Source organism: Leucopleurus acutus, assembly GCF_964270905.1.
Source record: "Leucopleurus acutus genome assembly, chromosome: 6".
NCBI classification, from domain to species: domain Eukaryota; kingdom Metazoa; phylum Chordata; class Mammalia; order Artiodactyla; family Delphinidae; genus Leucopleurus; species Leucopleurus acutus.
The window spans coordinates 15,056,734-15,200,912 of record NC_139149.1 but is presented as its reverse complement, the minus strand read 5'-3'; the positions used below and the strand labels follow the sequence as shown (position 1 = coordinate 15,200,912).

At 46.2% G+C, this 144,179-nt stretch overlaps 1 protein-coding gene and 1 pseudogene across 3 annotated transcripts; one reads left to right on the top strand and one right to left on the bottom strand.

The window, feature by feature from the left end:
* Nucleotides 1-7,775: 7,775 nt before the first annotated feature.
* Nucleotides 7,776-21,772, top strand: LOC309963492 (5-hydroxytryptamine receptor 5B-like; annotated as a pseudogene). The gene is made up of 2 exons: nt 7,776-8,552; nt 21,440-21,772. The product of its transcript is annotated as a 5-hydroxytryptamine receptor 5B-like (transcript).
* An 11,207-nt stretch (nt 21,773-32,979) lies between these two features.
* On the bottom strand, nt 32,980-119,595 carry CCDC93 (CCC complex scaffolding subunit CCDC93). 2 transcript variants are annotated; one of them, XM_082841307.1, is made up of 24 exons: nt 119,429-119,595; nt 115,220-115,333; nt 113,645-113,739; nt 106,399-106,510; nt 102,295-102,393; nt 101,437-101,493; nt 92,695-92,795; nt 84,853-84,889; nt 82,063-82,155; nt 81,725-81,775; nt 80,778-80,864; nt 62,134-62,250; nt 58,144-58,206; nt 54,523-54,596; nt 53,332-53,413; nt 52,456-52,527; nt 51,152-51,205; nt 49,599-49,661; nt 46,465-46,573; nt 44,405-44,487; nt 42,370-42,407; nt 40,710-40,794; nt 37,849-37,962; nt 32,980-33,355 (listed from the first exon to the last, which is right to left on the bottom strand). In XM_082841307.1, the coding sequence occupies exons 1-24, from the start codon at nt 119,468-119,470 to the stop codon at nt 33,302-33,304; spliced, it is 1,896 nt and encodes a 631-aa protein (XP_082697433.1). In that variant the 5' UTR covers nt 119,471-119,595; the 3' UTR covers nt 32,980-33,301. The 2 variants fall into 2 exon arrangements, with proteins under 2 accessions (XP_082697433.1, XP_082697432.1); XM_082841306.1 differs by having other exon boundaries at nt 81,725-81,772; nt 119,429-119,573.
* Nucleotides 119,596-144,179: the final 24,584 nt, after the last annotated feature.

Sequence of the window (144,179 nt, the reverse complement as noted above, 5' to 3'; positions counted from 1 at the left end):
TGAAATACGGGTCACACTTCCTTTAGGGGAGAAAAATTCCTCCAAATGTGGATTTAGACCATACTGTCCTTAAAACTTCTTTGTTCTTGTGTGTGTGTGTGTGTGTGTGTGAGAGTGCAAGTTCATGCAGAAGCATTCTTGTTCAGGAATTTAACCGTCTGTATTAGGAGCAAAAAGGAGCTGGAGTGGTAGCTGGAAGGATGCAGTGACATGTCTTCATTTCACACTTGCTTTGTAAAGCTTCACACCAGGCGTCAATGCAGATTAAATAACTCTGCTTTCAGGGAAGGTACCTCTTTGGGTTTTGGTATGGTCTAGGTGAGGGGAGCGACTAAGGAAAGGCCTTAGGAGGAACATTTGTTTCTGATGGGACTTTCTAAGGGCCAGACACCCCAGAAATGGGCTGGGCTGTGAGGACTGAGGGGTGGAGGCTGGCACTCCAGACGGGCGAGAACTCCTCAGGGACCCACCCTTGGAGGGACCTTATCACCTACAATATGGTGATTTGGAACAGCCATATCCAGTCCCCAGTGCTGTTCTCTGATTCCTGAGGAGCTAAGGCAGGGGCCATGCCAATGTGGAGGAACTTTCTCTGGGAAGCCGTAGGAAGGGAAACAAGTAGGACTAAGACTTCTGTGGTCAAGCAGGACATTTGAGAGGGGACATGCCAGCCAGAGAGACATGTCTGAAATACCGAAGTCAGTGGTTCTCAACATCAGGGGCTTTGACCCCCAGGAAACATCCGGCAGTTTCTGGAGACATTTTTCGTTGTCACGCCTGGAGAGGTGCTGCTGGCACCTAGTGGGTGGAGGGCAAAGATGCGGCTAAACATCCTACAGCAACACACTCCTCCTCCCACAGCAAAGACTGTCTAGCCCAAAATGTCAACAGTGCTTAGGCTGAGGAACTCTGACCTAGATGGATGCAGTAAATGCACTTAGATGTTCATATGCAAATATGCTAAAATCTCTGTCTCAAAGGTACTAGTAATGTTGGTTTTAAAACAAAAGGTTGGGGGCTTCCCTGGTGGCGCAGTGGTTGAGAGTCTGCCTGCCGATGCAGCAGACATGGGTTCGTACCCCGGTCCGGGAAGATCCCACATGCCGTGGACCGGCTGGGCCCGTGAGCCATGGCCGCTGAGCCTGCGCGTCCGGAGCCTGCGCGTCCAGAGCCTGTGCTCCGCAACGGGAGAGGCCACAGCAGTGAGAGGCCCGCGTACCGCAAAAAAAAATAATAATAATAAAATAAAAAATAAAACAAAAGGTTGTCTGGCAAAAAACAAGACAACGAGATGTGTTTATCGAAGATCTAGTGTGTGTTAGGTTTTGTTATGTGTTCTGGGGTCCTAGAAATCAACAGGACAAACTTCTTGTCCTCATGGAATTTATTTTTCAGTTGGGAGGGGAGACCCCTAAGAATCGGGTACACTTCAGATCATAAGTATGCTATCAGCTCTTGTGAATTAACACATTGAATTCTCCCAACAACCCGTAGTGAAATATGTGCTACTATAATAACCTCATTTAAAAAGACACTGAGGCCTTGGACCGTAAGAACCTTGTCCAGGGTCCCACCACCAACAGTGAGTCGCAATCTTTACAGCATTTAAAATTGCTCTTACTGTCAAAGAGACTTTAGAGCTTCACTAGCTATATGATTTTTGGTACCATAATTTAATTTCTCTTGCTTCTTCCTTTATGTGTAGAATGGAGATAATAAAAGTATCATAGAAGGTTTTTGTGAAAATTAAGTGTGTCGCGTGATAGAAAGCGCTTGCACAGAGTGAGGGTTAATACGTCGTATAAGGAAAGTGGAAAGTAGAGAGAGAATAGCTGAAAACCTGCTTTAGACCAGTGGTCCTCAAAGTGTGGACCCAGGATCAGCAGCTACATCTGGGAGCTCATTAGAAATGCAGACTCTTGGCCCCCAGCTCAGGCCTAACTCTGGGGCTGGGCCCCAGACATCTGGGTTTAATACGCTCTCTGGGTGACTCTGATGCACGTTGAGGTTTGAGAACTAATACATGAGACCAGTCTGAGGCGGTGGTGTTTGGGCTGTGATACGGGGGTGCTTCTCCACTAGATCCTAACTTCCTCCCCAACTACAAACTTTTATATTTTTTTCAGTTTTTTTCGAAACTCTATATTTCCTCCCTTCTCTTTTGCTGTTTCTTTACTTTTGCTTGGCTTCATGCTTAACTGAACCCTTCTCCTCACCTTCCACGACCAGATATCTTCCCTGATACCCTTCCACACCCTCAACTGCTCTCTACCTTCAGTTAGCTGGTTCTTGGCTCTCTTCATTCATTCATTCACTCATTCATTCATTCACTCATTCATTCACTGACTCACTCCTTCATTCATTCACTCACTCACTCATTCGTTCATTAAAAATCATCTGGGAGAACACAAGGGCAATAATATCAAAGAACAAATGCTTTTGTAATAACAGCAGAAGAAGATAATCATGGGAGATGCATGGAAACACTAAAGAGAAATAGTGGCATCAGCTGACTAAAGATGATTGAAATGTTCTACCTCTGTTTTCTTTAAAAGCAAAACCTGACAAACCAGAAGGGAATGAACTGCTGTTCAGTCAATGTCGGGCACTTCCTGATTATTCTCTGCCGGTGCCTTGGGTTTGTTGTTGTTTTTGTTCTTCTTTTGCCTCCAAGCCTTTGCTCACCCTCTTCCCCCAGCCAGCGCTGCCTCCCTCCTCCTTCACCTCCGTCAGGGAAAGTCCTCCATCTTTTAATGTCCAGGTCAAAGGCTGCCTCCCCCTCTGCTCCTTCCCATCAGAGGTGACTCCTCTCCCTCAGAAAGATCAGACACCTTTGTTTCTACTTCTAATCAGCGGTTGGCACATTCTGCTGCATTCCAGTCATGCAACAGATGGATGAAAGGTCTTCGGGCCAGGACAACATCTCAGCTGCATCTGTACCACCTCAACGTCTTGCCCTCAACAGTCAGGGCTGGGCTTCGCTGCAGACGATCACACGTGGCCTGGGGATGAGAAGGCCGTCACCGTCTCCTGCTGCACCACACACAACGACTCCAGAGGAATCAAGGAGTTGAATTCCCAAATCTATCCATAAACTTGAGAAAGAGAAATAAAGGGCAGCAAAGCAAATTAACAATTGCAAAGTAAATTGCAGACATTGGTGGAGACAAGATCAATGAGGCCTATTATATAAAGCAAATAAATTATTCAACAAAATGTAATAAAATTATAAATGTGAACACAGGAATGACAGAAAAAAATATGTGACAACAACACAGATGAAAATCTGCTCTATAATTACACTGAAATTGATCAATAGTCATAAGGTCGGTACCCAGATTCCTGTGTAAAGTAGCTAAAAGGAGATGAACGGTTTCTACACAAGAATATATAGACAATAAATCACCATGTGGAAAAATCAGGGCTTTTTTTAGCCATTGAAGAAATGCAAATTAAAACAATTAAAATAGATCATTATACACCAATTAAACTTTTTTTCTGATAAAAAAATTTATTTTGTCAAGGCTGTCAGTCTCTCTCTTGTTTCTCCAAAGCCAGGGCCAACACAACAGTCAATCCAATAAATCTCTCCAAGGTAAAGTTTGAAAATATGTAAAAAGAACAATCACACAGTTCCTACAATTCAACTATTAGATTTGGGAGAAAATGTATCAAGGAAATAATCTCAAAGGGGCGAAAGAATTTTGCTAATTGTAATTTAAAAATCAGCAAACCGAAAAGGCCTGGCAAGTACTGTGCAGGGCCTGGAAGTTTACCTGGCTTGCAAGCTAACAAGCTACTCTGTCACTGTTTCCTAGATGCTGTCAGAAGACAGGAGACCTCCAGGTCAGAGACAGAGGACTTTATTCCTCTGGGGAAAAGCTGTAGCCAGAGCTCCAGGTTCATGTATGCCAGCTCCCCACGTTTCCCAAGTCCAATGGGGCTTACGGAAAGGGCCTGGGCTGGATGCTGCACAGGCAGGGGTCTCTGTTACAGGAGAGGAACACTTGGGGGGCTCCCACGGCTATAGTAATGGGAGCAAGCTTGCCTTTTGCCCAAGGGGAGAGGCTACTTCATCTTTTAAGGTGGCTGGCTGCACACACAACTCTGAGAGATGGCCTAGATAATGAGGAGTCAGGGCCTTGTAACCTTGGCCTGCCCTACATGAATGTGCAGGGGGGCTCAGGGCTCCCGGATCACCTTTCCCAATAGTGACTCATTCACTCATTCGACATATCCATTCAAATTTATTGTCACCTTCTATATGCCTTGCACTGAAATACAGTTGACTCTTGAACTGTGCAGGTCCACTTATACACGGATTCTTTTTTTCTATAAATACCTACTACAGTACCGCGTGATCCGCAGTTGGTTGAATCAGCGGATGCGGAATCACAGATAGGAGGGGCTGACCGTAAAGTTAGAGGTAGATTCTCCACAGCGCGGCACCCCTAATCCTCGGCATCACTCGAGGGTCAACTGTAGAGGTCAAGGATACAGCGGTGAATAAACTTCCTGTCTGAGAAGAGCTTATATAGTAGGGGAGGCAGGTATCCAAAAGGAATTCAATAACATGATGGCACTCTGTGAACTGTTGTGAAGACAAATAAAGCGGAGGAGTGGGATAGAGCCGTCTTTAGACAGAGCGATGGACTGTAGATACGATGGTCAGGGAAGGCCTGAGATGGTGACACTGGACCAGACACCAGAAGGAAGTGAATAAGCCACACGCCTACCTGAGGGAAGAGGATCCCAGGCACACCCCAAAGCCCAGAGAATGGGATGTGTTTGTCACCTTCAAGGGACGGAAGGCCGAGCAGCTGGGGTGTGGTGAGCAGGGGAGAGTGGTCTGAGATGAGAGTAGAAAAGCCCAAAATGACTTGTAATGGAGACAATATAATTTTCTAAAATGACAAACAGACTTTTTGCATGAAACGATTTATACAGAAGAAGTCAATGAAACCCATCAGACCGAAGCCCCAGTCCAGTGAATGGAGGGCCACTTGGTGTCATGGACAAATGGGGTATGGGGGTCGGAAGAGCTAAGCCCCCCACATCAGTCACCAGGCGACAAACCTCTCGCTGTTTCTCCATCTGCAAATAGGAAAAATGCCCAAAAAGCTTGCGGGTAAGATCAAGTGAAATAAAATGTGTGAATGTATTTTGTAGTTACAAATATTGGAGAGAGTAAAACTGTAATAACTCGATCTGCATCAAACGTCACAAGAGAATGAAATCTAAGCTTTGAACTAGAAGTTAAAAATAGTGTCAATTGGGCTTCCCTGGTGGCGCAGTGGTTGAGAGTCCGCCTACCGATGCAGGGGACACGGGTTCGCGCCCCGGTCCGGGAGGATCCCACATGCCGCGGAGCGGCTGGGCCCATGAGCCATGGCCGCTGAGCCTGCGCGTCTGGAGCCTGTGCTCTGCAAGGGGAGAGGCCACAACAGTGAGAGGCCCGCATACAGCAAAAAAAAATAGTGGCAATTGTCATCATTTATTGAACACTTAGTCAACTATTAAACCATACTTTTACAATAATCTCCTGACAGGTGTTAATTATCCTTATTTCTAAAATGAGAAAACTGAGTTTCCGAAAGCTTAAGTTGCTCAACGTCTCTCACCTAATACATGGAACAATATAAAAAAATGTAACTATGAAGAGAGTATATAGCAACACGAAAAATGTTAAGAGAAATCTGGAAAACAAAAAATCGACTTTAGGCATGAAAAGTGTATGTGGATAGAAGCAAAGACGGGAAAATAAAAGCATGTCCTGCATCCGACTGGGGCAAGATGAATGCTTTTAAATTTTTGATATTCTTTGCTCTCGTTTGCCCAATAAAATAGGGAGAAAATTCTTGTGAAACTATTTCAGTTGCTAGTCACCATTTCCTTCTAAAGGATGGTCTTTGTCATGTCAATTTTCGTCCCAAATCCAGCTTTTTCCACGATCAAGTGCAAACCCTGCTGCTTGGCATTTGCACTCTGCATGTCCAGCTCCTGGTGGCTTTGCCTCAGCTACCCACACTCTGGCCAGGTCCCACCCTCCATTCATCTCATCCAACATCTAAATGCCTTCCTGACAGTTCAGTAAGCCTAAGGGCTTCTCCGACCACAGCTCCCCGCATCTCTGTGATCCCTGAACAGCACATCATTTCTGAGACTTTTTGTCAACCACTTGACACTTACGCCTGCAAGTCCAAGTATTTTTATCTTGACTCCTCTGCCTGTTGCTCTTTATGCCCCAGGAGTGAGTCTGTGTGTGTAAGCAAGACCAGTCCCACACAGGATGCAGAAGGCAAAAGTCCTCACTCTGTGAGTGGATGATGAAGGGAGAGTAAGGAAGACATTCTTTGTGTCCCTCCTGCAGGGCCCAGATCCCCAAAGATTGCCCCAGATGCCAGGGGTGGGATGCTCAGAGGACCAGGGAAGAAACACTTCCCTCCACTGCAGCCTAGGGAACCTTTCCAGAAAGAGCCTCTTCTGGGTGACCTGCTCAGCCTGAGGCTGTTCCCAGGGTGTTGGTAAGAAGCCAGTGAATGACCGCCAGTCGAGCTGCCCTGACAAGAGAAGGGGCAGTCTGGGCTCTGTGTTCTTTAGGTTCTAGTCTACTCCCAGGAACAGAAGTATTGCGGCTCTAGGCTGATTTCATTTTGATTGAACTATTTTTTAAAGTGTAAGAGACTGAAAATGGGGGCTGGGCGGCAGGTTAGGGGAATTTCACTTCTCACTGGTTTCTACCTTTGCCCAGGGGTCAACAAAATACAACCCGATCTCCACCCTGGATGTGAAGACTGGAAGACATACACTAGGGTCAGGAACTTCCGCAGGCGCAAAGGGAGGGCGGGGTGGGAATGCGGGTAGGGATGTGATGGGACGGGTTAGGGGTGGCATGGCGAGGAGGTGGCGAACCCTCCCGTGTCAGAGCCTCTGCCAAACTGCCTAGAAGCTGCGTTCTTTCTGCACAGAGCCAGAGAGGGAACTTCTCAAGGCAGCAGGAAGCCTCGCCCGGCAGAGGTGTGGCGAGTGAAGCGGCAGGCAGGATGGTGCCGGGTTGAAGAGCTTCCTGTTTGACATACCCAACACCTGAGCCTCCTAGTTCACCTAGGATGGGGATCCAGGAAACCAGAATCTCTCTGTCCGGTGCCTCTGTTTCCGGATGTCAAACTGTGCCCCAGGCTGGTCCCAGGGATCCGCGAAGGTGGCGGCCACGGGATTCCTAGGCGATTGTGAACCTTCTCCGCGGACTCCCGCGTTGGGGTTCTCTCCGCGCGGCGGGGGCGGGGAGACTCGGCGGGACAGCCTGAAGGCCCGGCTCCAGTCGGCGGGCTCTCCGGACCACCCGACCCCGCGCACCCCGGGTGCAGTTCTGCTCCAGGGGCCGCCGGCTCGTGGTGGGGTCCACTCTCCAAGGCCGCCCTGCGCACGGAGACCGCGTGCTCTCAGATTCCCAGCCCTACGACAGCCCGTTGCCCCCAGAAGGCGAGGAGAGGCGGGAAGGACTGGCGCGCCCGGCGGAGCTGGACTCCTGAGGGGTCCCACTCTTTTTTTTTTTTTTTCCTCCACTGTAAAAGAGGTCCACGAGGGCTCCAAGCAGAGGCGCCAAAGGAGGGCTGCGGCACAATGAGGGACCATGGTAGGACGACCTGGACCCCTCTCTGCCGTCCCCGGGCACACAGGGCCCCCCTCCGACGCTCGCACCCTCCCTGTCCACGCTGAGCGCCAGGGGCGCGTGCGTCCCCGCCGAGGAGCCGGGATCCCGCACGCCCCGCGCCATGGAAGCAGCTAACCTCTCGGTGGCCTCCACCGGGGTCGCCCTTCGCCTGGGACCCGAAGCCTAGAGCAGCAGCCCAAGCCCCGGCGGGGTCGTCCAGTTGACCCCAGGCGGCGCCGCCCTGCCTGGTCGAGAGCCGCCCTTCTCTGTCTTCACGGGGCTGGTGGTGACGCAGCTGGTGCTGCCGTTCGCGGCCACTTTCCTGTGGAACCTCCTGGTCTTGGTCACCATCCTGCGCGTCCGCGCCCTCCACCGTGTGCAGCAAATCTTGGTGGCCTCGACGGCCGTGTCGGACGTGCTCGTGGCAGCGCTGGTGCATCACGCCCCTGAGCCTGGCGAGCGAGCTGTCGACCGGGCGACGGTGGCGGCTGGGCCGGAGCTTGTGCCACGTGTGGACCTCCTTCGACGTGCTGCGCTGCACCGCCAGCATCTGGAACGTGGCGGCCATCACCCTGGCCCGATACTGGACCATCACGCGCCACCTGCCGTACACGCCGCGCACCCGCCGCCGAGCCTCGGTGCTCATGATCGCGCTCACCTGGGCCCTCTCCGCGCTCATCGCCCTCGCGCCGCTGCTCTTCGGCTGGGGCGTGGCGAACGACGCTCGGCTCCAGCGCTGCTAAGCGAGCCAGGAACCCTCCTACGCCGTCTTCTCCACCTGTGGCGCCTTTTACCTGCCTCTTGGCGTGGTGCTGTCTACTGGAAGATATACAAGGCGGCCAAGCTTCACTTCGGTCGCCGCCGCAGGGCTGTGCTGCCGTAGCCCGCCACCGTGCAGGTGAGGCGCGGGTTGAGCAATGGGGATTTGGGGAAGCGGGTCGCTGCGGGAGGAGGAAGAGTGGCGAAAGGGAGAGCTGGCGGTGGAAGTTTGCACACTTGGCGCACGCGCGAAAAGGTTGGCCACCAGCGCAGCCCGAGCGGCCGGGGAGTTTGCCATCTGCTCTCCTGCAGCGCACACCGAGGGGCTCATCACCTGCGCCTGGCGCGCACGCGAAGGGTTCGCCACCTGCGTGGCTGGTGCGCGCGGGAGAAGGGGAAGGGGGCGACATGGGCAGCGTTGCTCGGTAGCGGTGAGGGCACGTCTGATTTCGCTGCGCCCTCTGTTGCTTTTCCCCAGGAGCTATTGTGTCCGTGCGAGTCTTTAGCCGCCAACTTCCTAGTCCCGGCTAGACCAAGCGCGACTGCAGGGGGCTGGGAATACGTCCTGCAGATGAGCGAATTCCTGTGACCATGCGCCCCTTATTTAATGTCTCCACTGCGCCCTCGTCCACACCCTGCTGTCCAGAGACGATTCCCCAACCCTATCGGCCAGCACCCTGCCAAGGGGGAAGTGAGGATAAAAATGAATCCAAGTGTCACTTTGCTTTCACTGTCCCAACCCCAGTGCTATCTTTTAGTGACTTTGGAACGAGGTAGAACCGTGGGTTGAAATCCCAGCTGGGGACGTTGGGGCAGTTGCTTAATCTCTGTGGGTTTTGTTTCCTCAACTTTAAATAAGTGAATTCCTACTTCATAGGGCTGTTGGTTTACGTGAGATGAAGCATGCGAGGCACCTAGCACAGTGCCTGGCAAACGGGGAATGGGGGGCAGAGCTGGCCGGAGCAAGGAGATCCACAGCGCGTTGCCTGGCAATCTACAATGGGCCCGCACATAAGCCTGGAAATGAATGAGATGGAGGAACCTGCATTTGGCAGAACTTCTCTCCATTGTATTTAGGGTCGGGGCTTTCTGCCTTTCGGCCAGACACTAACAGATGACAGTTCCCGCCTCACCCTGGAAGCCCCAAACTCTCCTTTTGAGTGAATGGGGGTTTCAGGCTCTCAGTCCTAGAGAGTAACAGGACTTATTGCCTCTTTCCTAATACAATATATGTACCAGGGAAAGGGGGCATGAGGGGGGAAGGAAAGAGACGGGGTAAGTTCTTCTGTTGTTAGTTTTGTTTTACTTTTGAAAGTTAACTCCGATACTTAGGTTATTCAAACGTGTATATTTTTAAAAGCAGGCATCTCGCCAACCCGCACGCCCTTCATTAAATGGAAGGAGTTTTGTAGGATAAAATAGGAATGTCAACTGGAAAGTGTTGGTAGGGGAGAGCTTTATTCAGAATTAATGATGTCCTTTGAAAGGTCCCTCGGAAATCCTGGGGTGATCATCGCTTTTCTCTCTGCTGGCCGAGGTAGGGCTGACTTTTACTGGCTACATCAATCCAGTGCGCACCCAGAGAAATCATGGTGAAATGGATGCTAGAAAGGCTTGCCGAGCCTGAGTTGAGTGTTCATTTTTGACAGAACCCATTCAGGCAGGTGATACAAAGCAGATGTGCCTGGTCGGGAGCCTGGCCAATGGGGAGGCCACTGGCAGGGAGAAAGAGCTCTAGGAGGCGGGGCAGCATGGTGCACTGATTTAGCCACCTGCTGGCGCCACCTGCTGGGGCGAGCCACTTCTGCTGCAAGTCTCTGCTGTAGGACACAGCATTGGTCTAAGTCAGGCTAAGAGTCCTGACTCATGTGATGCTGAGATACATCTACAGACGAGACGGGGTTCGAGAACACCCTGCTTCTTTAGGCTCCAGCAAGCTGTCACTCAAACTCCTGGGTAATGTTGCTGAGTCAGCATTTGCAAGCTTGGTGACCACAGGACACCCAGACAGAAATTTAAAATAATGTGCCAGGAGTACTCTCTCCATGCGTTCCCCCACCTGCTTTTGTCTGACCTCCGGGGAAATGAGTCAAGTTGCATTTAGGTCCTGCAAAGTGTCTTTACTGCTTTCTGTGGGTGATGGAAGTACTTAGGAAGGCAGAAGGCCTCTGGTCATGAGGCTGTGCACACCCTTCATCTTTTTTCAGGATTCTGTGACTAGGTCCCAACACTAAAATAGTTATCAGAAAGGGATCTGCAACAGTGCCTCAATTTTTTAAAGTAGACAAGGAAAGAAATGCTGACTGAGTTCCCTCTTTCAGGCACTGTGCCATTTTACCTACATCCTCTAATTTAATCCTCAGCGTCCAGACAAATTGGCATTACAGCCTCTGTTTGTCAGGATAAGCTAAGATACGCTGCATAACATAGAAGCCCCAGACTAACGGTTTATCTCACTCTCACTCAAAGTTCAGTGTGGGTCTGGCGGCCCTCTTCCTGCTCAGCTCTCCTCCAGGCTGTAACTCATGGATCCAGGCCCCTTGTCATCCTTGAGCTATGCTGTCCTGAACATGTGGCTTCCAAGGTTTCTGTGGAAGGGGAAGCAAGACCTGGAGATACAGCAACTTTTACCTGCCTTGCGCTGAAGTGCCCCTTCGGGTCACAGTCCATTGGCCAGATACTGTGAAAACTTGGGGAGCCTATGGCTATTTGGTGAACACTAACCGTCTTCGCCACACAGCTCTCACTTTACAGATGGTCAAACTCAAGTGCCATAAAGTGAGTTCATCCACGACCACACAGTTATGGGGTGGAAAAGCTGAAGTTTGTCCCAGATCTAAAAGTCACTGTTCTTTTTCACCCCTTTTCCAGTATGCCATGCTCTCTCCAGGAACTTAACTTCTGGGCATTGTCACAAACATCTCACAAGCATATAGACCTTCATGGGAGACAGGCAGTCATATCCCAGTCAAGGTGGGTCATGGGGATGTCAACTGAAAACAAAAGCACAACCTAAAAGATGAGAATTATGTTTTATTCAGTGGACTTTCTGAGGACTTAAGCCTGAAGACAACCTCTCAGGTCGCTCTGAGAGACGGCTCCGAAGAGGTAAGGAAGCACCCAGGATATATAGAAAAACCAGGTAGTCGGAACTTCAAAAGATTACTGTTAATTAAAGAAAACCTGATATCTTAAGTTTGTTTTTGTTTTTTTATAAATTTATTCATTTATTTATCCATCTTTGGCCATGTTGGGTCCTCGTTGCTGCGCACAGGCCTTCTCCAGTTGCGGCGAGTGGGGGCCACCCTTTGCCGCGGTGCACAGGCTTCTCATCGCAGTGGCTTCTCTCGTTGCGGAGTACAGGCTCTAGGCGTGTGGGCTTCAGCAGTTGTGGCACATGGGCTCAGTAGTTGTGGCTCGCAGCCTCTAGAGCACAGGTCCAGCAGCTGTGGCGCACGGGCCTAGCTGCTCCGCGGCATGTGGGATCTTCCCAGACCAGGGCTCGAACCGATGTCCCTTGCCTTGGCAGGCGATTCCTAACGACTGGGCCACCAGGGAAGCCCCAGATATCTTAAGTTAATGCATTTAGCGCTTGTCTATGTATGGGAAGATGCAAGAGTCTGGGCTCATTGAAATCAGCCCTTTGATTTGCACCTTAGCTATCTGGGGCCTGTATCCTGCTTTTCTTTGTCCTGAATCCCCTCAGGGTTCACAGTTCAGTGGCTGATGGCTCGAGGGCCACAAGGTCCTCTGTTTACTGATATGGCAGGCGACATTTTTCATGCACAGCGAGCAGGATCTCAAAACTATGCCCGTGAACACCTTTCCAGGAGAGCTGAACACAGTTGAGCCCAGAGGTACTGCCAGCTTCTCTTGGGAGACGGGATTCATTCCCACCTGCATCCTTTTTTTCAGCCTCATAGACTGAGCGTGACACATAGCGTATATTCTGCCCTCACCACGCACCTCCCATGGGTTATGACTGTTTCCTTCTGCCCTGTGCCTTTTACTGCTTAGAGGAAGAAAGAAGCAAAGCCAATAGAGGTGATTTGGTTGGCTTTTAAAATGCGACATCAAACATTTTGTTCTTTTTAATTATCTGATATCTGTGCACAAGTTGATACTGGGGCCATTTTATTCATTAGGTACAGTGAGGACACCACCGAGAGCCACCATACTTATAGGGGCCCGTGGAAATAGTTTAATTTTAATTTCTTTTAGAGGAAAAAATGAATATAATTGTTAAGGAATATGTAATCATGAGCCCAGCCTCGATTATATTAGTCTTTATAATAATATAGTCATAAAATATAATTTTTAATTTTTTTTAATGGAGGAAGGACCCACAGAGGCAAGGATGCCTTGGGCTCGTGAAGGCTATAATGTGGCCCTGGTTGATACCCTTCACTCATTCACTCAATCAATAAACATGTGTTGGGAGACAGGGTGTACAGTGGTTAAGAGCATGGGGTTTAGAAGCAAGGAGGCCTGGATTTCAATTCTTTTTGTGCCACTTATTAGCACTTCAGCCAAGTGAGTTCATGTCCATCTGCATTTCCATCTGTAGGTAAACTGGAAATATTGCCCTCTGCCTCTTAAAATTCTTGTGAAGAATAGATGAGATAATAGTGTATATGGAGTAACTAAAATAGTAAACCCTAAATGATAGCCGCTGTACTGTCTTCATGATTATTTTTTGAAATTCTTCTTATAAATTATAAGTAATAAACTATTATTTTATACCTCTTACCATTATAGGTGGGTTTGTTATTTATTTCTTAACAATTAGTACAAAGCTTAGTGTCTTAAGACAACAAAAACGTATGAACTCACAGTTTCCATGGGGCAGGCATTGGGAATGGCTTAGCTGGGCTGTTCTGGCACAAGGTCTCTTGTGGTTGTAGCTGTGGCTTGTTTGCATGTCTGTTAGCAGGACGTCTCCACAAGGCTGCTTTAGTGTCATCACAACACGGCCGCTGGCTTCCCCTAGTCTGAGACAGTGAAGCAAGGAGGCAACTGCAGTCAGTGCCTTTTATGATCTGGTCTCAGAAGTTATATTCCATCACTTCCCTTATATTCTATTCCTTAGAAGTGAGTCACTAACTCCCGTCCATACTCAAGGGAGAGGGAATTAGGCTCCACCTTTGGGAAACGCGTCAATGATCCCGTGGACATATTTTAAAACCCCTTCAAAAGGACACGCAGATGGTTCAAGGTTACTTGACTGACTTGTAGTGACCTATGCATCAGACAATGTAGTAGCCTTTGAGGTTTCATAGAAGTGGTCTCTGATCTCAGGGGATTAATTTTAGTAAGCCACAATTACAGAATTAATAATAAATTCTTATAGTTGCTTTTCTAGAAGTCTGTCCAGAGGGCAGTGATCCCAAAAGACTGATAGTGTACGTGAAAGCACTTTGGAACCTGTAAAGGTCAAAATAAATTTGTAGTATTGAGCTATAGCATTTACGATGACTTGGATCTGAATTTTAGATAATGTTATATTACAAAATATTTGGCTCTCCAACCCAGTTCTCCACATTAGTAGATTTGTGTTGCAAGCATACAGTATATAAGCCCTCAGTGACCTGAAATCTGTACAGAGCCCTTGACGTTTTTGCCACTTTTCCAATGTTTAGTTGTCATCTGTTCCTCTCCAAAGACCAGCGGCTGGTGGGCTTGTGTACAGAACCACGTGTGGGACCTGGGTTCAGTCAGAGCTCAGATATGGGAAGAGGATGGTGGAAAATCATCACCCTTGTTCTGATTCCAACTACTAAAAGAAATATGACTGAAACACATTCCCATGCCAGACTGCAAGGTTATTTTAACTTTAGAAAAGTAAATTGCATTAATCAAGTTGTATCAGTGGTAACAATACATCTGGCTTATAGTTTGATTCTTTTAAGATTGGCACTGAGAGTTTCCAGAACTACTTAGGTGGATAAAGGAGCGTTTTCTCTATACCTTTAGAAATATCCCTGGCTTTCCCCTCTCTATAAACTTCTCCCTTGTTCTCTTACATCATTACGCTCATTCTGGCTCTTTACATCTGCTTCCGTTTCTCTTTTCTCTGATTGGACTGCTGGGGAAGAGTGGAAAGGGCAGGGGAAACGAAGGGGGATGTAGATGAGCATGGTGCAGGGATCATGTGTTTTCACCAATGACCTTTAAATCCATGTAGTTCTTGGAGAAGATTGAGCTTCTCAGTGGAAGAATGACATCAAAACTCCTTGGTCATTAACCCTTTGGTAAGTCACAGAATTCGCTGAAGATCGAACAAACCTTTGGACTTGCTGTCCAGAAAGGCATGTAGACACTTGCTTGCCCAGCGTGCCTAGGGCACTCCCTGAAGCCCATCTCTGGAGAGTGATGCTCAGCCTTTCCTCCTACTGGCTCTCCCAAGGGATGGAACCCACAGTGCAGCAGGAACTGGAACTCTCTGAGGCAGGGCCGTGGTGGTCAGGGGAGCCATGGCCCCCTAAGAGGGCAGGTCAGAACACTGAGGCTGGACAATGCGTGTGCAAAAGGCAAAATCTCCCCTCTCTCCATTACACTGTACTCCTTCTGTGCAGAGACTCTCTGGCCTGGGAGTCTAGGCACCTCAGGGTAAGAGCTCTTGCCTCAACAGATGACCTTCCATTGGCCTCCACCCATAAAGGGGGGTCACTAGATCAGATGATATAAGAGCAAAAACAAATGTCGTGTAACTTTAATTAACACACTTGATTACAATTTCCCCTTCTCATCATTAACTCCAGTGGTGCCTTAGCCATTCCAGGGTGACTAACAGCCCCGCCAAATCCATGTTTTCCAAATATAAGAATAATAGTAATTGTACTTTATGTTATCATCATACCCAAAATTTTAGCAAAACTGTACTCTATGGTGTATATAATTACCCTCAAGGGAAAATTAATATTTTTCAAGCCCAGCAGTGCTCTGCTTTTATTTTTTTACAAGAAAATGTCCTTAATTTATTTTCTGGCTTCTTTTGCACAAGAGAAGCAGCTGAGAAGATTTCCTGGTCTAGTTTGTCAGACAAGCTAGACAGCTCCTGTTTACTTTGAGGGGCTATTTTGGTTAGTTATCTCTTCAAGATGCCTTTAGAAATGCAGCTTGGAGCTTGGTTATCTCAGTACACCTTGCGCAGAGAGAATGGAGCTCTGGATATCCCAACTCCTGACCCTCCGAGCTCTGGTTAGAAATGGGGGATTCCAGTTACAATCCAGATTGCCTTCAACCAAAATCGGAAACGTCTCAGTGCGCTCTGCCCTCTGTCCTCTCTCAGATGTTGCAGGGCTTGATTAGTCACTAGGGTTAGTGTGTCTCCTCACACCAGCCTTGTGAAGAGCCTCACTCTACTGGGTGCCTGACCGTGCGTCACAATGCAAACAGGTTGGTCCCAGAAGTGATTAGTAACCTTCCTTCTTTCTGCTTTCCTTTTCTAGTTCTTATTAGGTTGTTCATCTGACAACATTAGAGGTTTACATATGTTTGTGGGTACTTTCTGTGGCAGCTGGAATTTTTCTTTTCTTAATTGGTGGGGGGAAGGGACAAGGGGACATGAAGCTGGCATTTCTGAGGTCCTGCCATGTACTACTGGCTCACTGTCATCCTCCAGGAAGCCCACCATAGAGATAAGGTTCTTCATGGTTGGAGATGTGGAAATGGGGGCTCCGATTGGAATCCTGTCTAATCACTAACTTGCTCTGAGCCTTGGTTTCCTCATTCCTTCTTTACTGGCTGCTGTTATAACTGAGTAAGTTGGTGTGTGGGACCACATGGCAAATACTAAACGACTCTCAGGAACTGTGAAGGTCTGAGATTTTAGCCTGTTTGCAAGCAAACAAGTCGGCCTACCCTAGTTTACTGGACGCTGGCAGAAGGCAGGAGACTCCCGGATCAGAGTCAAAGGCCTTTATTACTCGTGGTACACAGGCAACACAAGCTTCATGTGTGCATCCGTTCCCCTTTCCTTCAAAGTTCCATAGGAGTCACATGGAGTGGCCCACTGGATTGGCATCACAAATAGTAGAGAAACTCCCAGATTAGGGAACTCAAGTCTGTATTGGCCAGGGTTGGCCAATAAGTAAACTTGCCCTTTGCTCTTAGGAAACATGAATCTTTTATGATGGGTTGCAAGTAAACCTGCCTTCTTTTCTACTGGAAGACACTATCTCTATCTTCCAAGGCTGTTTGCTCTTCAAACATCCTTGACAAGCTAGTCCAAAACAAGGACTGTCAGTGTCTTTGCTAGCAAAATGTGCAGAAATGCAAGAGACTTAAGAGTTTTCTCCCCCAAATATCTATTTATTCAGTAAGTGTTTATTGAGATTTTAATATAGGCCATATATTACAAGGTGCTGGGGACTTTTCAGTGGACAGGACACACGTGGTCCCTGCCCTCCTGAGTGTTGATCGTGACACAATATTCAGAATGACGATTCAGAATCCATGCCCTGATATCAGAGTGCTTATGGGAATAGTGGGACAGAATATTTGAAATTGGGACTTGATGGGGAATTCCAGTATGTAGTCCCTATATCCACAGTAGGTGATTAATAAATCTCTGAGAATATATTTGGTTGATGATTTGGTCCTTAATTAATTTTAGGTGGAAAAGCCTCACTCTATGGAGATGTTTAGATGAACGCATTTTTAGGTCATGTCCCCTTCCCCTTCCCTTCCCTTCCCTGGCAGAAAGAAACCATACAGGCCTGGAACAAAACAGACTGGGCAGGCACCTTTGTCCTGCTTTGCCCTGCTTGTATGGCCTTGGCCATGACATCTGATGTCTCCAAACTTCTGTGTGTTCAGAGCACCTGTCATTTTACAGCAGGACCAAAAAGTGGCAGGTGCTACTGGTTGTGTGCCTTCAACAGTCCGTATTTTTGCCTTCAGATTAGTGGATTCTAAGCCAGCGTCAGAGGCTTCTTAAACCTGAATGGTCAGTTTTCCCACAGCTGTGCAGAGGAAAGTCAGGGCCAAGAGGCTGAGGAGACACCCAACCAAAGAGGAAAGACAGAGACGCTCAGGGCTGGCCCCAGAGCTGGGTGCTAGAGCCCCTAGACATTTCCTAGGAAGCCGTAGATGTCCATTCTGAAAGCATCCCAAGCACAAATGTGATCCTAAGATAGGTTCTGTGTTTTCTCACCTGTGAAATGGAGATAATCCCTCGAAGGATTGGTGTGAGGATGAATTAAAGTCATTCGTTACAAGTGTTTAGCATAGTCTCTGTTTTACAGCAGCTTTTCTGGAGTTGTTCTTAGTGTCTTTTGGTTTACTATTGGATATTACATTTCAAGTGAAAAAAGCCAACCTTGTCAGTCTCCTAGCAAACCAGGGGGACTGCCTTTTCTTTCTACTGCCTTTTCTGTTTCTCTTCCCCCAGGATCCCTTTGAACTGAACTGACCCCATGTCTTTACTTCTGTAGCATAACAAGGATTTGGAATTGCATTAACCCAGGGAGGAACTTAAGTGCCTGGGAGGTCATTGAGGTCCCCGGAGAAATGGCTGGGAACGTGCCCATTAATGAGCTGAGTGGGAGAAAGACAAACATCACCTGCCACTTCCTCTTGTGCTCTGATACTATTTTTCCCTCAGGAAAATGGACTGCTATGATTCACGGGGTGATTTCAGGGTGACACATTTTATCCCCCAGGCTTCCTTTGGTGGTTGATGGTGGTGGTCTACTATGAGGGAATTGGTCAGTGTTATCTCTTCTAAAGGGGAGAGGTGACCTGCAGCTCCCATCTGTCTTGGGGGGACCGGAAACCTTGGGACAGCTCATTAAAGAGGGGGTGCCCGCTGGCCCCCAGAGGGTGTTTGCCAAGACAGGCCTTTGTAAGGGGCAGAGGGATGGAGAGGAGGGAAGTGCTGGTTGGTCACCACGAGAGACCTTTTCCTTCTCTCTCTCCAAGTGGCAGCGGGAGGATGCTGGGTGTACACTAACAAAAGAAAGGACTCAACTTTGTCCATATTGCCATGATCTGTTTCAGGCTGACCTAGTGGTTTTCTGAATAAATAGAGATGAGGGTGGGGGGAAGGAGCAGAGACCAAGAATTTGAAGGTAGAGCTGAGGGTGAGGTTTGCCAGGTCAGACCACGTGGTCGCCTTCTTGGCTCCCACCGTCTGCCCCAGGCGAGAGGAGACAGGGCTCTTCCTTCTGTGGACACTGAAGTGCCCCGTGGTTGGGTGGCTCTCCTGATGCCTGCTTCCAGTTGTGTCTGGGAGGGAAACTACATGCAATCCTTGCCTGGGAGCCCCTTGCCTCTGAGTTTTCTCCAGCATCATGACTGGCAGCATTCCGGGAAGGAAGAGAACTGCAGGTGCAGACCATGCTGTTGAAATGTCAACTTAGCAGCTGTTTCCTGGGCACCTGTCAGGTGCCAGGTGGTGTTGCCAGGCAGGTGCTGTACAAGGAAGACCCAGGCCTGCCGTTGTTCAGCTTGGACTAGAGGGGTGCCACATATAACACCCATGATCACACACATTGCTACAAAGGAGGGGAACATGGTACCAAATCACAGGGAGACGTGATTGAGTTTAGAGGGGTGCTGACTGAAAAAAAAAGCACAACGTAGGAGTTGTGACTTAAGTTTTATTTGGGGCAAAATGAGGACTATAGCCCGGGAGACAGCATTTCAGGTAGCTCTGAGAAATCGCTCCAAAGAGGCAGGGGGGAAGGTCAGTATATATGTGATTCTGGTGAAGGTGGAGTACATGCAATTGAGCACAAAATCAGCTCCCAATTTAAAGTGAATCTCTTTAGCACAGGAGTGTATAATTTCTTGCAGTACTGATGTTTACAGGCTGCCTCTCCTGGGAACGTTGTGAGGGGCAGGCCTGGATTTGTTCTCTTTGGGGCCCTAGTCCCAGCCCCGCCTGCCTCCATGAGTATTTTTTTTTTTAACATCTTTATTGGAGTATAACTGCTTTACAATGGTGTGTTAGTTTCTGATTTATAACAAAGTGAATCAGCTATACATATACATATGTTCCCATATATCTTCCCTCTGTGTCTCCCTCCCTCCCTATCCCACCCCTCTAGGAGGTCACAAAGCACCGAGCTGATCTCCCTGTGCTATGCGGCTGCTTCCCACTAGCTATCGATTTTACATTTGGTAGTGTGTATATGTCCATGCCACTCTCTCACTTTGTCCCACCTTACCCTTCCCCCTCCCCATATCCACAAATCTATTCTCTAGTTGGTCTCTGTCTTTATTCCTGTCTTGCCCCTAGGTTCTTCATGACCTTTTTAATTTTTTCCTTAGATTCCATATATATGTGTTAGCATATGGTATTTGTTTTTCTCTTTCTGACTTCACTCTGTATGACAGACTCTAGGTCCATCCACCTCATTACAAATAACTCAATTTCGTTTCTTTTTATGGCTGAGTAATATTCCATTGTATATATGTGCCACATCTTCTTTATCCATTCATCTGTTGATGGAAACTTAGGTTGCTTCCATGTCCTGGCTACTGTAAATAGAGCTGCAATGAATATTTTGGTACATGCCCCCGTTTTTTTTTTTTTTTGTGGTACGCGGGCCTCTCACTGTTGTGGCCTCTCCCATTGCGGAGCACAGCCTCCGGACGCGTAGGCTCAGCAGCCATGGCTCACAGGCCCAGCCACTCAGCGGCATGTGGGATCTTCCCGGACCGGGGTACGAACCTGCGTCCCCTGCATTGGCAGGTGGACTCTCAACCACTGCGCCACCAGGGAAGCCCGACACTTTTTGAATTATGGTTTTCTCAGGGTATATGCCCAGTAGCGGGATGGCTGGGTCGTATGGTAGTTCTATTTTTAGTTTTTTAAGGAACCTCCATAGTGTTCTCCATAGTGGCTGTATCAATTTACGGTCACCTTATCTTTGATAAAGGAGGCAAGAATATACAGTGGAGAAAAGACAGCCTCTTCAATAAGTGGTGCTGGGAAAATGGGACAGCTACATGTAAAAGTATGAAATTAGAACACTCCCTAACACCATACACAAAAATAAACTCAAAATGGATTAAAGACCTAAATGTAAGGCCAGACACTATCAAACTCTTAGAGGAAAACATAGGCAGAAAACTCTATGACGTAAATCACAGCAAGATCCTTTTTGATCCACCTCCTAGAAAAATGGAAATAAAAGCAAACATAAACAAATGGGACCTAATGAAACTTAAAAGCTTTTGCACAGCAAAGGAAACCATAAACAAGACCAAAAGACAACCCTCAGAATGGGAGAAAATATTTGCAAATGGAGCAACTGACAAAGGATTAATCTCCAAAATTTACAAGCAGCTCATGCAGCTCAATATCAAAAAAACAAACAACCCAATCCAAAAATGGGCAGAAGACCTAAGAAGACATTTCTCCAAAGAAGATATACAGATTCCCAACAAACACATGAAAGAATGCTCAACATCATTAATCATTAGAGAAATGCAAATCAAAACTACAATGAGATATCATCTCACCCCAGTCAGAATGGCCATCATCAAAAAATCTAGAAACAGTAAATGCTGGAGAGGGTGTGGAGAAGAGGGAAGCCTCCTGCACTGTTGCTGGGAATGTAAATTGATACAGCCCCTATGGAGAACAGTATGGAGGTTCCATGAGTATTGAATGGTGAGTACTGTGCACCCAACGCGCTCCCAGTTCTCAACCATGGGGACTTGGTCGCCCAGCTTAACAGGTCGTGGAATGCCTCGGCCAGCGGGGTGGGGGCTCAAGCCCGGATGTGACATCAAGGCGCCTGCTCTTCACTGTCTCCCCGTCCCCTGCTTTTTAGACCATATTATTTGACATTGTAGGGCCCACCACTCTCACTCTCTGAAGAGCCTTCAGAATTTATTTTAATCTATGGTTTCAAGGACTTTTTCGCCTAATATTTACTGATGGAGTATGGGATCAATGCATCTTGAATGAGGCTGGAGGGGAGGGCTCGGCCAAGGTTGGAGTGGCCTCATGTCGCTGTACCATCCAATGATATGTTTTATTTTTGAATTCCACTTTTCCTTTGTTCCCAGGTGAAGGAGGCCCCTCACGAGGCTGAGATGGTGTTCACGGCACGTTGCCCTGCGGTGGCCTTTCAGAATAACAGAGCCTTGTGGCTGGAGCATAACGTGAAGCGGGCGGCCGTGATGGTGGGCGTTCTCATCAGCGTGTTTGTGCTGTGCTGGATACCCTTCTTCCTGACGGAGCTCATCAGCCCCCTCTGTGCCTGCAGCCTGCCCCCCATCTGGAAAAGCATATTCCTGTGGCTTGGCTACTCCAACTCTTTCTTCAATCCCCTGATTTACACGGCATTGAACAAGAACTACAACAATGCCTTCAGGAAACTTTTCACCAAGCAGAGATAAACCCAGGGCTTGGAGAGACGTGCAGGTAGGGTTGTGGGGAGGGAACTGGGATTTCTCCCCTTCACTGGAGACCTGGGTGGAAGCCTTCCCCACAGTTGAGTATTAATGATGTTTGGGAACCATACCACTTGGGCCTGGACTATAGGAGCAGCAGTGCCAAAGCAAATGGGTGGCAAGTGTGCAGCAATGTCCTCTTGCCGTGTATGTGGCAGACATTGCTAATTGATCTCGGCACATCTCCCCACTGAGGAGGAACTTGGCCTCAGAATCCTTTTCAGACAGTACATCAGGCAGTTACTGCAAATTGCCTAGAATTCATACAAGAGGCAAAGCTGATTTGCCCTTCCTTTATCTAATTACCATACTCCTCAGCACAGGGCCCCAGTGGCCTGTTTTGTGGCCCACTCAGGAGCCTGTCTTCTTTGTGAAACAGCCCTCCCCTCACCCTTATCCACCCAATTCAACTTATCTTTCCCAAATTCCAAGGCAGTGTATCCCAGTTTGGGTGATAAGGATCATCTGAACTTTTGTTTTCTAAAAACATTGTCCAGTTCAACCCATATCTACTGAATCAGACTTGTAAAGAAGAGGCCTGGTAATTTATATTTTATTAAATTCTCTAGATGATCTTTTTTTTAATCAGTGAGAGACACTGCTGGATGCTTAGGCTGCTCTTTAGAGCAATTAAATTGGCATTTCTGGGGGTTAAGATCCAGGCAGTAGTGCTTTTTTTTTTTTTTTTTTGCGGTATGCGGGCCTCTCACTGTTGTGGCCTCTCCGTTGCGGAGCACAGGCTCCGGACGCGCAGGCTCAGCGGCCATGGCTCACGGGCCCAGCCGCTCCGCAGCATGTGGGATCTTCCCGGACCGGGGCACGAACCCGTGTCCCCTAGCATCGGCAGGCGGACTCCCAACCACTGTGCCACCAGGGAAGCCCGGCAGTAGTGCTTTTTAAAGCTCCCTGGGTGATTCCACTGTGCGGCCAGCATTGGGAACCCCTGGTGAGGCCTTTCCTCTGCTCTGTACAAGGGAGAGCAGCTGTGAGAAATGTTTCCATTACTTCACCATTCTGACTTGTATACGTAATAAAGTACTTTTGAAGCATTCATTTCTGGGTTCAGAATCATTCACATGTGATTGGTCACACACACGGATACATGTTCATATGTACATACACTCACGTGTATGTCACTGAGATGGGGAAAATGTCTGTTGTGAAACTAAAACACAAACACCACCACCAACCTCTCCCCCCAAAACTGCCATAGTGAATCTTGGCCTTCCTGAAAAGATTAAATGTGGCCACATATGGAGGAATCCAAGGGCCTTGATGAGGGGGGTGCCGGGAATAAGTCATCTTGGCCAGAGTCTACCTGACTTTGGAGGTGGCTGGCTGCCTATTGATTAGGTGTTTTAATTTACACGAAACAGTTCACCCCACCATTGACTCACTTGATGTCTGAGGTATGCAGACCATCTTTCAACTTACACTATAGTTACCTGTACTTTGGAGCTTATCAGAATATAGGTCCACTGGGCCTTTTCCAAAATCTTTGGGACAGATAGAATCTTTTTCTAAGTTTTAGAAGCAATATGGTGTGTAATCCATAGATTAATTAATACCCCCAGCTGGTCTGAGCCAGCAGCCTCTAATCAAACACATGGGTACTTCTGCAGTAAAATGCATGAATATTTACACTGTGAGAAAAGAACTACAAATAACCTCACACTGGGTCAGATCAGATTTTATCATCACATGAGTTAGAAACAACCTTTGTTTCCTGAGCTTTCTGTGCTTTGCTATTGAGGACCCGTATAACCTCAAGCCATCTGAAGTCCCAAACTTGCTCAGCCCTGCTGAGAGGAGGGATTCTGCAGGCAGTCTGGGAAGAGTACGTGGTCCAACCATTCCTTTGTTGCTAGAGGACGGGACATCACACGGTGCTTGGCATGGCCCCTAGGACAGCCTTCTTGGAGTCGCATTTTGGAAATATGTTCTTCTCTTTCATTGAAGGTGCTTCAAGAAATAGTCTTATGAGGGCTTCCCTGGTGGCGCAGTGGTTGAGAGTCCACCTGCCGATGCAGGGGACACGGGTTCGTGCCCCGGTCCGGGAAGATCCCACATGCCGCAGAGCGGCTGGGCCCGTGAGCCATGGCCGCTGAGCCTGCACGTCCAGAGCCTGTGCTCAACAACTGGAGAGGCCACAACAGTGAGAGGCCCGCGTACCGCAAAAAAAAAAAAAAAAAAGAAATAGTCTTATGAAACTTAATCGATGCCTTTCACATAAAGCTGTAGTTGAAGTCATCTGATTACACTCTTTGTGAAGGCATGTTTTCTTATGATAATGGGAACTTTTAATTGACCATGTTTCTGTTTTTATTCTGTTCAGGAGGCAGAACCAAACTTATGGCTTAACTTTGGAATCTATATAGGAAGGGGTAACCCACTTGTGTTTGACGTTCCTAGCCAGTCTATAATCCCAATTCTTATTTAGGTTCTCCCTATTCTAGCGTTTTATGTCTTCTTTATACTTTACCATCATATTCTGTGTATTTCCTATAAGCTACCTCAAATCTTCTGTGAACTGAGACGGGGAAGAAAGAACCAGGAGATGACTGACAACCTGGATGCAGTGGAACAGGTGGGCACATCATTACTGATCAAATGGCGTCCTCAAACATCGTCACTGGTGGGTTTTAAGGGCTATATATAGCTCAAGCTTGGGGCTAGTGAGGATTTTCCCCTCTTGGTTGAAAGACACTAGGTGGTGTTAATGGTCTTCTCCCCATCATCCCTCCCCTCATAAAACACACAATCAGGAATACATTTAACAGTACTCTTTATTGAGCGCCCACCGTGTGTGTAGCTGCTATACTCGGTTTCATATACAAATACTCGTTGAATCCTACATCTATCCTACAAGGTAGGCACTGTCCTCATTTAATCATGTTCCAAGAGGGGGTGAGAAGCTTGCCTGTGGTCACACAGCACATAGTAGAACAGTACCTGGACTCAAGTCTGCCTGAATCCAAACATGGGAAGGTGAAGGGAACACAACAGAAATCTGACTGGACTCCATGTTTCAATGTTGGCTTGCATTTCACAGCAAGGGACCCATACCTGGTGTAGTGGCTCCACTTGCCTCGTTCTGGTTGGATTCCAGGCAGGAGTCTTAGAGGAAGAGTCTAGGTATGGTTGGGGGGTGGGGAGGGGAATGCAAGTTTCTGGTTTACTCTCACTATTGGATAGGATGCTTCATCACCGTGTTCACTTGGCCCGGGCTTTGACTTAATGCAGGATCATGATGGAAGCGTCCCAGGCAGAAGGAATCATTTCTGTCGAGTTCTTCTTGCAGGGAAGTTTTGTGCCGGCTAACTTGGCAATTTCTGTCAGACCTTTCAGAGTTGAACATTTTCTTCAGTTAGTGAGGCCTTCCCTGACTACTCACTATAATTACGAAATGCTCAGTTTCTGAGACACATCCGTTGGTGACTAACCTTACGGAAGGATGTACTTGTAATTCTTTTCAATACAGAGTATCAGAAATAGAAATCTATAGACAAACTGATGGATTTACAAGAAACATTGCAGGAACTCCCTTAAGCCTAATGTCTCTGTCTGCCTCAGATCTCTCTGCCTGTAGGACATGAGGGAGAGAGGGTTGGGAGGCTGTAAGAGGAATTAATCTCTTCCTTGCTAGAATTTATTTGCTGATTAAGTTATCACTAAAGGGTCTTCATGTCCAAATCCAATTCCATAAAGTTCCAGGCCTGTAGGGTGGGTGTGGCTAACCTGATAGTTTTATTTTGTAAATTTAGTCCTGCATAAAGCGTGCTACTTTTCTCCCCTTTATCACAGCCTCCATGTTTCTTCAGGCGAGCCTGAAGGGAATCTGGATTTTGCTCACGACTGCTGTCCTCTGTGAGCATCTCTTCCACGTGTGGGTACCAGCCCCAGAAGCCCTCTCTTCTGGCGCCTGACCTTCTCCCTCCACACTGAAGCTGGATGATATAGAGAAGTGTCTTTTAAACTCCAGGTCACAACTTGTCATGAAATCAGTGGGTGATCGTCTCAGACAGCTGTGTTCTCAGTGTCTGTACACAATCACTACAGAATCTGGGTGGCGCAGAGCAACAGGCCTTCACTCCCTGCTAAGGTGTCTGTGAGTTGCTGGGATCTCACTCATCCAGGCTGGGCTCTTCTGGGCTCAGCTTCAAGCTGTGGGTTGGTCTCCGTCTGCTCCATGTGTCTCTGAACCTTCTCGGGCCAGCAGGGCAAGTTCTTTTCCAGAGAGACGTGCAAGGGGACAAGCCCAGCACACAGCACATTCTCAAACCTTTGCTCCTATCAAGGCTGCTAATAACCCACAGACCAGACCGAGCCCAAAGTCAAGGGTGGGGAAGCACATTCCAGCCGTCAGGGCGCCATGACAAATGTGTCCGCTCTGGGGAGTGAAGAATGGAATCCAATCATTCAGTGTTTAGCGTTTTTCAAAAGTTACGTAAGACAGGAAAAACATGAGTGTAGTGTGGAAAGGGTAAGCACTCTCTCATAAAACCCCTTCCAGGCATGTTTCAGCTGGAGTATCAGTCACTACTTAGCCGGACTCCCCACTTCTGTCCTTGCCCCCCACCCCCCTGCAGTCTGTAGTCAGCACAGCCGCCAGAGGGGTCTCTGCTGAAATCTCAAAACCCTCCAGTGGTTTCCCACACAGGACGCCTTCCTGTCCCTCACTCACCTGCTGGGCATATGCTCTTACCTACAGCTTGACAGTTGCTACTCCCTCTGCCTGGAATTCTCTTCACACGGTATCTACCTATGTGATTCATTCCTCCACTAGTAGTGAGGTTTTGTTTATGAATATTTATTTAATGCTAAGAACACAGATATCCTAAAGAAGGGGCCGACAATTAAAGAACAGTCTGTCTTTTTTTTCTAAATAGGATTTTCGTAATAAAACCACTAGTGATTCAAACCTCTAAAACACAAAAGCACACAGATCTAGAAAAATGCACAACATGTTTTCTCTCTTACTGGAATTAATGTGACAACACCTAAATATTATCTTTAAGAAAGAGCAATCTTAAAATTGTGCAAAGAGACAGTACCCGTAGCTTTTAAACCATGAAACCAGTACCTGGCTTGTAATCAAATGAAAGCATGTAAAACAGTCTGCAGTTTATAGAATTCAAAGAAAATCAGGGTGACTAAAAAGTGAAAGAAAGGCAATAAGGCACAGGAGATACTCTGTAAAGCAGGATGCTCCCATGAGGTCTACTGCAAACTTGGATGAAACCAGGAGGCTCTGAACGCCGAGAATCGCTGATCAGACGGATAACATGTGGCATCCATGACAGGCAGCAAGTTACCTGGCTGTCTGGTAAAATTTCCAGAATATAAACTGAGGTGGTTTTCAGTAAAGAATGCAAAGTCGTATCCCCTGCCTACGCATTATAAAACACCAGACACTTTGCTTAGTCAGCACACTGAGGCAAAACGCGACAGTGTACGTGTTACCTGTTGGTACACTTTCCCCTCAGAAGTGTACCTCTAGGAAAACCGGTTCCTTTGCCTGCTTGGTTCTATTCCCAGGGCCTGACCCAGAGCAGAAGCGCAAATATTTGTTGGTTAAATGAATGAGTGAACAGGGACTTTTCTCATGGAATAAGAAATAAGGAGGCAAGCGGTCCCCACATTGGTTCGGAAGCTCGTCGTGTCTTCAGGGAGCCAGGCTCTTCCCAGCCTTTCGCTCAGGGTGCCGGATGTCCTTTGTGACGGTCTGGAAATGGCGAAGGCTGCTCCAACGCCCTGCTCTTCCCCAGCCAGCTGCCGGAACAGAAGCTCTTCTCTGCATCTTGTGCCAATCAGCAGCAGGAAGGTCTCCTCCGTACTGGCCATAACTGGGTTAGACACCCAATTACGTGCATGTCTGTAAACCAATTCTTGGCAAACAGAAACAGACTTCTCATGACTGTTTTAGGACAGCTGTCACGATTCCTCTCCTGGGGCTGGACACACTGCCACCCAGAGCTGGACAAAATTGGTTCTGCTGGTCAGGAAAGGGATCACCCACATCAGGTTTCCACATAGGACAGGCACAGCTCCCCTTGGACCATGACTCAGAGGTCCCATCTCCATCTTTTAAAGCGCAAAAGCCAGAGGAACACGGGTTGTGCTGTGATCCTCGTGAGACGGAGGCAACCATACAGCAGCCCTGGTCTGTCCCCAGGTCGAGCCCCGACCGCGTCCCCCTCACTGCCACCCAAACCCACTCACGTAATCAGAGCAGAGCCACTCTCACTGCTTCATCTCCCTGGAGCTGTTCCTCCGGAAGAGGAGGGCGCCCTCTTCGCTTCGCTATTTCCCCCAAGACCCAAGGAAAGGAAATTAACTACTTTGGGCTCAAGGACTTTCAATGCCTAAAGAAAGCAGATTTACTGAACAAGAATCTGATGTCCTGTTTCTATTTTTTAGAATAGTAAACAGAGTTAAAATTTAAAAACTTTATTTTTTGAATAGATAATACATGTAGATGGTACAAAATTCAAAAGGTACAAAAGGTACAGAGTGAAAAGTCTCCCCCAGCCCTCTTCCCGGAGGCACCCAAGGCTGTCAGGTTCCCGTGGATCCCTTCAGAGGCGCTCTATCTGTACACACGCACGTACGGACATGCACAGCCACAGGCATTTTTCTCCATCCCCTTCCATTTTTTTTCTTCTTCTTTTTTTTTTTTTTAGAAACAAACACTGATAAGCCAAGAGCCTCTTTTTCCCCACGTAACCATGCATCTTAGGGATCATTCCACGGCAGTACATACAGAGTGGCTTAATACTCCATTGTATGGATTTGCCACAATTTATTTAACCATTGCCCTGTGTTGGTGTAGTTTCCAACTTTTTACTATTGCAAATAATGCTGCAATGAACATCCCTGTCTATAGGAAAAATCCTTAGAAGTAGCATGGCTGGCCCGAAAGATTTGTGCATTTGCACTTTTGATAGAAATTGTCTGACTACCCTCCACGGGGTTGTACTGTTCATACTTCTGTATCCAGAATGCTGTATCCCGGGGCTGCTTCCCACTTCTTGGTTGCATGTGGCTCAGTCATTTCAACCAGACAAGTTACCTTTACGCAGGGTTTACTTTGAGCCAAAACAGACTCATGAGCTGATCACTGACAGTAATGTGCTTCCTTTCTTCCCCCTTCCCCCCATCTACATGGGGAGAAAATACTTCTGTAAAACATAATTCCTTTGAAAGGCCTGAAACCTCTGACACCTTTCTCATCCCAACCATCGAGCTTAGAGTGTAACAAAGACTCTGGGATCCTCCAAAGCTGCTGGATGAAATTGCCTCCTTGTTCTCAAGCTAAGCATAAAATAGATGAAAGGTCCAATCTAAACTTTGCTAATGAGGGGATGCACAGCTGCAGTTTGGAGAAGCTGTTTTATCCAGCCAGAATTTCCTGCTCATCCACTCCAGCCAGATGCTGAGGAGACGGCGGGGAACGATACAGGCGAGGCGCCTGCGTTTGCTGCTCTTACACACCAGAGGGGAGGGCAGGCAACACACGTCGCAGAAGACTACGTAAGAGTCCAACAGGGACGTGTGCCATTGAGACAGCGCAGGGGAGAGGGCAGTGTGTGGTCAGGGCTGCAGGCTGACACTGAGGGGTCTGTATGAGCAGCGGGGGGGGGGGGGTCTGGGAAAGCCCTTGCCCACGATCTGGGAGGGAGGGCGGTCCAGGCAGAGGCAGAGCAGGTGTGACCCCGGCACTTTTGAGGAACTGACGTAAGGCTGACGCGGAGAACCCGTCGTGGTCCCCACGCTGTCAAAGAGGCTGCAGACCAGATACTGACTCTCCCCTAATGTTTTTACATATTTATTGTGAGAACAGGGGAGACCATGACATTATTTTTTAGTAGCATTGTCAGCCTATCACCATGTGCTGTGAGAGGGAATGCTGTGGGCTGGCGGAAAAGGACCAAGAGAGGGCCTGGGGACTCTGAAGACGCATCACACAAGGCCCCTCTCCCGGCCAGCGCTCGGCCACCCAGACAGACAGCGGGCCCTCACCCTACGGGGGCTCTTCACCGTCCGGCTCTGCGGCAAGTCGTGCTTTCCTTGAGGCCAACACTGGCCATGAGCGACTCATAAAGCACCTCCTTCCTCAGTGTGTGTTCTAAGCCAGGGATCCCCGACCCCCGGGGTGGTACCGGTCTGAGGCCCGTCAGGAACCGGGCCGCACACAGGAGGCGAGCGGCGGCGGGCAGAGCTTCATCTGCTGCCCCCCTGTCGCTCGCATCACTGCCTGAACCACCCTCCCGCCGCCTTCTGTGGAAAAACTGTCTTCCACGAAACCGGGCCCTGGTGCCAAAAAGGCTGGGGACCGCCCACTAACTGCAGCTCAGGCTCCGCCTAGTAACCGTCAGCACGCGTTGCTAAAAGGCCCACTGCCCTGTCACACTGATCACCCGTCACCTGCAGAGAGGGCAACACAAGGCCGTGCTGAGGCGACAGAGATCAGGGTGGCACAGGTGCGCAGGCCACAGCTGACGGCCCACGGTGCCCTCAGGCAGGGCTGCGTTGGTCACTACAGACGCGATCGGGGCTGTCAACCTGACAGCCTGAGGCCTTCCCCATCCCCTGCGCCCGGTTTCAGGAGGCCCGGAGCTGTGGGGTTCGTCAGCGAGGGGATCCTCAGCCTGGGAAAGGCCTCCTGTCTTCTGGCCCTGCTGCCGGCCCAGTGGACACCGGTAGGACCCGGCTCTGCACAGAACATGGGCAATGAACCCACACCCAATTAAAACCATACCCTGCGGACTCTAAGAGAGCTCAGGCCTGACGAATTTGGGCTGTGCCCTCCCTGTTAAAAAGGGAGACAGGCCCCTGGCTTGTAACCTCAGCGCCTCCCTCGGGGGTGATCAGCTGAGCCCAGTGACCCAGGAGCCTGAATCCACGCCAAGGACAGCCACAAATACGTCCCCAGACGCCTCGCGATCGTCTAGCACGTCCTGCTCGCAGCAGCTCTGATTTCCGTTTATACCGAAGCAGCCCCGTGTACTCCCTGAGGGGCAAGTGGGATGGAGGGGAGCCCCAGCCCACAGGCTCCCCGAGAATCCCAGGGCACCCGCCGTCAGCAAGCTCACCGCTCTGACTGAGCAGGGACAACGGACCGCTCCCTGGGGAAACCCTGTCCCTCCCGAAGCACAGGTTTCCTAAAAGTAACTTATTTTTTAGCTCCAGAAAAGCCTGTGGGCTTCGCAGAACAGCCAGCCATACTCTGTGGGCGCACAGAAGGACACAGCCCTGGGAGGGCCCCCGGAGGGGCTTCCGAAATGAAAAGGGCCTCGGGGCATCTCCTCAGCCTCTGAGGCCTAACCGTAAAGCACATTTTATGTCCTCATTACTCACAAGGGCAGCATCCGCCCTGTGGCTTATCTGTGGCAAACAGAATTCTCAAGATGGACTTCTGTAGTTTAATTCAAAATGTGCTCAAGGAGCAGAAATTGATTTATGATCTGTCTTAGGCCTTGTAGATTAAAACATGGGAAAAGATATCTACTGATACCTCCCTACACCAAAACCAAACCGAACGAAACTCCTTAGAAACAGCCCAAAGTAAACGCCCCTACTTTTAGAAGAATTATTGGCTGCTTCGGGTTAGTCGTGCCCTTCCTTCCCCAGTCATCTAGAAGAAGGACCACCACAGCCTCCGATATTACCTGTTCCTCTTCCCTACCACCTGTGGATAATACACGAATAATCTAATTGCTCAAAAGTTGTTAGTTAGGGAATGGGTCCACGAGCTTCTCAGCATGATAACCAAGATGTTTCTCTGAACCCGAAATAGTTTCCAGTCAAACTGTCGTCTCCTTCCCCTGCCCTCGGAGCGCCACCTGCTCTTTGGCAGTCACTTGCTTCAACTTCATTGAGTCCTTTCAAAACCCACAAAGGACCAGGGCTCAGGGCAAGTGGAGAAGCGCATGGCCCAGGAACGGTGCCCTTATCACTCGGGCACCGGGAGTAGCCTTCTCACGGGGTGGGCCTCCCTGGGAGGACACAGAAGCCAAGGGCTGTCAGTCCAGCAAGAGACTGTTAAAGTCTGTACGCCATCAGCCCCGCTTAACGTATACATTAGGGAACTAAAAATGAGCACGGTGTCCCTGTGGCTGCACTGAGCGCCCTCCTTACATGTTTGAGCTTTTATGTTTTATGGCCCAAACCTGCTGACTGGTACGTGTGCAAGGCTCGTGTGGAATGACGTGCAAGCCTCGTGCTGGGTTCACTGACCCCAAGCTGCCAGGTTCCCCAGGGCTGGGGCAGGAGGAGTTCTGTGTGGATGGACTGTTCCTTCCAGAGGAGAAACCTGAGCCCTCCACCTTCCCTTCAAGCCCCTGCAAAGACAGGTCCCAGCCCACCTTTCCAGACTGGTCTCTAAAGCCTCCTGCAGAGACTGGCCGCTCACTCCTCTCCCCACAAGCACGCCTTGTACTCTCCCCACACCCTCTTATACTTTATCCAAAATGGCCTTCCCACCAATCTCTGCTATTAAATTGCTATCCCCCCTTCAGATCCAGCCCAGACCCAGCCTGCTCCACGAAGCCCTCTGGATCTCCGCACACCTCGCCGCTCTTCCTGCTGGGACGCCCCTGGCACCTGCTCACGGCCGGTCCCTCCGCCACTTACACGTTGGCCTGGATGGCAGTGGCGGGAGAGCCCATCTCCAGGCCCAGCCCTGACCCGTGCAGAGCGGAGGGCATGTGATGTGCTCTTGGCGAGGGGGATGCACGGGACCACCCACAGGGTGGCTGGGACTCACAGGAGAACAGGGCGAGGTGAGGGGTCATTCTTACTTACATGTCCTCAAGCTGAGGCCCCTGCTTTTGATTTCTGGTGAGATGAACTTGAGCGGAGCGTGAGGGTGAAGCCAGGGCAGGTGCTGAGCTTTCTTTCTAGTTGCTACACCATCAAGCCTGCTGGCTGGCACCCGAGGGGACGGGAACAAAAGGCACCACGGGCAAGTGAAAGGCCCGAGTGAGCAACACTCACCTGGGCTGGTCATTCAGCTAAAAGCCTTGTTTGCTAAGAAAAAAAAAAAACCCCAGTGGTCCAGCTCTGGGGCCACTCGCTGGGAGCCTGGCTGCTGGGTCTCTGCCACCCTGCTCTCGCCCTCAGTGCCTCCTTCTCAGCGGCTGCTCAATTAACATCACTTTATTCAGAGTCCAGACAAACATGGTACCTTCATATGCACAATGTCACTGGAGAAATAAGAGCTGAATCGACACAGAGAACAAATACCGCCCACATTTCTTCAGCGGAGGATGGGTGTCATCCAAGCCACAGTGGTTGCCCCATCTGATTCCATCGACAACAGTGGAAGCAGATAGGAGAAAGGGAATATTCAGGGTGTCGAGATCATCACACCTGCATCTTTGCTGCAGCGTTCAGAACCATTTCACCATCTTGTAGTTGATACACGGCATTTAGAAAAAGACATCAATGACGTATGATGTCGCCTGGGAATTTTCAGGAGGCCTTGGCTTTCACCTTGGACAGCAGCACCTCGTTCTTGCGGCCCTCCTGGAGGGGAAGCAGAGAGAGAGAGCAGAGAGGTGGGGACCGCGTCGGCACCCGCATGAGGCTCAGACGGCCTCTGCATCCTTTCCCATCCTGCAGGGAGCCCTGTGGACCATGGACCAGCCTCCTTGCATGCTGCCACCATCATGGCGGAGCTTCCTGGCCACACGCTGACCTTCAAGGCCCCAACGGCTACAAAGACGACTGGTTTCTGGACTGTGAGAATGAGGATAGGAGAGGATTAGGCACTGTCATTCCAAAAGACTTCAAGAAGCCTCTAAAATCCCAAGGGACAGAAGCAGAAAGCAGATACTTATGTGACCCCTCCAGTGAGGAAGGGGGAAAGTCCTCGGAGACCACGGCCTAAGGAGTTATAAGAGGCAGCTCCAGTCCACACAGCAGGCAGGACACGGAGAAAAGCTCTTACCCCGGCAAGAGTGAAGGTTAAGAACACCCTTGGCTTTACGAGAGAAACTCACAGAAGACAGAGGGAAAAAGACGTGTCAAGGGACACCTCCCCCTCAAAGTGAGCTGAAGGAAACCCATCACTGTGTGTGCTGAGGGGTCACTGGGGCCTCCCCCACGTGGGGAGTCTGGCGTCCAGGGTGCAAGGCCACTGCTGCATCGTTTCATATCCCCTTCTTCCAAAGCTTATCACTGTGTGTCCTCCTTCCCCCTTGTTCGTAGTGGCCTTGACATCTCAGGGTACCTCCATCTGCTAGCACACCACCTCCACACCTTCCCCGGGCCATGTCACAAGGAGCCCTGTTTAGAGTGAGAGGTGAATGCGGCAGGGGGAAGGGCCTAGAGGGGTCGAGCCCGAGGGTGCAGGCCCGGCGTGTGGCTAGGCCTCCAGTTGCCAGGCTTGGCTGGAGATCCACTTAGTGTGGAAGAAAAATTTTCTGTCACCCATGGCCCCTCTGCATCTAAGACCCCTAAAGTCAATGTTTCCATCTCCCTGGGCCCGGCCAGGTGCTCCCGCTTCTCTGGAGGCCCTTTGGTCTTTCTGGCTGCAAGGACCCTGGTTCACCTGTAGGGTTTCTGCGTATCTTCCACTCAGAGCTGGGGAGGCTCTGGGCTGGGTGGGGGTGAAGCTGAATTGTTCTGCCAGAAGCAAGATACTCTGACATGTTTTAAGCATGTGTTTTTGGAGGGGTAGAGAGTTAATTTTTCCTGGGGATGGGAGAAAAAAGAAGGTGAAATAAGTAACATGTGTTGTGTTAGAAAAGTTGAGAAGAAAGTTTTCTTATTTAAAAAGAGTTACTGAGATTTGCTTGGGCGAAAAACCTCCAGCCAAAAAAAAAAGGCCGGGGGAGAGGAAGGGGTAAAGACAGACCAAGACGGGCAGAGTCAGGCTACCATATTGTGACACTACTTTCTCTACTTCTGTGTGTTTTTCAAAATTTCCGTAATAAAAAGGTAAAACGATAAAACAATGAATAAATAACTTTTGTTACCCACCTCACCTTCTGAATAGAGCAAAAAAAAAAAAAAAAAAAACCCTAAAAACCAAAACAAACAACTCGTAAGCATCAAAACACTGCTGTGGCAGAGTCCACCCGGGGTGATTTTGGTCGTCACACCACACTGAGATGATGCTGGAAGTTCTCAGTAAAAACATCCTTGGCTGTCACCTGGTGCGTGAGCACTGACTACCTTTCATGGAATCTCCTCGGAGCCTTCCGGGACTACAGAATGATACTGTCGGTCTGTTCAAAGCAAATACAGAAAGGGCCCTTTAGGTGTTTCTTTCTATAAGAAAAGGGAAAATGTCTCCTCCCTCCTGCTTCTTTCCTGCTGAAGACGGTATGGGGCTTGCTGGGTGCCAGACACCCTGAGCTCTGGTCACCGGAGATTACGTGCCCAGAGCCAGCGTCATAAAGATGTATGGCTGGCATTCGTCAGAGCCAGGCTAGAATCGGAATCTTGGTTTGGTGACCTTGTGACAGACTGTGCTTTGGGAAACACAATTAGTTGGTGTAATGATGCAATTAAGGTGATTCCAGAGTACGTGTTTTTTCCTGGCGGACTTGTTATTAATAACAAGTCCAAGAACAAGCAAGCCAATGGGATTTTAGAGACAACCCGATGTTGCCAGTCAAAAAAGGCCTTGATCTCAGAGGAGGCTGGATCAGGCACGGAGCCCATAGGCGTCAAGGGGCTCAGTTAATATGGAGTCAACTAAACCATAAAGGGACGACGGCGGTGGTCAAAGGCCATGTTCTGGCTAATGCCCTGCTCTGCATGAAGAGCCATTACTGCCCAGGACGGTGCTGGGGACCAGGATGCAGTGAGAACCCAGACCTGGGGAGCAGTAACCCAAGCAGGTCAAGGAGAGGCAAATAAAGGAGGCAGACAGAGGGTTCTGGGAGGAGAGTCCATCCTGGGATGAGAGTCTGACTTTTCGAACTGTGTTTCTTCCACAGATGAGATCTTACCTGACACTGCAATACGTAAAAGAACAGAATTCCTCTACCTGGAGGAATGGGGTGGAAACTGGGGAGCAGCAGGCAAGCCTCAACACCTGTGATGGCCCCAAGTTACCTCAGAGGATCTTGAAAAAAAAATTAAGATTTGGGAATGCTAACCTGTGGTTGTTAATTTTAAATTTTTGCCAAGTAAAATGATAAAAAAAAAAAAAGGAATGCATACTGTCACTATCATTTTATAAGAGAGCAATTTTAACATCAAAAAACAAGGGGACATGCAATTTTTTAAAAAGGTGAGTCCTTTAAGTGAAATACACTTAGCTATCTGAGGAACATATATCACATTCCCCCTGCCCCCTTTTTTCCAACTTGTTTTGGACTGAAGAAAACTGAGGCCAGCACCTGGTCCAGTCTGGGGTCTTCTCGGGCTCTGAGGGACCCACCCTCAGTCTCTGACTGAGAGTAACTGTGCCGAAGAGGCGGGAACGTGGAAACCTCCAGCTTAACGCGTCTGAGGGAACCTTCCCTTCTGAGCAGAGATCACCCCAAGCCTTCAGCCTGAGAGCCTGCAGTGCAACAGTGAGCTTTTCTATGTCACTTTTATTTGCTTTGATTCTGACAGCTTATACTTATCCTCCTCAGCTCATTTGCTTTCTGTTCCTGCTGTCAAAAGGGCAGTGCTGGCGTTCACGCAACGTGTGAAATGTAGTTCTCCTCTGGGCCTTTTCTCCTTGTGCGTTATTTGGGAACAAGGAGCTCAGATGGGGCGCAGCGGGTCCCTACTTGTTCCCTGTCAGCTCACTCACTGGCCCTTCAGCTCCAACTGCTGCCGGCCACAGGGGCCCCTGGACCCGGAGCACCTCACCTGGCCACTCTGCCCGAGGCCAGGTCCTTCTCGTTGGAGAGAGGCCTTCCCCGACCATACCCTCTACATTAGTCCCTGCCAAGGCAATGGCTGGAAGTACTTCTTATTTGTTACTACTTGTTTATGAGGGTCTGTTTCCTAGCTTGCTATCTGTCTCCCCGACCACAATGCAAGCTCCCGGACACAGGGACCCAGTCTGTTTTACGACTTGATGTATCTATCCCAGGGCCATGGCAGGAGCTGGAAGAAAGAACATTCATTGAAAGGACGAGAGAATCTGAAATGCCTACGGTTGTGGTTCTCAAAAGTTAAGTTACAAAAAAGGGAAGGAGAAGTAGAGAAGAAAAAGACAAGGAAGGGAGAGAGAAGAGCCTCAAAACAGGTAAGGACCTGTTACTGGTATGGACAGATTGTATTTTTTATTCCACTGACCACACCCCAGGATACAACTACCTTTAGCCGCCCCCTGTATTTTCAGCAATCTCTAAATTCACTAAAACCACATGGATTTACATTAGAAAGGGGGAAAAATTCCGGAAAATAAAGCTGATGAGACAGATCTTGGCAAGCAAAAGGATAAAGTCTCCTTTCTGGAAATTTTCTTAAAAGGGCACGTTTCCTTCTGGAATGATGGAGAATAATCCTGCCCAAATGCAGGGAGAAAAGACAGGGGCAAACGAAGTTCACCTGCGTGTGTGGGTGTGACAGGTGCCAGACACAGACTAGATGCTCTCCTCTCTCGTCTGACCCAACAGGGATGAAGTCCCTCCCCACCTGCACAGCTGGGGAGTGGCAGGATTTGAACCCAAGCCTGCCACACTCAAATTCACTCACCTCCCATGTGGCTTCTCAAGGTCCCTCCCCAGTCTAAGATTGGGAGGAGGGAAAATGCTAGACCTGAACCCACAGCAAACACTGTTTCCAGGTGGGCTGAGGAGGCCATTTTACTTGTGAGTTTAATGTGGTTACTGAGTGTTAGGAAATTGAAGTGACGTTTCTTAGAATGTCCAGTTAGAGCCTCAAGATGGGCCACAGGACAACGCAATCGTGATGCACGCTTCACTGTCACATCCACTGCCAACTTGCTATCTCCCTTTTCAGACCAGTGGAAAAACAAAGCAATGCTCTGGTTTGCAAAGGCTCATCTGGGGGCGAGCACAAATCTCGCCCAGCCTTACATGCCAGCCCAGCCCTCCTCTTACCTCCTTGAACTCTTTCACAGTCTTAAAGTACAGCCTCTGTTTTTCTAACAGCTCCAAGTACTGGTCGTTCAACTGGTCTCTTCTCATTTTGTTCTCTTGCTTCTTCTTCTCCATCTGTTGAAACATTTTGGGAAATGGTGATAAAAGGCATGTTCTGACCAAGGGCGGCTGGCAACGTCCAAAAGGCAACTATTACTAACATTTTCATGGATTTCCTTCCAGTAGTTTCCTTCTATGCATCATTTTTGAGGTTGGTTTATTTATTTGCATAATATTGCACAGAGACTCTATAATTTTTCAGCAATTCTCCTATCACTGGGCATTAACTGTTTCCTTTACAGTAAGCCCCCTATATACGAACCTTCAAGTTGTGAACTTTCAAAGATGAGAACGTGCGTTTGCGTGTCCAATCACGTGTTAGTTCACGCGTCCGGCGTACACCGTCATGTGTGTGCATCCTCTACAAGTGGTTGTGCTTTTGAGTACTTTACTGTACAGTACTGTATAGAATACAGTATCTTTATTTCAAGCCCGGGATGTCCGGAAGCAATTGTAAAAGCAGTGGTGATGTAGCTGGTACTGTACTGTACTTTTCAAGGTACTGTACTATAAGATTAAAAATGTTTTCTTTATTTTTTTGTGTTTGTTTTTTACGTATTCTTTGTGTGAAAAGTATTATAAACCTATTACAGTACAGTACTGTATAACTGATTGTGTTAGTTGGGTACCTAGGCCGACTCTGTTGGACTTAAGAACAAATTGGACTTACGAATGCACTCTCGGAACGGAATTCGTTTGTAGGGGACTTCCTGTCATGAGTTTTTGTGTGTGTGAATATAAACGATTTCACAAGAAACAGGTAGGCAGTGCCCTCTTTATTCAGCAACTCTTCCATGGACACCCAGTCTATTACTTGCACTCACTGCTCGTCTGTTCCGTGCACACCCTTCACCTGCCAGTTCCGGGGAAACCTGAGCTCTGGGGTACACACGCTCCCCTGCCACCTCTATCTGAGCAGGACCCATCATGACACCTAGATACGGAGGGCTGTGATTTTGTTTCTTTTAAATAAACACAACAAAAGACATCCATCCAAATGAGCACCGTTCTGCACAGCAGACTTACTCCATTCAAGTGCCAGTCATTATTCAAACCCTACCTGGAACCCTTGTTGAGAACTGCTTTTGGAGTCAACAGAATGAATTCACTTAAAACAAACAGTTCTTGGGTGCCTGCTACAGATCAGGTGCTGTTGTCAGCCACCAGCAGGACAGACACGAGAGGAGAGAGCCCTCCCTGCCCTGGCACCTGACCATGCTTCTGGTGCCCGGCCACCTCGCGGTGGGGACGGGCAGGAGGGCTGCCTCCTTCGCTGGCCAGCACTGAGGTGCCTTCGCCATGAAGCCTGGGGGAGGATGGAGAGAATGAAGGGGTCGGGCCCATTTCTCTCCCCAAGAATGCATCCGATAGTCAACAAAGGGGAAGCCAAAGGGGAAAAAACCCCAGTAACTTCCTGTTGTTCTTTACTATGAGCAAAAGCATCTCCCTGAGGACAAGCATGGCAGCTGGAAAGGTCCCCGCACTGAGGTTGGGTTGTTATAGGCCTGTGGTTGGCCAGGCTCTCTGCCCCCCACTTCCCTCGCGCCCCAGATCATCAAGAAGGGACTCCACTCCCTCCTGCAAGAGAGCTTGTCCGCCCTGGGTAAGGATCCACGCACGTGGACAGGTGCTGCCTCATCTTTGCCCTCATTTTTGAGGTTGAATAGTCTTGTCACCAGTGACACATTTTTTCTTTTTTTTGCTCTTTTGACATGATTTTACTGACGTCCTTAATAGGAAGATGAATATTTTGCTACAGGGAAAGGGGGTATGGTGAGCTTTTGCCCGCAGTTCATCTCTGGTGAGATGGGATTACAGGCAGCTTGAATGAGTGGATTTTTAGGACAGGTCCTACAGGCAATCCTTCATTTCATGTGTGTACACTCTGGTTGCCCTCATCGGACCAATTTGCCCCAGGATTGTGAGAGGAGATGCCCTAAGTCCCCAGAAGGTTTCACTGCCGTGCCCGAGGACCAGGTGTGTGATACGTTTTAACAACACGACCAAAAGCAAGAGACATTGGAAGCACTAGTTAGGATTTGTCTGGCTATGGTAGTGGGAGGCTGTGGCTGTGTGCCCGGCTTTCAGACCGTCAGCAAGTCTTCTTTCCTACCGACAAAGTGTGCCCGTGCAGAGCCACAGAGCGTGGAAATCCCCACGCTGCGCCCCATCATCATCTGGATGATTCTCTGCAAAGCTATCTCTGGAGCACCCACACCCCTCTTCAGTTCCTCTCTTTTCTCTTCTGACTTCTGAGGCTCAATATCCTCTCACTTTAGCAGAGTTCAGCAATTACTTGCACTTTTTACAGGGGGTTCCTGGAAACTAAAATGCTCTTAAGCTGCTAAGGAATGAATCCCTAACGGTAGAATGTCAGGAACCAAAGAGCCAGTGAGGATGTGTTTCTGGGCAAGAGAGAAGGCCTGCTGGTGAAAGTTTCCTCATCTGTGAAGTGGGGGGAACCCCACTCACTTAAGAGGGCTTTAGGAGGATTAGCACAGTGCTTGCCACATGGTAGGTGTTCCGTCCACAGAGCTGTTGCTAAGAGCAGCCTCTGAACGACCAGTGCGGGCAGCCCGTGGAGATAGCCTGCCCACTGCAGGGTCAGAGGCCTGGGGGGACCCCTTGCAGAGACACTGAAGATGTGTCTTCAGAATTGAGAGCACGTTCCCAGGACAAACAGAATAGGCCTGCTTTCCCCAGGGCCTTCTCCATCACCAGTGTGAAACCCTGGCTGCATTACAGAAAGGAAACCATCTGACCTTCATTCGACTTTGCTTAATTCCTTCTACGATCTGTTCCATCTGACGTAAAAACTGGTCCCGGGAAGCAGGGGAGGCCATGGCTCTGAAAGAAAGACCAACAGAGGTATGACCAGCAAACAGGACTCTCAGAAAAGGGGAGGCACCGAGGGGTCAGCCCTGTACCCGGATAATGCCCCAAGAGGCAAGCAAGCATTTGCAAGGCAGGATGGACCCGTGGGGCCCCCGAGATCCCAGGCAGCCAAAGATTCTAAACTCTGAGGAAGGCATGAACATTAGCCCGGTCTTGTAACTGAATAGTAATCTTTTTTTCCCCACTCTCCCTATAGTTTTCTTACTAATACATATTTTCTTAAAGAAAATAAAACGTGACTAAAATTAACAATTTTTTTTTTTTTAATTTTGAACGATGGCAGGTTCTGCTTAAGAAATGAATTTCACTTAGTTTTTAAAAATCTGCAGATTTAGAGGCACTGCTCGAGACTGAGAGACATTTTCTGAGATTCTCCTAAAACCAAGCTGGGAAACCTGGTCCTGTTTCCAGGAGTAGCAGCTAAAGAAGTGATGCCCTAAAACTTGCCCCTTCACCTCCAGTTCTGCAGAGGAAATGACACCAGAAGGATCAGAGCACACGGATACAAGAATGAGAATTCTTCCAAAGGACAGGCTGAGAGAAAGCAGAATTGGCCACAAAAACACTCAAACCTCAGCTTCTCTCAATGATCAGGGGATAAAGATGAAGGAACCATTTTCAGAAATGTCACAAGGTTGTTAAGTCACTAACTGAATCTGAATATTAAATGGGGCTGTGAGGATTTTTGTTTTTAGTTAGAAATGAAACTTAAAGTCTACAACTTGTTATCCATTAAGATCTTAGTTGCTGGTCACCTGCCAGGGGACAGCAGAGACCTGTGCTGGAAGGAGAGGAAGCCTGATGGACGGAGAGCCAGCCTGGGGCTGCCCGGATGGCGGGCAGGCCAATGGCCATGCTTGAGGGCTGGTATGATTTGGCTACAGATGGGCCTTGCCATCCAACTTTTGGAGAACATTATTTATACCTGAACAAAGTAGTTTAGAGTATGCACATGACTTAAAAGCCAAAATCTACCACAGATTTGAAAAGTATTTAAAAAAATCATATAGATTATTTCATTATTTAAATTTTATTTTATCTTATTTTACTTTTTGGCCACGCCACACAGCTTGTGGGATCTTAGTTCCCCGACCAGGGACTGAAGCTGGGCCCTCGGCAGTGAAAGCACAGGGTCCTAACCACTGGACCGCCAGGGAATTGCCTCGTTATCTAAATTTTAAAGCATCTCTATGTGCTCAAAAACAAATGTTATTAATCTCATCCTAGCAGGACAAAAGTAATCTATGAAGAAATCATAGTAGTTAGGCATAGTCAAATTATTTGAAAGTTCACCTTTTCCCTAAGCTATTCCTTGGTGTGTTTTAAAATTCACTGTATCGTTAAGTTTTTGCAAGAACTCAAGCTCTGCGTAAACCAAGGCACATCCGCACATCCGTAGCAGCAGGGGTGAAAGCGTAAGTAAGAATCCCACCCTGAGCGCTGGGCCTTGCTCGATCGGGCAGAGGCGAGCCAACAGAAGCGCAGGGCACACAAGCCACCGACGGGAGGAGGGCTGAGAGCACTTACTGTGAGAAGTTCTCATGAACTGAGTTCAGCAGGCTAATCTGGGGAGGAAAGAAGAATAAAAACACAAAGCAAAGGCTGACAGACGCCTGTGCTGACCCCAGCCACCGCAAGCTTGCCACGTGTCTCTGGAGGCTGCTTCTGAGATGAACACACCTTGTTCGCACAGATGAAAGTAACATGAAAAAAAAGAGCAACGTGTTCTCACCTCCAGAGTTTCCCCAGAGCGTCTGTCTACCTTCCCACAGCCATGACCACAGGAATGACGGAACCCAACTCCCAGCTGGGAAGCCTAAGCCAACATTAGGGCTCTTAGGGCTGTACCACAGCCCTTTCGATCTCACCAAACACTGCCCTTTATTTTCAGGGCCATCAGCTCAGCAGAGGGTCAGTGGGCGTGGAGGGTGAGAACACCGTGCCCGTTCTACTCCTTCCCACAAAGTCTCTGCCAATGCGGCCAGCTGCCGGGCGGCCCTAAGAGCCTCCACGGGGGTGCGCCCTTCAAGGCCCCTGTCCCCTAGAAACGCCATAGCCCGCACCTAGGACTCTCTACCTGTCCTGGCGATCATCCAGGACAGGCCTGTGAGTCTGGAGTCTAGAAACCTAGGTCCTCTTTCTGGCTCTGTCACTGACTTGGCTTGTGAGCTCAGGACTGAGCATTTACTATACTTGGACTCAGGGTCACACTCTGTAAAACGGAGATGATATTCTTGTCCTTATGACTCCACAGGCATGTTGAAAGCTAAAATATCACAGGTATAAATAGACTTGAGATAAAACGTACAGTTTATCCAAATGCAAACTTCTAACCGCATTAGTATGGCTTGGAATTTAAATAGCCCCACCCCCCTGCATACTCCTCGTTCTTAAAAGAATGCAACAACTTTAAACACTGCTGATGAAGGAAGGTCAGTGGGCTTCGAGGCTTCCTCAGGAGGGGCTGCCCGTCTTCCCTCACCAGGCAGGAAGAACCCAAGGCCAGGGTGTGCAGCAGAGCTACCCCAGGGCTGACGTAAATCCCCCAAATGCGTTTATCAGATGCCTGTTCTGTGCCCATTACTGTGTACGGCCCTGGATACCGAGAAAACAGAACCCAACCCCTCCTCCAGGAGTGCATCTCGGAGGAGAGAGATCGATCTGGTTTGACTGACAATAGGCAGTCAAGGACAGTACTCACTGATGCCTCCATTTGGGTCCAGGTAAAAGACACGTCTGTAATACTGTTCCTAGTAGACTGGTAATTAGTGCAGGTTGCAGGATGACGATAAAATAAAAATAGGTTCTGTCACCCTCAAGGGGAGGGGGAGGCAGGAGCTAATACGTATCACCACATGCGAGGGACTTCACAGGCACTGCCTCGGTCTGTCTCCGTCACTGCAGTTCTCCCCGTTTTACAGGTGAGGAAGACAAAGCCGCACTAAAACCCAAACCCCTGTGAGTCCAGGGTGCCTGCTGCCGCCACCACACTGTGCTGCCGCTGGGAAGACAGCGCTGCTTTTCCTAAACACAGCTGCACACCTGCCCCAATCGTCTGCCTTCCATCGAGGGCCCTGACCACCAGCGGATGTGGCCTGAGTCGGAGTAACATGCAGGGGCTGCCCCGGTCGCCCCTCCCACTCCCGCTTTCGTTCTCACAGTTCTTTTAGTTCACGCCTCTGTCTGCCGCGGATGATTAAACCGCCATTTCCCCCTGTCAACCCTGACAGCCCACCCTCCCCATTTCCTTTAGCTGGCTCTTTCCTTCCCCTAAAACTCACACTAAAGTCTCAGCAGCTGCAGGCCCTCCTCCGTTTGCACCTCTCGAGCTTCCAAGGATGTTTCTTTTTATGACGTCGTCGCTCACGAGGCGCCATACAACTGCTGTCCACCCTGCACACTGGGCACTTTCTGACCCTGTAGTTGGCGCTGGGCACACGACAGGTGCTCTTCCCACTTCAGCCGAAGGCATCCCGACAGCAGGTTCGTGCAAGCTTCCCGGGCGGACAGCACAGGTAGCTGCTCACCTGATTATGTTTCTTCTTTCTATAAAGGCTCTTACCTCTTTTTCCAAATAAACCTTCTTGTCATCCAGGGTGTTATATAAAGTGAAAAACTGCTTGGTTTCTTTGTGCACTGCTGAAACTGCAAATGCAAAGAAATCAGCAGGTGAGTGAGAAAATGTATCAAAACAATTCTGAGTACCCTCTCCCCGCGGAGGCGCTGCAGGACTCGGACCTGCCAGTGCCGTCTGTGCGGAAGCCCCACGGGGCACAAAGGCCGGTGTAGGGCTGCCGCAGGCCAACGGCACGTGCGTGGCAGCCGTGACGGGCCCGCCGACACGAGGAGCCGGCGGAAGCTTCCTGTCGGCGTGCGGGACGCGGGTTTCTCCGAAGTCCTCCAGGTGAGGGGTCCCGGGAGGAAGGCAGAGGGACGAAGCAGCCCCATGCCAGCTCTTCCTGTCTGTGTGGCTCCCTCCCTTCCCACGCTCCTCAGGGGCAGGAGCCACAGCCGGCTCGCTTTTGTAAACCCTGTGCTTAGGGAGAAAGATTTAACTTAAGGCAGAAACTATTTTCTGCTGAGAAACTGCGTTGACACCTGCCCCTGATCATCTGAGTCAAACGTGAGGACCGCATAAAACGTCAGGGTGGTGAGGTAAGACGTGAAAGGAAGCGTGCGTCTGGACGCATGTTCTGAGTAGGGACAGTGCTCCGGCTTGAACCAGGAAGGACGGTTGAGACGCCAACGTCTCAAGGGAAAATCTGGGGTATATTCTGAAAGAAGACTTGGAGTTTTCCAAGTGGGAACTGTAGGGCACTGGCCTCCTGGGCCTGGGACCAGCTCACAGGGGTGAGGGGCACAGGGACTGCAGGGGGGCCAGCTGGCCCAGACGAGGCAGGAGTTAGGATTCTGAAGACTGTCCATCCAGTTAGGGGGAGCTATTAAATATCAAGGCTTTTAAAGCAAGAGTGTAAAATGATCAAATTTTGTGTGAGAAAGATCCCTCAGGCAGGAGTGCAGACAAGGGGTTAGACTCTGGGCAGTGATGAGAAGGTGGCTACAGCAGAGAAGACAGGGGGGTCTAACTTGGCTTGACAGTGATCCCAGTGGCCGAGGGGAAAGACGGAGGGGGAGGCAAATTCAGTCTTATATGTGTTGAGTTTGAGGTACCCGGGACACAAGCAAGAGTGGGAGCCTAAGGAAGGGGTGATGGTCCAGGATCTGTTTACAGAGGATGTGAGCTGGGCCTTGAAGGATTTTGTCTAACAGAGTGAAGAAGGGGTCCCAGGCGCAGGTTAATAGGAGTCAAGGCCTAGGATGTCAAAGTGGATGGTGTAGTCAGAGGCAGCGTGTGCACTGAGGAGGGCAGAGTGGGGACTGCGGGCAGGAATCGGGACCTTCAGGCAGGCCACCTAGACTGGGGAGGGTCCTGGGCAGAATAAGGAGAGAGGCTTTCTTCAGTGGGTCTAGGAAGCGCCTGAGGATTTGTCACTGGACAGAAGTGATATGACTGGATGGGTGGATGACAGACTCAGAAGGGGCTGCAGACCAGCTAAGGCTCACTGGGCTGAGCTATGATGCCAGGGAGAACAGATACGGCAGCAGCGCTGGGAAGAGAAAGGCAATGACAGCTCTGAGTGTCACTCTGAGCCTGACGAGATGTGCTCACTGATTTAGGCTGAGGGAGACCCAGTCCTGCATCCCTGGGTGAACATGATGCTGTTAAAGGCAAGGACCACATGAGCAAGAAGGTCTGCAGAGAAGAACAATGAGCGAAGGCTGATCTAGAGATGCCGGGGTCGCGAGGTTCCGTGTGACGCTGGAAAGTGGAGCCCGATGACTGACAGGGATGAGGGTGGGCTAGAGGCATCACTCTAAGAGCTCAATCAGCTTAAGCTCTCTGTCCAGGGAGAGGGCAGTCAGAGCTCCATGGTGTTTCTCTTGGGCTTCTGGGCTACGTGAAGTGAGTGGGCCTGACGATGAGCTGGGGGCCTTCCCAGGGGTGGCTTTCATGGACGGTGCCACCACGCTGAAGTGGGACAGAACCCCGCGCCTCCTGCCCCCCACCCCCCACCGCCGCAGAGTCAGCCTCGGGAGCTTGTGTGTGGTCGATGCACCTACTCTGGCGGTAGAGTTCGATAAATCTCTTCTGATACTGTATTAGCTCGGCTCTGCTGGGCACTTCGTCAATCCTGCGATGCAAAATTGCTATTTCTCGGTTTCTTCGAGCCTAGATGCAAAAGGGGAGGGGGAGACAACACTGTTTGGTGAAAGGCCTTACGTGTCCTCTGGGGAGGCAAAACACTGCCGCCACCCACCCTGTGCCCACACCCACCCTGGAAGGCAGGCACCCGACGCGGCTGCGGTCTGAGGTGCGCGTCTCAGACCCTGACTCCCCCGGCAACACAGGGAGAAGGTGTCAAAATAATGGATCGGAGGGAGGATTCTGAACAGGAGGGCATGTGTGGATGGTGCCCCCGGCCAGCCCACCAGGGCCCCAAGGACTCCAGCGCAGCTGATTCCCAGCGTCAGGCAGGGACCAGGAAACAGAAGTGCTTCCCAGATGACAAGGGACGCTGCCCTGCTGCCTCCATGCAAATCCCAAATCCCTTAGCGTGTTTGAAAAGCTCCTACAGTTTCCTCCTAAAGCAGCTTTCTGGCACTTTCCCCCTCCTGTGAAACGAACTGGGCTCTTCTAGCCGAACTGCTCCAGGTGCATCTGGGGAGGCAGGGCTGTGCGTGGCGCAGGGGAGACCTCGGGCTCCGAGGTGGGCGGCTTCCCCGAGGGGCAGCGCTGAAGAGGGCCACCCAGCTCCCACCACAGGTTCACGGTCTCAGCGCTGCCCTTCTGCTGCGCCTCTCTGTCCTCCCCCTCTCTGGCCCACTTTATCACAGCGGCAGAAGGGGACCTCTAATTCATTAGGACGCAAAAACCCCTTCAGGCGCAAAACCCACTATCAACTGTCGTGATCAAACCAAAATAGTGCCTGCTGCTCTGGCTCTGGTTCCTATACTTTCTCAGGAATCTAAAGATAAAATCATTCACTCTTTTCACTGTATCTTTAACCTCTCCTTTTCTACTGGCTTCTTCTCATCGGCATTTAAATATGTTCAAGTCCCTCATCCTTAGAAAGGCCCTTCCTTAAACCCTGATCATCTTTCAGCTTCCATCTTTCTCCTCCCTTTAATAGCACAACTTCCCGAGAGCAACGTACCCCAGTGCCTCTGACCCCTCCGCTCCCCTCGGTCACCCTTCAACCCACTGCCGCGGGCTGCTCCCAACACCCACTGGCACCGCTCTCGCCAAGGTCACCACAGACCTTCTCTCTGCACCTATGGAAATTCTCAGCTTCCAGCTTTCCTGACTTCTGGCAACACTGACCCTTCTCTCCCCTGAGCTCTCTGTTCAGCTGCCATGAGACCTTGGGCTCCTGTCTTCCCTGGGCCTCCGGCTGTCTGCTTGGTCTCAACCCTCATCGGTGAAATATCCTTCTTTCCCTCTTCTCAGCCTGTATTTTCACATCCTAGGTTACCACCTATACAGCGCTGACCCCCAGATCTCCAGCCCAGACTATTCCTACTGGGGTGAGTACCCCAACCTTTAAAAGCCCTAAACAGATCTCATTAACACTTCTATTCACACTCCCATCCCCTTCAGCCCTATCCTTTCTCCTTCAGGCTTCTGCTCAATGAATAACACAAGGATCCACACTATTGCCCAAGTCAGAGATTCCCCCACCATCCTCGACTCCACTTTTCCTCTAACCCATCCCCAGTTCCATGGATAAAGCTGCTCAGCCTCTCACCTGCCGGTTTATTTCTGTCCATTTTCACTGACCCAGCCCTGGCTCAGGCTTCAGCAGGCTTAGGGTTCTACTGCACCTTCCCTCTAGCCAGTATGTGTGACTGACCCCCAGGTCTCCAGCCTGTAGTATGCAATTCGCATATAAGCCCCCTTGTACTTTGATGTATATGGACATATCTTGGTTCTCAAACAGCCAGCCGGCTCCCAGAAGATACAGCATCCCATTTACTATTCCTGGGATCTAATGCAACACTGAATACATAGTAAGCACACGGTCAAAAAGTTTCCAAGTATGCAGCTGTACTGTCCTGATTTTATTTAATTCTGTGTCTCTTTAAGATTGGTACAGTGTCCTTGTATCAGGACAAATTTGACTCCCCGGAATTTAGCCCAACAACTCAGCAAAATAAGCACGGGCCAGAGAAAGGAGAAAGAGGGTCCCATTGGCCCCTGCAGCCCCTTGGCCGCTCCCCCCCCCAGAACCTGGCCTCCCTTTCCCAGAGAACAGAGAGAAGGCCAGGGCCAAAGTGCAACACAAGTTAACGCTTGGCTTTTGAATGTGCATGAGCCAGAATCCGGCAATGTAAAGGATTCTATAACGTAATTTTGATCTATGTGAATTTAGAGCCAACTTTAAAACTCCCCATATTTGATGGCCTTCTCACAAACCCCTAAGGTTATCAACTAAGACAGCTAAAGTGGGCACTTAATTTTAGGGGAAAGGTACTAGACAAGAACACAATATTTTTAAATCTATCTTATCCCCCCCCCCACTTTTTTTTAAACAGCTATGAGATATAATTCACAGGCCATACATTTCACCCGAAGTATACAATTCAATGGTTTTTAGTATACTCACAGAGTCGTACTACCTAAAATTGCAGAACTTTTTCGTCACCCCAAAAGAAACCCGTACCAATCAGCAGTCACTCCCATGTCTCCCGACCCCTTACCCCTACCATTAGGCAGCATTAATGCACTTTCTGTCTCTACAGATTTGCCTCTTCTGGACATTTTAACAATTTTTTGTAGTTTGCAGAGTACAAGTTTTACAATTCTTTTGTTAAATATATTCCTAAGTATTCTGTTCTACTGTAAATAAAATTTTCTTAATTAAAAAAAAAAGTACTGGACAAGAACATTAGACCTCTAACCTTCGCTCCGGCACTTACCAGCTGCTTGTACTTCACAGATGTGAGTCAATTTCTTCATACAGAAGATGAGGCTAATAGCTACTTTCCACCCACCTCAAATCAAACGAGACGATGGTGAAACAACATACCAATGTGAGGTGTTATAACCAACATAATCCGCTGAGTTACACTCCAGATAGGAGAGCAAACAGCAGCTTTCCCGAGCCTCTCCAGCTCTTAGATGCTGAGGCTTCCTACTTCTGCTACAGGCACGCAAGCCTAGTTAGAGGCATTTACTGGCTCTTGTTTTCACTCACCTGTAGTAAACGGATCTTGTAAAGCTTCTCTTTCTCCATATTGTACCGTCTGTCTAGGTCTTCCTGAAATTGGAAAGAAACACAATTATCTGGGAAGAGGAAATTTTCATTTTTTGATGAAATCTTTTGAAGTTGGACAGTTTTTATATATCTCCCTCATCCTGAGGCTCCAAACTCCTTTTTTTCAAATGGCCGAGTTCAGGGTCGGGTCCTAAGTCCTGGGAGACCCTTGACATTCTTTCACATCACTTTATGACAACTCTTCCTTCTTCCGGGACCCAGGCTGCATCCAGGGTTCTTAAGTGAAGTATCCCTCAAGTCCACGTGCCCTTTCCTCCCACACCAAAAAAGATCCATGAGGAGGAGAAGACAACCGTGATTTAAAGAGCCTGTCGTTCTATGTCTCTGTGTTTGGAGGTGATGATGGCTTGCTTCCTACGTTTCTGTTTAGACCTGCACTATCCAATACGATAGCCACCAGCCACAAGCGGCTATTTAAATTTACATTAACTAAAACTTACAAATATTCAGTTTCTCAACTTCCCTAGCCACGTTTCAAGTGTTCAGTAGCCACATGTAGCTAGTGGCTACCACATTGGACAGCAGAGACAGAGAACATTTCCACCACTGCAGAAAGGCCCTTTGGACAGAGTTGAATTAGAAGAGAGAAACTAGCCCCTCGCTGAACCCAATGGGGTAAAAGACATGGCTGGATGGTTTGCTGAACTGGGGAAAGCTACAGTAGTGTCAGAGGTGCCCCTTCCCCACTGTGTGTGTATATACACACACACACACACACACACACACACACACACAACCAGCTCCTCCATGGGGCTCAGCTGCAGGCAAACCTCAACAGCCTTCACCATGGGAGTCCCGAAGCTCACTCTCTAGGAGCCTCTGAGAGCACGAAGGGAAGAGAAACCCTAAAGGAGGAGAATGTTAGAGGCTTTCCTGTTTCTCTCTTCCTTCTCTTCTTCCTTTTCTATTCCTTTCTCCTAGAAGCACCTGTTTAACTCAGAACAGGGGTCCGCAAACTACAGCCCAGCAGCTAAATCCCACAGCCCTTGGGTCAATTTCGCCTCTGTGCCTAGTTTTGTAAATAAGGTTTTACTGGAATGTAGCCATGTCCTTTCACTTATCTATAGACTACCACGACCACGGTGGAGCTGGCCCACAAAGGTGACAATATTTACTACCCAGCCCTTTACAGGCTGCTGACCCTGGAACGCAGTCCCCCCAGAGAGAGCTCTCTCCCTATGCACTGCTCGCCCCTCGGAGCCTGGGCTGTGACGGGCATGTGTGGACCACGCAGGCCTGTCCCCTTCCCGGCTCAGATGCCAGGGTGGGGACGGCATGCCTTGTGCCAGGTGCCGGCCGTCAGGGCCGTCCCCGGGAGGTCCTGCTCCATCCACGGGGCGAATGTGCGAGATGGAGCCACGCCCTGAGAGCCCGAAGACAAGGAGGTGGCCGCAGACAGGACGAAAAGACGTGTGAGAAGCTGCCACACCCGCAGAGGACAGCGGCGGTCCTGAGAATGAGCAGGTACTTACGTTGTGCGTCATGGCAGGGGTTAGGGCACCGTGCTGCTCTCCCCCGGAGAGGGTCTGCAATAAGGAAAAGTAAAAAAAAAAAAAGAAAAAAAATGCTTCTGAGGAAAGGGATGGGACAGAAGAGCTGAGGGTCCAGATGTGGGGGGGGATGGGCAGACCACGTCTGAACAGGGTGCAGCCTGCACACGAGCCCCAGATTTTAAATTGTTCGTACATACCTGTCAGCCACACACTAACAAGCTAAACTCTGTCTTTGAATGTGAGTCAATCCCTCTAACAAGGTGTGACTGCTAAGAAGAGAAATGCCATCCTGAAAGTCTGTGATTTGTGCAAACCCAGAGGCTGCTGAGCTCACGTGAGCCTCCGAGCTCAAAGCCTTAGAAACAACTGGAAAGGCTGGATGTGAGTGGGTGGTCCCAGGACACCACCCACTGCACGGCCACACTCTGCTATCCCCGTGCCAGTCTTCACGGCTGTGGCTGGAGTGGCACAGCCCATCACGACAGGGAGGTGGCACCTCTGAGGCCCATCTGCCCGCAGCCCTGGTGGAAAGCATCTGGACTCATGCTGGCTGCTTGGACAAGTCCCCTCCCCTCTCTGAGCCCCAAGTTCCCCATTTCCCCAAGAGAGAGGGTGCAGTCGATGGGGTCCAAAGCCACACCCAGCTCTCACATCTTAAGCACAGGGAGCCTCAGCAAATAAGCCTTGAATAGAGTGTGAGAAGGGACAAACCACAGCGATCCCTACAATCTAATTTGGTGAGAGAAACAGACTTATTTTTCTGTCCTTGTCCACACTAGCTCCTTGGAAGGTCAAGGCGTCTGTTCCGAGAGCCAGTGGGCTGTGTTCCTGAGCCCGGGATGCTCCCGGGCTGCCAGAGCTCTGACCTCACATCCCGTGCTGCTCTCTGCTGCCTTCCTGTGTCCCCGGGCAGGAGTGCAGGGTGAAATGAGCAAACTGGCACAGAATTTACAGGCAAATGGGACGAGTGGGAACAGAGCTCAGGGGGCTCCTGCAAACACCCTGTCCCTAACAGAGGGGGCAGCCGGGCTTGTGACCCGTTAATTCTTATCTGGAGTTGCTGCTGGCCACACCTATGGGTGCTTTAACCCATAGAAGGAAGACAAAGGACAGGGACAAATATCGAAGAAAACTATTTGAGAAATGTGTGTTCAGAGGACCAGGCTGAGGGAAGTCTGGTCTTTTTCGGCACCAGACTCTTCGCTGTTGAGTCCTCTAGAAATCCTTTCACGGTGGAAGTCACACAGCCCCAGCAGACTGGAGCAGTTCTCCACAGCCCATACCTTTTCATCTCTGCCTGGAGCCCTCTCAGCCTTCAGGTTTTCAATTTCCTGCTGCAGCCGGGCCATCTCCTCCTTTAAAAGTAACATGAACATTTGTAAGATTTGGACAGGCTAGTAATCGGAGGCAATTATTTACCTTGATCTAGAGTCTTTTTTTCACTTTTCGTGAGTTTACGTGGAGTCAGAAAGTCCATTAGGCAGTAGCTCCCCAGACCCCTCCCTGATTTTCAGCCTGGGAAGGTTAACTCAGGAGGATACAGGCAGCTGTACCTCAGTCAGAAGGGGCCTTTCTTCCTAAAGGGCAGGCGAGGCTCGCAGTAACCCCTGGGACACGGAATGAACGAGTGGCTTAGAGCCCAGTCCAAGCCTCCTTCTTGGTGCCGACCCTTCTCCACCTTTCCTGGGACCTTGCGGCCCGGAGCCCTGCCTCAACAAGGCACTCCTCCCCTGCCACACGGCCCTGCGCAAGTCAGACCAGCTTCCAGATGGCTCTGGCGCTACCGGACCACGAGGTCTCACGTGGCAGAACACGCAACATACAGACACGCCAGGTTTTCAGGGCGGCCCTGGTCTCCTAAGATGCTATGCCTTTCGCACTTTGTAAGACTTTTCTTTTCAGTACATTTGGAAATTAGAAAATATCGTTTGTTAGACTGTGCTCTCGGTCTGGGGGTCTGGCACACCTAAGTCACTTGCGGTGTCCTCGGAAGGCACCTACCATAGTCCTCTACTCCTCTCACACACTGCCACGTACCCACCTGGTGAGCCTGTTTTTCCGACTGCACCTGGACAGGACCCTCGGCAGCGCAAGAGAGGGAAAGCAGGAGGTTTTACAAGAATCTTGTTTAACGTCTGCCGACACCAAGCCACACTTACTCGACAATGTGCTTTAAACTCCTGTTCCTGACTCTTCAGATTTTCATTCATGGCTACAAGGGCTCTCAAGTTCTGCAGGATGCTGAAAAGAAAAGACCAAAAAATGACTGACTTGAAACAAACTATGATGATTTTATGAATCATGGGGAAAACCAAGACCCCAGATAAAAAGGGATTTCTTTCTTAATTTCCTTGTCTCTCCCAAGAGTGTCTAATGGGCTTCCCACAAATGGTTATGACTACCCTTTAAATGACATTATTATTCATTTATAAGCTGAGTCCATCGGGCCACATCCAAACAAACACTACAGAATTCAGCATTAAAATGTCAGCTGCAGAAACAACAAGGAGTTTCAAGATTACTGTATATTTTTAATGATACTGATTACTTAACAGACTCAGAGCACAGACAGTATTGTAATTTTAATTCCTATTTTTCATTTCCCTTCTGAAAGGAAACGAGTTTTAAGGTCATTAAAAGCACTAATTTGAAATTTAAAATGTCAAGTATCTAATAGTACTTTGCTCCACTTCATGAAAAGAGGGTTTCTAATCATAAAGCCAAGTAATCTGTAGGTACTTCTTGGCTAAAAATGTCCACCAAACCCAGAACTGCTCAATCTGTGCCTGAAGCATGTATTACTTCATGATTTCACTCAAGTGAGTGACACTTGGGAGATTTCACCACCCACACAGTTTGGTGCTAAAACGGTCAAATGTAAGTGATTATATTTAATTTAAATGGTCTAAATACAATTAATTGAAAAATAAAACAAAACACAAAAAGCCAGCAGCTGTGTCTTGGTCAAAAAAGACTGTACCTTCACTCCCAAAGGACAGGGCTAAAATGTGTGCTGTTAAAACCTGGTAACCATGGGTGACTCTAAGGGAGGGGCCAAGGGCGGGAGGAGACACTTCGGCACACGTCCTTTTGAACCTTGAATGTATTACTTAGTTTTTAAAAACAGAAAAACAAAACACAAAATGAGCTGTTCCTGACCCCAGGGGGAACCGGGGGGCGGGGAAGAGGAGGCTAACTCAGCACCCACTGGGCAACAGGCACGGCCCAGATCAGCGGTGAAGTAACTGAGCAGCACGGGGCCAGCAGCAATGACCCCCAGCTCCTCAGCCCGGTGCTCAAACCACCGGAGAGCTTCACGGAGAGAATAAGCACATGCCGAAACCTCTTACCCTGGATCAGCTTTGGCTTCTACCTTCTCAAGGGCGGCCTGTTCCTGGTCCAGTTTCTCACCGTAATTCTTGAGCTGCGGGAGACAAGGAGGCACGTTGTGGGGACAGGAGACGTCCTCTCCTTCCCGGCTCACACCTGCACCCCTTTCCTGACAGCCCACTGGATTTGGCTGTATGTTGAGAAAACAGGTGGATGAGAGGAAGACGATGGGGGTGGAGGGACAGCATGGAAAGGTCAAAACCAGACCCTTCTTGACACATTCTGTTGGTAAATGAGACCTTAAAGGCAATACCTTTAAATCACAGCAGCAAATGGGTGGAAAGCCAAAAGTAATGCTGACAGCAGGTGTCCTTTAGTAGGAAGAGGTAAATAACAACAGTGGCTGTGAAAGACAGACCTGGGTTTCAATTTCAGGATACCACTATCATGGCTGCTTGACAGGGGCAGGGTGAAATCTCCCATCTTGAAAAATTCCACTTTCTCTTTCTGGGTCAGACAGTTGGGGGATTTTAAAAAAGAAATTTTAAAGAAATTCAGATGTTAATTTTTAAGGTGTGCAGATCTATCCCACAATAGAATACTAAGCTGCTATTAAAAAAAGGAAGAATAAACAGCTCTTTTATGATGATCTCTAACATCTACTGTTGGTTGAAGAAAACAACATATAAAACCATGATTCCAATGTGCTTCCAATGTGTGTAAAGGAATGTACACGTCGGATGTACACAGGTATAAAAGAACCTACACGTTATTTGTATATGCATGAAAATTTTCTGAAAAGATTCACAAGAAACTGGTTACCCTCTGGAGAGAGTAGCTGTTTGCTTGGGTTACAGGGGGAGCACCCTTCATACTTCTTGAATTTTGAACCATGTGAATGGGTTACCCATTAAAAAAAAACAAGTTAAAGAAGTTCTAAGAGTTCCAGCTGAAAATGGAAGACCAAACACAAGCTGCAGCGAGCTCCTCTTGCCTCAAGTCCAGGCGATTCTGCTGGATCACAGGAGTTGGGTACCTCGGGGACAAGGAAGATGGCAGCAGACAGGAAGGGCCTGTGGAGGACTGCCGTGTGGGCCCAGAGGACGCAGGAAGGCCTGGGGTGCAGGGCTGGGGTCTGTATCAGGACAAGCCAGCAGGCTACGCAGTGAAGCCTGGCTCCCTTAACCCAAGGGCTGGCGCATGGGTCCCAGAGGCAGGGCAGCCCCCAGAGAGCTGGCAACACTCGGCAGCAGAGACAGTGTCCCAGCCCCGAACATCAGGTACCACTGGCTGATCCCACCAAACAGTGGGATCCACCCTTCCAGAATAGTCACTGCACCAAATGGACACAGAACCCATACAGTTGGTCACAGAAAATTTCAGAATCAACAGTAAGCACGCCATGAAGAATTATCAAACGTTTGAAGAAAGATATAACCATAAAAAATGTTTCAATTCAACAAATGAATTCTGATCTGAAGGAATAGTTTATAGATCAAGGAAAACTTCAGACACAGTTAATGCCTTCAGAGAGGCAGGAGAGGATACTGCATATTAAAAACAGAATTAACCTCTCACGTACAAAATCAAAGCTGTGACTGCTGAAATTGAAAGCGCACAGGCTAGAACCTAGGGGCCTCCGCTAACGCAGGGGCCTGCGGCAGCCCCCATCCCCTGGCCACACGTCAGGGCTCCCATCTGTCCTCTACCTTCCGTGCTCTGCTTCACTTTTCTAAGTTTACTGGGAAGGCAGATCTTCCCTGTTTTCCAGTGCTACTAGGTTATCCTGCAAGGCAGGTTTTGCTGAAAAGGTAAAACCTGGGCACACTGGCATGAAAGGGCTCAGAGTGCTCATTGTGCCCAGTCCTTGCCTTGAACAGATAAGAAGACTGAGGCCCAAAGGCAAAGCTCATTACTGATTCAGGTTCACAGTGTTCAGGATTCTGACCAAATCTGTCTTCTATATGAGCTGTTCAGCACTAGGTTTTGGAGAGCCTCCCGTTTTTCTAGATGGGAATTAGTTTGACTGCCCTCCTAGACAGCAAGCTCGCTAAGAGGTCATTGGTGCCGGACTGTTAGCAGTGGAATCTGAACGGCCCCTCTGCTTTAGTTTCTCCAGCTGCACAACAGGGATATCAACAGTGTGTTGCCAGGGTTGTTATGAAGATTCAATGACTAATACAAACGATGTGCCCAGAGCACACCCAGCACACTGTAATGTTAGCTGTTACTATTATGTGAGGACAGGAAGACTATCTCCTATTATTGACTTGACTCATAACTTCCACCTTTCTAGCACATGTACAGGGTTCAAAAAATATTTGATTTAGTGTTTAATACCAAAAATGACTTGATAGCCATTCTGGATTTATATCCTAAGACAGTTAAGTGTTTAGGGAAATTGATATCAAGATGTTTTGCCTTTCATCTCTTCCAGATTGTTATAGAAAGATGGATCCATGACTTGGCAAACTTCAAGCCAGGGACTGTGTAGCACGAAAAGTAGGACAGCTGCAGGGATTCCACCCCAGGAGTTTGCCAACTAATCCAGAAGGAATGGAGTCACAGAATAGTGTAAAGAAAGCTGATGTGTCCAAATGCAACACAGGCATCTTTAGAAAGAATTTTTAAAAAATTCCTCTAATTGTCATCTTGCGTCTGCCCTTTTCAAACATTCTGACAATAACTGAAGCCACCAGTCCAGGTCAGAATTACAAAGCTTTGTCAGGTTTATAGCAAAGCAGTGAACTAAGTGCTGCATACTGCTAGAGAAGTGACAATTTTAAATGGGCAAATTTCATGCGAAATTAAAAAAAAAAAAAAAAAAAAGGGACTGCCTTGGCTTCAGAGATGCCTTCGAAGGCCAGTCCCGCTTCCACATGGTCCAGAAAGCACTAGGTGGGGCCCTCGCAGTGAGGCCCTTGTAAAGTACAGCTGTAGCCCGAGCACGAAAATCACAATGGGGAGAGCTCTTCAGACCTGGGTGAGGATTCGCTTTCCGTGGAAAGAGGGACAGAGTAAAAAGAACTAAATTCCTCGCATGACAGAGCTAGTACCACAAATGTTTGTTTTCCTCGCCTGGCTTCTGAGGCAGTCGCCAGTGGGAGGTAAGTATGCTGTGATGCTGATGGAGGACCGCATGGTCGCCATCTGGGTCAGGACACGGACCACAGGGTCAAACAGACCCACAGCCCCTCTTCCATTCCGCCTAGGAGATCACCGGCAATTGTGAACAACGAATTATACCCTCTGTAGTCGTGTCATCTCACAAAAAGAAATCTCCTCTCTCTCACGGAATCCAGTGTTCTGGAGCAGAGGCCCTTTGCCGTGAATGACCCACCGTGTTCTTCAACGTGGCCGCCCTGCCTGTCAGGCCCACTGTCCTCAGGAAGCTTCCCGGACCCCTGCAGCCCACGGCGACCTCTCCCACCCAGACTCTGATGGTTTAGAACACGGCAGTGTGGATAAACTTATGGCTCAAGTCATGCGCTACCGTGTGATTGTCCTTTGTCCCCAGATGGACCTGAGCCCTGAGAAGGGGATGGTGACCCCTCCACACGGACTGATGATGCAGGCATCCCATCAGTGGTGCAGGTCAAACGATTACCAACAAGACCCATGGAGGAAGAAAACCTGCTCACCTCTGTCAGTGTTTTCTTTTTTTCCTCATATCTGGCTTGTAGGTCGGTACGACTTGCCTGCAGCTGTAAACGAAAGATAAAAGACATCTGTTCTCATTTGAGCCTCACAATGGCACAGATTTGGGAGGTATCCACATTTCACAGATGAGAAAATGGAAGCTCAGAAAGATTTAAACTAAACAAATATGGACGTTTTTGACTCAATTAGCACCAACTACATGTCAGGTGATATACTAGGTTTTCTGCGTAAATCCTAACAGTGAATCCTTACTACATTCAATGGACGAAGACATTATCCTTATTTAACATAGGAGGAAATAAAGACTCAGAGGGGTTAAGTTACTTTACTAAAGTTTCGTAGCTGATAACTGATAAGGACTGGGTTCAAATTCAGGTCTGACTTCTTTGTATGGCTACAATCACTTCAGTTAACAGAGAGATGGAAGGAGGAGTAAAAGAAGGAGAAGGAATAAAGAACATGGTCCATGTATCCCGTTCACAGGATACAAACTGCATTGCTGCACTCAAGAATCTAGCATAGAATTTGACTGGATGGCAAACAATGCCAGATAGAAGAAAGGATTCAGGACTTCAACACGAGGAGAAAGAAAATGAACTACCTTTACTGCTCCAAGTTATACAATCGTAAACTTACATCTCAAAAATGTCATGTCCCTTTTCCTTACAAAAAAGGTATATCTTGTGCTGTCTATGAACTTTTAGATATCTGAAAACATTCCATTCAAAGCTCAAAGCGTTTGTACATTTCTACTTTTGAAAAGGGGATGTGGTAGAAAACCACAGTTAGACTCATCAGACACTTTGGTTGTTACCTGTGTACAAATTAACAATGAGAAACTGTATTTTGTATCTCAACGATTATTTCAAAATAACTCAGCCCATTAAAAAAATATATTTATTTATTTATTTATTGGCTGTGCCGTGTGGCTTGTGAGATCTTAGTTCCCCGAACCAGGAATTGAACCCGGGTCCCAGCAGTGAGAGCATGGAGTCTTAACCATTGGACCACCAGGGAATTCCCAACTCAGCCCATCTTTGAACCTGTAAGCAACCTATTAAGAATTATGTCACCTTCAAAAATCATTACTCTTGGGCTTCCCTGGTGGCGCGGTGGTTGGGAGTCTGCCTGCCGATGCAGGGGACACGGGTTCGTGCCCTGGTCCGGGAGGATCCCACATGCCGCGGAGCGGCTGGGCCCGTAAGCCATGGCCACTGAGCCTGCACGTCTGGAGCCTGTGATCCGCAACGGGAGAGGGCACAGCAGTGAGAGGCCCGCGTAACGCCAAAAAAAAAAAAAAAAAAAAAAAAAAAATCATTATTCTTAAACTGTGCTGCTTGTTACCAGTCTCCACAACTGATGAATTTCCAGGCAGGCCTCTCAGGAAGTCACCTCAAGCAGTGGGCAGGAGAGAGAGAGGAGGGAAGCAGGGGGCTCTGGCTTCTTGCTTTTCAAAGTGTGCCAGCTGTGCAATGAGGACTGTTATTAACCTGTCTGTGTCACTAGTAGATGAGAGCATTTCTGGAGAAAGTTTTGTTTTTCTCTTGAAATCCTAATGACTTAACTCTTGAAGCACCAGGAAGAGTTCCTGCTATTTTCGTACCTGCTTCACCCACCTTCCTGCACCCCTCTCTCCCCTGCACCCACCCACCCATCTGACATTTACCCAAGGCTCTGCTCAGATGAGGCGTGCAGTGGAAGGCAAAGAGCACGGCACAGTCCTTTCTCTCAAGGAGCCGAACCAGTAAACTGGGGATTAAAGTATGAGAAGAGCTGGGCCAGAGACGGGCCCCGGGGAGGCCAAGGAAAGAGTCCGCTTGCTCATCAAGGAAGGAGTCACCGACAAAGACACACGGGCGCTGGATCCTGACAGGGAAGACACCTCTTCTCTTTAACTAATCACAGATCTGCCCAGCTTTTCTCTAACAGGGGCTGTCCCAATAGCTTAGCTAAGTTTTTCTCTTGATGGAGTCCTCCGTGATTCTCCCATCTCCATCTTCTTCTTCATCATTAACCCCGAGACTTACCCCCCAAACTTCAGCTGCTGGTTAACATTTCTTTCTGGATTCCTCTTTCTTCAACCTCAGGTTTCTTGTCCGCTATCTACCAGCTGCCCTCCTGCTCTCTGCCTCTGGCAGCATATTCCCCTACTGGACCATGTTCTTTATTCCTCCTCCTTCTTTTACTCCTCCTTCCATCTCTCTGTTGGGCTAAGGCTCTCTCCGTGGTTCTCAACACCAAGGCCGCAGGAGAATCCTGGTCACTTTCTACCCTCATGGCCTTGTAGGAGAGGTTCTTGGATTTAAAGAGTTTGGATTTTCTCATATACTATTGGTAGAAGTATAAATTAGTAAAACAATTGGTGAATAATTTGACAGTTTCTAGAAAAATTGAAAATGCATATTTTTTGATCCAGCAATTCCACTTCTTAAAATCCGTTTTACAGAAATATTTACATATTTGCACAAAGATGACTGTACAAAGATGTGCATGGTAGCATAAGTTTACAACTGGGAAAAAATCCCTGGGGAAAAAACCTCATAGAGGACAGGTGAAATAAACTACAGTACATATATACTGTGTATATATACTACGTTCTTTCATCAGAAAGAATGACGTAGATCTATAGGTTCCAGTCTTGGTTCCACTGCTAATAAGCTGTGTGACCACAGGCAAAACTGCTTCACTTCTGTGTCTCAGGTTCTTCATTTGTAAAATGAGGGTAATAATAGTACCTCCTTCACAAGGATGTTGTGTGAACTGAATGAGTTAATTTTTTAAATAATTAATTAATTAATTAATTTTTGGCTACGGTGGATCTTTGTTTCTGTGCACGGGCTTTCTCTAGTTGCGGTGAGAGGGGGCTACTCTTTGTTGCTGTGCACGGGCTTCTCATCGCGGTGGTTTCTCTTGCTGCGGAGCACGGGCTCTAGGCATGCAGCCTTCAGTAGTTGCGGTGCGCGGGCTCAGTAGTTGTGGCCTTAGGGCTCTAGAGCACAGGCTCAGCAGTTGTGGTGCACGGGCTTAGTTGCTCCGCGGCATGTGGGATCTTCCCAGACCAGGGCTCGAACCTGTGTCCCCCTGCATTGGCAGGCGGATCCTTAACCACTGTGCCACCAGGGAAGTCCCTGAATGAGTTAATTTTGAAAAGCACTTTGTAATTACTCTAAAAGAAAGTCCTTATTAGACATTACTATTACTGACAGAGAGATATCTGTGATAAAATAAGTGAAAAACAAACTCAATTTTTATAACCAGACAACCCTCTCTCCCCAGGTGAATGAGCATATGTAAGAGCTTGCAAAGCCTAGGAAACAGTGGGTTGCTCTAGGGAATGGGACTGGTTGAGAGTACAAGGGGATTCCCATTTTTAACTTCACACAGTTCTATACTATTTTGTTTATTTACAGTGAGCTTGTATTATCCCTATAATTTAAATTTAATGAGCGGAAGCATTTAAATTTATAAAGACAGAAAAAAATGATGTATTTGTCTAGAGTATGTCCCCTCATCACTACCTTCAGACCCCTGAGAGCAGAGATCGTAACTTGTTCTTCTTTCACCACCATGGCCTAGTTCAGTGCCCAGCACAGCGGTGCTCAGCTAATCTTTGTGAATTAATAAATGCTCTTCTTGCCCTGTGATCTTCTTCTAGAACAGAGGTTGGCAAATATTCTCTATAAAGGGCCAGACAGTAAATACTTTAGGCTCTGTAGGTCTCAATTCTGCCACTGGAGCTTGAAAACAGCCACAAAACATATGTAAACAAATGAGTGTGCATGTATTCCAATAAAACTATTTACAGAAACAGGTGGCGGCTGGACTGCCCTAGGGCCTGCGAGTGTCGACCCCTGTTCTAGAATCTCCTTTGACCATTCTGACATGGAGATCTTAACTCCTTCCCCAGTGTCTCTCTTCTTGAAGAATGGTTTTATTTTACTTGAATAAAATTATGAAAAGAAAACACTAACCTCTTCCAGTTGTTTGGTCTTCTGCAGAATCTGCTTGTTCAAGGAAATGACTTTATGATGATGTAGTTGGGAGGTTCCTAATTTTTCTGGACTTTCTTCAGCTGATAGCTCAGATTGCTGTGGGAAACAGATGGAAGACCCAAAGGATTTAATTAGCCCGCCCCAGTGCATTAAGACAGCCCTGTCCCTGCTCAGTCTGGGCAGAACACCACTGGGCAGTCGGTCACAACCAAGCCAGTGGGGCCCCGGGGTCCAGTGCAAACCCAATTCAGAGAAGAAGATTTTGACCCAATGACTAAAAGCCCGATCAAGAGCGTCTACGTTCCTGGCAGAGTGAACAGCATGCGCAGAAGCACAGGGATATATAACTGCAGTTAGGTTGATATCACATAAGCAATAGGTTCTCATCAAAGGGTCTCAAATAGAGGAATAACATGGTCAACTTAGTATCTTCATTAAGAGCATTCTGCAGTTATTAAGAATGATGAATTGATTCACTTTCATCAAAGTATTATAAATATATGGTTAAAAAGTTTAACCATTCGGAAGCACTTACAATGAAAAGAAACAGTCTCTCTCTCACCTTCTTCTCCCCATCCATGGGCCCATTTCTCATTTCTATTCCTCTGGTGTTCACGGAGGATAGATTTGAGAGAGGTGAGAGTTGCTGAGAGAGGCCAGGAGGAAGGTCCTGAAATTGTGTAAATGGTGAGGGGATGGAGAAGAAGGGCTGGACAGGATGTAGAGATTGTCAGGACGGTAAGTGAGCAAGGGAGAGATCTCTGGTTGGGGTGATAAGGTGAACGTCTCAACGTTACCAAGAAACCGTGCAAAGAAGGGGGCAGCTTGGTGCAGATACTGAAAACAAACCCTTGCCTCAAGACCCCAGAGAGGGAAGTCCCAGGAACAAGAAACAAGAAGTTTGACCCTATTCCAATAGGCATCTTTAAAACACTTCTTGGGTGATCACAGAATAGACAGCTTCACTGACCAGCCAATGAACACCCATTATAACCACATTGCCTTCTTTACTGGAAGTACCCCAGTTCCAAGCTAATCGCTGATTTTTAAGCCCAAGCACAACGAAACTGTATGAATATCTGATTTTCCCTGCATGTTTTAACAGTGATCACGAGCTTCAAAGTTTTGGAAGATTTACCTCTGGTGGAAAGAGACAGAAAAGCGAGAAGGAGAAGAAACTGGATGGTACAGTCACCACTTATCTTGGTTAAGGATTTCCCTGAATAAGTCAGAGGCACTATTAATAGAGGATAAGTTTTTTGCTGCTTAATGACTCTGGAGGTGGGAGTCAACCAGCAGGATATGGCTGCATAAAATGGCAGGAAACATCATTTTCTATCTTGTGAGCTGCTAGGCCATAAAGGAGAACTAGACATTACAAAACAGCTAGCTTTGAAACCTGGGATCTGTGGAAAATGTCGACTAACACATTCCAGCTTATCTGAATTTCTTCAAATCGGAGTTAACTTTTAAAATGCAATTAACTTTGGGCACATCAAGATATTTACAACCTGTAGTCAAGGGAAGGAGAACTGTTCCTGATAATTATTTGACAGCATAAAAAAAGGGGGAAAAGGAAAGAGCACTCCCTCTTGATTTTCAGATCACTTGTCAGAAGCATAATTATAATTGACTAATTGTATCTCCTCCACTTTGACTACATCATCCTGAACTATGTTATCAATTTGGCCACTTTTGTCTGTTATATATTTAGTAGCTTTCTTCTTATAGTTCATTTCAGATTTGGGTTTTAACTTCCAGGTTAGATTCCTTGATACTGATTTCCAAAATGTCACTGGCATATCCTCAGAGCATTCTGCTTTACTAGCAGAATTACATAAACCCTCCATCTCATGATTTATTGATGTCTGAAATGGAATTAATTCCCCAATCATAGGAACTGCCCCACGTGGTATGTCTCTATGTTTGATGTCAGGATTATCTTGAGTGCCCTGACCTCCTCTGGCTGTCTCTCTGGCTTTGGATCAGGTCAAGCTGTGGGCAGGCAGGCTCCAGGAGATCCATGTCTCGGTCACCTCCCAGGGAGACTTCCTCCGGTCTGTGGGGGTGAGGGGTGGGCACATACTCATTCAGTGCTGTCCTGCACCTTTGGCAGGAGTTGGATGATGTCTCCAACTCTTAGCATGCCTTCCTGCTGAGAAACTGCTTTTATGGCCAAGGTCCCAAAAGAATGAAAACTGCATTTCCCACCCAGCTTCCACACCCTCTTATCAGTGTACCTGTCAACACGCACAGCTTTGTTTAAGACTATGACCTTTGACTTCACTTCCAAGAACCTTTCTTGCAGGAAAACCAGTAGCTAGCTTGCAACCTGGAAAGAGGACTTCCAGGCTAGCTGGCTATTCCTCCCCCCTGCCCCTGCCTCTCTCTCAATTTAAATGTCCCTTAAGATCCTTTCAGGGGGTCTTTGAGGTCAAAATCCTTTTCATAATGATACTAGGATATGATATTTTTTCACTCATTCTCTCATGATTGTACAGTGAAATTTTCCACCTGTTATATGACATGTGACGGTATCACTGCTCTGATGTTAATATGTAATGCATTTATCATTGTTATTTGTAAATGAATTAATATGTAAGTTTTTAGGACCTCCTCAGTGATTTTTAAGGGTTCTTATAGGGTCCTGAAACTAAAAATTTTGAGAACCATTACTTTAAGGGGCTGGCTCTCTTGGGAATCTACTCACTGACTGGGGCAGCCTCATTAACCCTGACTCCAGCCAATGCAGTGGGCCCACCCACGAAACTGAGAGGGGAAGCGCTTTCTGATTCCACCCTCACTAGACAGCTGCTTCAACCAACCAGAGAGAAAATACTTGTAGTGCACCGAAAGGATGCTCAAGTCTCCATACAAACTTACTATTACATCTCTGTTATGACAGTGTGTGTCCCAAGCAAACATGGGCTTTCAAAATCCTTTCTCTTGCTGCTAGGTGGCAATTCTCACTGCTCTGTGCAGTCCCTTAAACTTGCATCTGCAAAGCATTAATGTACACGTCAGGTTATTAAGTGCCATTTCCACATCTGACATTTCTCCAGTACAATTAAAATGAATAATATGCACATGAACAGGCCCACAGTACATATAAATTTGTGAATTCCTCCATGTGCCTGAGTCCAGAGATGGTGCTACGCAAACTGCTTTATTTAACGGGAAGTTATTTTTGTAACAGAAAAAAATCATTTATTCCAGAGCTGCACTGAAGAGAGTTCTTAACCTAGTCAACGGGAAGCTGATTGCTCTATATTTCAAACACACTTTTTATTAAGTCATTGAAATTTTTCATTTCTTTCAAATACCCTCCTCAAAGCCAAAAGAACTAGACCAATGAAGGCAGAAACAGGTCTTTGAAACAGTACGGCTCATCTGACATTGTGTCCACTGACAGTCACAGTGGGAAGAAAACTAAAGATCACCAAGTTGGATCTTAAAGGATGAAACAAAGTTGGACAGATGGAGAAAGGAGAACGGGCTTTACAGGAAATCCTTGACAGAAAAAAATTAAGTCCCTGGGGTGTATTAACTGATTTTTACTTGAAAAGCCCAACATCTCTCAAAGAATGCCAACCATCTATAAATATTGCATTGTGTTTACATTAGAGCAGGGGCTAAAGTGCCAATCTAATTTTGTTCAACAATTTCAGATTAAGAACGTGCTTTCAAAACCACAGGGTGGATTAAGATGACTTCTAGTGCAGATTCAATGTTTTCTAATAATTGACAGATGTTTGCAATTTCTATTCTTAGGGGAACCAGATATAAATGTCACTCGATAATATTAGTCCAGTTCAAAATAGTAAATTCCTGAGAGAAACAAAAAAATGATTACTTTAGCTAAAACTATATACTTTCATAATGAAATAGACCCAAAAGGTTATCTACATATCAACCTTCCTAATACAGGAATCTTTCCTATGTCATCCCTCTCCCATTCCCCCACTAAAATGTGGCTACTAAGCTGTCAATAATAAAAGATCCTCATCTCATGAGGGTGCCACAAGTTCTCCAGACTGAATAGATGAACTTCAGTTTCTGGACCTTGACAAACCCTCCCACTGAAAACAAGTAAACAGACAATATAAAATATTTATTTTTTTAATCTTAAAAAAAAATCTATGCACTAGCAAGAATGTAAGAAATCCTAAAAGGCCAAAAAGTTAGTAAAAGTGGGAATCCAAGAGGTAGGTGTACCCATGGAGGCTGGCTTTTTTCTTGAGAGTGTTTGCCAAAACCAGTTGATCTCAGGCTTTGATTTTTATAATTCAACAACTGCTTTGCATAATCCTTGACACAGATGTAGGAGGAAAAAAAAAAATCTGCCATGAGGTTCTGTGACAACAGATTTGCCCTCGTGCAGTTCTATAATCTAAATGTACACACTACCTGGATGGTCCAAAAAACCTACAAGCCAAGACTATGTGTACAATGGGCCTGAGCTGGGGTGTGCCCAAATGCGTGTAAGAGCAAAAGACAATCCTCTCTGGAAGAACAGAGCTTCAACTCTAGGTCTCAAAGAACTTCTACAGATAAATTTCCAAGCAGTATGAACTGACAGTCAAAAATCAAAAGCACACACGTAGTCAAAGCATCATGAGAAAAAGCTGGCAGAAACGAACAGCAGAAATGGACCTGCAAACTCACACACACGTACCCGCTCCTCCCGGAAGCCACAGAGACAAAGTGTAATCACTCTTGTGTAACGGTCCAACTTTTCTAACAAAGAAGCATCCACAGCTCTGCCTTCTCTCCTTTTCATAATAAGATGTCAGCTCCTTTCACCATCTTGGCTATCCCCTGGAAATACCGTAGCTCATAACCCTTTTCGAGCATTCCCAATGGAATCTGAGCACTGCAGACAGGATGGGATCATTCACTTTCCCTGATCTACACTCTGCTCCCATTAACAAAACCAGATACGTAAATGTGCTTTTCAATATTCTTGGCTCTCACTAACGAAGTCCCATGAATTTCAACCCATATTCATGTAAACTTGCTGGGTCTAATGCACAGCTCTGGGTCCCAAGGTGAGCAATACAGTCTACCTGCCCAGAATGCAGCTAATATTTAGGAGGTGTGAACAAAATCCAAAACCTCCCACTTTTACCCATGAACTAATGTCAGGTCGGACAGCATCCTCATCAAATCCTGAACTGGTATGACTGATTTTTCTAAAATAAAATAGTTCACTCTTAACTTCCTTAAAAAATGAATTTATTTGTTTGGGCTTAACATTTCAGTCTAAGATATTTTTGAATGTGGATTCTATTCTCCAATCTATTAGCCACCTTTTCTATTCTAGCTTTAAATGATGTTTAAATTTGACGAAGCTAATTCCTATGTCTTTATCCAAATTGATAAAGACCCTGAAAGGTATAGGTTATGCTGTGTGACTTGAGACAATCCCACCAGGTCAACAACTCATTAGCTTGTATCATTTTCTTCACTGTTAGTTTCTGTGTTACATAACGCAGAATTTAGGAAATCTTGGAGCAGTCTGGAGACACAAACATATTAGCATATTCTCTCTAGATATACAGGGTTCCTTCATCTCCAAATTCTGATTGTTTTAAATCTCTCTCCCCACCTTCCTTTGCTTCATCAGCTAACCTTTACAGGGGCACAGTGTTAGGCACTGGAAACGTGGAAAAAGACACAGATCTCACGGTCTAGTTAGGTGACACCCGCTCATCCATAAAGGTGCTATACCCACCACATTCTCCCCAAGCCTTCATCATGACAAAGCAAGAGAGAGTTTTGAAAGCTCTTCTCGCTCCTCCTTCTTCCTCCCTTCCTTTTCTCCTCCCTTCAACAAATGTTTATGAAAACCCCATTACGTTAGGCACAGGGCATGTACAATGCTCCCAGCCCTGGCTGACAGCACACATTCTAGTCCTGGGAGACAGAGACAAATGAAATAGTGCCTTGTGAGTAGTGCTACGAAGGAGACGACACAGAGCTGACCCACACATCAGAGAAAAGCCTTAGGAAGGAGAGGCACCCGCAACTACGGGCGAGCGTTATTATGTGCCAGGCAACAGGAACACAGAGATGAAAGATGAAATCTTGGCCCTCCAGAAGTTTACAGAGCTGGAATATGACCTAACATCTGTGACCTTAAGTGAAAAAGTGGAGCCTCGAAGGAAGGGGCTTAAAAATCCTCCCCGACCTCGCCACCCCACCGCCCCCCGAATCCCAACCTGGGTTTTTCTATCTGCGAGAGGGCACCTCCTCCCCTGTACTGCACTTCTTCTCCAACCCTATGTGCTAATGCTGCTAGAAGAAGAGTTTTTCAGGTGGGGTCAGGTGATGAGATTAGAATCATTCATACCTGAGCTTATTAGAAATCACACCGGTTCCAGCTCAGCTCAGGAAAGATTCTCTAACGAAAGTCAGGGTCTCCTAGTTCCTAAGCACCCCATGACCTTCTGATGCAGGCAAGGTCCCTGTGCTGGACAGGAAAGTTTCCAAAACCTGTTGAGAAAAAGAATTTCCTCCACAAATAAGTCCCCTGATGACCCCAAACGCATCTCACCTTAAAATAAGATCAAGATGTTGACAGTCTTCTGGCTAGGATATTCCACTCTGGAGAGCTGGATGAGAATATTTAATGTGGCATTTTCCAGTGATATGAAAAGCCACTCACATACCCCAAACAGAAAATCCCACAGTTTTTAGTAGCTTAGGCGTGACTGTGTGTGAGTGCTTGGGCTGCGTCAGTGTTTTACTTATTTCTGTGGTTAGTTCCCAACGTGACCTGGCTTCTTCACTCCACTCAGCCCCACTGGGCAGTCAGACAGTGGGAGAGTCTAAAGAGGCTTGGCCACTGCAAAGTCTGGGAGGCAGACACTAAAGATGGCCAAGGAGGCCATCCCTGCTGCCCCCTGAGGACACTCCACCCTGCCGCAGAGACAGGTTTCAAAGTCAGACAGTCCTGTAGGCAAACCTGGAACTTATGACCTACATGGTAGTACACAAGCTACTTAACGCCTCTGATGACCATCCCATCTACAAAACAGATATAATATCACATGCTTACGTACTAAGCAGCAACACTGCCAGGCGCTTGGTGAGGCTCCGAGGTTACAGAGGAGAAGAGTAAAGTGTGGTCCACGCACACATAAACAGGTAGCTTCAATTGCACACAAGCAAGTATCAACATACGGATGGAGGAAGGCAGAGGGTCATAAGCAAGGAGGCAGCATGCTCTTTTGAAAATTAAATGAGATAGTGGTACAAAAAGTACCCGGAAAGGAGATCGATCAAAATGGTGGAGTAGAAGTGGAACTCACCCCTCCCATGAACACATCCAAAACACACCTACAGGCGGAACGGTTCTCACCGAAAACTAACCGGAAAATGGCAGAAAGGCTCCTGTACAACCAAGGCTGTAAGAAAGATCCACACGGAATCGGGCGGGAAGGGAAGGAAAGCAATCAGGTCAGGTCCCCTGGGAAGGGATCAGAGGAAAAGGGAGATCACATGGGCGGAGATCCACCCTGGGAGTGAGCAGTTCAAGCCGCATGCTGGGCTCCCCGTCCCCGGGGTCCAGCACCAGGAAGATGAGCCCCTCAAGCTGACTGGAGCACCAGTGGGACGGACAAACAGGAGGGCTGTGGGAAGCCTGGACTCCGCTCGAGAGAAGCATGTCTGCGGTGGCTTGCTCTCAGGGCAGGGTGGAGGGCGGACGGAGGCCTGCTCCAGTGGCTGCCTCGTTTCCCACCCTGGCATGTGCCCCAGCCTGAGGCAAGTGAACACCCTAGCCCAGCTTACTTCACGTCGCAGCTCCACGGTGGACTGGGGAGAGAGCTCGGCCACTGCTGGCACTCGCTCAGCCAGGGCATCAGAAGCAGCCCCGCTCTCTGACGGCACCTGGACTCCACAGTCCACACCCCGATAGAGACTGAGAGCCCACATGGGCCCCATCTGCCCTGTGGCATGGCTCCACAACAGGGCGGGGAAGGCAGAGGCTGGGGGCAGGGGCTGGCTGTGAGGGACAAAGAAGACGTGGCCCCGAGGTTGCGTCTGAGCAGGATGGGAGCAGCCACTGCAGTGCTTGCACAGGCGGCATAGGGAGGCAGCCCTGACCTCTGTCTGTGGCTGGGTCACCACAGCCCGCGCCCCATCATGAGCCGAGAGCCCACACAGGTCCCATCTCGCTCCAGCACTGCTCCCCCATCTGGGGAAAGGGGCCCAGTGCTGAAAAAGGGGAGAGCATACACTAAGAGGGAGCAGAGCCGGCTTGGAGCCAAACCTCAGGGCTTCTGCTACAGCAGCTGGGGATCTGCCCCTGCCCCTGTCCCTGATAGGGCAGTAATGGCCACAGAGCAGACGGGAAGCCTGAGCTCACAGCTGGCTCCAGCTTTAGCCCCTCCATCTACAGCCCCACCTTCTACCAAGGTGAGAGCTGCCAGCACACCCTGAGGAAAGATGTGACTTGCTTTGAGGTCAAATCCAGCCCTCCCACCAAAGGCAGGAGGCAGATGTAGTCTGTACAGGGACACTCCCACATAAGGAGACCCTTCAGGACTGTAACAGATAACTACTGTTTCACGTAAGTTCATAGAAGCAGAGAAAGTTAAGCAAAATGAGAAGGCAGAGGAACTGGTCTCAACTGAAAGAGCAAGAGAAACCCCTGAAAAAATAAATAATGAAAGAGAAGTAAACAAATTACCAGATAAAGAATTCAAAGCATTAGTAATAAAAATGCTAACTGAATTAGGGGAAAGAATCGATGAACACAGTGAGAATTTTAACAAGGAAAATGAAAATATAAAAGAGAACCAGTCAGAAGTGAAAAATACAGTAACAAATGAAAAACACTATAAGGAATTAATAGCAGACTAAGTGATACAGAAGGACACATAAGTGATCTGGAAGACAGAATTATGGAAGTCACCCACTTGGAAGAGCAAAAAGAAAAAAACAAATATGAAAAAATGAGAACAGTTTAACAGATCTCTGAGATAACACCAGGCATTACCAACATTCACACTGTAGGGGTCCCAGTAGAAGGGAGTCAAAAATATATTTGATGAAATTATGGTTGAAAAATTCCCAAACTTGAAGAAGGAAACAGATATTAAGGTATAGGAAGCACAGAGGGTCCCAACCAAGATGAACTCAATCAGACCCATGCCAAGACATATCATAATTAAAATGGCAAAAGTTAAAAACAAAGAGAGAATTCTAAAGGCAGCAAGAGAAAAACAGAGTCCTATACGAGGCTATCAGCTGATTTTTCTGCAGAAACTTTGCAGGATAGAGGGAGTGGCAGGATATACTCAAAATGCTGAGAGGGAAAAACGTGCAACCCAGGATACTCTACCCAGCAAGTTTATCATTTAGAATTGAAGGAGAAATAAAGAACTTCTCAGATAAGCAAAAACTAAGAGAGTTCATCAATGCTAAACCTACCCTAAATGAAATGTTAAAGGGTCTTCTCTAAGTGGAAAAGAAAAGGCTATATAACAAGAAGTAAGAATCTATAGAAAAGGAAAAATCCAACTAGGAAAGGCCTCAGTGAGGGCTGAGGATCAACCATTTAAGTAAGCTAGTACAAAGATTAAAGACAAAAAACTGGAAAAGCAACTCTGACTACAATAAATGGTGAAGGGATAGACCTGAAGCTGTAAAATGTGACATCAAAACCACAAAACATGGGGGAGAGGAGTAAAAAAATGCAGATCTTTTAGAAGGTGTTTGGACTTAAACGACTATCAGTCTACCACAAGTATCAACAGATACAGTTATAAGCCGAGATACATGAACCCCATGGTAACCACACATCAAAAACCAGCAATAGATACACAAAAACTAGAAGGAAACACAAACATACTACTAAAGAACCACAAGGGAAGAAACAAGAAGAAGAAGAAATGAACAGAGAAGAACTATAAAAACAATAGGAAAACAAGTAATAAAACAGAAATAAGTACATACCTATCAATAATTAATTTAAATATCCATGGACTAAATGTTCCAACCAAAAGACATAGGGTAGATGACTGGATTAAAAAAAAAAAATGACCCATTTATATACTGTTTACAAGAGACTCACTTCAGAGCTAAAGATATATACAGACTGAAAATGATGGGATGGAAAAAGATATTTTATGCAAATGGAAATGACAAGAAAGTAGGTGTAACAATACTCGTATCAGACAAAATAGACTTTAAAACAAAGTCTATAACAAAAGACAAAGAAGGGCACTATATAATGATAAAGGGGTCAATCCAAGGAGAAGACATTGTACTTGTTACCATGTATGCATGCACCCAATACAGGAGCACCTAAAAGTATAAAGCAAACATTAACAGACATAAATGAAGAAATTGACAATAATACAATAATAGTAGGGGACTTCAGCACCCCACTTACATCAATGGACAGATCACTCATAAGGCAACAGTGGTCTTAAATGATACAATCGACCAGTTGGATTTAATAGATATCTACAGGACACTCCATTTCAAAACAGCAGAATACATGTTCTTTTCAAGTACAACAACTTTAAGAGGACAGAAATTATATCAAGCATTTTTTCCCCAACCATAACAGTATGAAACTAGAGATCAATTACAGTAAGAAAAATAGGAAAAGCACAAATACGTGGAGACTAAACAACATGCTACTAAAAAACCAATAATAAAATCAAAGAGAAAATCAGAAAATACCTCAAGACAAATGAAAATGGAAACACAACTTTAAAAAATCTATGGGATGCAGCAAAAGCAGCTCTAAAAGGGAAGTTTATAGTGATACAGGCCTTCTAGAAGAAACAAGAAAAACCTCAAATAAACAACCTAACCTAACATCTAAAGGAATTAGAGAAAGAAGAACAAAGTCTAAAGTCAGCAGAAGGAAGGAAATAGTAAAGATAAGAGAGGAAATAGAGACCAAAAGAACAATGGAAAAAAATTCATGAACCTAACAGCTGTCTTTTTTTTTTGAAAAGATAAATAAAATTGATAAAGCCTTAGCCAGGTTCACCAAGAAGAAAGAAAGAGGACCCAAATAAACAAAACAAGAAATGAAAGAGAAGAAATAACAAATGATGCCACAGATATACAAAAATCATAAGAGAATGCTATGAACAGTTCTATGCCAACAAATTGGAAAACTCAGAAGAAACAGACAAGTTTCTAGAAACATATAGCCTGCCAAAACTGAGTCAAGAATAAACAGATAATTTGACAGATTACTAGATGTGAAACAGAATAAAAAAAAAAAAACTCCCTGCAAAGAAAAGTCCAGGACCAGATGGCTTCACTGGGAAATTCTACCAAACATACAAAGAACTTATACCTATCCTTCCCAAACTATTCTGAAAAACTCCCAAATTCATTCTATGAGGTCATCATTACCTGGATACCAAAACCAGACAAAGACACTACAAAAGAAGAAAATTACAAGCCAATATCTTTGATAAATGTAGATGCAAAAATCCTCAGTGAAACACTAGGAAACTGAATCCAACAACACATACAAAGAATCATACACCATGCTCAAGTGGGATTTATTCCAGGATTTCAAGGGTGGTCCAATATTTGCAAATCAGTCAATGTTATAGACCACATTAACAAAAGGAAAGATAACAATCACATGATCATAGATGCAGAGAAAGCATTTGACAAAATTCAACATCCATTCATGATTAAAACTCTCAAAGTGGGTATAAAGGGAATATATCTCAACATAATAAAGGCCATTTACGATAAACCCACAGCTAACATCATACTCAATGGGAAAAAGCTGAAAGCCTTTCCCCTAAAATCAGGAACAAGAGAAGAATGACCGCTCTTACCACTTCTATTTAACATAGTATTGGAAGTCCTAACCACAGCAATCAGACAAGAAACGAAGGAAGAAAGGAAGAAAGAAAGAAAGAAAGAAAGAAAGACATCCAATGGAAGGGAAGATGTAAAACTGTTACTATTTGCAGATGACATGGCACTATATAAAGAAAATCCTAAAGTCTCCACCAAAAAACTATTAGAAGTAATAAATGAATTCAGTAAGGTTGAAGGATACAAGATTAATACACAGAAATCTGTTGCATTTCTATATACTTATAATGAACTATCAGAAAGAGAAAGTTAAAAACAAAATCTCATTTAAAATTGTGTCAAAAAAAAATACCTAGGAATAAACTTAACCAAGGAGGTGAAAGAACTATATTCTGAAAATTATAAAACACTGATAAAGGAAATTGAAGATAATTCAAAGATATGGAAAGATATCCTGTGCTCTTGGATTGGAAGAATTAATATTATTAAAATGGCCATACTACCCATACAGATTTAATGAAATCCCTGTCAAAATACCCATGACACCTTCCACAGAACTAGAACAAATAATCCTAAAATTTATATGGAACCATAAAAGACTCCAAATTGCCAAAACACTCTTGAGAAAAATGAACAAAGCTGGAGGTATCATGCTCCCTAACTTCAGACTATGCTACAAAGCTACAGAAATCAAAAACAGCATGGTTCTGGCACAAAAACAGACACGTAGATCAATGCAACAGAATAGAAAGCCCAGAAATAAATCCACACACCCATGATCAATTCATCTATGACAAAGAAGGCAGGAATACACAATGGAGAAAAGACAGTCTCTTCAACAAGTGATGCTGGGAAAACTGGACAGCTACATGTATAAGAATGAGATTAGAACATTTCCCAACACCATATGCAAAAACAAACTCGAAATGAATTAAAGACCTAAATGTAAGACCTGAAACCATGAAATTCCTGGAAGAGAAAATAGGCAGGACACTCTGACATAAATTGTAGCCATATTTTTTTGGATCTGTCTCCTAAGGCAAAAAAATAAATAAAAGCAAAAATAAACAAATGGGACCTAATTACACTTAAAAGCTTTTGCATAGCAAAGGAAACCACTGACAAAATGAAAAGACAACTGTTGGAGTGGAAGAAAATATTTGCAAATGATATTACCGATAAGGGGTTAGTATTCAAAATACATAAACAGCTCATACAACTCAATATCAAAAAAACAAACAACCCAATTAAAAAGTGGGCAGAAGATCTGAACAGACATTTTCCAAAGAAGACGTACAGATGGCTAACAGGCAAACGAAAAGATGTTCAACATCGCTAATTATTAGAGAAATGCAAATCAAAACCACAATGAGCTATCACACATCGGTCAGAATGGCTATCATCAAAAAGTCTACAAATAACACATTTCAGTTACGATGTGGAGAAAAGGGAACCCTTGTACACTACTGATGGGAATGTAAATTGATACAGCCACTATGGAAAACAGTATGGAGGTTCCTCAAAAGCCTAAAAATAGAACTACCATATAATCCAGTAATTCCACTCATAGGTATATATCAAAAAAACCCGAAAATGCTAATTCAAAAAGATACATGCACCCCAATGTTCACAGCAGCATTATTTATACAATAGCCAAGATGTGGAAGCAACCCGAGTGTCCATAAACAGATGAATGAAGATGTGGTGTATACACACACACACACCCCCCACACACACAATGGAATATTACTCAGCCATAAAAAAATGAAATTCTGCCATCTGCAAAAACGTGGATGGACCTAGAGAGTATTATGCTCAGTGAAATAAGACAGAAAGACAAATACTGTATGTTATCACTTACATATAGAATCTATAAAAAAACAAATGCACAGATATAGAAAACAAACTAGTGGTTACCAGTAGGGAGAGGGGTTGGGGGAGGGACAAGATAGGGGTATGGGATTAAGAGATACAAAATACTATGTATAAGATAAATAAGCAACAAGGATACATTGTATAGCACAGGGAAATACAGCCATTATTTTGTAATAACTTTAAACAGAGTATAGTCTATAAAATACTGAATCACTATGCTGTACACCCAAAAGTAATGTAATGTTGTAAATCAACTATACTTTAATAAAAAAAAATTTTTTTTAAAGTACCTGGCACTGAGAAGGCACTCAGGGTAGATTCTTCTGATTCCCCAAGACAGATCTGTGCCTCTAGATGTACAAAATGTTTTCAGATCCTGTCTCAGGGAGATGTTGACCAAGAATGATTTAGTCGCAGATGAGTCAAAATGGTGTACAGTTGATTAACATGTGGCATTGAGGAGAGTCCCTTCCTGCCTTTCTAGGCACCCTGCACCTTCCCTGGCCCAGCCTTGCCTGGCTCAGCTTCCTTTCCTTCCTTCTGGGATAGTACAGTGGAAGTATTTTGGGGACAGTCAAGCTTTTAGTTTTCTGCAAATCACAGTACTAGATTCTTCTTCCCTGCAAAAATGAATGCTACGATGCAGTGAGCACGTTGGACAGTAACACCACGAAGCACAGTGGTGCCTCACCAAGTACATTCTGGGAAGAGTGTCATCCTCTGGAAACAAAGGGAGATGGTGCTCCCTGGCCAGAGCCTGTTGACACTCATGAATTATATATCTGGAAGCTTATTCACATTCCTCTTCCCTGCTTTACAGGAACCATATTAAACTGAGTTATGTATCTCAGGGACTTGCTCTGAAAAACATGGATTACGTACCATGTTACACTGTTGTAAGAACCTGTGAACTTTACAAATGAAAGAGAAACCTGCACATGTTTTTTACTTCATTTTTATTTCTCAGTGCCTGTCGACTTTCCAACCACTCGCACCAGGCAGGCTGTTTGATTCATTCCCTAGTCACAAAATCACTTTCACACTTTCATCCTCCCCAAATCATTGCGTCCCTTTTCTTCACTAAGCAAAAAATCCATCCTGATCTCAGCCTAATTTGGGTTTCTTTCAAGTGCCACCAAAGGCTTTCCTCCTGAGCATTCCTCAATCCCATCTCTACTTTCAAGGGTTTCATTACTGAGGCCAGGAAGGTAGGGGCATGGATTTTTAGATGGATTGCCAGTGCCCTGTTTCAGCCCAATGTATGGCAGTAAGATTAAAGAGAAAAACAAATACGCTGTGGTGGGCAACTCTAACAGAGCCCCACAGCCTCTGCAAACGCGGTGGGATGCATGTACCTGCATGTACATAATTATGTCACATAAAACTGTAATGTCTGTCTTGTGCGGAGGTGCTTCCTTTGCTGGCTTTGATGAAATAAGTGATGTTGGTGAGGCCCACCTGGCAAGGAACTGCCAGAACTGCTGACCTCAGCCAACAGGTGTCAAGGAACTGAATGCTGCCAACAACCATGTGAACTTGGAAGTGGATCCTTCTCCAGTCAAGCCTCAGATGAGACCGCAGGCCAGGTCAGCACCTTCACTGTAATCTTGTAAGAGTCTGAAACAAAGGACCCTGCTACACTGTGCCAACAACCGACCCACAGAAAGTACAATAATAAACTATGTTATTTTAGGCCACCGCATTTATGTAATATTCCTGTGTAGCAATACATAAATAAATCCAGAGAAAGAGAAAAGCAGCCCCTGACATCTGAGAGCTAATCTGGTACTCTCAGCAAGGCCCTGATGTTGCTGGGAGCTGGCCTGCACTCATACTAGGCTTCGGTGTTAAATATAAGTAATTCCAGAGAACAGCAACATCAGACACGCACAAGCATCGACCACTCTGTAATCATGTTTGTACATGGACAAAAACCTGAACATTGTTCAAATCCCCTAAATGATCAAACATCCCCTTATACCAGCTAACATGGGCCTACAGCTTCAACCTTGATTCACTGCCCTTGTCTCATAGATTTCTTTAGATACTATTCACTGAATTGCCCCTCCTTAAGGCATACGACACAGAGCAAAGCTCTACTTTCTTGAAGCTTCCCCCAAATCCCCTAAAACAAGTCTGAATCCCGTAAGTCTTTTCTGATGCCTCCTTACTGAGATGCTGCATCACTCCCCATTGGTGTGTGGTCTCCCTCACTACAACCAGCAATAAACCCAACTTGTTCAACTATGGGTAGGTTCCTAGTGGTCTTTGGCTGGGGGATACTGACAAGACTATAGCAAACAAATAAAGCAAATAACAAAAACAAAAAAGCAAACATGATTTTACCATGGAACTTGAATAAAAATAGAAGTTTAAACCGATAAAGCAAGAAAATACATAGTTTAAATTAGATCTAAAATACAAAAATATAACAAAGTATCTCCAAATGAGTATAAAGAAATTATTTGATAAATGATATTAAGTGGATAGGAGCAGGAAAACTAGGATGAATGTACACTTAGACTAAATAAAAAGGAACTCTACATAGGTTAAAGGATTAAACATAATAAAAAATGAGCTGAAATGTAATGAATTACTTTATCAGATCCATGTGAAAACTATTCTGAAGACTGGAAACATGGAAAATGTTTAGAATTTGATGTGACCAAAAAAAAAAAAAAAAAAAAGCAAATTGTAAAAATGCAAATAAAGCCTACCATTAGGTGCATGGCTATAACGTGCCAGGAACTGTTTTAGGCATTTTGTTCACATTTCATTTAATCTTCACAACGCCGTGCCAGGAAAGTTATATGATTCCCATTTTATAGATGAAGATACTAGAGCAAAGAAGTTAAATAAACTGCCCAAGGTCACAGAGCTAGGAAGTTGAGGAGACAGGCGTGAACCAAGATAGGACTCCAATGCTGTGTTTGTAACTACACTGTTCTACCTCTTCTAGACACACATGATGATTGCAACTAGGTGTTACCATGGATATCTGGAGACAAACACCGGATTAAATATGCAAATGTGAGATACCTGTGATACGGGAACAGGATTAAAGGCAATTTAATTTTAAAAGCACTTGTCTTTAATGCTATATATTTAATGCAAATAACACAGACAGTCAAGCAGTGAACTGGTGAACTCCAATTCTCCATGAGAAGTTTTAATTATATACGTCTTTGGAAAAAGACCTGTCCAAAACTACTATCTCACTCTTTTCTGGAAGAACAGAACAGATGCAGAGAAGCAAGAATACAGAATGCAGCCATCGGATCACTGTACAAGGGTGAGGTAGGGAACGCTCAGGGGATAGAGGCCCAGCAGGAATTGCTGAGCTGATGGGGAAGGCAGGTAAGCTTCAAGACTGGCAAGCAAGGACAGGTATACTAAGGAGGGTCTGCCTACTTGCTTCCCCTCTTATCATCTGAGCTCCTATCTGCTTGCAGTGGGCAAGTATGAAGATAAAAATCAGAGTCCCTGTAGGAACAGCAGTGAGTGCCCCATCCATTTGTCTTTTGGTAAAAACTGGATTCAGCAATGCCATGTGGCGACCTAAGGGCAGATACGGACTCACCCTCTTGCCATCCAGGTGTGTGTGCTGACTGCAAACCAAGATAACTTCTTCTTAGGGCAGTGAATTAATCACTCTTTCCACAACTATGTCTTCAAGTCTTTTGATTTTACTGGTACTTTTAGGATGACCTAAATCTTTTTCCGGTCAAATCTCAGATGACACTTTGACAACTGTCACCTTTTCTAGGTGGTAAATTAAAATACAGGATACTCTGGATTCTATGAAAGTTGGATTAGAAAACCCATGTTAAGAAGCATTGATTTGGAGGGTGGGGAAAACAATAGAACTCCATTCCCCAGACATTCTATGCCATTTTTAAAAAGCTGGTTTATAACATTACATGAATTTATGTGTACAACACTTTATTTCGACTTCTGAAAGTGTGTTCACCAACAAAAGTTGTTTCCATCCGTCACCGTACTGTTGACTCCCTTTACCCATTTCGCCCTCCCTCCACCTTCCTCCCCTCTGGTAACCACTACTCTGTACCATTTTACTCAGTCTTACTCAGAAGGCCCCTCACTGGGTGGGAGGTGACCACCCGCTGTGTTCACAGCAGATTATAGCTACCAGGTTACAGGTGACACCTGTTCCCCAACTACATCATCTGTGCAACTGCTTCAGAAGAATATTGCTCAGAGGGTCAGGGCACAGCTAATTTGTCGTCAAGGCTTTTGAGACAGGGAAAGCAAAGCTGGATGCTTCCACAGACATCAACGTTTTAGTGGGGCAGCCTGAGTAGGGCTGGGGAAGGAAGGACGTGAAACAATGCCCTGTAAATCTGATTTTACCGATACTACGTTTCAGCCAGACCAGAATCAGTTATGTGCAAAATGATTAATCACTGTCTCCCTGAAATAGTCAAGGTCCTGCTGCCTATTCTCAGGATGGAAAAAAGTCTAACGCTGAAATACGACTTTCAGGCTTTTGTTCATTCTATACCCTTTTAATAAAGCAGAACACAAAATTTTGCCTTGGGCTTGGCTGACTTATGGGGTTTATCTGCTAAGTGGCAAAGTTTCATCCCTCAGCCCCATCACCAAACTGAGCCCAAGTTATAAGGAGCCTGGTAGAGAAGGAAAAATGCGGGTGCTGCACCTAACACATCCATTTATCAGATGCAATAATTGCTTGGAGAGACAGGTTTTCTCTTTATATTTATAGAAAAATAGGCACTGCAGAAGAAAATGAATTCAGCTAACGGGCAAACGCGGATGACTCTGCATGGTGTATGTTTCTGACAAACGTGGCTGATGAATTACAGCTTGCCTCCCTCACTGCTGGGAGGGGTTAGGGAAGCAGGAGAAGTCCTTGGGGCATTATCTGAGGCAAAGGCTCCAGCTGGGTCCCCACATACCTTCTCTGCATACTCAGACACAATCTGCTTGATCTCGGCAGAGCAGAGGCCCACGATCTGGCCCACGGAGCTAGCGGTCAGACGGCTCTGCAATCACAGGGAGGGTGTGTTCTCAAGGCCGTGCACTGTCTTTCACACAACTGGAAACCCTGAACACTATTAAAGTAAAATAGATAATATTCCCAGGGGAAAAAATAATTTGGCTTTTGCTCATGTGTTCGGAAACACGGAAGGGAGAAAACGAGCTTCAGGGCAAAGGTTAAGTCCCCTCCCTCCTCCTGAGTCACTCAGCAGGCTGTGTTAGATTCTCCTCGGACCCTGGGTATCCTGGAAAATCATTCCAGGGATTTTACTGCTGAGGATCACAAAAAAGAGCCTGAAGGGAACTTGGCAGGCATAGGACTCAGAGGAAAAAAGTACAAATGGGAGAGGAAAAGGGATCTCAGAATTCCTGAACTACCTCTTGACTGCCACGGGCCCTTCCTGCCTTAAAAAGGAATTCTCCTTGCAAAGCACTTGGTTAAACCTTTTAACACAGGTCATGAGCTCTGGGAAGAGTGAATATAAATTTAGTCCTCTATCATCTACCTAGATGGTGTAGGAGGGAAACACGGGCTCCTTTGGCATGGGACGCCACACGCAGTTATGGAGAGGCAGGGCTGAACCACAGCTCTCCTGCAGGGGCCCTGTGATGCCATCCCAGCTGGGACATCCTGTCTTCACATGGGTCCTTCAAATCTCCCTCCTAGAGGTTCCCACGGACGGCAACACCGTGCATGTATAAAAGGTTTCCAAAAGAAAGATCCCAAGAAAACGGGAAGCAGGGTGCTGAAACAAGAGGGCCCTGAAGGTGGACACTTGGAAGAGGCCCCCTCGTAGCAGAGCCCGGGTGGTACCGGGCCTCCACCTCCACACCACGCCCACCCACATGACCATGCCTGCCTCACCTCCTCACGTGCCATGGCAGTCATCTTGGTCATCAGGGACTGAATACGCTGCTAAAAGAAGAACGGGGAGAGGTAGCAGTGAGCAGGTCTGACCACACAAGACTTAAGCAGGGTGTTGCAATAGGTCTTCGCAGTGGAATCCAAGGGCTATTTCAGCCGGTCTCGTTTTATGGTGAGCCTCATGAGAGGTGATGAAAGGAAGCTGAAAAGGGCGCAAAAGGCCAGCCAACAGCAGCTGGCTGTGAGAGGCAGCTGGCCATCCTGGAGAGCTGCGGATGAAAGCGAGATTTCCCCCAAAGACTCAGGCGGAAACCTCAGGGGCTACGTGGACCACTCACCTCTTCAGCAGCCTGAAGCTCGTCTTCCTCGCGGGCGTCGGCCTTCTCTGCAGCTAACAGTCCTGTGGGAAGTGCCATTTTCTTGTCCTCGGCCTGGAAGGGAAGGTGGGAAAACAGCTGAGCGCTGCAGTGGGAGATTCAGTAGAGAAAGGACAACACTGCAAAGGACAGTGAGTCTGTGAAAGAAAACACACAGATCTGGACAAGTCACCCAGTCTCGGGGAAAGAGAGCGAGGTTCAGAGACCGGGGCTTCCACTACAACCACAGCCCAAGCAGCTGGAGCCTCGGGTCTCACCCAATGCCCGCCTCCATTTCTGAACTGTTCGCCGACGCAATTCCTATCAGGTCATACACCTTTGCCAGACTTACCCTTACACTTTGCTTGGGTCTTCCCCTACTTTAATTCCTGCTAAGAGCAGATCGCTGCCTTAAGATCACTGCCTGTTTTTCAACAGAGACCCACTAGTGGGATATGAAAGTAATTTAGCAGGTATGATTGGCATCTAAATAAATTAAATAAAAATAACAGAACACAACACATCCAAGTGCACTACAGGTAGTAAAGGGTTATGTACCGCTTTGTGAAACTTTTGTTTTTGGGGTTGTATCTGCAGGGGTGTGTGTGTGTGTGTGTGTGTGTGTGTGTGTGTGTGTGTGTGTGTGTGTGTGTGTGTGTGTGTGTGTGTGTGTGTGTGTGTGTGTACTGAAACATGATGAAAAACAGAGTTCTTACTGTCAAGAGTGGTCAGCAAAGTTTGAAAACCACTGGCCTGAAGAATAAGACTCTAAACTGCCTGCCCTGGTGACCAAGCTCCAGGCTATGGACCCAGCTCAAGCTCTAAACGTACCGCACCACACTCAGGACACCTGGAGTAACGGCTGCTCCCCAAACCTGGGCTGCAAGTCTAGGGTTCTTGGTTTTAGCTCCATCTTTGCCATTCACCAGCTGGCAACCTCAGGCTTACCTTCTCTGGATACTGGGGTCTTCTAGGGTTGAATGAGAGGACTGCCCTCAGATACCCTTCTGAGACCATCCCAGTTCTGAGATGAATTTCTATAACAAGCCTATGACTGACCCTGGGGCATGGCCTGAGCGCCTGCGTATATCTACAGGGGATAAGACTTCCAGTTCAAATGTGCCATCTCACATGAGAATGATAAGGCAAGGCCAATGCAAATAATATTTCATGGGCATCTCACGATTTTTCCAGTCATAACCAAACTGCCTTATTTCAGAATATAGTCATATACACAGACATTCTTTTCAGACTTAAAATTACATATTACACATACACATCAAATTCTTATACACTAGAAGCCACATGACACTCAAATCCAGAAAAGAAACCTTGCTTTGGAGGAAATGGCTGTTTGGTTGAGTGAAAACACAAATGTGGAAGAAATAATAAGAAAACCAAAAAAGAAGATGTCATAATGAATGCATAAATGATTGTTAATGAGAATCATAATAATGATGATCGTTAACGCTTAGTAGATGTGCACTGTGGGTTGGATGATTCTACATCCTTTATATTTTAATCTTCACAACAGCGTTGTGAGGTAGTACAATTTCTGCCCCCATTTCACAGATGCTGTGAGCTAAGGCACAACAAAGTACACTGACCAAAGTCACTCAGGGAAGGGGAGGAGCTAGGATTTGAAACCAGCCAGTCTGGCTTTAGAACATATGCTCCAAGTCACTGTCAGTGCCCTCCAAGGACTGAGACAATGGCCACAGAAAGCAGAGGGAGGCCGGGGTCAGGGAAGGCTTCCTGGAAGGACGGAGGAATGGGGGATCTGGACAGAGGAGGGGTGGCAGGAGAACAGCAGGCAGAGTGGTGTCTCATTCAAGAAAATCTGGGGGTCAGGAGGGGAATGAGGAAAGAGGTTTTACTAGATCTCAAGCTGTGGACTCTAGTTTTTAAGAGGCCACTGGCCACTTTAGTTAGCATGTTATTATTGAGAAGGCAGTGGGTAAGAGCACAGGCTTTGATGTCACACAGATGTGGGTTCAGATTCTTATTATGGCACTTTAGGAGCTGTGTGATCTTAGACCAATCACTGAGCCTCTCTGAACCTCAGCTTTCTGCCCTGAAAAACAGAAATAAGTATCTTCCTCACAGAGCTGTTCAGAGGAATCAGTGAAAAAAATACATGTAGAGCCCTGAACAAAGGGCCTGAACACATGAAAGGTTTGGCACTATGAGATTTATATGCCTGTCCTGCTGCTGACAATTAAGAACCATGAATGAATACTGATACATATAAAAAAATACATGAATGAAGAGAAATCCTTGATACTCTTTTAGGAACTTATAAAACCCCATCTTGACTTTCCGTTTTTTCCACACCAGGTTGTCTTAGTACAGGGCCAGCCTGTAACGTGCTCTCTCTCACCGCCATCAGCCTGCTGACACCTGTGTAGGGCCTCTCTCATCAGATGAGGAGTGCTAAGGGCTCTGGGAGTGGACTTCATCTCTACAGTTTTAGAGTTATTACAGGCCGTCTGTTTGACCCTGGTGTCATGACTTCCAATCGCCCTTCACTTCCAGTCCCATGATGAGGTGTTGCCTCAGCTCCGCAGCCTGCACGGGCAACAGACTGGGGATGCCACGAGGGAGATCCAGGGGCCAAAGGCTGCTGGTACATCCCCGCTGCCCGGGGTTGCCCAAGGACCAGGGCCCTGCTGTCCCACCCCTGCTGGGAGCCTGTCCGCGTGGGACAGAGGCAAAGGGAAGTAGCACTTGCGTCTCTCAAACATTCTCTCCCATTAGCCAAGCTTTTCTTACCTTCTCTGCTTTGCTCTGGCGGCTAAATCCATACCTCCTGCAAGCCACAAAAGAGGGGAGTTCAATTACTATTAAAAAAATAAATTTGATCACAGGCATTTTAGTTGGATTTTTATATGAAAAGCACCACAAAGAATTTAGGCTATTTGGTGACTGGAGAACATGTTTCAAGTGCCTAAACCAAAAACATATCCCACTGTTTCTGAATAAAGGGCCCGCCGTTCTATTTGCCATATAAATACTATAAATGGGAACTCTTCCTGCAGAGTGCAATGTTCTCTTTAAGTGCGATTATTACTCTTTGAATCAGGAACTGTATCTCAGATCCACGGTTTAAGCTAAAAGCCTTAAAAATATCTGTATGATATGTGCATGTGTTGGCTCAAGCTAAACATGCTCTCTAAATGACTACTTTCATAACCTCATGTCCAGCCCATTTTTTTATTCTCAAACACAATCCAAGCATGACGTCGATAATGTTGCGTGCTCACTTCACGCCAAGTTTAAATTCAAAGATGCTCACAAATGCACTTTAGTTCACATTAACTTTTCAGGTTCTAATTAATATCTATTTTTTATTTTATTTATTTATTTTTTTGCGTTACGCGGGCCCTCTCACTGCTGTGGCCTCTCCCGTTGCAGAGCACAGGCTCTGGACGCACAGGCTCAGCGGCCATGGCTCACGGGCCCAGCCGCTCCGCGGCATGTGGGATCTTCCCAGACCGGGGCACGAACCCGTGTCCCCTGCATCGGCAGGCGGACTCTCAACCACTGCGCCACCATTGGAAGCCCAATATCTATTTTTTAAAGCAATGCAAAAACCATTCGACCTAGAACAAAAACCGTAATGCAAAACACCCAAACTCACTTACCTTTAAATAGTTTTTAAAGAAATAAAATCACATGCAACCATTTAAGAAAAACAAATTAAGGGCTCCTGCTCTGCCCTCACCCTGCTTGCTGCATCGTGTGCTGGCCTCTGACCTGGTCTCGGGCCTCCATGCCCCCTCTTCCTTCCCAACCCTTATTCAACCTCCTGCTGGCCTGGCCCACATCTGTCACTGGCAGGGATCACCTGCCCTTGTGGGCACTGTCACTAGGGCCTCCCTTCCACGGCCCCGCCTAACAACCGCTGAGCTTCACTCACCGCCAGCAGGTCACCTTCCCCACTCCTGTGCATCGGCCCCTGAGCAGAGCTCTGCACACTGTGTTATTCTCCTGGCTCCTCCTACTTTCCTAATCACTCCTCACACCTCAGCTCCAAAGCCACCTCTTCTTTGAAGTGTTCCCAGACTTTGCTTTGGATGGTTTTAGTCATTTCCAAAAGTCAGTTCCACTTTCAATCTGAAAATCTCCATCTGGGACCAGTGCTTTGCCTGCCATGTGATGAGTGTGAAGGGAAACACACACTTGGGCACAGGATTTCTTAGAACTCTGTGACAAATCACAGGCTTAGTTTACAGTTGAGTCTGGTAGAAAGTCAGGACAATGGGTTTAGCTAGAGTCTTCACTCTGGTACCAGCAAACTGTGTAACATGGGGGAAATTGCTTCACTTCTCTGAGCTTTGTACCACTGATATGGGATGGCAAACATGATCCCAAGCCCTGTTTAAACAGCTTCCATAGGATTTCTATAAATTACCACTGACGGTACGGGAGGGCCGGAAGGAGATACAAACTACAGGCTGGGTAGTTTGGGTTGGAAACTTTTCAGTTGTTCATTCTGCCCTGGTTGATCCATCCCTGTGCCTGTACGTGTTCCCCCTACTTCCTGGACAGAAATCATGCCCAACTGCCTGTTTGCCTGTCTGCATCCTTCTCCAAGAAAATGGAGAAATCAAGAAGCCGAAAGTATCACCCGACCTTGCAACAGGTTGTCTTGTAACTGGACAGACCAAAAGTCATTGCCGGTTACACTGTGCCCATCCTCTAGGCACAGATCTACAGGCCCAAAGTGCAGCAGACTAAAGTTATGTGTTGAGTATCCACCCAAATCCTGTACAGGACCTTATGGCAGATTCAGTGAACTGGCTTAGTCAACATCTAGCATCTTACTATACCGTGGAGGCAGAACAAACAACTCTATTTTCTTGCACCTGGGGCTCTGAATACTACTTAGGTTCCATCAATGAGATGCATTTGCTGGAGTTCTGAATGTGTAGCAGGTAGAGAAGGAGACAGCAAAAGCACAAAGGATTCACTGCACTGGTGCGGATCACAGTAGCAGTAACCTGGTTCTGGGGCCAGAAGCTGTCACGGTGGTTTTCTGATTTTGGCAAAGTGGGTGGTTTCTCTGTCAGTAGCTGCAGTACCAGCTTCCCAACTCCACAGGCTGTTCACTAGCTTCCTGATGACGGAGGCAGAAGCTGCGTCCCAGGCAGCCCAGATCTAATGTGACACTTGGGAAGTGACCCTGCTCAGCCTATGTCACATCTCTTAACTCCTCCCATCCACCCCTGCAATCAATCCTTTCTGCTGAAACTAGTGGGAAGGTTTTGTGTCCTGAACCGGGGAGCGCTGACCAACAGAGGGTCTCTCTGAAGCTTCCCACTCCTAGAAGTGTCCTTGCACCCTGGGTATTCTTTTGTTTCCCAGGCCTTCAGTCTGTGGAGACCTTCAGGGCAGAAGACATACCCTCAGGCAGACGGGCCTTATCTAAGGCCCAGGAACTTTACAGATTTTCCAAATAAAGCAGTAAACAGCTAAATCTGAGTATTTCAATTCCCAGGTCCCAGCTACTTCTCCTTAAAGACAGAGGCTCTGGGAAGACTTTTCTGACCATCCAAAACTAGGTTAGGCCCACACAGATATGCACTTCTGTGTTGACACCCACGGGGTCCAATAATTATGTGTTATGTGCAATCTGTCTGTTGAGCCCTGGAGGGGAGGAAATTTGCTTCATTCACTTTTTTTTTTTTTTTTTTTGGCGGTACACGGCCTTCTCATTGTTGTGGCCTCTCCCGTTGCAGAGCACAGGCTCTGGACGCGCAGGCTCAGCGGCCATGGCTCACGGGCCCAGCCGCTCCGCGGCATGTGGGATCTTCCCGGACCAGGGCACGAACCCGTGTCCCCTGCATCGGCAGGCAGACTCCCAACCACTGCGCCATCAGGGAAGCCCCATTCACTTTTTTTCTTTACATTTTTTAAATTGAGGTGTAATTCATATAACATAAAATTCACCATTTTAAAATGTATACTTCAGTGGTTTTTAGTGTATTCACTATTTTGTGCAACCACCACTACTGTCTAATTCCAGAATAGTTCCATCACCCAAAGAGCTCCACACCTAATATACATAAATAGCAGTTAGTCCAATTTTCCCCTATCCCCTTCCCCTGGCAAACACTAATCTACTTTCCATCTCTGTGGATTTGCCTATTCTGAACATTTCATATAAATGGAATCATACAACATGTGGCCTTTTGTGCCTGGATTCTTTCACTTAGCGTGCTTTCAAAGTTCATCAATATTATAGCATGAATCAGTACTTAATGCCTTTTCATGACTCAATAGTATCCCATTGTATGAAAAAACCACATTTTGTCCATTCAGCAGCTGATGGACATCTGGTTTGTTTCCACTTTTTGGTGACTGTGAAGAGTGCTGCTATGAATATTCACTTTTGTATCCCCGGCGTCTAGTGCAGTGCCTGGCACATAGTAAGTACTTGATTAACGTTTGCTGAATGAAGAAGAGTCCTGCTGACTCTTGTAAAGGTTTCCTTCTCCATGTGACATAGTGGCAACTCTTCCATAACAAAAAAGAGCTGTCCTCAGCTGCCTATCAACGCCTGCCTCATTTGCTCACTGGTCCCACATCTCTGGGAGACTCTGTTTGAGTTTCACCAGGAGAACATGATACCCTTTTACCTACCATCCTCACGAAGAGCAAGGAGATGCTTCAACTTATTTCTACTACAAACACATTTACTTCTCTTTCATCCTTCCTAGAGCATCCTTTCATGCTGTATCCTACAACCTACCTTTCCTCTTGCCCTGTCAGCTGGGCCCTTTCCTCTCAAGCACCAGCCTGATATGCAGTGCCATGTGCTTCAGTGTGCTCCTGGATTTCCCGTTGTTAGCTCTGACCCACCAACCCGGCTGACGTCTACACAGTCAACACCAACAGAGCTCCAGCCCTCTCACAACCCAGTCACTTCCTCACACTCCAGACCCAGGACTCGGTCTTTATCATCAAGGATGTACATCTTCTAGAACTTTAAATCAGTGTTCGCATACCCAAGTTATTCCGGACATACTTAAACATATTCCAATAACTAAAGCATGTAATAAAAAAAATTTAAATTTAACTTAACTGTTAAAATTCTGTTCCTGAGCCATACTAGTCACATTGTAAGTGCTCAACAGTCACACGTGGCTACTGGCTACCATACTGCACGTCACAGTTCTAGAAAACAAACTAACTTTCTCCCCTAGGGCAAAGTAAGACAGATATCAAATCGTCTGGAATCCAGAACAAATCAGGGGCATAAAAAAGCCCTAAACACTAAGGACTGTGGATTCTGTTCTTTGTTCAGTCAACGAGCATTTACTAAATACTCTGTGAGCATGTCATGGGCCTTCAGAGGGGACACAGGTTGGGAGAGACATGTCATGTGCACTTAAAATGCACTTCCCCACAGTGACAGTTTCATAGTGTGGTTAGTTGTTTAAGTTTAGCTCTTAAAAGTTGATTGGACCCATAATATAATTGAAATACTATAAAGATACAATTGTGTTTAAGTCTAAAATTGAAACTATGAGTCTTGTTTTCCCAACAACATAACATTTAAACAAATATATCCAACACGTTTTTAACAAGACACACAGTCCGTAAGGTCCTCAGCATAGTTGGCCAGGCTCAAAGTCTAGCCTTATTTGAGCAACTGAAAGTCAAAAAAGGGAGAAGAAACTGGGATGCGGGCCTCAAAGCCAGATGCTCTGTGGGCTTAGGCTGATGACTGACCTCTAACCCCAAAGAAGAAACACTGTTTTCCGACCTTCTTATTGTAGGAGTCAAAATATTTTCCCTCTTGTCAAGAGGCGAGATGAAGAGGAAAACAGAAGCACTGACAACAGATGAGGGATTAGGATTCCTAGGTGGGGATGAGCAATTAAGGGGTGCCACAACAGTGAGGGGGAGGCAGGGAGGGGTGGAGTGAGTCCCCGAGGCAGCAGGCACCCAGCCTTGCCGGATTAGGAAGGAAAGGGAAGAGGGTAAGGCTTCTCATAAAGGAGCTGGAGGGAGGGCTAGAGCTGGGGGTAAGGAGAACATAGGGACGAGGAGAACTGAAAGAAGGGGCTCAGGTGAGGCTCCTCATCTGAATCTAAAGGTCACATTTAAGGGCATCTGAGAACTGAAAACTGCTGCTGCTCAGGATGATGGTGATGAAGATGACGGTGGTGATGGTGATATGATGGTGACGATAATGATGGCGGTGATGATGATGATTGTGGTGATGACGATTATGGTGATGACAGTGATGGTGATGATGATGGTGTTGGTGGTGATGATGATGATGTTGGTGGTGATCAATAGTGATGGTGATGATGATGCTGTTGGTGGTGATGATAGTGATGGTGGTGATGATGATGGTGTTGGTGGTGGTGGTGATGATAATGATGATGGTGGTAATGGTGATTATGGTGATGATGGTGGTGGTGGTGGTGGTGACAGCACCTAACAGTTGACATTTCCTTTTTCTACATGAGACAAACTGTTCAAAGTCCTTCATAAAGACATTGTTATGTAATCCTCATCAAATGGGAAAGATCTCAAGCAGTGGAGAGTATTGACTTAAAACCCTAAGGGAGGAGTAAGAGAGACAGAAAGGAGGCGAGCAGCCTGCCCAAGGAAGGGGAATAAAAGGACACTTCTTGGGGCTATAAGTTTTATCCCATTTGCTCTGTCAGCTGTAATAACCACTCTCTGGTTGTTCAGTCTCAGATCAAACAACCAACGCTGGGCCTGTCTTCCTAAAATCAAGAACCGAACTCTCACCAGAGGCTCAAACAACATTTGTAGATAATGATGATGACATGTTTTTGGAGTCCAGCAAACCTGAGCTCAAGTCCCACTTTGAGGCTCTTACTAGTTCTTAATAGTTAGCCGTTGACCTTGGGCAGGTTATTTTTTAACCTTTCTGAATGCTGTCTTCATCATTCTCAAAATGGGGAATGAGCTGAATAAACCATCAGAATTCTCCACCTTCACAAACTCACCCTCTCCTTACCAGAAAAGCTTAAAAAAAAAAAAAAAAAAAAAGGCAAAATAACCCCATCTCCTAAAAAACAAACAAAAAAAGGCTTCATCAAACACCCACCCCAGGCTCAGAAATCAGGAGTCAGCATGATCCCACCAATAAGAACTAAGGCTAGTTCTGAGATACATACTGGATATTGGAAAAAATGGAGGTATGAACAATACAAACTACCAAAAACCACACTTCCCTAAGTCTTCTCTGGCTCCGGAACACGTGACACTCCCAGAGGTTGCCTCTCCAGCTCTGGCTCGCCTGGACCAGCGCAGTCTCGTGTGCCCGCCTGCAGCTGAGGGGTGGCTAGAGAGCCCCCCTCACAGTGTCCAAGGCGTGCAACTCGTCCAGTGGCACAGGACCTCATACCCGAAGGGCCCCGCATTTGGCTGTTGTCGCTGTCATGAAATCCTTAATGATTAATCATTATTCATGATTCTCAGGGGCCTAACGTGCCCTGCATTTTCATTTTACACTGACTGGGCCCTGCAAATTATGTCGCTGGTCTGGAGGTGCCTGACTCAGAAGCAGCTCAATTCGCAGCAACAGCTGGTGAGCTGTGGGGCAGCCCTCACGCTCAGGTCAGGGCCAGAACTAACAACTTCCTTTGAATGAAACGGACTAGCTTTCATTCTCAGGAAGAAAGGATCTGAGCCCGCATTACTCTCTCAAAAACAAACAAATGAACAAACAAACAAAAAGCGGCAACTGCAATTCCATTTGAGAGATGGCATAAGTAAGGCAATTAAGCCTTAATTTCCTTCTGGCTGTCTCCAGTACCCTAGAGGGAGAAGCCATCAGATGCTCACTTGGAGATGCTAGTGGCAGTGCTGTTACCTCCAGCCCCCCAGTGCGGGCTGGGTTATGAGCAGGGCAGCACACAGCAATCACTCCGAGCAGAGGGGGAGGAAGCACAGGAGACATACTCACATCAAGGAATCAGTGACCCTAAATAGAAAATTCAGGACACAAAGGAAGGTTAATACCCAGAGCCAAGCAAAAGATTCAGCGAGGAGAAGCATTTCCGTGTGTGTGTGTGTGTGTGTGTGTGTGTGTGTGTGTGTGTGTGTGTGTGTGTGTGTAACTGAAAACTGAGGCTATAAGAACTGTATTTTTAAAACTTAGAGATGTTTTTAAGAAGTGACAAAACTACTTCTAAATTCTTCATTTTCCTGGTCAGGACAATTCTTCACAGGGAACCAAAACAATTAGACTCTGACACAAAGTAAAACTGCTGTAACTGCCTTCAATTCTTAGTTTACCTGAAGATGTTAACATACGGCAGGGGCATGAAGGGCAGCCCACCTGGGCCTCTGTGAACGCCCCACGCTTCCCAGCTCCCCGAGGAGGGCAGAGCCGGGGATGGGGGCTTGCTGAGGAACTTCAAAGATCAGGCCTCTACTACCACCAGAGAAGCTACCCACAGAAACTGAGCTAAAAAGTCCCCGGTGCTGGCAATCACGGGCTCAAACCTGTAGACTCAGTCAGGTGAAAACCAACCAAGTTCACCCCAGTGAAGCGATTTAAATTAGCTTTTCTTTTCAATGGTTTTATCAAGTAGACACTTCAGACTGGGCCGCCTTCGTTACCTGCCATATTCCAAAAGCGTCGTGTGGACCCGTGATTCTTCATCCAGCAGCTCCTCTGCTCCCCGCTGGCGTCTGTACTTCCGACGGGGCTTGTAAGCATCCTGAGAAGTGGATGGGGAGGCCGGGAGTTACTAAGTGTGAGGAGGCTGGTCCAGCCTGCCAGGGGCGGGAGTCCTTTCCCATGGCAGTGGGTGTACAGCTCCCCTTCAGGAGGACAGCTGGCACATGGCGGCTGCCTTCAAGGGGTCTGCCCCTTTGATTTTTATACTGGAGCAAATATTTCCACCCAATCTATTGCTTGTCAACTTTGTTTAATCTTCTTGGGTTTTTTTGTCCAATTTAATATTTCATGCAATCAAACTTATCAATCATCTTACTTCCTAACCCAGGGACTGTAAAAAAAAAAGGCTCTTGTATGTTATTTTTATAGATTATATTTAGCCTTTTAACCTATTCAGAATTTTTTTGGGGGGGTATAGTGAAAGGTAGGTATCTATAGATATATGTTTTTCTCTGAATGGCAAATTAAGAATCCCAACATCATCAGTTTAATAGTCTATCCTTTCCTTGATTTAAAATGACAACTATATACATATATATAAAACATGTACAAATATTACCCTCTTCAATTCCTCTTGCTTTATGAGTCTTTATCCTGTCTCCACTGTTCTTTTTCAAATTTCCTGGCTATTCTTACACATTTTCTCTTCCAAATGGATTCTAGCATCAACTTGTCAAGTTCATTATGAAAAACTGTTGAGCTTTGACTAGAATCACACCAAATTTATACATTACTTGGGAAGAACTGACATCTCTATAATACTGAATCTTGCCTTGAAAAGCAAGATTTATCTCTCTATTCAAATCCTTTTTATTCTTGAATAAAATTTTCCAGAAAACAATACAAATTTTCCAGTCACTACATATCCAGACCTTTCTACCACCCAGAGACATAAACTGTGCAACAATCACAGATATACATGTTAACCTAGAATGTTTAAAAAAAAATTCTCTCATGGCATAGAAATCACCATTACCAGAAAAGGAAAGTAAATACAAACCCTTCACAGATATATATCTCTTTACAAAAGTGTTTTGAGGTTTATCCTTAAAAAACTTACAAAAACAACAAAATGCACTTTAAACTTTCAATGACTTTTTAAAATTATTAGAGTATTATTTAGTTATAAATGTAGAAACACAGACCTCTTTTGTGTAGGACACATTCTGAAACTGCATATATATATTTCCTAAACACAAAGTACACGGCATGTAGTAGGTGCTCAATTAATGTAGATCTTCGCCCACAGATGACCTGGTTTGTCATTCTACCCCAAATGAATGTCCTTCTTGACTGCCAAACTGGCATCAAACAATACCTTAATAATATTTGCTCAGGACTCTGGATGCAAACAGGCAGCTGTTTGTGCAAGGTATTCCAGTTTGTCCCTGGGTCTTTCCTTCTCCACTAAAGGAGTTCACCACACCTAATCTCTACCTGGACATCACCAGGACAAGCACACTATCAGGTTTCTCTAGACAGTGGTATTTTAATGCTAATTAGAATTGTTCCCCTCTTGATAATTCTTGTTAACTTTATTATTATCTCACTTTTTGTTATGAAAAGTTTTAAACATACAGAAAAACATCCTTCTGTAACATATATAATCTCAACAATTTTGTGGAAAAGAAATGAAACAGGTGCTGGGATGGCCCTGGACGGTTGTTCTTGTAACTCACTGCCGCAAATATTCCTAGGTTGCTGCTGGTGCCTACATGAATAGGAAGCTCTAAGTAACACAAAACAGATTTATGGGGAAATGAAAAACATAATAGACCCATAGGACGTCAGTTACTGTGTATGATTTAATTTCCACGGAGCTCTACCATTACAGCAGCACTATATGATTGAGCTTAACTGCTACTTTCCTTAGTTACCATTCATAGAGTCAACGACCCCAGACAGGAAACTGGAGTCTAAAGAAGGACTGACTCCAAAACAATAGCATACTGAAACCGACAGCCACAAGGACCTTTTATTCTGCCAAACAATGACAAATGTTGGCCTTCGGGTAATTATCCTTATACTTTAAAGCATGCCACATACATCACACCTTTTACATTTTATAACTACACCATGAGGTAGAAGCAGGGCAGATGCCATTACCTCCACCTTGCTACTGAAGAAGCAGAGATTAAATAATTCGCCTCTCAGTTACGGTGGGCAACCCCTTCAGGAAATACCCAGCAAGACAGCCACGAGCAGCCACTGCCCTCCAGAGCTCCAGGGGACCGGACCACACCCAACTCAGTAGGAAGCACATCTCAGTCTCCTAGGGCTCACCTGGCAGCCCAAACTCAAACCCTACTCTAACGGACACACCTCCGCCCACCAGCCCCTGAACAAATGCTGCCTTCCACCCAGAGAGGCTCCGCTGATGTTCCCATCAGCAAGTGCAGGGCCCTGACACACCCCAGAAGAAAGTCATTATAACTGAGACAAATCAGGTTGTTTTCTTCATTCTCACATGAATAAAACAACAACCACAACCACAAAAATGAAGTCCTGGGAACTGAGTGAGGGAATGATGAGAGACGGATGGCGATCATGTCTATGGGTAGGAAAGTTAGCTGGGGAGGTAGGGTTTTCTCCAGACGCCCCTAAACTTTGTTCTTCCTCTATTCTCTTTTACGTGAGCTCCGTTGTACAGGCCTGTCTTCTGTTCTTTTTTTTTTTTTCAGTACGTGGGCCTCTCACTGCTGCGGCCTCTCCCACTGCGGAGCACAGGCTCCAGACGTGCAGGCTCAGCAGCCATGGCTCACGGGCCCAGCTGCTCCGCGGCATGTGGGATCCTCCCGGACCGGGGCACGAACCCATGACCCCTGCATCGGCAGGCGGACTCTCAACCACTGCGCCCCCGGGGAAGCCCCTGTCTTCTGTTGTTTGAGGTCCGGCACAAGTCCCACCTCAGGTCCCCTTGAGTTTGTACCAAACAATGTAACTTGGTGGGTAAGAATGAGGTCACTGTTTTGTATACATGAGCCAAGATGGCTTCTGTATATCGACTCCTAGCTTTACTTCTTCACAGCAGGCTGAGACCCACAGCTCAAAACCCTCCAGCGCCAACGTCAAACTTTTCACAGACCCAGTTGTTTAAAAGATGGCCCCACTAAGCAGAGTTTAGCGGTTTACAGCCTGCCCACGTTGCATGCTCTGCAAAACCGCACCTGACATTTGCAAACCACAGATAGGATAAGCCCCATGGCTATAAAGACCCCAGGCTGAAGCTGCCCTTCAGATTTCACTAAGCTGCCCCGGCCGAGGCTCCCTCGTTTCCTTGCCTCCCCTTCTGAATGGTGGCCCCGGCGCCTAGGCCTCGGGATGGCCTGCGCACTGACAGCCTCCCCACCCTTCAGGCAAACCTGTCAAAGCATCGCCCAGAGACCCTGTGTGTGCTACTGCTAACCCCCCGTCACATCTTTTCCCTTGATGAGTCCCAAAATCCCTTGAATCCCTTACAGCTGCAATGCTCCTGCTCTCACCTCACACCCTAGAATGCGGTCTGGCACACAGTGAGTGCTCAATTACTATTATGGAATGAATATATATGGAGTCAGACAGACAGGGTTTTAACCCGTGCCCCATTACTACCTCTCTGATTTGGGGCAAATTACTTTAACCTCTGAGGTTTTCCATCTGTAAAATAGGTATATGGAGAGAGTCGTAAGGATTAGTCAATCTACTTAACGTTATCTGATACACATTAAGGGCTAAGATATACATACATGCGTATATTTGCTATTATTGATAAAATGTACTAATATATATTTTTTTACTTATGTTGCCATGTTTACATTTCATGTCCTGGAAAGAAAGGCCCTCCTCACAGCGTTTCCTATGGAAGAACACAGTGGAGTTGTAGTTTTAAATGACCTGGTCTCTTAGGGGACCAATAAGAAGTCTTTTTTTTTTTCCCTCTGTCCCCTCTGTTCTCATACAAAATTCTAAACATTACCAAGAAATGCTCAACAAATAGTAAGCAAATGTACCTTTGGGGGCTTTGGGTAAAATTTCACGGCTACTCTTTACTCAAGGTTGAGAGGGAGTAAAAGACCTCACTGCACAGGTCAGACACTTCATGAATATGGAAGGCTGACAGTTCAGAAAGGGAGGAAGTAGACTGTACCACAGCACATTAGGTGAGACAAATGAGCGATTACGATTATGATGCGAAAGTGGAAGGGTAAGGGGAGGCCTGTCCTGGGCAATAGTTTCATTTTCTTATGTCCTTTGAAAATACCACCTCCCATCAAGCAGGCCTTCTACAAAGCGGCCGCCTATTCCGTAAAAAGGAGATATGGAGACGTCAAGAAAAGAACACATTTCAGAGGAGAAGCAGAAGTACTGGGAATAATCCCCAGGATGAAGAAAAATGAGGCCAAGACAAAAAGAGAGAACACTGGAAGGTGATGAGCTCAGAAGTTAAAAGTTCACACAACAGCCTTTCTGCCAGGCAATCTTGGCAAGAGGTACTAACAGGTTGAGGCATAACCTCTGAACCAACTCCACTTCATGGAATGTAACCCAAGTAAATAATTAAAGATAAAAGAAAAAATTTAGCTATGGGGATGTCCTACATAATAGCCAAAACAAAACAAAACAAAACCAAAAAAAAATCCCAAAAAACAAACTAAGCTAGTTAAGTTAGTACCACACAATGCGTAATGTACAGCCACTGAAAATGCTATGGAGGTATATTTATTGGCATGGAAATATATCCTTGATTATACTGCTGAGCAAAATAACCACACAACAAAACAGAATATAGAGTATCATGTCATTTTTCGTGATCTCTAATTTTCTATATTGATATCTATAACTATATATTTCCTACTTGGAATAACAGCGGTTATCCCTGGCTGGTGGTATTGTGGGTGATTTAGTCTTTGTACTTTCTCTCCATTGCCTAATTTTTCATTATTACCACAGTAGTAGTATGAAAGAAAAATAACCTTTTGTAAAACAAAAAATCATGCATCAAAAAAATAGATGAGCTACATAACCAAGGATGAATGCAAAAAACTGGAACAGTCCTACAAAGATGGCTAAAGACAAGACAAGCTTATATTCTTATAAGCTAAAACTTTTTGAAAAATATTAAAATGTTTAATATTTATTTTTAAAAAGACACATAAGCAAGAGTAAGTAAAGTCTGCTTGTTGAGGCACAGTGATAACTTGTTAATAGATGGAAGAAAAAGACAACAGGACAGTCTCCACTTGGCACCCATTCTCCAGCTGGACAAATGGTCTTCAAACGGGCAAAGGCAGAGTAGATGCCCTCACAAGGGCAGAGTACCCAACCGCTCTGCATGCATTTGAGTCTCTGGGACCCTCATAAATAACACCCCAGGGTCCTGAAATCAATCAGGAACATTAGGGCCAAATCAGTGTCAGGGAGATGCAGGAAATCAGAGACCAGGTGAAGAGTGAGAAAACTAGAGATGCACCAACACCTGCTGTGTCTGAGGAGCCAGATGTCAAACGAAAACCTGGCTGCCTCTTCTCAGCTCTGCAACTGTGTACGGAATTTATTAACCTTTCTGAGTTTCAACTTCCTGATTTATAAAATGGAAATGTAATGCGTAAGTCCTTGAGTGTTGATGAGTACATGAGATAATGCTTGTAAAACGCCTCATTAGATGTCAAGCACATAGAAGGCACTCAGTCAGTACCCGGCAGCTACATGCATATTTTATAAAAGGCTGGCTCTAGAAACCTGGCACTGTATGTAAGAGCAAATTTTAATCCTTAATTTACCATTCAGAGTTTAAATTTGGGATTCTACATTTGTCAGTAAGGGGTAGGTAAGAAACAGTGATGAGACATCTGAAGGGCAGAACTGGAGAGAGGCTGGAAGAAGAAAACATTCTTGAGAAACTAAGACTTGCCAAGAGCCACACCCTGGTCACCCAGGAAAGACTTTATTCCCTTTACGAGGGGAGGGACTCCCCTTGGAGAGAGTGACAGCACACAAAACCCAGCAAGCTGTTTCATGTCTTACACTGACTCACAAGAAGAAGACAGGGACATGGAGCCCTGGAGTCCCTGACAAGCTCCTGGGACCCTCACTCCAAGGCCGCAAACAAGCGTGTGCAGCAGTGGTGGGTGGGAAGGATGGATGTTAATGGCAACAGAGCTCAGCTCAGAAACCTAAGAAGACAGCATCTAGAAATGGGGGAGTATTCTCAGTAGACAGAGAAAGTAGAAAACAAACAAAACCCAAAGGCCAGCTCTGGCCATCCATAAAAATTTTTTTATCATTCCTGTTGCCAATGTATTGACAGTCAACGGAGGAGTAAGTTCGCACATAAAAGAAGGAAATAAACTAAGCAATATGAACTATTATCAGAGACCTACAATTTTTTTTCCATTTTCCTTTATCTTTTTATTATTTTCTAATGAGCTGCAAACAGCATTTTATCTAGCATTTTATTGCATCCTGGCTCCATCATCACCAATGTGACCTAGGGCAACCTACATAACCGATCTGTGCCTTAGTTTCCTCACCTGTCAAAAAAAAAAAATACTATTACTTCATAGGGTTGTGGTGAGCACTAGATAAGTTATATATAAATGCTTAGAACAATGTTTGGGCCCTATATATTTGTCACTGTCATTAGCTCCCTAAATTCCATTAAGAATTTAAGTCATATTGCCAAGCAGAAGACGATTATCTTTAAAAACTCCATTACAAATGAGAAGAAGAAATAATGTGTCTCTAGAGGCCTGAAATGTTTAACAGGTAAAGAGACATCAGGCCCAGTTTGATCAACAGCTACACTGGCCTTTTATTCTTGGTGATACAGCCAAAAAATGCAATGTTTCTCACTCTCTACCCAGGGCTCCAAGTGAGATTTGCACATGAAGATATTCAATTAAACATTAAATATTTTTTACACTATTGATTCTATGTATAAAATAGATAACTAATGAGAACCTATTGTATAGCACAGGGAACTCTACTCAGTGCTCTGCAGTGACCTAAATGGGAAGGAAATCCAAAAAAAGAGGGGATATATGTATACGTATAGCTGATTCACTCTGCTGTACAGCAGAAACTAACACCACGTTGTAAAGCAACTATACTCCAATAAAATAAAATAAAATAAAACAACATGCTGAAAATATCAAAAAAAAAAAAAGAATTGGATTTTATAAGATTTGATACAGTAATATATGCCTGTAGTTGTAATTTTGGAAAAATAAACTTCCTACAGCTTCTTAATTAAAAACAATTAAATAGTTTTTATGTTATTGTTTTTGCATAGGTAATACACAGACTTAGTATAAAATCCAAATAGTACAGAGTTTATAGGGAAAAGAGAATTTCCCTTCCTCTCCTGCCACTGGCTCCCCAGCTCCCTGTATCAGAGGGAGAAATGAAAGCATTTCTTTTCACTTCTTTTAAATGAAGCATCATTTAAAACAAGGGAAAGCAACAGCACATCCAACCAATTGGTTATTATTTGTCATGAAAATGCGATTAGGAGGAACCTTTAACAGCATACAAGACTCTATATTGGTAAGTGGAAAAAAAAAAACTACAAAATTACATTCAAAGTATAATTCTAATTCACTGTAAAAATACACATTAAAAACACAGAAGAAATATGTCCAAGCATCAAAAGTGGCTGCTTCTGTGTTGTTAGATTAAGGTTGATTTTCTTCCTCTCACCTATCAATCTTTTTAAAGAAAACTTTAAAGATGTTCTAAACTGAACATCTACCTCACAACCAGGAAAAAAAATTACTTGCTGTTCTATCATGTCATCTTGGTATTATTATTTAATACTGCCACCAAATCTGAAAACGGCATCTGGCTTCAGAGTATAACTATGTTAAAGGTTTTCCATTTCTCCCATTTCCAAAATGGCACTGTGGAAAAGATACAAATTACAACCATAAACTGACAAAGGCTTTTTTGTTTTAAATGAGCATTTCACATCTTTCATCATCAAACTACTGTTATTCTTTTCTCAGTAATCACCTGGGGAGACCACACATTTATTCTTAAAATTAAAAAAAAAAAATGCAGACTAACTCTAGACATTATTTTCTAAAGAAAGTGAATTTACACCCAGGCATTGTGGCTCCATTCCCATCAGCTCAAGTAGGAAGGCTGCGGGGTGAAGGCTGACAAGGTCCTGCTGGGCTCTGGCCCAGAGTGTTTTGAAAAGGCCCAAAGCTCTCCTCTGGCCCTTGTACTGGGGAAGTGGGCACATGAGTGCAGACCCTGTGGTTAAGATACACTGTGCTTGGGGACAAAGGCCATCCCAGAGTTTCCCACACAAAGCTCAGACGCTACTCTGCCTCTCCGAAGGCGTCATGGCGGTGGTCACCTCAATGCATCAGCTCTAGTTCGTCATCTGCTCTTTGGAGCTATGTGAAGTTTACAGCTGCCACTGGCACAAATGAGGAAGGGCTTCGGGTCTGGAAAACTGGAAGTAAGGGAAACAGGGCAGTGGTTGTGGCACGTTCTACCCTGAACGCTGGCATCGGGTACCGGGCACGCATGACAGGCAGGGCCTCCCTCACATGTGCACCTGAGATCAGCTCTTGGGCAACCCGGCAGATAGAAACCTCGGGGGGCAGGGGCTTTTGTGATTTACCTCAAAGGGCTACTTGGAGGTTACAACCCTACGTTCTTCCCTTACAGAAGAACTCGGGCAGGGAACTCACCGAGAGGTCAACAACTGTCTTGATGGCCTTTTCTTTTCTCTTGACGAAGTCATCATCCTGCAAGACAAGAAGACACAGGGATGAAACAAATCTTCCTGCGTAAAGACTGAAACTCAACTGGACTGCTCAGCAGTCCGTCTTATAAACTGACTTCTCATCACAGCTTTGCCTGAAGAAGTCTCAATTTTCGAACAATTTGGAATATATCCTGCATGGGAAAAAGCTAGGGCCTCTGCCGATGGCTGCAAAACAGATCCCTATAGCCGGTGAGAAAAAGGGGGGACCACAGAGTGTAGTGGTGAAGACAAGCGTTTTCACTTCAAATCCGTATGAGCTCTGAAACCTCAGCAAGTTACCTAACCTCTAAGCCTTAGCTTTTCCACCTGCAAAACGGGGATGATACCACCTATCTCAGGGAACAGTCATGAGGATCAAAAAATAGAAGGCATGTGATGTGCCGGGACTGGAATACAGTATCTGACAGTGATCAGCTAGTATTGTTGTTGTGATTACTATTCAGCTGTTACTATAGGTGTGTCCCAAGCAGGTGGGCTCTCAAAAACCTTTATATGACTATACAAAAATACACTCTTGTAATGCTCTTATAATTTAACAAAAGGTCCAGATCCAGCATGAAAATTGAGAGACAAGGACAAAACTGTAGGGCTTGACACTCATGCCCATTTAAACAGGCAATTCTAATGAAACAGGAGGCCCAGTTTCAGGGGTGATCAGGTGGGGGCAGGGAGGCCACGCAGGCGGGTGGGAGTGCAGGGGAGCCTGAGCATACTCTGCGCCTTCCCAGGGGTCCCTCACTGTGCACTCAGGTTCACAACTGGGCTAGCAAAGAACACTGACCTCAGGGAGACTGTAGGTTTTCTGGAACTGGGAAATGGAGTAGGAACGGATGTAGTCGCCCATCTCTTCTTTTGTTTCTATAGCTCGCTTCACCAGCCACTGGGGAAGAAAGTGAGGAAACGTGAGCCGTCGGGGATGAAACACACTGTGGTAAAGGCCAGCTCAGAGACGGCACAGGTCCTGCGCCCGAATCACAGAACATGGACTGCCCAGGCGGCGAATAACCACCAACACGTACTGCCCGCAGGAAAAGCAGCCGCTGGGTGTCTGGATGCTGAGATCCGGGGGCACCTGAGCTGACAGCCGCGCAGGAGCCTTCGGGCCTCGCTTCAGGTGCCCGGGCCTCAGTTTCCCTCTCTGCTAAAGAGGAGGTGAGAGTATCAGTTCCCTTCACGTCACAGAGCAACTGTGGGAGCAAATGAAACGCAAGTACTAGACAGCTCTGTAAACACCTGGAGCCCGACACAAACAGAGCTGTCCCCCAAACCTCCCTGCGCCTGGTGGCAGATCTTACTGGAGCTCTCTCCTTCCTGTGCTGCTTGCACCACAGACCAGAGGGAGGGAAGGGAACCAGTGGGAATGCCTAGTGTAACCCTCGCTTGACAGGTGGGAAAAAATCCCCCCGATATTCAGACTTGAGACCAGGGGTACTGAGTACAAGCCCTAGGCCTCAGGTTAGCTCGGCACCCACAGCAGAGCTCTCGAATCCACCCAACGCTATGAGGTAATTGGCACTGGCCGCGTCTTACAGAATCGGAAGCTCGGAGAGACGACACGATCCGCCCACCGACCCATAGCCAGCAGCCACACAGCTGCCGGCCACATCGGGACACTGTGCGTCTGGGCTTCACGTCTCGTGTCCTAGGTCGACCGGGTCGATACGCACAAGGAGCCGCTCCTCACGCCCGCTGACTTACAACTCGAGGGAACTGAAACACACATGCGCACACACCCACGCCCCACAGCCTGCGGTAGGCCCAGGTGCTCTGCGGGTGAGAATGCAAAGTGCAAAAAGAGCCTTTGCTTCTCCTCCTGACTCTTCATTCATTCCTGTTATTACTAAAGAACTTTAGGGAGGGATGCCATTCTCTCTCCAGAGAGAGCTACTACATCTCAGAAGCAGTTTCTGGACAGGAGCTGTGCTTCCCCGGGGCAGGGCCACACGTGGCAAGGTTCAGACACATGCACATGGCACAGGGCTCCTGCGGGGACGGCAGGAACGCGCGCTCAGGGAGGGCGGCCAGCTTAAGTAAAGGACACACTTAGGAAGCAGCTTCCCAGGACAGCAGTGGCTGCAAATAATTCTATGAGGAGTATTCTTTTGTTGCTAGTATCTTCCATTTGTTCCCATCACTCCACTCCACCCCACCTCCAAACAATGACCTCAGGCACTGACTAAAATCCAGAAGGGCAGGGGCAGAAAGTCGGAGGGCATTCGGGGCTACTCCAGCCCCTCACCTGTACCCCAGCACCGGCCCTGGACATCTAAGGAGGCCGAGTCACTGTTCAACTCAATTTCTCTCTGCTTTGCTTCGCATCGCGAGATCCAGTTTCTGGCCTTTCATTGTTGTTGCCTTTTCAGATCTGCCTCTGTTAATTAGATCGACACTGAGTTGTAACTTGGCTGGATCCTGGAGAACATGCTCAGATGAGGAAGGCAAAGCCCATTGATTCAAAGGATTCAAAGGATTCCTTAGAGACTCGACCGCTGTGTTTTGGAGTTCCCAGCATGAAGGGCTGCTGAGGGAACCTCTAGGACAGCTGAGCTCTGCCATAAGCCCCTAGCATTTGAGAAAAATACCTACCCTCACAGGATTCATGTGCCCCACATGGGAGAAAAAGACGTGACCTGGAACTACCAGTAGCCGGAAGTTAGCTCTTCTTTCCTCCTGGTTGCATTCAGAGAGTGTCACCACAGCTGTGCTAAACAGTGCGAACAAGGGTGGTGGGCCTCTAGTCCCACACAAGACAACCAGTGGTTCCCAGTGGCTGGTCCACGACTGCTCTTTCACTGGTGTCTGGCAAAACAGAAAACTACAGGCATGTGGCGAGTTTTTCATAAGGCTACATGTATTCCATTTGAAGGACTGTCCTTTATTCTGAGAGTGAGAGTTAAATGGCCTTTCTTTTAGGATGGTAAAGAAAGCAAAGTAATTGTTGCCTTTAAAAACGTCCCTTCTTGCCAAAATACAGGTTGCAACCACAGGTCAACCTCTATTTGCGCTTCAAAATTTTACAGATCCACGAAATTAAGATATGGGGTAACCATTGAGAGAGGCTCTCACATCCAGACAGGAAGCCCTCCGACATTCCGCTCACAACACAAACATTAGATACTCAAAATGCCCAAACCAACTGTAGACAATCACTTCCCTTTCATCCCCTTCTCATGTATGGACTAGAGTTTGGGTCCTCAAAGTTCTAGCAGAGTTTTGAGTAAGGTCTAGTCACTAGAGATCCAGGCTTCAGGGGAAAGGGCGACAACTTCACAGTATGATGGGGTTGGAGCCTTCTCTAAGCATCTACACAGACTCCCTACTTCTTACTTTCACAAAATGATTGGGTACCATCCATCCCCTAACAGACAAACAAGTCAAATCCTGAGTTCAAGTCCTAGCCTCAAGTTTACAAATTTCAGTTATAAATGTCAACGTATTTGATTTGCAGTCTAGTGCAGGGGGAGATTCCCAGTAGCAGTAACCACAACAGAGACAACTATATAACACTTACAGAGCACTCACTGAAAGGTGCCAGCCTTCAACCAAGTGCTTTACACATAATAACTTACTCAGCTTCCATCCCACCAGCTAGGTACTATTATGATTTCTACTTCTCAGGTAAGAAGTTAAGTCATCTGCCCAAGATCACACAGCTGGAAAGTGGCAGAGCCAAGATGTGAACCCGGGAAGTCTCCAGAGTCCAGGCTCTTCACTGCTACACGACATAATCTGAACAGAATCACAAAACCCCTCCCGCAGGGGCTGTGCGGCTTTCCTCGGGGTGGCTGCATGGTGGTGGAGGGGAAAGTACAGGCTTAAAGACAAGGAGTTGAGAGGAATCTGCCTCTCCGCTCACTAGTTCTCTGCCCTTAAGCAAACTGATTATCCTTTCCGAGTCTCCCTTTCCTCAGATGTAAGACAGGCATTACAATAGATGCTTCAAAGAACTCTATTAGGATCCAAGGCAAAGTACTGTCCACACAGCAGGCAACTAAGTTAAGTCCCTTTGCTCCTCTTCTTTCTGTGGTGCCTGGAGGAGGGGCTGAGACACGAGAACCGCACAGAATACAGGGACTTGTACGGCATGGCCACTTAATCACGGGGCCTTGGGGAAAAGCCGGGGTGGAGATAAGTCTCCTGTTAGAAATTTAGTCCTTTGTTAGGACTGAATGCCTACAAAGTGCCAGACATTCCAAGAGGCGCCGGAGACACGAGAGCAAGCAGGACAGCCATGGTACCTGCCCTCAGGAAGCTTACAGTCTGATGGGAGAGAGGTACAAATAACCGAACACTGAATGGACCCGGTCACAAACTGCAGTGAGGAAGCTTCCTGTGAGGGTAGGGAATATGCCGTATAAGAGGATATAGCAAAGGAAACTGCTCTAGATCTGGCAGTCAGGGGAAGCTTTCTTGAGAAGGCTTGATGGAACTGAGATCTGGAAGATAAAGGTAAGGAGAGAAGGGAAGACCTTCCCACCCTGAAAGGCCCCGTGACAGGAGGAAGCACAGTGTGTATGAGGAAATTTGAAAGAAAGTCAGAGGGGCTAGAATAGAAAGAATAAAGAAAAGCAAAGAATAAATTGAGGCTGGAGAGGTCAAAGGGGACCAGCGCATGGGGTGTGATGGGGGGCTATGGGTTTCCATCTTTACCACAAGGGCAATGAAAAGCTACTAATGGAAACATTCAAAGACCAGAACAGGTGACGGTGTGAAACTAGGGTAGACTGAGTACTGGCAACGTTCTGAGGAGTGTCATCGTGTTCTGCTGCCACCAAATCCATACCACACCCATCAGATCCAGGATCTAGGCCAGACGGCCCAGGAGCCAGACCCGTTACAGGAATTCCAGTGTTCGGAGGGCAAGAAACCCCACAGATGCTCTTACCTGGACAACAGGAAATATGTGAATAAAATCCATCCCCTGGATCTGGTGGGGCTCCAGCTGGTGTGGACATTTCATTCTTGGCAGGACGGAGACAATTTTTTCTGACAGAGCTCTGCTCAGAGAAAAACAACAAGCCAAGAGTGAGGACACACCAAGCGGCTCTTAAGACATCTCTCAAGTCTGGCTGCGACCCAGAGGGATCTGAGGTTTCGCAATACCAGACCATGACCACGTTTCTCCTGGCTGATGGCAAATTGAGAAAAACAAGCACAGCTTAGGCTTGTGTGTGTGTAAGGACACAAAACTACCTTCATCCTTAATTCTAAGGTCGTGCTCGGCCTACTTTTTTTTTTTTTTTTTTGCGGTACACGGGCCTCTCACTGTTGTGGCCTCTCGCGTTGCGGAGCACAGGCTCCGGGTGCGCAGGCTCCGCGGCCATGGCTCACGGGCGCAGCCGCTCCGCGGCATGTGGGATCTTCCCGGACCGGGGCACGAACCCACGTCCCCTGCATCGGCAGGCGGACTCTCAACCACTGCGCCACCAGCGAAGACCTCGTCCTACTTTTTATATTAAAATATTTTGTTTCTTGAAGTTATGGCGATGTTTTTAACGTCCTTACATGGTAAAATAAAAAGTTATGAGTGCTGCATATTCTTTTACATTTCACTTAACTGCCCTACTTTTTCCAAGTCTGGAAACCATTAGGTTAAACATTAAAAAAATTGTTCTAAATATCATTCAAGCAACAAATAATTACCAGACTCTGTGCCAGGTGCCAAGAATATTAAGACAAAACATGAGGCCTCATGCTCAAACAAACAAACAAACAAAAAAATGAAGTTCTCTACTCCAATACAAAATGTTTTTGAAATAAAAAATAGCCTTTGGGGGCTTCCCTAGTGGCGCAGTGGTGGAGAGTCCTCCTGCCGACGCAGGGGACACAGGTTCGTGCCCTGGTCCGGGAGGATCCCACATGCCGCGGAGCGGCTGGGCCCGTGAGCCATGGCCGCTGAGCCTGCACGTCTGAAGCCTGTGCTCCGCGACGGGAGAGGCCACAACAGTGAGAGGCCCGCGTACCGCAAAGAAAAAAAGAAAAAAAAGCCTTTAATTTTTTTGATACTCTAAAATTAATCAGGGGAAAGGAAAGGGCAACAACTTGGGAAAGGGCATACGCCCTCACTCTTCCTTCCAGAGAGAAGGTGCTTTCCACTTCTCAAGAGGGACACTTGATCTGTCTCCTACACCTTGCTCAGCCTTCTCTTGAAGTGGCTGGAGGAAGAGAGCAGGAGTCAGGCTCCTTGAGGCCCAGACCATCGCCTGCCTCAGTCAGGAGCTGAGCACCCGCCCCGCTGGACGCACAGCTCAGTCCTGGCCTGGGTGGGGCAGTTTAATGGCAGGAGTGATAGAGGGACTTGTGTGCAAGTCCACTTCACCACAGATTTAAATCTTCTCTAACCAGCTGCTATTTGATCTCCAACTGTCTGGTTCCTATTTCTTATACCTTAATCGGATCACATTCAAAAGGAGAGAACAGAGGTTATTTAACGGGTCCGCTAACCCCCAAAGCCATGGTACAAAGCCTAGGAAGCCTGAAAAACAAGTCACAAGCGGTGGCCTTGTGAGGCCATGTGGAGAAATGGGAGCTCTGGCTCAGCCTATGGGTAGTTTAGGTTACACCCCATCTAAGACACTAAAAAAAAAAAAAAAAATCGTAGCTAGTTACAGCAGCTACTGCGGCCTCATCTCCAAGTGTCAGACTTTTCTCTAATAGATGAAGGTCCTGCTGAACAAGGTCACCAGGTTCTTATTAGATGCCTCAAATGCAGTAAGTTTGGGGTGTATCTATCAAAAGTATTTCTTGTTCAAAGAAATCTTGTATACTTTTGTCTTTCTGCAGTTCCATAATCCTTCTCAGGGGACAGACACCCTTAAGACCGACATCTAACTCAGGCCTGGATGAGTACTTACCTTACCTACGGTCCCTTTAGTATGTCTCATGCCCTCACTCTTGGTAGGGACCAAGGTAGCAATCTAGGGACAGAAGCCAAACAGCTCCCAGAGAATGATCCCATGATCCCTGGAGAACATGCTACAAAACCACGTTTATGTCTACAGTAGCTTTACAAGGTGGGACCAAGGTTAAAACTGCTGAGTGGAAACAGTCCCAGTCCCAGCTCCACTGATCACAATATCAAGTCCAATATGTTAAGAGAAAAAATTGGGAGAGGGAAGACTGATCCCTGCTGCACACATTCACGGAAGGAAGGACTACCCACCTCCCAGGAGAGAAGTACACGGGAGGACATTTTCACTGCCAACAGAAGGGGTGTGTGTGTAATTTATCCAAAAGGTCCGAGACGGGGAAGGAAAGTGTCATCTGACTCCCAGCAGCCCCTGCAGGCCCTCCTTTCTGAGCAGTCCGTTCCTAGGACACATGCATCTTCTCTGCCACGAGGTACATGTCCTGCCCCAGTTGAGAAGCCTCTGGTCGTCCAACTCTTCCTGGGGCCCAAATGGGACAGTTTAATAGGAAGGATTGGCAAACCCATTTGGCAACATAGCTAAGGCTCCCTCTCTGATAAGCTTTACTTTTTAATGTGATTTCCATAATCCTTGTTCCTTAATTTCTTTGCAACCTGTGAGGGGAAGAGGTGGATGCCTAATTGGCCCTGCTCCCCAGACTCCAAGCTTAGCAAATGAAGATGGTCCCCAGCTCCGGCTTTGCGTCCTTGCTCAGGGCAGGTCTTCACTAGGCATTCACATCTTGGCTCGGCAGGAGGAGAGCGCCCTCTAGTGGCTACAGATCTGTGGGTCTGTGTAGGGTTACCGATTGCCTGCAACCCGTCAGCAGCTTCCAAATCACCATCCAGCCAACCCTCTACCTTCAGACAAGGTTCTCCCTGGCCACTCCTCAGAGACAGCCCACTCTCCCAGTTCATAAGGGCCCTGAGGGAAGGACACCCAGGGTCATCTCAGGGTTTACAACCCTCTTAAACCCGCTTCCCAAAAACGACTGCCAAGTCTGCAGTGGGCGTGGGGACCGCAGGGAAAGAGGCCGGCTGAGGGGGCAGGAGTCAGGAAGGCTTCTTGCGGAAACCTACCAGCCCCCATTCGGCTTCTCCCTGGAGCTCAGGGGAGATCCTCTGACTTGCTGAAAATCAGGGAACACGACAGTCTCAGAGGCCACCAGATGGGCTTCCTAATCTAAAATTCCTCATCTAACAAGCCCACGTTTCATTACAGGTGACAGGCTTGACTCCTTAGCTTTCTGAGTGTTCAGTGCACTGTTTCCTCCTCCACTGCAAACAGTGTGAAAGAGAGTGAATTAAACCAGGGTCTAAACTCCAAGTTCCATCACCTACCATGGAACTTCTGGCAAGCCACCAGGTCCCACTGGTCCAATGATCCCATCATAAAACAAGGGGTAATCCCCCTGTCCTGCCTGTTCAAGGGTTGCTGTGAAGCTAAAATAATAAAATGCATGTGTAAGTGCTCTGCACACAGGTGGCTAGTAAATATGTGCTGTAGAAATGAACCCAGTTATAAGCCTAAAATCTCATTTATGGACCTCAGAACATAGCACTCTGTGGTAATGGGGTTTTAGGACAGGCTGGGGATAGAGGGTCGAAGCTCATGGAACCCACGAGAAAGAAGGCTCAAGAAGGAGGACAAGGTCCCAACAGAGCCTGGAAGATAACTGTGCCCTGTACACAGGCAAGTGTGCTCCTCAGGGGTGCTGCTGGCCCCCCCTCACAGCAGCTGCGGTGTGCGGAGGCACTGCAAACACACGGCGGTATTAGTCTGATCTGCAAGTAACCAGAAACTTTGTGGGGGGGACCCCAAACACAGAACATATTCCAAAACCAAACAGAAAAGATTTTTGGATAATTCAGGGCCCTATGGCTATGCCATTTCTCCTGCAGATAAGAAAAGACCCAACTGTCTGATGCACTGCTAGGAGTCTGCTGGGTCTTTACAAGTTAACCCTTGTCAACAGCTTTGCCTTCAATTGTAGTTCATGGCTGTGCACTTAAAAGCTACACATCAAATACTTACCAGGGAACACAATACGCCCTCAATCCCTTATCCAAACCCTTTAGGAGCAGATGTGTTTCAGAAGTCAGAATTCTTTAGATGTTTGTACCTTAGTATACCTAAGGGACATATACTGTGTATTGGTAAGACCCAGTGAAATCTAGAGCAGCACCCTATAATCAAAGAAATGAATATTTCTGCAGTAAAACATATGAATATTCATATAAATGGGATCAATAAAGACTATAAATAACCTTAAGTCAGTTCAGGTCATGTGTTGCTTCCAAATAAGTTTTGTATCGGCACTTGAAAGAAAAAAAACCCATTTTCAGTGTTCTTTAGATATCAGAAACACAGATAAGGGATTGAGAATCGTAGCCCAGAAGGAATGCAATGGAAAGATATCCCAGAACATGAGGGGTGTCACAGGTGGAAGAAGCAATCAGCTCAAATTGGAACAGAAAGAGGCTTCAACCAAGAGAGTACTCAAGAAGACAGTGAATTCATGTTAGTTGACAGACTGATTAAGAAGCTGGCTGATCTTCATTACAGGTGAAACTACGTGCTTCTCTGTCATCAAGAAAAAAAAAAGGCAATCAGAAATGCAAGGGAAAAAAGACATATAAACATGAAGCAAATTGCAGTGTGCTTGATTCTCAATGACTTGCACAGACCATCTCCACCTGCTCGGGCCAAATACTTCCGAATCACCCTCAGCTCCTCTCTTACGCTCCAAATCCAATGTCATGAAATCCTGTTGGTTCTACCTTCAGAACAGATCCAGAATGCCACCACTGCTAGTCCACCGTTCAGGGCACCATCATCTCCTGGGAGGATTACTATAATACACTAAAGAATCTCCCTGATTCCCCTTAATTCGGTAATCGGACCAGGGTTCCTTCTTAAACACAGAACAGATTATGTTCCTCCTCTGCTCAAAACCCTCCAAGGACTTCCCATCTCACACAGAGTAAACCCCAAGTCCTTACTCTGACCCACAAGGCACCGCACCTGATCTGTCCCCATGACCCTTCTGCACTGACGTCCTCTGCTCCCCACTCCGCCCTCCACTGCAGGCAAGCTTCTGCTTGGGGCCTTCACGGTGGCAGTTCCCTTTGCCTGGAACCCTCGTCCCTCAAGTCTTAGCTCTAATATCACCCTCTCAACGAGGCCTACACTACCTGAAAACAGCTGCCTCCTGCCCTACGTCCCTCCTCATACCCCTTCCCAGCTTTAATTTTTTTCATAGCACATATTATTTCTATATATAATTTAGTTATTGATTAAATTAGTTTTTGGTCTGTCTCCCCCAATAGACTATAAGCTCCATGAGGGTAGGACATTTTTCATTAATGTATCCAGAACAATGCCTGATTGTTCAGTAAATGTAGGAGTTTGATATTTACTGAGTCTATGAATAAATGAAAACAGATCGCTTTTGACTATGATACATTGAATATTCTCCTTTAAACAGCACGATTATGGTCCAAAAGATTACAGTTCCTTCTTTCTTACCCCATCACAATTCTCAGTTCTTATTGTAAATCCTGTTTATAGATTTGCTTTTAGAATTTACCTGTAGATAAAGCACGGACAATTTAACTGCTACTACGGAAGAGACTATAAATATTATATGCTAAACATTATAAAAGTGATGTCATGATGGTACATGGAGGCTGAAGGACAGAAGGAAAGATAGAGATACTAAAATGTTTACTCAGTTAGAACCTAGGAGAAACCACCTTATGTTAGTGGGTCAAGAAACAGAAGCTTAAGTAGATTCAAATTATGCAAGGGATCATAGAAAAACCAGAAAACAATTAAAAGAGTGGAAGATGGAAGACAAAGGGGATGTAGTGAGTGGTACAGGTGAGCCAACTGCCTCCTCTCATTAGACTTGAATGAAACAGACTGTATACATTGTTGGAGATGTATTAGTGACCACTCTGAAGAATCTAAAACCTGGACAGCCAAGGATGACTGTTTCCAGGGAATAAAACTGGGGTGTAAAATAGGAAGGAGGAAAGACATCAGCTGTATGTTTTGCTCCCTTTGGTAGTATTTGAATTTTTTTTTTTAACCTTCAAGTATGTAACACCTAAATAAAAACAAACAAAAGAACAAGAATACCATCTACCTCTGGATTGAGCTGGACCGACAGGGAGCAGAGCCACACGCCTGGACTCCATCGTACCCTCCCAGTGGAGGACTTTTCACTGCGGGTCGCTGGACATGATGCCACAGCCCCACACAGGTGTTAGGACACAGAGCCCACTACTCATGGCCGGGCACCGATGACAGTATCTCTGTGTCAAACAGCATGTCCTCCCTAACAAGGAGCCAAGAGATGCCTTTTGGTCTTAGTGTTAAGAATTTTGGTGATTCACAGGGACCTATTTTTCTTCTACTGTATGGAAACTGTATATTGGGTAATTTAGTATGTTTTTTTCTTCTTTTCGCAGTCAAATCTGTGTCCCACCCGTGGAAAAACAGGGCCTTTACGGCCCCTCACAGGTGTGTCCCTTATCCCCAACTCTGCCTTTTGTTTCCTTTTTTTTTCCTTTTGCTTTGCTTCACTTTTCCAGTATTACTGCTCCCCATGCATGTTTGTAAACTATCTTTAATCCATTTAGGGGAGGATAAGGCTTCAGAAAAATGAGGAAGTAAGTCACAGAATCATACAGATCTGAGATCACAAACCCTCCTTCCTACAGAAAAGAGAACTAAGGTTTGCCCAAGGTCACACGGCTGCCCAGGGCAGGGCTGAGCAGAACTGGGGATCCCAATGGTCTCATGAAATCACCAAGCCCCTGCTGAGCTACGACGACCAGCCAGGGCACCCTCCCGTGACACCTCCAGCGAGGAGCCCAGGCTGCCTTCTCTCGATGGCAGGCAAAGTGGGGCTCTGCCTTACCCAGAGGCAACGGGGAGGGAAAGAGTCCCCTTCTCCCACCTATTCAACTTCCATCCACATTCACTGCCTTTGGAAAGAGATACGTGAGCAGTCGACAGAAACCGTGATCAAGGAAAAGCATCAGAAATAGCCTATATAACATCAGAGTAACATTAGGTGACTCTCATATGTTAGCTGTGTGACCTTGGCTTCTTTCAGCCTATAGGTAAACCGTCTAACACAACTTCTGGCATGTAGCACACGCTCAAGAGTTATCTCTTTTCTCCCCCTTCAGCCTCTTCAGCCGGGTAACTTACATTTTCTGACCTATTGTAGAGTTCTCCTGAAAGAGCAAATCAACATCCACATCAAAGTTGCAAGTGGTGATGCACCAGGTCATTCCTCCAACCACCTGAAAGACACAAAAAGATACCTATTTTCTCTTCCTAGTTTGGGAAAAGGGGAAGAAGTGGAAGGTAGATAAAATATAAATCGTTTTTATATACAAAATGGGGTACCCTCAGAGAGATAATACGTGTCCTGACTCCATCCACTACAATTCACCTACACAGCACTGCTGAACACTGTAAAGCTTTCTGCAAAGACGGGAACAGTCTGTATCTGCACTGCTTAGTACACTGCTGCTAGCCACATGCAGTTACTGAGCACTTGACTCATGGCCGGTGGACTGAGAAGCTGACTTCTATCACTAAACGGACCTATGATGCATAGATCCTCTTTGTACTGATGGGACAGACATTCACTCTCAGCTGGGTGAAGTCTTAATCCAATTATAGACGAGTGCCAGACTGCAGAGAAATGATGTATTTTACGGACCAGATGTGTGGGTAACAAGGGTGACATTCTGTGACTCATTACTTAATTTCCATACATCTCATTTTTCTCTACTACCTAAAGGAGATGAGAAACCTTGCTCTAGTTTTGTCAGGGGATTTCTCAGAGATGCAGATGAGACGAAGGCTAAAAATCCATTCTGAAACAAAACATTTTTAGACACAGCCTGATGTTAGAAAAGAACAACAGTGAATCTTATCCCTGGCTATGCTGTAGACTCATGTGAGATGCATAATAAAATACAGATTCCAGTGCCCAGCCCAGACCTAACAAACCAGAATTTCAATGGCTGAGGCCTAGATATCTGTATTACAAAACAATCTGTGATGTGCAGCCAGGGCCGTGGCCCACTGGAGGACTCAACGCTTTCTTCCACCAGGAAGCTTTCCCGGCCTGCCCCAACTGATCTGAATGCTTCATTTCTGTGCATAGTTCACTGTGGCACTTACCGAATTGTGCCCTTTAGTCTACGCACGATGTTTTACTTGCCTCTCTCCCCTACTCTTTAGAAGTCAGGCTCTTTGGGTAGAAGGCCTTTGTTCTTATCCTTGTGCCCTCAACACCTACTACCATGCCTTGTGCATAAGAACTGTTCAAGGTTCTGCTGAATTAAATGACTTCATCCCATAGTGATTTCTTCCTCCTCTAAACCCAGCGTTTACCACCCACAGAATACCTGGCAATTGTCTGTGAGCGCCCCGACTTGGGATAGCTCCCTATTACCTCAAATTATTTTATCTTACATAAACTTTATCTCCCCACCCAAGCTTTAAGTTCCTTGAAAGAAGGAACTATTTATTTTGCTTATTTGTATAGCTGAAAGCTTCGTGCACAGAAAGGACTTCAAGGTGTAGTTACGGATACATGATTATTTTCTTTTAATAGGAAATTTGAACACTTCCATGATGAATCTGAATCCAGGAGAAATGGCAAAAAGGATGTAGAGAAAGTAAAAACACAACCTCTTCCTCCTTTCCACAGTAAACCATGCCGTCCTGACAAAAGCTAGCCTAACGCTTAGAAAGACTTCGTCTTACCTTGTCAAAAGGTGACAAGCCTTTAATTCTTGCCCTGAAATACCCAGCTGCCACCAAGAGCTCCAGAATCTCAGTCAACTTGACGTTTTGTTCTTCGTCTTCTCTTGTTTCTACCTAAAACAAAAGCAAAAGGCTGGTGAAAGCTACCTTGAATAAAGGAACACCAGGTATATTTCCGATGCCACAATCTCATTGCCAAGGAGCAGGCGACATTGGCTGTATCATGGCATTCATGCCAGAGCGTGGGGGGACAGTGCTGCCAGAGTCGCACAGAACAGGGTCCCTGGTCCTAACCTGCTGTTAACCGTCTTAGGTGGGGGGGGGCGGGGGCGCGAGAAGACGCGCACAGGTGGTATGGACGGTTCATCAGGTGTGAAGGAATCCAGGGAAAGGAAGATTCCAGCACATTACCACCCTGTTCTCTAACATGTGACTTGTACGGCAGGCTTCTCGACTGGATTATAAACTCCTTTCAGACGGAACAGGTAGTTTGTTTTGTTTAAGTTTATACTCATCTTGGTCCTAGAAGTTACTGACAAGAGGGGCAAGAACAAAGAATTCAAACATGTGTCTCCATCTGCACTTTGATCTCTACAGCAAATATAAGGAAGGCTTTCAACCCAGATATATTACGGGCAGATTACTACCACATAACAGGATTGCCTTAAAAATAAAAAAATTCACTTAATACATTTAAATAAGGATTTTATTTAAATGTGTTTAATTAATATCCTACCTTTGCTCTCAGGTTGTTTATCTACAAGTTCAATATATCTAAATATTCCAGTACTTTTGCCTCCATTTACTTTCCTGAACTGTACCTTTCCTGACTTCCATTATTGCAGAAAATAAAAAACTACTACCTCTCTACAGAAAACAATGCCAAGGTACCCTGGTTTAAATCCTCATACCCACCTCTGACTACTCCCTTACCCAACAATGCCTGCTAAATCTTCCTTAACTACGCAGCTCACATTTATCCTCCCTTCCCTTTTCTTTGCACATTATGCCAGGACTATGGCAACTGCCTCTCAATCTTCCTTCCCCATTAATTTGTCTTGCTCATTCCTTCCGAAATCACAGCTTTCTCATCATCCCTCTTCAGCTCGGCCCCCAGCCCTCATCATTAAGGCATCATTCACTGTCTATCAGATAAATTCCAAACGTCTTGGTTTGGCATTCAGATCTTGGGCTGCAACCTATCTTTTCAGCTTCATCCTTTACCTCCTGCCAAAACAATACAGACACGGCTGTGGCCAAGCTAAACAAGCCCTGTTCACTCTCATTCCTTCACGGCTCTCCTGATATTCTCTAACCACCCAGACACCACCTTCAACCCCTAGCTCCTATTCAATGTCAACCCTACAGCCTAAAGTGGTCACTCCTCTGCATTTCTATTTTATTTATAGTCCGTCATTCATACAATTATCAACCTCTTCTGAGTGAGCTGTCTGGTGTTAATGGACATGCCAGTCTCTCCAAAGAGACTATTAGCTGGTTCAGGGGAGGACCCATATATTCCATATATTATCCACCCACGTTTACTCCTCTGTTCTGAACAGCATTAGGCTCCAAGAACACACTTGTTAAGTATGGAATGACATGCTCAAACATTACATAAAGTGCATGACCTAAGCCAGTCTCGTATTAACAAAATGTTTTCATAGTCGTGACACTGATAATGGAAATTCAAGTTTATTTTAAAGGACAAACTGCCAGGAGAAGGGGCACACATGTAGGGCCTCCCTGGTGGCACGGTGGTTGAGAGTCCGCCTGCCGATGCAGGGGACACGAGTTCGTCCTGCCCCAGTCCGGGAAAATCCCACATGCCGCGGAGCGGCTGGGCCCGTGAGCCATGGCCACTGAGCCTGTGCGTCCGGAGCCTGTGCTCCGCAATGGGAGAGGCCACAGCAGTGAGAGGCCCGTGTACTGCAAAAAAAAAAAAAAAAAAAAAAAAGAAGGAGCACACAGCTGGACATGGAACTATTCACGTGACTGTTTAATCTCTTGCAGTGTGTGGTGATGGAAGAGACAGCCTTGCAACACTGCTCAGTTTACTTCCCTCTCAAAGGACCCTGGTCTGGCCTATCAAAGATTCTGAAGGTTAGCATTCACTAATTCCTAGGAGACATGCAAAAGTAAATATTAATTATTCACACATTCTCTTCCTTGGCAAAAGATCTGTGATGGTTGAGAACCATCTACAAGTCAAGAGACACAAAGAGAAGAGAAAATAAAGAATAGTTATGGTTCATAAAAATAGTATAGAAAAGGAAAATGGATGGTATAAGTATTTTCTTAAAACTCCCGGGATGTAAAACAGGAACCCTTCATTCGTTCAATCATTTATCATGAAAACGCTTCCAAGAAGAGGACAAGACATCTGGGGAAGGGCATCCCTGCCTCAGCCTGCACCTAATGAGCACCCACTGCCCACACCATGGCAGGTGCCTGGCCCATGCTTCCCATCCACTCCACGAATGGAGAAGTGTACTTTTGCAATGCACCCTGCGAAGTAACGTTTTAGCACGAGACAATGAATGGAGAATGTTAATAGGACTCCAAATTCAATTCACAGATTAACACTAAAACAAAATGCAAACGAGTCACTGGCTAACGTGCAGGGAATGAAAGAATATCCTCTCTTTAAGCCATAAAAAGTCACCAGGCTGGGTAATACATCCCATTGTTAAAACTAAAATTCTGATAAAGATGAATGCTGTGAGCTCTTAAACCAGGCACACTAAATTATCAGTTGTCTGATACTGGAGTTCACATAAGCTGGAAGGCAGGGCCACGTCTAACTATATCTCTATCCTTCACATACATACAATAAAGGGCTTACAAAACTGAATTTAATGAATTAACCGGACTAGTGACAGCTTAATGACATATTCATATGTACTGGTCTTTGAACGAAGTGATAATAATTGGATTATTATATTCACGCTGTTTTCCTCCCAATTGCCAGGAACTTGGAAAAGTGACAAATTAGACCCAGTCTCCTGACAGTGAAGGGTTAAACAAAGGACAAACAGGGGCAAGTTGCTTTTTATTTTAGAAAGACTCTACTGGTAGTACAGTGGGACAATGAAAACATCAGAAAACTTTCTAGGTTTTCTGGAGATAACAAAATGGATTTGCATTCTGGGAGCACACACTGACAGCTTAAGTCTGTCCTTCCATTAGTACACCTCCAGCTTTTATGCACAGAACAGTGATCCCTCAATTAGTGGTACTAGTGGGATTTAAGAACTAAGGATGCGGGGAGAGGGGAAAAGAAGCAAGATTGGCCACAGGCAGCTAAGTGTGAAGGGACCACGCACCATGTCAAGGAATCAGTCCCTCTGACAAATGCCTGCTTCAGAACCCTAGAAAGGGGACAGAGGTGCAGCGTGGATTCCATTTCTTTCAGGAATCTAGTAAACTAGACTAGCTTTTGAGCAAAGCAATTGGAATAGAGGACAGATGCAAACCACCTATGCAAACCACCTATCTAAGTGATATTTGCAGCCAAAAGGAAATGCACTTTTCCTCTCCTTCCAGATAATGTGTATGTAAATACAGAAACCGTTGATCATCCTGTCCCTCAGGACCAAGTGAGTACTTAATAACAAACACCTCCCTTCTGGAGAAGCAGCGACGGTTTCCGCCCGGCCACTCCGCACGGCTTCCAAACTTCCTCCCAACGGCCCGGCGGGGCGTGGGGACAAACGCAGGGCGGCATTCCCTCCCGATACCAAGGCGGCGGGTGCCGGCCGCCAGGACCCCGTGGGCCCGGGGAGGTGGCGGCCGGCGCCACAAGGTCACCGCCCTTTGCACAACCCGAGCCCGGACCGTCCCAGCGCGCGTCTCGTGACTACTGGGCGCAGCACCCCCTGTCCTCGAGGCGAGCCGAGTGGCGCCGGGGATCGCGGGACACTGCCGGGGGAAGCCGGAGAGGTGGGACCCCAGGCCCCGCGGGGCCTGGTGCTGCGTCGGCGCAGGTATTGGGCTGGGAAGGTTCCCTCCGTCCCGGGAGACCCGGCACCGGCTGAAGTTTGTCCCCGCCCACGCCCACACTTGCTCGGCCCCCAGCGGACAGGGCCGGTGCTCCCGGCGGCGGACACACCTGAGAGAGGGGGCGGGGCGCCCTAATCGCAGCCGGCCCCGTGGGCTTGGCCCTCTTTCGGAAACCCGGACTGTCAGGGCGGGAGGGGGGTTCCTTACCTCCGGGAGACCCTGGCCTTCCGGCCCCTTGGGCAACCCCATGATCTCGTCGGACTGCCGTGCGGCGGCAGCAAAGCCCGCGGAGCGTCCGGAGGAAGCTGTCCCCAGCCCCGAAGCTGCTACCGGGGTGGAGTGCAAAGCGGTAACTTCCTCCCGCCGCCGCCGCTGCCGCCGCCGCCGCCGCCGCCGCCGCCGGCCGGGAGCTCCCTAGCCCGGCGGAGCATGCGCGTTGGGGCGGGAGCGCTGCGCGACTGCGCCTGCGCGAGGGCAGGTCCGGGAGAGGTCCGGACTCGATCTGGAGCGTGAGCTGCAGTCCAGGCCGGCTGCCGAGTTCCAGGTTCTGCGGAGCTTCGCGCCGGGGCTCTGCATTTTCCTCGAGGTGCTTTATAAAAGGAATTATTCTTCTATCTTGGGGAAATTTTGCATCCTGGGTCCCGTCTCTGCTTCTCACGGGCATCAGATGCCCCAAGTGGGTTCCGTCCTCTCCGCGAGCTGGACTTCGGAAGCCCGCTTGCTTCCGGGTCAAGGCTTGAGCACTGATGAGCTTGGCGATTCAGACCCGGCTCGTTGTGGCTCAGAATCGGGGTGTCCCCTGATTAACGCGCACTTGGGCAAACTTCTTGATATACGGACCAGGGAACCGAGTACCCGAAGAAGGATTCTTCAGGTCGCTGCCTCCCCAGTGTCCGAGCCAGTGCAGCGTGTTCCCCGGGAACTCACCCCCACCATCCCCAGTTTCGGGTTCTTCCTGAGGAGAAGGTCATCTCTGAGAACGCGACTCCGGTATTGACGTCATTTTAGCTACATCAGTTACCTGAAGCACCCCTTGTCTGTTCCAGAGGATGGCAACTATGTAAAGGAGTGGTGTCCCTAGCCACAAGCCCCTCGCACCCGCTCCTTAATGGGCTTCTCCAGCCTTTTTTGTTTAAGCGATGAAGAAAGAGGTGACATGTGAAAACTTTTCTGTAGGGAAGATCCTTCCCTCTGTGAGTATGTAGGGTGGGACGGGGGGAGGGGGCAGAGCGAGGAGTGTGAGGCTTTGAGCCCCTTGAGATCAAAGAGGTTCTGTGTGTTTTCCTCTCTGCATCCCCAGCATCTTAAAAAGTAGATACTCAGTTAATGTTTTTCCTTGAAGAAATTCTTTGTGCCTTTTGTACTCCTCCTCGAGTTTATCCTGACAGAACAGAGATTACTCTGGAACCAGAGTATACAAATTGTTGGAAGCATCCTAAGAATGACCATTTCCTTCTAAAATGTAGTTGGTAAATATTGCTAACAGTATTTAGCAGTAATTTGAATATGCAAATTAAGGTGCTATGAGAACTCTCTTGACTGTGTTGTGTGATATTTTGCTCTCACCCATTGTGAAGCCAGTGAAACTCAGTGTCTAAGGTGCCCACACTCATAACTTCCCAGATGTGTTATCTTTGTAATCTTAAAATTGTCCTTCCCTGAGATGGTATAGGATGAGGGGAACTAAAGGTGGATAATTTGTAGCCATTGTTGAATGACCAGACAGGTGTTGATGACTAGGGAACGGGTAGCACAATCTCACAAAGCAGCAAGCCTAAATAGCTGTATTTAAAGTACCTTGGGGAATAGGGCCTGGAGAATAATAGGACTCAGGTAGGCCACACTGGACTTCCCTGTTGTAAATGACTTTGCAATGTTTTAAATAAACATGAGCAGTTATCTTTCCCAGTAAGAAACCATCCTGTCTGTGTAGGGTGACAGTAGCAGAGTCAGGGTGGCAGCATGCCTTTTTTTTTTTTTTAAAGATCCAGCAGGGGGTCTTCCCTGGTGGTGCAGTGCTTAAGAATCCTCCTGCCAATATAGGGGACACGTGTTCGAGCCCTGGTCTGGGAAGATCCCACATGCCGCAGAGCAACTAAGCCTGTGCACCACAACTACTGAGCCTACGCTCTAGAGCCTGCAAGCCACAACTACTCAGCCTGCGCACCACAACTACTGAAGTCCATGCACCTAGAGCCTGTGCTCCACAACAAGAGAAGCCACTGCAATGAAAAGCCTACACATTGCAGCGAAGAGTAGCCCCTGCTCGTCACAACTAGAACAATCCCGTGCGCAGCAATGAAGACCCAACACAGCCAAAAATAAAATAAATAAGTAAATTTGTATTAAAAAAAAACAATCCAGCAAAATAGCCATGGCAACAATCAAGAAAGCTTGAGTAGGACCCCAGTGTTCATTGCAGCACTATTTACAATAGCCAGGACATGGAAGCAACCTTAATGTCCATCAACAGAAGAATGGATAAAGAAGATGTGGTACATATATACAATGGAATATTACTCAGCCATAAAAAGGAATGAAATCGTGCAATTTGCAGAGATGTGGATGGACCTAGAGACTGTCATACAGAGTGAAGTAAGTCAGAAAGAGAAAAATATACTATAATATCACTTATATGTGGAATCTAGAAAAATGATACAGGTGAACTTATTTGTGAAGCAGAAATAGAGACACAGAGGTAAGGAACAGACATATGGATACCAGGGGAGGTGGGATGAATTGGGAGATTGGAAGTGACATATATACACTACTATGTATAAAATAGATAACTAATGAGAACCTACTGTATAGCACACAGAACTCTACTCAGTGCTCTGTGGTAACCTAAATGGGAAGGGAATCCAAAAAAGAGCGGATATATGTATACGTATGGCTGATTCACTTTTCTGTACAGCAGAAACTAACACAACATTGTAAAGCAACTATACCCCCATAAAAAATAATAAAAAAAGAAAAAGAAAGCTTGAGTAGGGACTTCCCTGGTGGTCCAGTGGTTAAGAATCCACCTCCCAATGCAGGGGATGCAGGTTCGATCCCTGGTCAGGGGACTAAGATCCCATATGCCATGGGGCAACTAAGCCCCTGTGCCAAAACTACTGAGCCCACACGCCACTATGGAGCCCACGTGCTCTGGAGCCCATGCACGACAACTAGAGAGAACCCTGCACACTGCAACAAAGAGCCCGTGCATCGCAACAAAGATCCCACGTGCCACAACTAAGACCCAATACAGCCATAAATAAATAAATAAATAAATAAAATAAACATGAAAAAAAAGAGCATCTCATCACAAGAAAAACAATTAAAAAAAAAAAAAGAAAGAAAGTTTGAGTAGCCCAAACCTTCTCTAAGGTTTGCCTTAGAGAAGACCTCAAACAGATAATATCAGAAGAGGAGGTTTGTGAGGGCTCAGATAAATGCATCTCTCCCCTTCTTCTGGCTCAGGTACCCATACACACATTTTATCTCCCTAGTGGGGTATTTGGGGATTAAGGATCAGTCTGTCCCTCCTCTGCACATCCAGTACAGAGATGTGTGATGTTCTTCTAAGTGCAAGATTCTCGGGAACTCCACAGATACTTTCCTTTTCCAGGTAAAAAGTTGCTATAGTAAAGAGCTTCCTGTTAGGATCACCTTTATCCTGGGTGACAGTTTTACAAAGCCTCAGTCATTCTGTCCTCATGTTTCTCCCAGCTCTTCCACTCCAGGGCTCTTACTGTAACCAAGAAGGGGAATTGTGAAGTCTTGAAGCAGGAAGTTAGACGGCAACTGTGGGTGTTTAGAAAAGTAGAGCGATACAATTTAGGGCATATAGCATGTTATTGGCAGTGCTTGGACTAGAGCCCCAAATTTCTGGTTCACAGTGTCCTTTTATCCTTCCATCATCCATCCATCCATCCAACAAATACTCCTGAGTTCCTTTACGTCAGTGGCTCTCAAACTAGGCTGCACCTTGGAATCACCAAGGGGGTTTTAAAAGGTACCAGTGCCTTGAATTCTAGCCCCAGAGATTCTGGTTTAATTGATCGGGAAAGAAGCATGAATACTGAATTTTTTCCCTTGGAATATATTGTTTATATATAAAACAATACAGGTATATGTACGTGGGCAACACAGTAGTAACTACAGTGACTACATTATTATTGTTTCTTTATCAATTACAGTGGCATACAAAATTTAAGATTCCTAAACAAACTAAGAGTCTTTAAGTTAAATGAGTTCTTCCTGAAAATTCTTAGTTGTATGCTGATCTATTCTCATGCAGTAAAGTTTTACAACACACTACCCTGCATTTAGCATGTCACATTTCTATAGTAAAAAATAGAGGCACAGATGATACAAGCAAACCTAACCCTCCTCTGCTTCTGGACACAACCCAGCACACACACACATGGAAACACACACACTTGGGTGAGTTCTTCTAGTGCATTTTCCCAAACGTGGTAGTTTTATTAAAGAATTCCAACAATTTCCATAATTTTCACAACCACACTCTATTCACTACATTACAAAGGACTTGACGAGGATCCAACTACACAGCAATGAATAAATGCTTGAGAACATCTCTTACATTCTGTATCTCCTGCAGAAAATGATATCTAACATTTTCTTGGTAAAATGATTGGGGAGGCAAGTGGATTTTTAAAGCTTCACAGGTGATTTTGATGAGCGGCCAATTTGACAACCGCTCTCTCTGTGCCAAAGACTCGTCCCTGGTGCTGGAGATACTGCAGTTAGCAAACCAGACAAGATGATGACAGAAATTAAACATGTAAATTAATACAATAGTATTGGAGTTTAAGAAAAAAAAATGTCATGAAGAACCTAGGGGTAAGACAGGAATAAAGACACAGACCTACTGGAGAATGGACTTGAGGATATGGGGAGGGGGAAGGGTAAGCTGTGACAAAGTGAGAGTGGCATGGACATATATACACTACCAAACGTAAAATAGATAGCTAGTGGGAAGCAGCCGCATAGCACAGGGAGATCAGTTCGGTGCTTTGTGACCACCTAGAGGGGTGGGATAGGGAGGGTGGGAGGGAGGGAGACGCAAGAGGGAAGAGATATGGGAACATATGTATATGTATAACTGATGCACTTTGTTATAAAGCAGAAACTAACACACCATTGTAAAGCAATTATACTCCAATAAAGATGTAAGAAAAAAAAGATAGTATTGGATACAAATAAGTGTTCTTCACGAAAAAGAAACAGTGTAATGTGATAGGGAATATTTGGAGTCAGAGGCTCTTTTAGATCTGTCATCATGTGCATCTTTTAGATGAAGGGGGCAGTATAGGGCTTTCAGGTGCCATTTGAAGGGAGACCCAAATCTTAAGAAGGTGCCATGGGAAGATCTCCTTCCAGGCAGAAGGAGCATCTAGGGTGTTCTGGACAACCTCTCTTTGCCCCTCCAGACCCACTCTTACCCCTCTCGCCTTGCTTGCCGCTATACAAAGCTGGCCAGTAAGGGTCCATCAGCAGGACTTGGAGTACGGGTGCCTAGGATGTGAGGATCTGGAGTGTCGATCCTGGGGTGGCAAGTTCTGGGGTGTGGGACCTGGAAAGTAGGGTATCAATAGTAATTTGGCAAACCGTATCAAGAACTTACAACATATCCTTGGACGTGATACTTCCATTCTTAGGACTTACGCACAAAGATCTTCACCATGATGTTATTTATGAGAGGAAAACCTGGAAACTATGTAAATAGCCCATGAAAAGGGAATGGGTAAATACATCAGAGTATGTCCTTTTGGTGCAACATCATGTTGCCTGTAAAAAACGTTCACTGCAGCAGGCCAGGAAAGAAAAGGGTAAGAGATGAGGCTATATAAATATTAGCAATGTCTGCCTGTCAAAAACTCATTAAAACATTTAAAAGGCAAACTGGAAAACTATTCATTACCAGTGGCAAGAGTTCTTGCAAATGAGGAAGAAAAGTTTAATGGAAAAATGAGCCAAAGACTTGAATAGGGAATTACTCAAAGGAATTGTCACTGTATATATGAAAAATATTCTCAGCCTCACGTGAGTTATAACCTTTGCACGGAAGACATAATTAATGTTTTGAGGACATTGAACTAATGCCATAACACTCCCTCATCATTAAGGTTTTGCAAGGGTTTTGGAGGGCAATTTGGCAAAGTTAATTTGTTACCAAATATCCATTGAGTGTCTACTGTGTGCCAGGCAGGGAGAAGGGTTCTCAGTGGGGTTGGAAGTTGTGATTCAGCACCCAAGGGGCATGTGCAGTTTTCACAGTGACTGAGAGTCATTACCAACAATTTAGCACCCAGCCATTGTGGATGTCAAGTTTCCTGTATTGAATTTGAGTCATAAGAATTGCTTTGGCTGGACAAAGTGAGAGAGTGACATGGACATATATACACTACCAAACGTGAAATAGATAGCTAGTGGGAAGCAGGCTCATAGCACAGGGAGATCAGCTTGGTGCTTTGTGACCACTTAGATGGGTGGGATAGGGAGGGTGGGAGGGAGGGAGATGCAAGAGGGAAGAGATATGGGAACATACGTATATGTATAACTGATTCACTTTGTTATAAAGCAGAAACTAACACACTGTTGTAAAGCAATTATACTCCAATTAAGATGTAAAAAAAAAAGAAAAAATCAAGTAATGTTTTGAAAATTGAAAAAAAAAAAAGAATTGCTTTGGCTGGAGGAATGAGGGAAGATACGAGACTGTGCCAGTTCTGGGTGGGGATGCTAAGAGCCCTTCTGTTCATTCCAACCGTTATGAGAACGCACCCAGGCAGCCACGGCTCCCTCTGCCTGGGTCCCTCCATGAGAAACAGAGAAGGGAGAAGACCTGAGACCCAGCCCAGCCAGCCCCATGAGTGGGGTATCAGTGTGAGCACTGAGATTTGGCGGTTGTTTGCTGACATCATCATCACAGCGTAGTCTGACTAATGCACCACACAAGGGAGAATTGTCTCTCCAGATGCCACAAGCACCCCCAAACCTCTGACGGAAAAACACTGGGTACAGTAAGTGAACAAAATGGAGCTGTGAGATGAACGTGCACAGAAAAAAATACATCAAAATAATACAACAAAAATAATACAGACGAATACAAAATAATACGACGAAAAGTAATCACATCAAAGCTACGTGACTGCAGGTGAAATACGTGCCATTCATGGCAGGTTGAAAGGTGGGATGAGAAGGCAGAGAAGGACGAATGGCTTTGAGTGGGAAGTCAGTGAGATTTTCTCCAGGGATATCCATTGAAGAGCTGGGGTGGAGTAAGAGACACCGCAGGGGAAAGTGTTTGGGGCTGAGGGATGTGCGCGGGCAGAGCAGAGGGTACCTGGGTGAGCCTGAGGGACTGGACTTCAGAGAGCGGGAGGTGAAGGGGCCCCGCCCACGCAGGGCCTTGAGGGCCCCATCCCCCCGCCCAAGGTGTTCGGATTTCACCTAAGCACAAGGACAGCGATCAGAGAGCTTGAAGAAAAAGTATTTCATAAGCACGTTCGTCTTGTCCCTGGAGTCAGTTCAGCCCTTGGTTCACAGAAATGGACTTTGGGTTTCAAATGTCCCCCAGTGACAAGATTGCTCATGTAAAACTCCTACTACTGTTCATGTTATGGGGACTCAGTAAACAGCAACAGCCTAAACCCGGCCCTTACACCGTCTGGAAACGGTAGGGGAGGTAACAATTGACTCAGGAAATGTATTTCCAAATAAAGTGCGTTTATGTAACGTTATCCAAGGAACCACAGTTCCATCAAGTTTCTGTGTGAAGCTAAATGAAAAAGGTCCAAAATTACTTTAGAAGAGAGACCAAAAAATGATGTTTTCCTGTATCAGTAGGAGAGACTTCTTAAATAGTCTTAAATAAAGACATATTATGCTTTCATTATCTTGAAATCAAATAAAATGGAAATAATTTACTACTAAGATTTACAATTATGTTGTAGATTTCTGAAACGTTCTCCTAAGACCCTTCACGTTTCTTGGCAAAGACAAATGATTGCTGCAGTTTCTGGATTATTTGATTGGATTTGTTAAAACAACAAAACTGCTCTATTTACTCTACCTGCAAACAATGACATGGAAGTCGTCAGCTTATAAGATTGACATTTAAATAATCTGAAATTAGAAAACATCATCCTAAAAATTTTAATTCTAACAGGCTTCTTTTTGAAACCCTTACTTAATAGCAATAAAAGTAAGAGAAAAAGAAATCAGAATTAAATTAGTAGAGAGAGAAAAAATCATCCTGTTGCAGTTCTGGATCCTCAAAATTGGACTCAGCACAAGGTGGGATCAACTTGGAAGGTAAGTCACTTCTGTTCTCAGGCTGTGTGGATAGAGGGCTGAATCCAGTGCTTCAGGTAGTGACATTTCTTGTTGAGAGTAGAGGATGCGATGGAACGGCAAAGACCCTCAACAGAGAAAACGCCTGGGGAGTTTCCTCCTCACTTTCCAGCTGCAGGACAGAGGATCCTCTTTTCAAGAACTACACATGTGGACAAGGAGGTGTGCATGAGATTGTTCATGGCAAGCTTTTTTTTTTTTTGCGGTACGCGGGCTTCTCACTGCTGTGGCCTCTCCCGTTGCGGAGCACAGGCTCCGGACGCGCAGGCTCAGCGGCCATGGCTCACGGGCCCAGCTGCTCCGCAGCATGTGGGATCTTCCAGGACCGGGACACGAACCCGTGTCCCCTGCATTGGCAGGCGTACTCTCAACCACTGCGCCACCAGGGAAGCCCATGGCAAGCATTTTTTGAGATAGAAAAATACAATGACCTAAATATTCATCAAACAAAGGATGGATATATATTTTATATATATATATATATATATATATATAATTTGGGATATCTCCCTGGTTTAATATCCAGGGGTGAAAATGAACTAGAGTTATGTGTTTGAAGATGGATAATTGTGAAACATATAAAGTTGAATTTTTAAGAAAAGCAACATTCATAAGGATTTGCTAAGTTTACACACATTCAAAATAATATTAGTCAATGCTTATGGATACATAAATATGTAGTAAAAGTGTGAAAGCCTGCCTGGGAATTATGCTCATGACTGTGATTCCCTCGGGGTCGGGGGAGATGGAGCAGGGAAAGGAGTGGGAAGGAGGGTCAGAGATCATCTATTCTATCTGTAATGTTTTATTTCCTGGGAAAAGAAGATCTAAGGCAAATATGATATAATGTCAATATTTGATAAAGGTGGGTAATAAATACATGGGCAATTTTATTATTCTTATTTTCTGCATATTTTAACTATTTATAGTAAAATATATTAAAAATGAAATAAAGAAAAACTTTAAAGTGAATTAGCGGCAAGAAAGAGGGGACAGAGGGTGTAGACTCCTCTGTGGAGAAGCTTGGTTATGAATCGAAGGAAAGAAATAAGATGGTTAGGGGTACGTGATTGATGGAGAGTTTGTTTCTTTGGCTTTTTTAAGAGACAGCAGGGACTGGAATATCTTTTATTAAATTGCAGGGAAGAAGCCAGATGAGAAAAAAAAAGTTGAAAATACAGACTTGAACCTTAGTGCCTTAGGTCTTACGACTCTCCCTAAAAAATGCATGTTTTTCTCCCCATTAGATTGTCAGCTCCTCAAGGAAGGACAAGGGCTGTGTGTTTTCTGTTTATCTTAATGCCCAGAGCCTGCCTCGAACAAGTGCACCGTGGATGGATGGATGGATGATGGATGGATGGGTGGATGGATGAAAAGATGTAGGCCAGGTGTGCAATATTAGCATAACGTGTGCATCAGAATGGCCACCAGGTGGCAGATGTGACAGTGATTATCCTTTCAGAGAAAAGAGTTCAGATGGACCACCGTTATAACTGTACTCTTGAGTAAGCTTATGGAAGTGAAATACACCCAATATATATATGGAAATTTGGGACTGTCTTATCATCTATTGATTTCTCATTTCAAATATCAGTAGGTCAACTTAGTCATTCTTGGAAAAAGAGCTCTTGGTGTAAAAAAATGCAGTTGCATTGATTTGTGGTTAAAAAAGGGACTAGACTAGACACATGTGTCCATCTTCTTTCTGTCCTGGTATCCAGATAGTATGAGAGCGAAAGTATGATTCCACAAGGACAAAAAGAATGGAAGAGGAAACCAAAAAAAGCTATTATAACCAGTTCAGTAAATGGGTTATACTCGATAAGCGGCCAACAGGAAGAAACCTGGTTTTCCTCCCACCCATCTTCTTTAAAGTTGCTCTGTTAGAGTTCCTTTCCCCCCCATCTGGATCAGATCTTGTGCAGATTCTAAGGCTCTTATGGGCGCTTTGGGAGGCTAAAATCGTCTCCTTGTCAGGTATTAAAAAGTCCAGTCTAATCTAATCTTCAGTCTTTCATCCACTTCATACCTTCTCCCCCTTCCTAGCTTGAATCTGACCTGGAATTCTGCAAAATGGAAGCAGGGGTTCATGGACTATTCTTTTTTTTTTTTTTTTTTTTTATGCGGTACGCGGGCCTCTCACTGCTGTGGCCTCTCCCGTTGCGGAGCACAGGCTCCGGACGCGCAGGCTCAGCGGCCATGGCTCACGGGCCCAGCCGCTCCACGGCATGTGGGATCTTCCCGGACCCGGGCACGAACCCGTGTCCCCTGCATCGGCAGGCGGACTCTCAACCACTGTGCCACCAGGGGAGCCCCATGGACTATTCTTTTATTGCTCTCACCCCACTTCTTCCCACATTCACTAACTGATGCTTCAGCCCCTCCCAGTGTCATGCCCAAGGGGAACCAGAATTAGAAGAGGAAAATTGTATTTGATTGGGCTGTTATGCCTGTCATTGATGCCTCTGTGTGACAGGTGCCCCAAGCTGATCCCTTCTGGTGAGCATGCTGTTGTAGTATTTTTTTGCTAACTGTCTCGTGGGACTTGTGAACTTGCTCTGTTCTCCCCACACTTCACTGGGGGAAACACCATGCTGCTGACATCTCATGCAGTTCCCTCTATTCTCCTTCCATGTGCTCCTGAAGAAAGCTCATTCCGCTAGTGCATAATGAGGTGGGGGGTCCTCTCAAGCTCACTCTCACCTTCCTGGTTTTCCACTTAGTTCCTGGAACTCGTGAATCTCCGTCCAATCCAACTATGAAAGTTTATAGACTATTCCCACTCTAGTCTCTTCTTTGTTCTACACAGGTAATACCAGGTAGCCTCAGGTGATTAGAAGGCACTAATCTCTCCACCCCCCACCCATCAGACGCCCTAAGTCCAGAGGACATGGGTCTAGTTCACCCCCAAAGCACTCTCTTCCCACACTTTGCCCGACTGCCCAGGTTGCAGCATAGAGCAGACCCACAGGTGTCTGCAGCTCAGCAGAAGCTGGCTGGGGCCCAAGATGTTAGTCTCTACCCATGGCAGAGAATCCCAGGGTCTTGAGTGTGTGTTGAGAAGCTTCCCTTTGCTGGGCCTGAGGGGTAGAGAGAAGTATCCACTTTAAATGTTCCTACTCCCACGTATAATTATTTCAATAATCTTGAGTCACTTTGAAGAATCTCCAGCCTTTCTTTTTTCCTCCCCCCCCTCCTTCCCTCCTTCCTTCCTTCCTTCCTTCCTTCCTCTCTCTCTCTCTCTCTCTGTCTCTCTCCCTCCCTCCCTCCTTTCCTCTTTCTTGCTTTCTCTTCATATATGCATAGAGGTGGAAGGTAGGCTAAGGGCACAGGACCTGTTTCACGATCTCATAGTGAGTCTTATATGAACGGTCTAGCATCTTTCTTTGGAATATGGGGGTACATTACATTCTAGGTTTTAAACCTCAGCCAAAACTCCAATTTTTTTTTAAAAACCTCACTTCACAGCCTTGTATGCTGTACTTATACAATTACAATTATAGATATTTACTAATTATAATTAATAATAATTCACATATGAAAGGGAGCCCTTGGAAATTAAAAATAGATAGCTGATTAAAAATCAATAGAAGAGTTGTAAGATAGAGCAAAGGAAATGTCCAGGAGGTCAGACATCATAATAGAAGACAGTAGGGGAGGCGATTTTCAAAGATATAATAAAAGAGTGTCCAGATTAGAAAGACCCTCCAAATGCCATGCATAACGAACGGAAAAGTGATTCACACCAAAGCACAGTATAATGACATTTCACAACACTAGTGATGAAGAGAAGATGCCAAGATTTTACAGAGAAAAAGACCAGGTCACAGAGAAATGAGAATTAGAATGGCATGATTTTGCAACAGTAGCACTGGAAGCTAGAACAAAATGGAGTGACACATTCAAAATTCTAATGAGACATTATTTTTAACCTAGAATTCTGTACTCCAGTAAGATTTTAATCAACCAAGGGAATAGAATAAAAATAAACATAAACATGCAAAATGTACTTGCTAGTCACCTGTGACGTCCATTCTTCCTTGCTTCCTTTGTAGCAGAACCTGTTTGGTGTAAAAATATGCTCAGTTAAATTTCTAACTAACCTTGAAACCTTCCTCTGCCTGAAGACAATAAGTTTCCTCTTTGATCAAAGCTGGTGACTTAATGTGTTTTGTTGGTGTCTGTATTCCCAATGCCCAGTGGAGTAGGTTTTCAATGACAGGTTTTTTAAATGAATAAATGAGCCAAACAGTGAAGAGATATCATCCTCCTCTATCACCTTCCAAGATTTGCCCACCCTCCTTTAAGACTTCAGCATTTAATTCATAGTTTATTTTCCTCACCATCTTTGGCTCACAGCCTCCATGATTTCAACACCCACAATATCCTTCCAACCTCAGACCTCACTGTGCCTCGACTTTTAAAGGGATGAACTAGATTATTCCCAGATTCTGTTCCTTGCATCTGTATTTTCGTCTCCCAAAATTTTTTATTGCCTCTCGGCAGAACAATTACAATACCTTCCAGCACTCTTTCATCCCATGACACTGCCATCTGATTTATCATGTGAACAATGCAGCCCCCTGATATAAAAACCCATTTATTAGAAATAGTCTGAGGAGTTTGTTTTCCCTTCACAATCTCGTTCCAACATGTCCTCCTCTCCTAACCTCACACAGCCACCCTAGATTTCTCACCTCTTCTCAGAACCCGCCTGGAATCATCCTAGTTCTTTGCAATTGTTTATACTGTTCCCTCTGCCTGGAACTGAACTTGCATTCCCTCCAGCCCACAGTGCTTCATCTCAGCCAATTAAAAATGTACCCATTGTCCTAGGACCTGTTCCAATGCCCCTGTCTCCCATGAAGCATCCCCCAATGATTCAAGCAGAATTAATCCCTGAAGCCTCTATGATTGCAAAACACTTTGCTCTTATGTCTATTACAACATTTATTAGGACAGTTAATAGTATACATGGCTACCTGCCCGTGGACACTCATTGAGGATGCTCCATTTCTGTGATACTCCAAGACGTAGCTGTATGCATTGTATGTGCCTAGCACATAGTACATACCAAAAGTTGTTAGATGAACTGAATTGAGGTTCAAGGAGCTATCTCTGACTGTGATTTAAGTCTAGTGACTTGTGGAAATGGGCAAGAGCAATGCATATCTCCTCCCTTAGGGACACTGCCTCATAATTATTTTAAAAGTTTTCTATTTTATCAGAGCCTTAGAAACTGCTCCTTTTCAAATCTCCACCAAAGTATTATTTTCCTAATTAATTATTGCAGAAGGATAACTATTGCATAAATCAATTCTCAACTTAGTTTGATCGTGACCACTAATGAACTAGATTGGAGATCAGAAGCCCCAAAGAGAATGTTTTCAGATGAATAGTATATTTTATTTGTCAGCAGTCCTCAGCCTCAATTTATGGTGAAATTAACTGAAAGTGGATTGCATATAATTGTCAGCTCATTGTCAGTCTGCCTTTCCAAGGCCGGGAGAAGATAGAATGACGAAAGGTAATTTCGTTTTTCTTCATAATTGCTTCTGGATGATACCAGAGCCTTTGAAAGAGAATGTGAGGCTCTGCATTTTGAAAATTGCAAAGAAAATGCAAAGCTTGGGTTGAATACCAAAAATTCTGAATATGTCAGCTATAGCAGAATTAACATTTCTATACACACACACACACACATATATATATATATATATATATATATATACACTTTTGCAATCTGTTCCACTAAAATTGTCTACAACAGATAACATGATTTTGGACTTGAGATATGAAAAACATTATCTTATGTGTCATCAGTGATAGGATGGGAATTTGAGTCCAGTTAGCTTTATGGTAATTTCTGAAAAGGGTTAAAGAGCAATCAACTTTCTTTCAAATGATACAAAGAGTTGGTGGAAGTTTTTTAGGTACTTCAAATTACCAGGGAAGAGAATAGTCTACAGCCGATGCAGATGAATGAGCATCCAAAGAACAAATGCAGTGGCTTCCCTGGTGGCGCAGTGGTTGAGAATCTGCCTGCTAATGCGGGGGACACGGGTTCGAGCCCTGGTCTGGGAGGATCCCACATGCCACGGAGCAACTAGGCCCGTGAGCCACAACTACTGAGCCTGCGCATCTGGAGCCTGTGCTCCGCAACAAGAGAGGCCGCGATAGCGAGAGGCCCGCGCACTGTGATGAAGAGTGGCCCCCGCTTGCCACAACTAGAGAAAGCCCTCGCACAGAAACGAAGACCCAACACAGCAAAAATAAATTAATTAATTAATAAACTCCTACCCCCAACATCTAAAAAAAAAGAACAAATGCAGAAGATGAGCAGATAATGTTGAAGAAAGAATTAGAACTTGATGCAAGACAAAAATAAAATAGCAACTTCAGTTTTCTGTCATTTATTTATATTTATTCTAAAAATGAATTAAGATAAAGGAGGCTCTTGCTCGTTGTGATGAATCAATCACTAATTAGTAAGTCGTGCCAAAGCACTGTGCTGTCAGACTTCAGATCACCATTTCCCGCAGTGTGTTTCATCGAGTAATACCTTGACTTGTTCAACTTGTTCACCCCACGAAAGGGCTCCATGGGTCAAATAAGTTTAGAAATGTGGTGTATTGTGTCCCACCCCACCCCGCCTTAGAAAGTCACACCTGGAGGAATCCTGCCATAGAAGAACTGTGTGCTTTGTGTATTTCACAAATGTATTTGACTACAGATACCAATTGATGCCTCGTGGAACACTGGTGTTCCCATGGAAGCCTGCCTGGGCAATGGTGCACTCTGGGGACCGTGCCGGCTGGTGATGCAAGAGGGTCTTGATCCGTACATTTAGGTGGAATCCACCCTAAAGACTCTATCTGGGAGAGGCGTGCATGCACGATCCTGTATGTATGTCAGAGACTTACGCAGCGGGACTGTTGTCTTGTAAAGAATGGGCAGGAAAAGTGGAAGAGAAGTTATATTAAATGAGGGGGTCTCTATGAAATGAGGGGATCCCCCTAAATGCAAACTGAACAATAAAGTATTGCTATAAAGAGATCCTCAGTTGTCAACTCAGCCAGTAGAAAAAGTACCTGAATTGGACCTCCACTGTTTTCTAAGTAATCTGTGATGTGCCTCTCCTTGCAAGCCCCTCGATAGGTCCCAGAGCTGAGTGCCACACCTTAACATGCGCTGCAAGTAGCTGCCGGCTCTGGCCCAAGCCAGTCTGCTCATGCTTGCCTCACACACTCCCTCTTGTGGCTCTAGCCTCCCTGGCGCCTTTTCCCATCTTCCAGAGGTCAAGCTGCTCTCCCCTCAGCACCTCCCGCAGGTTCACCTCTGTGAACCCCTCTTTTCTACTTCTGACTTCCTTGGGAAAGCCATCCTGGACCCCACCCCCCAGATCAGATCAGGTGCCCTTGTAGGACACTAGTTTTTCTTGGTAGCACTTATTGCAAATGATTAACTCTATATAGGGACATTTGTTAACATTGTATTGGGGTATAACATACACCCAACGAACCGGCCAATCTTGAAGAATTTTTACATAGGTCTAAATCCAAGGAGCCACCACCCAGGTTAAGCACAAAACATTTCTAACATCCCAGAAGGCTGTGCTCTCCTCTCCCATAAATGATTCTCTTTTTTAGCTTTTATCACCGTAGGCTAGTTTTCCTATTCTTGAACTTCTTACAGATGCTCCCCATTGTGGCTGTAAGAGGCACCCAGATTGGCATGTGTAATAGTATTTTATTTTACTAGCATTTTGTAGCATTTCACTGTACGTATGCCCCACCATTTATTTATTCTGAATATTTTTGACTCTCTTCCCCTCTTTACTGTAAACTTCATGAAGCTGCAGAGTGTGTGCCTGTGATGTTGACTGGAATGTCCTTAGGCTTAGGACTGTGCTTGGCGAAGAGAAGGAACCCAGACATTTTGTCGAAAAATGGAGTGTTTTTGTTGTTATCGCTGTTGGTGTTAATCCTTTTAAAAAGCTAACACAATTCTCTCATTTTATGGATGGAAGCTTTAAAACCTGAAACATAAAGAAGTGAAGCTAAAGTTAAAACAAATTCTCGAATCCAACCATATACAGTTATGCAGCTGCACACCAGGAAATGTCTCAGATGGCCAGCAAACCACCGGAAGTAGGAAGAGGCAAGGAAAGATTCCCCTACAGGTTCCAAAGGGAGCATGGCCCTGCTGACACCTTGAGTTGGACTCCTAGCCTCCAGAGCTGTGAGACAATGAACTTCTGTTACCTGAAGCCACCTCACTTTTCATACTTTGTTACGGCAGCCCTAGGAAACCAATACAGAGCGTAAGAAGAAGGAAAACCACAGGTCTCCCCCCTACCCTACTGGCTGATGACACCTTTGAAGCGCCCTTGAGAACGCACCTCTCAGATCTCCCACTGCAGTGAGTGCAGTTTGCTAGTGGCTCTGGTCCATCATTGCACTGACCTCAGGGCCACGCTTTCCTGCTCCCGTGACTGAGCCCAAGACGGGTACTTGGGACTCTTCTAGGCAACTTTGACTCGAGGACTTCTTCCTTCATCTCCCTAACCTCCTCTGTAAGCTGGGAAAGGGGGTGGGGTGTCTGCGATGGGGCCTCTGGCCACCTCAACCTTAGTGATGCAGGTAACCTACCAAAGAAGCTGGAGCATTTCGCCAAAGAGCTGTGTACGTGCATGACCAAGAGTTTGGAGAAGCTGGAGGCGATCTGTGGGGCTGAAGATCTGTGGGGTTGCAGGCGCTGCCCTGCAGCAGGGTGAGCCAGCAGATCAGTGACAGCATGTGGGGGCTGCAGTGGTGCCTCGTTCAGAGCATAACGGAGGCTGATTCCCTTTTCTTCTTTCCAGACTTCACACTGACCCCTCTTGTCACCCTACCCCAGAAGCACACAGGGAAGGGGATTCTGCTAAGTGTAGTTCCTATCTAGCTAAAGTGCCCTAGTACAAACCACCACTGTTCGTACTCTGCGTTGTGCCTGGAGAGCTCTTTCAGTGTCTTGGTTGGGGCATACACACCTGACTACTGGCGTCCCGGTAAAAGACAGGAGGTAGGAGGGGGCTTGAGCTGTGAGCCACACTAATCCCTTCGTTTGGGGCACAGAGCCTCATCCATGACCTCCCTCTGCTAGGGGTTCCAGGGTTTCATTGTCTCCAGAGATTAATTATCTGGTTTCTTGTGGGAATCAGGGAATCAGTGACCCAGCTATAAATGGCAGAAGAAATTAGGGACAATTGCTCTGGTAGAGGCTTCAAACAACCTTCCTGTATCAGCCTGGAGCCTAACTCCTGCTCTCCAAGCTGCCGGGTGCCTCAGCCCTGTGATTTTCAGGGTTCCCGGGGGTAAATCACTCCCCACGATTAACCCAAGTGGGCTCGGAGAGGGTCTCTCTTCCTCTCTTTTATGAAGCCAGATACTAGCTCTCTGTCTGTTTTCCCACTTCCGGAAATGTCATCACATTTCTCATCTGTAGTCATCAAATTTCATCCACTGTGGTCTCTCTTGTGTTCATTGTTTTTGCAGGTTAAGCTGTTTTTTTTTTCTTCCCATTTTAGTTGTGTCTCAGGAGAAAGTAAGTGGTCATCAAGATGTGGATCCAACCTACCAATTTTGACACAACGTTTTTCCATTTACTCTTTTCTTTCTTTCTTTTTTTTTTTTGCAGTACGCGGGCCTCTCACTCTGCGGCCTCTCCCGTTGCGGAGCACAGGCTCCGGACGCGCAGGCTCAGCAGCCATGGCTCACGGGCCCAGCCGCTCCACGGCACGTGGGATCTTCCTGGACCGGGGCACAAACCCGCGTCCCCTGCACCTGCAGGCGGACTCTCAACCACTGCGCCACCAGGGAAGCCCTCCATTCACTCTTTAACCCCCAGCCCCCTGGCCTTGTTTCCCACCATCCAAGGAACTCCTGGTGGGAGTCTCCACTGTCCTAATTGCTAGGTCCCTAGACTCTGCAATCTTCATCTTGATTAAATTGTCTTACTTGGCCTTGCGCATACCTGTTTTTTTTACTCCTGCCTGGTGGACATTTTCTCCTGTAATGAGTCTCTTGAAAACTCCCCTATCGCTCCCCCAGTCTCCTTTGCTGGCTTCTTTTCCTTTGCTCTCTTCTTACATGAGCTTCCTTAGAGCTTCATCTTTGGACCTCTTTCCCTGCACTCGCATCATGTTTCAATGATCGTGTGTATGTGATGATTCTCAAGTCTGTATCTTCATTTGTCTTAGGTGAGGACTCCTTGTTGCAAGAGAGAGAAACCTGATTCAAACTTGCCTAAGAATAAAAGGGGAAGTTATTAGCTCATTCATATAACTGGAGACTCAACCAAGATGCTCAAAGCTGTACACACATGGGGACTTGTCTCTCTCTGCATCTCTTAGCTCTGCTTTCCTCTGCGTTAACCTCGGTCTCCCACAGTCCTCTCTACATGGTGACAGTTTGGCCACTGGATGCTCCATCATTTCATGGTTTACTTGTCTCAAGATCCCAGAGAAAGAGGGTGTCTCTTTCCCCACAGCTGGAACGTGGCCCTTGTGAATCATGGGGCTTTGCCAGACCTGCCTATGTGTCCTTCTCTGGGCCTGGTGCAGGGGCTGAATGGGATGGCTGCAGCCTAGGAAAGAAGTGGGTTCCTGAAGAAAGGGAGGGCTGGGGAAGGAGTAGAGAGGGGAAATGAGATACTGCATTCGTTTCGACAATTTGAATGAGGAGGTCTGGCTTCAGGAATCAGGGCTGTCATCCTGGTTTTGGTCCCTTGTATTTACAGTAAAGAGGTTGTACTTCTAAGGCCTTCTAGTTGCCATCATCTTTATTTTTATTCTACAAATAATGGACATAAAGCAGAACCTTTTGGCGATGCCTCTGAGTGCCATCTCTGAGTGCTCTGCTCTGAGGGGCAGCAGAGCATGGCAGCTCAGAGCACGAGCTCTGGACTTGGATTGCCTGGGTTCTTCATGTGTCCATCATCTCGGCAACTGCTTCGTGGGTGTGTGACCTGTGCAGTCTCGCAGGACACCACGTGCAGGGAGCCTCAGCCTTGGTTTAACACTCTGCTGTCATTCTCTTGGAAATCTTGATAGTTTCATCTTTGACCTTATGTTTTGTAAGTGAAGTTGCACCAGACATTGGAGCATGCCTGTGGGTAGAGGAGATGAGAGCGTGTGGGTGTCCGCTGTTCCCTGCCAGCTCATCCCCTTAGAGAGTTCACAGTGCCTCATAAGCACATAGCTCTGGTGGACCCGCCTACGTGGGAGTTCAGTGAGACTCCCAGTGTGACAAGGTAAGTGTGTTGTCTGTGACTGACTTTCCCTTTGAACCAGAACTTGCTTTGAACGTGGAAAGAAGGCAGTGATGGTCTAAGAAACACAAATGACAGGGAGCCCTACCACATCCTTTCTTATATTATTCTTCTGTATTAGCCAAACACTTACACTGCAAATAATGTCATAGAAGGAAAAAGGATTATAATTCCTTTTCCCTTCAGTCCTTCCTCACTCATCAGCAAGCCAAAGGTAGAGAGTGCTGGCAGAACGTGCACGTATCAAGTGGAATCAAAACAGCTGAGTTAGTTCTGTGCCACCTTTCCACTGTTCTGGTAAGAGCAAAATACATACTACAGGTATAAACTGCAAAATAACGAATTGTGTAATTTTGGTTCTTTTTCATATGAGTTAAATATTTGCATTTAAAACCGGCATCGCACCATATAAAAATGAATGGTAAAGTTCATACTAATAACTTAAAATTAAATTTTTCTTTGCTTAGAATGGCATTAAATAGCAAATACAAAAATCATAAGTTGAGAGAGAGAGATGGGGAAGAATGGGTAAAGCTTTATATTTTAGTACCTTGAATGGCACTTTTTTCCTGCTTTTGAAACCAGAAACCCCCTATTTTCATTTTGCACTGGACCCTGCGAGTTATGTAGCTCACCCTGCATCAACAAATTACTTTACCTCCCCAGTGTCTCAGTTTCCTTATTTGTAAAATGGGCACAAAAACAGTGTCTCCATCATTGGATTGTTGCAAGAATGAATAATGGTGGGCACTCAGCAATCAATGAATGTGCGCTCTTATTATTAAGATGAGTTAGTATAGAGTCAATCTGTAGGTGATTTGGTGATCAACTTAAATTTCCCTCGGTAATGACTTTATGTAACCTAATTAGTTAACTAGCTAATTCCCGCTCTTTTCCGTTACCTGCATCGCCGTAGTCTGAATATTTCACTGTAATTTGTTAGTGGGTTCACTTAATTTACCACTTAGATGATGCTCTTTAAATTAGTCAGTAGAATACTTTAGTCAGTAGTGGGGCAAGTAAAGTCTAGAAAAATATTTCAGGAAGAGAACACTGTGGATCAAACTTTTTCAATTCCAAATAAAAGCTGAGGGAAGGATTAAGCTATTGTTTCTGTGAAAAAAACAGAAAAGGATATTTTCCACTTCCCAGCAACAGGTGGCGATGTCGCTAAGCAAATGGAGGATGTTCCTTGTTAGAGAATTTCTGCGATCAAGTGTGAGGAAGCACAGCTACAAACAACATATGGAAAACAATGCATATTTTAATTAGGTGTTAATAACTGAATATTGAATTCTTGTCTTCCTCCTAATTCACAACAGTGTTATGACAGCTAATTAATAAGTGATTGTAGAGGAAATGATTAATTATTTACAGTAATAATTAGAATAGCTTACATGCTTGTAATCATAAAATAGTTTTCAGAAGTAGATGGAGGCAAAGCAAGTTATTGTTCTGCTGTTGGAAGGACATGGCGGCGCCTCTTTTGGAATGATTTCTATTATCATTCCACACTGTCTGGGTTTAATAAACAGGTACCATTATGCGTTTGTTCCATCAAGGTTCATTCCAGCCATGGAATATAAAATCATGCATGTGTATTTTTTTACAGGATCCCCTGTCATCCTTATTTGAAATTATGTACATAAGGGTAAACGTGAAAGCTTCCTCGTGTAGGTGAACTCTTTGGAAAGATACCAACCACAGAACAAACTAAAAATAAAATCCTGGACCTGAAGAATAAAGCCTCCCCCTAGAGTCATTGTTTCTTCATATGTAAAAACAAAACTAAAAAGCAAGTGTATAAGCCCAAACTTCTCCTTCTCCACTTCTCATTCCATATTTCAAATCTCTTTGAACTGCCTCATGTCTTCAGGATATAATGAAATCCCTTGCTCTGGAAGGAAGCCACAAAAGATAGATTTCAAGACCTTTTCCTTTGCTCTCTGCTAGTAGCAGAGCTAATGCAGTTTACTTATTAGATGAGTCACCATGGATACTGGTACAGTCAAGCCAAGCCTACCCGAGTGAGGGGAATTGGAGAATTGAGGCAATTATCCTCATAATTTAAATAAACAAAGTCCCCCCATTTTTGTTTCTGTTACCTGAAATTTTCAGGTGAATGTCTAATTTTAGCTTTGAATTGTTAAAGGTGGTTCTTGCCTCAACTCTTACTAAATTTGTGAGCAGAACTCTGGACTCCTTTGCCGTGAAGCACCTTAAGAAAGTGTACCCAAGGCAAATGGATTCCTGTGCTCTCGGTTTCAACATCCTGAGCATTTCTACCTGGCATTTGGGTAAACAATAGGGATAACTCAGGTCTAGGATGAAACATTTCTGAAAGGTAGACAACATTCAGATCTGGAAATGGTTGCTCGGAGAGAACAGATATTTTTAATCAGACAAAAGACATTCCTGATACCACATCCTTCCTGCAAATATGGTCCTCAACATGTCCTGCATGGACCACATGTTTCTCCACTGGCCCCAGTCCAAGCCACAACCTGCACTGACACTTCCAGTTGGGATTTTATGGATGGTCTTGCCTGCCTCTCTGAATCTCCTTTTTCTCCTCAGGTCATGTCCCAACTTTACCCGTGTGAATTCCCTCATCTGAGTACCCTTAACTTAATGCCAATGAACTTTTTTTTTTTTTCGGTACGTGGGCCTCTCACTGTTGTGGCCTCTCCCATTGCGGAGCACAGGCTCTGGACGCGCAGGCTCAGCGGCCATGGCTCACGGGCCCAGCCGCTCCACGGCATGTGGGATCTTCCCGGACCGGGACACGAACCCGTGTCCCCTGCATCGGCAGGCGGACTCTCAACCACTGCGCCACCAGGGAAGCCCGCTGATGAACATTTTAGAGGAGCTTTGTAAGTATAAGGCATGACTGTTATTTCCAAGTAATGAGTTATTATATTATTGTTATTTAATATTCACGTTCAATGTTTTAATTATTTATCACCTTGACTTTAAGTCACCATTGTTAGGGTTCAAAGAGAGCCCTGGTGATGATAATTGCTATGGTGTGAGCCCCACACGACTATGCTCTGCACTTTTTTTTCCATACTGTGCACTTTTGAAGGCTGACTCAACTTTCTGATTTCACACTGCCTGCCATACATATTGTTCTGTGACTCAGCATTGAGGGCTCCTATGGCGACCTCATCTCTAATTCCTTCCCACCATGCAGCAGCTGTGTGGCACTTTCGGAAGTTGAGTATCTGTCTGATTGGACAGTATTTTGTGGTGGAAGGGGCTATATGACAGAGATGGACATCAGCAGCTGACTGACCTGGGCTTGGGCTTGAAGCCCATTCCTTCACTTCCATGATGTATCCCTTCTGAATATGTCTTACCTCCTCTGAATTTCAACTTGAAACAGGGAAAGTAATACAGGTCTCGCAGAGTAGTGATTGGAAATAACTTATGTAAAGCATCTGGCATGAGGTGAGTGTTTAATAATGGCGGCCATCATTAGAACTGCTGTTCAAGCAACAGGAGCCCAGGTACTTTTATTCTATTGCTGTATGGCTTCATCTCCTTTAAACAGGACTTTATCCATCAATACTTACTTTCTGAAAACATAATGGGAACCCAACACTGTAGGGAACACAAATAATATGTGTTTGCAGTGATTCTGCCTTTAATGAATTGCTCGCTTGTTAAGAAAAGGCATGAAAGAGAGTAATAATAATAATGTTAATAATAATAGTACCTAATACTGATTGAGAATTTTACGCTGTCATGCTTTGTGCTAAGTGCTGTACAAATCGGATCTCATTTCATCACCACAATAACTCATTAAACAAACAGTATTATTTGTCATCCCTGTTTTACAAAAGAGGAAAGTGGGGCTCAGAGAGGTTAGGAGACTCGCCCAAGGTCAAGATCTTAAACTTGGGCCATCTAACTCTAGGACTTGAGCCTTCAATCATTCTGCTTACTTGTTCATATGGACAGTATTAAGTGGTACTAAGAGTGGTCTATTTTCAGAGAATGGAGAGGCCAGCATAGGGTGAATTCACCTGGAAGGTGTTTTGGGGGAGAGTTATCTGAGTTCCACAAGGCTATCTTTACGAGGGAATAGTTAATAGCAAAATGTAACAGTCACAAGAAGGTGAATTAAAAGTTGCCCATGAAACCACATGTCCATCCTTTTTCTGTTTGGGTTTATACCAGTGCCTGAATCTTCCCAAGTAATTCACTGCTGGTCGAGGTGTCCCCTGCATCCTGTGATCTTACTTCTCTTACATCAATCATTTGGACCCCACTGTTTCCAGAATTAAGGGGTGTTGTGCCAGAAGGGATGCCAGGAGTCCCACTGTGAGCTCCAGAGAGAGGGTGTGAGTTACCCAAGATGATACCCAGGAAGCTCAGACAGCAATCAGGCCTCCTGACTGCCACACTGGTTCTCTTTCCACTTTGCCACCTTGGGCCCTGCCTTTTAATGCATCAGAGATGGGAGTATCGATTTTACAAAAATTCTTCCAGCTCTTGTGGAAGAGCTGGATGTACAGCCCTATTTGATACCCATTTCCTCCCAGATCCTTTTCTTCTCTTAATCAGAGCAGGAAGTACTGATATTTACCAAAAGACATTATTGGTCAGTCTGCATCTCCCTCACCAAAACGCCACTCCATTGTCTTGCTTAGAACCAAACACAATATGCAAGGGCCCCCTTCTTCCTGCTGAGACGTCATGCTGTCCCTCCAACTGGAAGCCGAGAGTGTTCACGCTCAAAATCCTGAGGGTTTGCTGAGATTTCCAAGTTGGCCATACACCCTCTTCCTGTCACCCAATATATTATGTGTTTGGCTGGAGACTCTTTTGTTTGGAAATAATGTCTTTATTTCAGACAAAAATTCAGAGCCTGGTTGGACAGATGCATAAACAGGTATCCGATTCGGAGTGACTTCTTCGAAGAGGCCGCCTCTCACCGGCTGTCAGTCGGTCCCTGCTGAGTTGTTTGATGCATTCACGCATTTTATATTACTAAATGTGGCTTATGTATCTGCCAATAAATCTGAAATACAGGTCACAGAATATGCAGCTCAAGGAAATCCATAAAAGTAGTAGAGAGGCTTCGCTAACTGCATCAGATGGCCAAAAGCTGAGGTCATTTCCTCTTGCTAAAAATCTAGAGCTTCATAAATTATTTTTATCACCTCCAGAGCCAAGCAAACAGTTTTGCACAGATGCCAAAGGGGTTTCATTGCTTTTGTTTCTCTTTAAGCTGAAAACATCTCTCGTCTTCTCCAAAATGATTGCGCTTTTTTTT

What these genes read in the sequence shown, in the direction of transcription:
- CCDC93 (XM_082841307.1), bottom strand. Translation starts at nt 119,470, where the DNA reads ATGGGGTTGCCCAAGGGGCCGGAAGGCCAGGGTCTCCCGGAG. An exon ending in ACAAGATCCGTTTACTACAG is followed by an intron (nt 46,574 to 49,598) that starts GTGAGTGAAAAC and finishes TTTTGCATCTAG; the next exon opens with GCTCGAAGAAACCGAGAAAT. An exon ending in TTAAGCAAAGTCGAATGAAG is followed by an intron (nt 37,963 to 40,709) that starts GTCAGATGGTTT and finishes ATGTTTCAACAG; the next exon opens with ATGGAGAAGAAGAAGCAAGA.